We start from the raw sequence: 104,864 nt of genomic DNA, 5'->3' as shown, positions 1-104,864 counted from the left end.
TTTTTAAATTTATTTATATTTATGCTTGTGCACACAGGCTTTCTCTAGTTGTGGAGAGTGGGCGCTACTTTCTAGTTGCAGTGTGGAAGCTTCTTATTGCAGAGGCTTCTCGTTGCAGAGCACCAGTTCTAGAGCCTGAGGTTCTGTAGTTGGGGTGCACGGGCTTAGTTGCTCCACGGCATGTGGAATCTTCCCAGACCAGGGATTGAACCCATGTCCTTTGCATTGGCAGGTGGATTTTTATCAACTGTACCACCAGAGAAGTCCGAAATAATGCTGTTTGCAACAACATGGATGGGCCTAGAGATTATCATACTAAGTGAAGTAAGTCAGACAAATATGATATCACTTATATATGTGATATAAAAAATGATACAGATTATCTTATTTACTAAACTGAAATAGACTCACAGACACAGAAAACAAATTTATGATTACCAAAGATAAAGAGGGGGCAAGGACAAATTAGGAATTTGGAATTAATATATATACACTATTATATATAAAATAGATCCATCTACAAGGACCTATTATATAGCACAGGGACCCATATTCAGTATCATATAATAACTTATAATGGAATTACTTTGCTGCACATCAGAAACACTGTAAATTAATTAAACTTCAATTAAAAAAAATATGAGGTCAATCTGGAGAAGGGTGGGCTTCTAATCCAAAAGCTCTAGTGTCCTTAAAAAAAGACAAAAACTGGACATAGACAAGCACACAGGGAGAATATCAGGTTAAAATGAAGTTAGAGATCAAGGTGGTGATCCTACAAGCCACGAACACTGAAGATGGCTAGCAAATCACCAGCTAGTTGAGAAGACTGCAACCCATCCTCTCACAGCCCTCAGAGGGAACCAACTCTGCTCCTCATAGGTTGATTTTGGACATCCAGCCTCCAGAACTCTGATACAATGAATTCCTGTTGGTTAAACCACCCATTTTGTAGTACTTTGTTACCACATTTGCTAGGCAGCCCTAGCAAACTAACATTAATATATGAAACAAACAAATCCAGAAATGCTGCCCCTCTGGCTTTCCCAGTGGTAATTCCTGCCCAAGCCCAGATAATTAGATCTCTATGTGCTTGCCCCAAACCACTTCTGTTAGAAAAACTCTTGCCAGGTAGGCTTCCAAGCAGCAGGCAGAATGATGTGGAAAGTCGTTGACCTATTATTCCCAAGGAGCACAGTAGTTTTAAGTCTGAACAACTGCAACCATGCAATTAACAACAACAAAATCCTGTGTAGGTCTGAGGAGCTTAAAAAAAGTTTGCAATTTAGCTATTTTATCCTAATGGTATTTTAATAAGTAATAACTGCTATACATTGATTGATTATTATTACAGGTTAGGGAGTTTGCTAAACATTTTATACCCATCATTTCTATAAACCTCTCAACAACCTTAGGAAATAAGAATTATTATTATTTACATTTTATCAAGGGAGAAGCTGAGACTCAGAGGATTAGCTTGTCTGTAAATGCATAGCTAGTCAGTAATGGAGCTGACCTCAGACCCAGAGTCCATGATTTTTGTTACCACACTCTTCTGTCTCCTGAGAGGGTACTGGGCCTCCATGCAGAGAAAGCTTATGGAACATTAGATCCCTCCCCTGTCTCCTTGTATATTGACATAAAAGCTACTGCTTTTTTTGCCTGCATTTTCAAGCTCAAAATGAAAGAAAATTGACTGGCACATAGTAAGTGCTCAGTAAGTGTTAGCTATTATTACTATTAATATTGCATTGTACATATTGTTCTCTGGCAAGGGAGGTCAATCCCTAGTCTATTGCTAACAATGAGTACTTAGAAGTGTTCGTGAATGAACAAGACAAGTGGAGTGGGGCCTGGAAAGTTAAGTTGATCTAGGAAGAAAATGAGAAGTGAGGGTAGGGAGCTTAGGCTGGGGGTTAGGGGGGTGGCGAGGGACAGAGAAAGTAGTTGGCAGAAGGCCAGACACCACTTTGCCTTTGGTGTGGCTACCCCTGGGGTTTCAGAGGTGGGGGTTGTAAAGGCTTTCTACTCATGATTGGTCAGTTCACCTTGCTTTATCCTGTATTTTCTCCCTTTTGGGGTGTTGAGGAGGCTGCAGCTTGTGGTTACATAAAGCTTCCTGGAAGAATTCCAGGAAGAGGAGACATGCATGGGGTGCTGACAAAGGTTCCGGGAGTGAAGGACTGTGTGAGCAAGAGTGATTGTGCACTGTCCGTCGGCACCATGGCAAGGCCGGAGGGCAGTGGAATCAGGCAGATTTATGTGGAAATTCCAGCTCTCCCATTTTAGCAACTGTGTGACTTACCTTCTTGAGTGTGATTTCCACTTCTATAATAAGGATGATAATGGTACCTGTTGCAAAAACACTTAAAAGCCTAGTAGAATGCCTCATAAATAATAGCAGCTATTATTGTTATTGTTATTGTTAGAGTTTAATATCCTCTCTGCCTCCCTCCTGTTCCCTTAGTCCTGAAAATTTGAGTCAAATACCTCCAAGTGCTCCTTGATACCTCTGCTTTCCCCTGGTCTTTCCAGTAGGGCCAGGCCTTCAGGGACACCTGGGCAGCCCCAGGACAATGGAAAGCATCCCTTCATGACTCCGGGATGGTCCTTTTTCCCTCACAGCCTAGGAAGGGTTGATAAAAGTCTTATCTGAGTCACATTCCATTACAGGATTAAATCAGACTTGCTCTGGGGCCTTCTGTCTGCTACCCTAGGCTGCATGCCTGCAGCTCCTTGTTACTGCCTTTAGCCCAATCTGAGGTCATCACACTTCTTTGGGCCCAAGGGACCCTTGGAGGCAGAGGCTGAGGAGAGGCTCTGGCCGCCATCTGGGATCCATTTCAAGTAGCAAGGACTGACTAAGCATGGAGTTCAACAGCCCCGCACATATTAGGCACTTTGGTTTGCAGACTAGGAGGAAGGATGTTCACCTAGTCAGCTCCAACCTGAGGAGAGAAATAACAGGCTCCACGAGGGCAGTGACAGGGATGAAGGAGATCAGCAAACAAGAGGTAATGGGACAAAGGAATAATTGTGTGACTGCAGGCAAGTTGCTAAATTTCTCTGAGATTTAGTTTCTTCAACTCTGAGCTCATAATATTAGCATTTACCACAAGAAGTTAATTTAGATGGACACATATGTTAAAACAACCAGGTTTTAGAGAGAAACCTGAGTTTGGATTCTGGCTTGGCCACCTTGTGCCATAACTGTTAACTTCTCAGAATGTCAGTTTTCTCATGGGTAAAAAGGAGGAGATAACGCTTCCCTCCCAGGGTTGTACCGGTTAGAGAAATTTATGCATAGCAGTTAGTGCTTACTGGGGCAAATGCATACCTTGTCCGTTGTCCTAGAACTGCTCAATGAATGGGTACTCATGATTCTTCCTAGACAATGTAGGTGGGAGTGGGTTTAGCCTTCTGGTCTACCTTCTCAAATTATAGAGGCAGCAGAGAAGATGCATTTCTCTTGCCTTGGTCTCGAGTGTGTGTGTATGGGGTTTGGGGGAGAAGGTTTAGGATGGGATGCATGTCCCTGTGTGTCCCCTGGCAGAAAGAGCCTGGACTGAGCCAGATGCCACCTTAGTGTGGGGTCAACACCATGATATGTATACTGGACTTGGGACCAATCTCAGCTTGGGGGGCACAGCAAGAAGAGAGAAAGTGGGATTTTGTTAGCCTCCAACACCCAGGTGGGTCTTAGAATGCATGTGTATTCAGTCATATCCTATTCTTTGCAACCCCATGGACTGTTGCCCTCAGGAACCTCTGTTCACGGAATTTTCCAGGCAAGAATAGTGGAGCAGGTTGCTATTTCCTCCTCCAGGGAATCTTCCTGACCCAGGGATTGAACTCGAGTCTGCTACATTAGCAGGTAGATTCTTTACTACTGCACCACCTTGGAAGCCCAGGGCCTTGGAGTGGACAGATGAGAGCTGGAATGTGTCTGTGAGACTATCCAACAACAGGGAAGGCCTGAATGCTCAGCACCTGGCTGCCTCAGCAAGGGCTCATTCCCAAGTCTGAGGTGCCACCTCAGGAGCTCCCAGCTGGTAGTTCAGTCTCTCTCTGCTCAGATCTTTTATCTTTCTGGCTCCCTTTTCTTTCTTACTTCTTATTTTTATTTGCCACCACTCCATAATTTTATTGTGATTCTTTTATTGTGACCTAGACCTGCTGGGTGATCTGGCAAATGTGAAGGGGCACCATATCCTATGCCTGTTGGAAACACAACAATCTTTGTGTAATGACTGTCTGCATGGCATGATCTCATCTCATTCTCAGAGTAACCCTATGAGTGAACGTCTCTTAATACCCTCCTATTACAGTTGAGGAAGCTCTCATTCTATGAGATAAAACAACTTTCTCATGGCTATTTGGTTTCAAAGTGGTTGAAGCAAGACTTGTTCAAAGATGGGGTGACTTTTCCATTCCAACTCCAGGTAAAGAGCATTCTCAGGTCTAAGCTGCACTTTCTACACTCATGGATCCTGGGGAAGTGTGAGAGCTGAGCTGTTCTCTCAGGGGATGCCGCAGCCTCTGTGGAGTGGGCACTGTGCCTCCAGAAACAGTGGGCTGATGGAGGGTCCTCTGATGTCTCCCTCAGGGGGTACTGAGCTCGCAGGAGTGAGCTGAAAGTGTATGCTGAAAGTGTAGATGGCTTTGTCCAAATTTTAAAAGGAGTCCAGAGGTTCCTGGGGAACAGAAGAAAAATAAAGCAAAAATGGTGGAGGCAGTCGGTTACTTTGAAGTGAAGCCAGTGGATGCCCCCTGCTGTGGTAGTTATTGGACCTTCCCTAGTAGCTCAATGGTGAGCATTCCATGAACAGAGGAGCCTGGAAGGCCACAGTCCATGGGGTCCCAAAGAGTCAGACACGACTGAGCGACTAACATACACATGGCAGTGGTTAGGCACATGAGCCTTGGAGTCTAACATTTGGATTCGAGTGTCACATTGGCACCTGCTTCTGTGGGTGACCTTTTACAAGGCATTTAAATTCTCAAAGTGTCAGTTTCTCAATCTGTAAAATGGAGATGATAGTGGTACTTTGTTGTGAAGATCAAATGATATCATGTTCCATAAAGCTCTTAGTTTAATGCCTGGACCTCAGTCAATTTATTTTAAAAGGTATTATTGTTAAAAAATAAAAATAAATAAAAGCTATTATTGTTAATAAAATTAGACTAAGAGTAAATACCTATCAGAAGTGTTCTTTATCTTGATCTGGGTGATGGCTATATGAGTGTGTGTCTATGTAAAAGAAAAAACCTTGAATTGTACACTTAAGATCAAATTACTTTTCATGTGTGAAAATTAGTACATTCTACATTTTATTGTATGTATCTTATACCTTACCCCCCCCCCAAGAAAAAAGAACAAGAAAAACAAAAGGAAGCTCTTGCAAGCTAGAGTTTAATAGAATGAAATGGTTCAAATTAAAAAAAATTACAGACTAAAATGTAGGAAAAAATGTATTGTGGAGGTGTGTCAGTCAGGAAGTTAATAAAAACATTTTCTTCCCCTCAGATTTTGTAATGGTTATGGGATTCATCAGGGTCTTTTTGTGTTTTTAACCACACTGCACAGGATGTGGGATCTTAGTCCGTCCCCTGCCCCCAGGGACTGGCCCTGTGTCTTCTGCAGTGGAATCAGGAAGTCCTAACCACTGGACTACTCTGGAAGTCCCTGTCAGGTTTTTTTTTTTTTTTTAATGTGTAATTTCGTGTGCTTTCTTTTATTATCCTAAGTAAACATTCACTTTTGTAGTGAAAAAAAAATGTGAATGAGCCCATCTTTGGTAGCACTGTGCACGGGGACCCTCTTGGGGAAGGACAGAAAACAGGTGTTGCCAGGTTGGATAAAGACAGAGTCACACCCAGCCTGCACTTATCCCTCAACTAGTTGCAGCCAATAAACTGCTTGGATGTGGGGTCCTGTGATTGTCCTGGAGGAAGCCTGCCTGATGGGAAGTCTGCTGTGATCAGGCTCAGCTTTTTGCTCCTACAGAAGGAGCTCCCACTGTATCATCTTCCCCACTGGGAACAGCATGAGCAACACAGTGATGTCAGTCCAATCAATTCTCCCTCCTAACAGTTCTCAGCAGTGACCTGGGAGGTGAGGCATCCTTAGGGGGACTTTATTGAGTAATAGGAATTAAGAACACTGAGAAGGGGGGTCATCCATGCTCTGGGCCCCTGATTAACAGGGCTGGTAGCAAGGCCTCCCATTATGTCCTAGAGCTATTACCTCGGGGAAATGGAACTGGACAAGCCTGCCTTCCCATTATGCAAAGAAAGGGCTTTTCAAGTAAATTTCCATTTAAGTATGAGCTTAGATCAGTGAAGATGGGGCCATAATAGCTGAGATGGTCATCACATCTATTAAAAATACATTTTTTTACCATGTGCTCAGGCTGCCTTGTCATCTTCATACCATTTATCCCCAGAAGACTGTGACTCAACCTTTCCCAAGTTTCTCAGAGGCAGGTTAACATCCGTCTGTATTTTCAACTTTTTAATTCTTTGACATACATCCTGAGTGAAATTTATATCCTTGACAGAGCCTACTGATGTATTCAGAATATGATAAAAAATTGGTCCTGGATCGAGATGGAGATGGGTGGTGGGCAGTAAGTAAGGCACTCCACTCACTGGTCATCGCCTGTGGTGCTGAGCTTACCTCTCCAGTTAGACCATCTTGTTCTGCTGTTCCCTACACAGGACCTCAGACATACATAGTTCATTTTTAGCTCAATGCCTTCAGATGGTTGTCTCTGCTGCCTGGATACTCTTCCCCCATGCTCTATCAGGCTGACTCCCACTTATTCTCCAGGTCTCAGCTTGAACCTGTGCCTTCAAAGATGCCCTCTGACTCACTCCCCACCCCCAGACAAGGTTAGGACTTTCAATTGGTTTTCTATCTTTGAGTAACAAACTACCCTTAGCCATTTGCTCATGATTCTGCAGTTTGATTGGCCCAATCTTGCCTGGATAACCCCTGTAACTGCAGTCAGTTGTTGAGTTAACTGACAGCTAGCTATTCCTGGGTAACTTTGCTCGTATGTAGGAAGCCTCAGTCAAAGTGGTGTAAGCAGCTGGGACAGCTGGAATGTCTGGGAAGCTAGGATGCTAACCTGGGGCTTCCTTACATGGTGGCTTCAGGGTAGCAGGAGAGTGCAAGTAGAAGCTGCCAGGTTCCTTAATGCTGAAGTTCAGAAGTCACATAATGTCACTTCTACTGCATTCTGTTACTTGAAGAAAGTCCTAGGGCCAGCACAAATTCAAGGGCAGAGAAATAGACTCATTTCTTGATGCAAAGTCACCTTGCAAAAGGGCAGGTATCCAGGGATGGAAGGGCTGACTTTGTCCATCATTTAGCACAGACTTAGTTCAATGCTCTTATAACTGGTGTTGACTAATGCCTGGTATGATTGTTTACTTGTCATTTTTATTTCCTACTAGACAATAAGGTCTATGAATGTAGGGATTGACTATCTTGTTCATCACTCTATTCCCAGAACTTGGAACATAGGGCTTAGTTGTTCAGTTGCATTTGACGTTTTGTGACCCCACGCACTGTAACCCGCCATGCTCCTCTGTCCATGGGGATTCTCCAGGCAAGTAAACTGGAGTGGGTCGCCATGCCCTCCTCCAGGGGAATCTTCCCAACCCAGGGACTGAACCCAGGTCTCCCACATCGCAGACAGATTCTTTACTGTCTGAGCCACCAGGTAAGCCCTAGGGGAAACTAAGTAGTTGTTAAATGAACAGATGGATGAATGAATAAATAAATAAGGGTCCAGGTGTCCCAGAGTTGCAGCTAAGGCTTTGGAGATAGTCTTGGGTTTAAATCCTTGTTTTATCACTTTCTAGGGGTTTGACCTTAGACAGGTTGCTTGATCTCTGAGCCTTAGTTTCTTTATCTTTAGAGATTAAAATAAACTGCACCTCAGAGTCCAGTCCTAACCATGAGAGTTTCAACTCCATGTTTGCTTTCTTTCTTCTTCTTTGTGACCCTCTTAGCTTTCGTACTCATTAGGTGAGGGCTGCTAGTTTCCTTTCCCCAACTCCCAAGTATTGGAAACTGGGCTTTCAGGGCAAGTGGCCCTCAGAGTACATCCTTTGAAGGTCCCCAGGAGTTATTATTATTATTTTTGTGTGTGTGTGGTGCCATGAAGCACGTGGGATCTTAGTTCTCCGACCAGGGATCAAACTAGCAACCCCTGGAATGGAAGCGCAGACAGGAGTCTATTCTGTATAGACTATTGCCCCAACACTATTAATGGTTATAAACCAGTGGTTCCCAACTAGGAGTGATTCTGCCCCTCAGGGGACATTTGGCAATGTCTGAGACGTTTTTGGTTGTCACAGACATTTTTGGTTGGGGAGAGGCATGCTGCTGGCATCTAGAGGCTAGGGATGTTAAACATCTTACAATGGACAGCCCTCTCCCAGCCCCAACAAAGAATTGTTGATCCAGGGGATATTCCCAACCCAGGTATTGAATCCAGATCTCTGGCACTGCAGACAGATTCTTTACTGTTTGAGCTACCTGGGAAACCCCAACAAATAATTAAACGGTTGAAGGCAGGAGGAGAAGGGGACAACAGAGGATAATACGGCTGGATGGCATCACCGACTCGATGAACATGAGTTTGAGCAAGCTCCTGGACTTGGTGATGGACAGGGAAGCCTGGCGTGCTGCAAGTCCAGGGGTTCGCAAAAAGTCGGACACAACTGAGTGACTAAACTGAACTGAAACTGAAATAATCCGTAGAGCTGAAACCATGATAGGACTGACTGTTCTTTCCATCCTCACCGGGTTTAGATGTACTGGGTTTTACCTGGTAGTAGTCAGCCTTCATCCTTCTTTAGCTCTGGTGTCTGGTGATGGCCGCAGTCTTCTCATTCCTGGACCTCACAGCTTTTGATTAACAGGTTTTCTGCTTGGCAAGTTTGTTGAGCGGGGAGGGAGGAAATGACTCCATCTGCTGGCCACAGCTGGGATCACAGCAGGAGAAGGCAATGGAGTTTTTTCTGGGAAAGGACTCGTGTGTCAACCTTCAGTTCAGTTCAGTCACTCAGTTGCTTCTGAGCAAGCGCCTTTTAATTTCATGACTGCACTCACCATCTCCAGCGACTTTGCAGCCCAAGAAAATAAAGTCTCTCACTGTTTCCATTGTTTCCCCATCTATTTGCCATGAAGTGATGGGACTGGATGCCATGATTTTAGTTTTCTGAATGTTGAGTTTTAAGCCAACTTTTTCACTCTCCTCTTTCACTTTCATCAAGAGGCTTTTTAGTTCCTCTTCTTAAGGGTGGTGTCACCTGCATATCTGAGGTTATTGATATTCAACCTTCACCGTGTTACAAACCCCTAGAGTTCCTGAAGAATGTTAGTTAGGACAGCACACAACTGGATAAAGTTGTTACTGAAGCTGTTGTATGTGATAAGCATGGGGTTAGAACCTAGAGTTGAATTCAGCAACTTCTTATTCTTTCTTCTTTTTAAGAAATTGTTTTAAAAATTATCCCAGAGGTCCAGACCTAGGAATGGACATGATCCTAGAACTTCATTTTCTCAAAGGGGGTTAGTGTCCTGGGCTTAGCAGCACTTCAGCCAGGAAGGTGCTCATAGCTGCCTAGTGGGTGCTTGGTACACACTTGCTGAACTGAATCCAGAGTTTAGGAGAAACTGCACCAGCATGCGGCTGCTTTTAATAGCCCTGTTGGAAAGAACATTTACTCAACCAGAGAAAGAAGAGAAGGATAGAAGGAGGGAAAGGTGTTAAGGGATGCCTGAGTACTTTATGTGTCATTTCCTCTGATCCTCGCAACAACTTGGTATGGTCAATTACTGACCATCATTATCATCACCCACATTTTATGTTATAGATGGAGAGGTTTAGTGACTTGCATTAAGCCATTGCTGGTATATAATGGAACCACAATTTGAATCCAGGTCTCTCTGGGCCAAAGAGACTAAAGTCCTATTTCCATTATACCACAAAGTTCTTCCATAACAGAAGCGTTTTGTTTGTTTGTTTTTTATGTTTATTTATTTATTTTTTGACCAAGCTATGTGGCAGGCATGAATCTTAGTTTCCCAACCAGGGATAGACCCATGCCCCCTGCAGTGGAAGTGGGGAATCTCAACCAGTGGACCACCAGGGAAGTCCCGAAATGATTTTAAAATAATAATAAAAATGTAAACAACTATTGTTTATTGACTTCCAACCATATGCCAAGGTCTGTGCTAACATTTTACACAGATTATCTCATTTAAACCCTCTTATTAAATCTCACCATGAGCCTGTAAAGTAGGTATTGTTCCTATTATTCCCATTTTATAGACCAGGATACTGCTGAAGTTCATAAGAATTCAGTGTCTTACTCTAGGTTTCATAGCTGTGAAATAGCAGCATGCAGGGGGAAAAAAGGGAGTTTTTTCAAAGGATCAGAATGGAAGAACGAATGTAAAGAAGAAGGAAAGGAAAAGAGAAAAACAAAGGGAAAGGAGGGGAGGTAGAAAGAGAGTGTCACTGGAGGGTCTTCTCCAGAACTGGTCACCTGTCTGGTCTTGGCCATAGAAGAGGTGAGGAAAGGGATATCAACACTGGGAAAGCATCACAGTAAGGTGCACACACTGCCGCCTCCCACCTTCAGAAGTTGACCTGCGGCAAACATAGCTACCTGGTCAAGTGGAAGAGAAAACATAACGGAATGCCAAGTCTAAAAGACGAAATATCACCTCAGCCAGTGAATGAGGCACCTAAAATTTGTATGATGCAGATTCAGGCATGAATTCCATGAAGGAACACTACCTAAACCTAAGAGGGCACCTTTGCAGCATCTTTGAAGCAACTTTCGTGTTTCAACAATTAGTCATGAATTGAGTGTTTTGATTTTAAATTTTTTAAAAAATAAATAAAAATGAAGAATTCATAATGTTCTATTTATTAACCTGAGTAGTGGTTCATGGGTACTCTTTTTATATTATTCTTTAACTGTTGTTATATACTATATGTTATGTATAAGCATATTTATAAACTATATCTGATATAATTGTATCATATCCAAAAATATAGGGATAATAATATCTGCTTTGCAGAGTTGTCATACAACGGATGGACTTCCCAGGTGGCTCAGTGGTAAAAAAAAATCTGCCTGCCAACACAGAAGCCACAGGAGATGCAAATCTGATCCCTGAGCTGGGAAGATCCCTTTGAGGAGGAAATGGCAACCCACTCCAGTATTCTTGCCTGAAAAAAATCCAAGGACAGAGGAGCCTGGTGGGCCACAGTCCATGGGGTTGCAAACAGTCAAACATGACTGAGCAACTGAGCAGACACACATGCAAACCAGTGATCTGATATGTAAAGATGCCAGCAGAGAGTAATTGTTCAAAATAGCTTACATGTATCCAGTGTTCATTGTGTTAACAATTGTTCTAAATATATTACATGGATTATCTCATCCAGTTCTTACCCCAAATGAATAGCATGAATTATTGTTATGATCCTCACTTTACAAATCAATGACCTAAAGGACATAGATTAAATGATATTCCAAGGTTTTGAGGACATCAGCAATGGTGGAATTAGAGTTTGAACCTAGTAATATGGCTCAGGACCTGAATTATATAGCTCTCCACTCAACTATCTTCCAGTAAAGAACTTACTATTACCACCATTTTACCTCCTGAGAGAGAAGAAGGTAAAAGGAAGCCTAATGTCATTTTGGAAATAAAATACCTTTGAACCGGACTGAGACTGGTGATATTGGAGGCACAAAGAGGTAGAGATCAGGAGTTCACAAAGGTGTTGGGAGGGGTCCACATTACTAAAGCTGATGATCATGATTTTCATTTTTTAAAAACATTTAATAAATAAGATAATTATTTAAATTTTTTCTCTTGATAAAAGGGAACAGTTTGACTCTTGAGTGAATGAAAGAATGAATGTTGGAGAAGGAAATGGCAACCCACTCCAGTGTTCTTGCCTGGAAAATCCCATGGACAAGGGAGTCTGCTGGGCTACAGTCCATGGGGGTCACAGAAAGACAGGACTGACTGCATGTGTGCATGCGTGCATATACACACACACACACACAGACACACACACACACACAACTTCTGGACATTAGCCAGTCTGACCTCCAGGAGACTAAGAGGCTGAGGTTGAAACTTGCAAGGCAACCCCCCAAGTGAACTCTGAACTTCACTAGCTAGCTCCTCTGTGGAGGCAGAGTGCTGTGAAATAGACATTGTAAGAGAGAACTGTGCTGTTATTCTTGTCTGAGGTCGTACTCCAAATCCTCTTTCATAAGAAAGACCTGATTTTGATGAACTTCTTAAACGTGATCGTGTTGAGTTCATTGATGTTAGCGCCCTCTTTGTTGTGATCAGTAGACTGATTTGAGAATTGTATCATCACTGTGTAATAAGACCGGACACGACTGTTTGCCATCTTTTCCTCTTGTCATCGTATATGTGGGGTTTGGGGGAGAGGGAATCCATTCCAGATTCATGAATAAATGATTTTTAAAATTCTGCCCTGAATAAACTGCAGCTGATAGTAAAAAAAAAAAAAAGAAAAAAAAAAGAATGAATGTGGGGTGGTTCCTGGTGATCAGAGGAACATGGAACAGTTTACAGTAGACCCTTGAATAACATGGGGGTTAGGGGTGTCAACCCACTAGTCAAAAATCTCAGTATAACTTTTGACTCCTCCCAAACTTAACTGTTAATAACCTACTCTTAACTGGAAGCTTTATCTGTAACATAAGCAGTAGATTAACATATTTTGTATGTTATAGGTATTATATAGCATATTCTTATAATAATGTAAATTAGAGAAAGAAAATGTTATTAATAAAGGAAGTGAAACACATTTTACAGTACATATATGTATTTATTGAAAAAATCTAAAAAAAAAAAAAGAAGATTTGCTTGTAAGTGGACCTGCACAGTTCTAACCTATGTTATTAAAATGTTGGCTGTATTACTCAACTGAACAGTGGAAGCCTCCATGGTGGTTTTTACTGTTGTACTGTTTAAGTCATATACGCATTAAAAATTTACCCTCGATGGATAATGGTTAAAGTCTCCAAGCATAAGGAACCCTGATACTGAAATACTAGTTAATGAGGAGTTTCCAAATGATACTGCTGCAAATTTGCCTTAAGATACTCTTCACATAAATCTGTGAATTGTATTCATTTAACAAAAAAAATCTTGTTTAACACAAGAAATCTCTGGGGCTTAACAAAGCAATGTTGCAATGAGAAAGTATATTCAGGGTCCACAGGGAGGGGAGAGTGGGAAGTGATGCCAATGGGTATGAGGATTCTTTTTGAAGTGATGAAAATGTTTTGGAATTGGATAGTCATCATAGGCTAAACCACTCACCTTTTTACTGTCTCCTTAGTTTTGCCTTTTCCAGAATGTCACATAGTTGGAATCATACAATATGTAGCCTTTTCAGATTGGATTCTTTCACTCAATAAAAGGCAGACAAGTGTCCTCTCCAAGTCTTTTCGTGGTTTGATAGCTCAAATCATTTTAATGCTGAATAATATTCTATCTTCTGGATATACTAGTTTATTTATTCATTCACCTTCCAGAAAGTGAAAGAAAGTGAAGTCGCTCATTCGTGTCCGACTCTTTGCAACCCCATGGACTGTAGCCCACCAGGCTCCTCTGTCCATGGGATTCTCCAGGCAAGAATACGGGAGTGGGTTGCCATTTCCTTCTCCAGGGGATCTTCCCAACCAAGGGATCGAACCCAGGTCTCCCGCATTGCAGGCAGATGCTTTATCCTCTGAGCCACCTTCCAGAGGACATCTTGTTTCTAACTTTTGGCAATTATGAATAAAGTTGTTACAAACATCTGTGCACAGTTTTTTGTGTCGATAAATGTGTTCAGTTCCCTTGGTTAAATACCAAGGAGCAAGACTGCTGTGTTACATGGTAAGCATATGCTTAGTTTTGTAAGAAGCTGCCAAACTATTTTCAAATGTGGTTGTACATTTTGCATTCTCACCAGAAATGAATTAAAGTTCTTGTTCCACATCCTTGCTAGCATTTGGTGTTAAGCAGCAATCTAGATTTTGGCCATTTCAACAGGTATGTAGTGGTATACTTATTTTTATCCATGAATACTGTATTTTTCAAGTTTTCTGCATTGACCATACATTATTTTTGTAATAGCAAAAATGTGTTATCAAATAGTAATCTGCAAAGTCTTTGTAATAGCAAGGAGTGGTGGTGTGGTGGAAAAATAAAAATTATATAGCATTACAGTGAGAAACATAATACAAAGTAATGATAGTATCAGAACAACTATGGCTTTAAAAATGGTTACAAACATGTGACAGTTATATCCAATTTATCTTTTCATTCACCAGGACAAAATATTCATTCACTGGCTACACCCAAAATGTGTTGTTTGTAGAGAACTGCTTGCTAGAGCATCTTGAAATCATTTTTATTTTCTTGTTACTTAAAAACAAAACATAAAAATTATAAAATTATAGATAATTATAAAATAAACAATAACATATTAAAGGGCAAAGTATAATAATTCTAAACAAGTCATAAAAGCATTATCTATCTTACTACCTATAATACCATGAAGAGTAACATTTTATATTTATTCAATTTATATTCAGTACGGTCCATGGAATTGTAAGAGTCGGACATGACTTAGTGACTAAACCACCACCACCACCATATATCTATGTCTATATCTACATACACACACAGGTAGATATGTGATATACTGTAATTTTTGTGTTTGCTAACAAATCATTGTTTTTCTTAAATTATAAATTTAAAACAAATATAAAGTGTGCAACACTTTTGAAACAAGAAAAATAGAATTTTGACCTCATATACTATATAGTATGATGGAAAAAAGTTGACTTTAGAATAGTCTTTAATAGTACAAGTTAATCTAAACGTGCTTTACATAATTTCATTTATATATAACACCCAAAGAATGGGTTCAAGACATTCCCAAGGGAGTTCAAAAAACCACATATTACTATGAAAGGGTTAAAGATAAAACAAGGTTGAAAATGTTCATGTAATACTTAGTAATGTTCATTTAATATTTAAGGGTTTTGGAGTCAGAGCAGGGTTATAATCTAAACACTCCTTGGAAGACTGAAATTCTGAACTTTCGTCTTGTTTTATCTGTAAAATTGGGATGATACAAATCATGCTGCTGCTGTTGTTTAGCCACTAAGTCGTGTCCGGCACTTTGCGACCCCATGGACTATAGCCTGTCAGGCTCCTCTGTCCATGGGATTCTCCAGGCAAGAATACTGGAGTGGGTTGCCATTTCCTTCTCCAGGGGATCTTCCCGACCCAGGGATCGAACCTGGGGCTTCTGCATTGGCAGTCAGGTTCTTTACTGCTAGTGCCAGCTAGGGAGCCCTCAACAAATGTTAGTTATCTTCTCCCCTCCCCGGGGTAAGAAAGAGGGTGGATAAAAATAAAAATTCAGACAAATTGAAGAAAGTAAGGAAAAACACTACACCAGTCAGGTATGGCCTAAATCAAATCCCTTATGATTATACAGTGCAAGTGGCAAATGGATTCAAGAGATTAGATCTGAAAGATAGAGTGTCTGAAGAACTGTGGACGGAGGTTTGTGACATTATACAGGAGACAGGGATCAAGACCATCCCCAAGAAAAAGAAATGCAAAAAGGCAAAATGATTGTCTGAGGAGGCCCTACAAATAGCTGAGAAAACAAGAGAAGTTAAAGGAAAAAAGGAAAAATATATCCATCTGAATGCAGAGCTCCAAGAACAGCAAGGAGAGATAAGAAAGCCTTCCTCAGTGATCAATGCAAAGAAAGAGGAAAACCACAGAACAGAAAAGAGTAGAGATCTCAAGAAAATTAGAGATACCAAGGGAACATCTTGTGCAAAGATGAGCACAATAAAGGACAGAAACCATATGGACCTAACAGAAGCAGAAGATATTAAGAAGAGGTGGCAAGAATACACAAAAGAACTATACAAAAAAGATCTTCATGACCCAGATAACCATGATGGTGTGATCACTCAGAGCCAGACATCCTGAAATGTGAGGTCAAGTGGGTCTTAGGAAGCATCACTACGAATAAAACTAGTGGAGGTGATGGAATTCCAGTTGAGCTATTTCACTTTCTAAAAGAAGATGTGAAAGTGCTGCACTAAGTATGCCAGCAAATTTGGAAAACTCAGCAGTGACCAACGTCCCTGGCGGCTCAGACGGTAAAAATGTCTGCCTACAGTGCGGGAGACCCAGGTTCAATCCCTGGGTTGGGAAGATCTCCTGGAGAAGGAAATGGCAACCCACTCCAGTATTCCCATCCATGGGAAGTCCCATGGAGGAGCATGGTAGGCTACAGTCCATGGGGTCGCAAAGAGTCAGACACAACTGAGTGACTTCACTCACCCACTCACACCAGTGGCCACAGGACTGAAAAGGTCAATTTTCATTCTAGTCTCAAAGAAAGGCAATGCCAAAGTTCAAACTACCACACAGTTGCGCTCATTTCACATGGGCAAAGTATTGCTGAAAATTCTCCAAGCTGGGCATCAACAGTACATAAACCAGATGTTCAAGCCAGATTTAGAAAAACCAGAGGAACCAGAGATCAAATGGCCAACATCTGTTGGATCATAGAAAAAGCAAGAGAGTTCTAGAAAAACATCACTTCTGGTTTTTCAGCTCAGTTCAGTTCAGTCGCTCAGTCATGTCCGACTCTTTGCGGCCCCATGGACTGCAGCATGCCAGGTCTCCCTGTCCATCACCAACTGGCGGAGTCTACTCAAACCCATGTCCAGTGAGTTGGTGATGCCATCCAACCATCTCATCTGCTGTTGTCCCCTTCTTCTCCTGCCCTCAATCTTTCCCAGCATCAGGATCTTTTCCAATGAGTCAGTTCTTCACATCAGGTAGCTAAAGTATTGGAGTTTCAGCTTCAACATCAGTCCTTCCAATGAATATTTGGGATTGATTTCCTTTAGGATGGACTGGTTGGATCTCCTTGCAGACCAAGGGACTCTCAAGAGTGCTCTCCAACAGCACAGTCAAAGGCATCAATTCTTCGGCACTCAGCTTTCTTTATGGTCCAACTCTCACATCCATACATGACTACTGGAAAAACCATAGCCTTGACTAGACAGAACTTTGTTGGCAAGATAATGTCTCTGCTTTTTATTTATTTATTTTTTTAAATTAAAAGCTTTTAGATGGTTAGAAAACCCCATTATACAGTTACAGATGTAAGGCAAAATAGTCATTAAACAAGTTAAAATCAAAATGAAAAGTCACATTATGTCCATAGTTAAGGTACAGAGTATTGCACCAGTCCATTCTAGGGTTGTTAGATGTCATTAGAGGAAGAAGAGGCATCACATGTGATTGTTGTCGAAGGTATTCGCAGACTTGGAGAAAGTCTTTTCCTTGAAGTGGAGATGTCCACCACGGGAAGCCTTCCACTGATGAAGAAGGGAGTGGTCCACAGACCCAGCAGTTAGACCGATTGTGGAATGCAGCATAGGAGTGAGCCCAGGACAGGAAGGCATTGTCTTGAGGCTCAAACGGCAGACTCAGGATTTCTGGAGTCAGCAGAAGTAGGCTCACATAGATTATCAGGCCCATCGGGAGAGGCGGGTATAGCTTGGGCGGTTCCATTGGAGCCAGATCCTGGAAGTGTTGGCTAGAGGCTTCTGTCACCAGGATCGGAGCCCGCCCAAACGGCGGCTCTATGAACTCTGGGAAAGCAGGTGGAGGAGCAGTGGCTTTTGCAGAAACTTTACCTGGCCCTAGATCGGGCATTAAGGCGGCCTCCGGTCCTGGTGAAGCACTGGGAGGCAGGCGTGTCATTATCCAGCATGGAGGAGGGGTCAGGTCATCCCTGTCCAAATCCTGCCAGACCCCAGAGGGAGAAGGGGGATCGGCGTGTCTTCACCTGCCAGTCAGCACAGCTGAACCAGAACATCACATGGTCCGAGACTGTTTCTCCCTTAAAATCCATTCTGCCTTGGTGGGCTGGATATGATCTTCAAGGTTCCCCTGTCCGGAGGGGGTCTTATCCTCCCATTGTCGTTTCCACAGGCACAAAGCAGAGAGTTCAGAGTTCACTGGAGAGGTGGCTGAGCACGATCAGCACAGACAGGCCTGAGATGGAGTCCAGGCCCTATGAATTCCTTCTTCAACAGTAGCCTGTGATTCTCAAAAATCCCCTCAATTGTCTTAAAGTCATAGGTAGGGGATGGTTTAATATAGGTTTAATTCTCTCGGGACCTACGGCCCTAGTCCCTTCTGATATGATTAGGCACAGATATCTAACAGATTGTTGACAAAGCTGAGCCTTTTCTCTTGATGCCTTGTAACCGCAGCCTTGTCCTGAAGGATCCTAGACGAGCCCCCAAGATGAAAGGTTGTTGTTGAACGATAAGACGCGGGATTCTTGGCCTCCGGAGGAGATGAATTCAATCCGGGGCCAGAGACGAGGCTGGATTACTCAGAGCTTTTGTGTAATAAAGTTTTATTAAAGTATAAAGGAGATAGAGAAAGCTTCTGACATAGGCATCAGAAGGGGGCAAAAGAGTACCCCTGTCTCTGCTTTTTAATATGCTGTCTAGGTTGCTCAAAACTTTCCTTCTAAGGAGCAAACATCTTTTAATTTCATGACTGTAGTCACCATCTGCAGTGATTTTGGAGCCCCCCAAAATAAAGTCAGCCACTGTTTCCACTGTTTCCCCATCTATTTGCCATGAAGTGTTGGGACCAGATGCCATCATCTTAGTTTTCTGAATATTGAACTTTAAGCCAACTTTTTCACTCTCCTCTTTCACTGTCATCAAAAGGCTCTTTAGTTCTTCTTCACTTTCTGCCATAAAGGTGGTGTCATCTGCAAATCTAAGGTTATTTATATTTCTCCCAGCAATCTTGATTCCAGCTTGTGCTTCTTCCAGTCCAGCGTTTCTCCTGATGTACTCTGCATATAAGTTAAATAAGCAGGGTGACAATATATAGCTTTGAAGTACTCCTTTTCCTATTTGGAACCAGTCTATTGTTCCATGTCCGGTTCTAACTGTTGCTTCCTGACCTGCATACAAATTTCTCAAGAGGCAGGTCAGGTGGTCTGGAATTCCCATCTCTTCCAGAATTTTCCACAGTTAGTTGTGATCCACATAGTCAAAGGCTTTGGCATAGTCGAAAACTCTCTTGCTTTTTCAATGATCCAGTGAATGTTGGCAATTTGATCTCTGGTTCCTTGGCCTTTTCTAAAACCAGCTTGAACATCTGGAAGTTCATGGTTCACGTATTGTTGAAGCCTGGCTTGGAGAATTTTAAGCATTACTTTAGTAGCGTGTGAGATTAGTGCAATGGTGTGGTAGTTTGAACATTCTTTGGCATTGCCTTTCTTTAGGATTGGAATGAAAACTGACCTTTTCCAGTCCTGTGTTCACTGCTGACTTTTCCAAATTTGCTGGCATATTGAGTGCAGCACTTTCACAGCATCATCTTTTAGGATCTGAAATAGCTCAACTGGAATTCCATCACCTCCACTAGCTTTGTTCGTAGTGATGCTTTCTAAGACCCATTTGACTTCACTTTCCAGGATGTCTGGCTCTAGCTGAGTGATCACTCCATTGTGATCATCTGAGTCGTGAAGATCTTTTTTTGTACAGTTCTTCTGTGTATTCTTGCCACCTCTTCTTAATATCTTCTGCTTCTGTTAGGTCCATACAATTTCTATCCTTTACTGAGCCCATCTTTGCATCAAATGTTCCCTTGGTATCTCTAATTTTCTTGAAGAGATCTCTAGTCTTTCCCATTCTATTGTTTTCCTCCACTTCTGTGCACTGATCATTGATGAAGTCTTTCTCATCTCTCCTTGCTATTCTTTGGAATTCTGGATTCAAATGGGTATATCTTTCCTTTTCTCCTTTGTTTTTCACTTCTCTTCTTTTCACAGCTATTTGTAAGGCCTCCTCAGACAGCCATTTTGCTTTTTTGCATTTCTTTTTCTTGGGGATGGTCTTGATCCCTGTCTCCTGTACAATGTCACAAACCTCTGTCCATAGTTCATCAGGCACTCTGTCTATCAGATCTAGTCCCTTAAATCTATTTCCCACTTGCACTGTATAATCGTAAGGGATCTGATTTAGGACATACCTGAATGGTCTAGTGGTTATCCCTACTTTCTTCAATTTAAGTCTGAATTTGGCAATAAGGAGTTCATAGACTACGCCAAAGCTTTTGACTGTGTGGATCACAACAAACTGGAAAATTCTTAAGCTGATGGGAATACCAGGCCACCTTACCTGCCTCCTGAGAAATCTATGCAAGTCAAGAAGCAACAGTTGCAACGAGACATGGAACAACAGACTGGTTCCAAACTGGGAAAGGAGTACATCAAGGCTGTACATTGTCACCCTGCTTATTTGACTTATATGCAGAGTACATTATGTGAAATGCTGGACTGCATGAAGCATAAGCTGGAACAAGACTGGGGGAGAAATATTAATAGCCTCAGATATGTAGATGATACCACCCTTAAGGTAGAAAGCAAAGAGGAACTAAAGAGTCTCTTGATGAAAGTGAAAGAGGAGAGGGAAAAAGTTATCTTAAAACTCAACATTCAAATAAACTAAGATCATGGCAATTGATCCTATCACTTCATGCAAATAAATGGGGAAATAATGGAAACAGTGAGACTTTATTTTCTTGGGCTCCAAAATCACTGCAGATGGTGACTGCAGTCATGAAATCAAAGACACTTGCTTCTTGGAAGAAAAGCTATGACCAACTCAGCTGCTGCTGCTGCTGCTAAGTCGCTTCAGTCGTGTCCGACTCTGTGCGATCCCATAGACAGCAGCCCACCAGGCTCCTCCGTCCCTGGGATTCTCCAGGCAAGAATATTGGAGTGGGTTGCCATTTCCTTTTCCAAAGCATACATGCATGCTAAGTTGCTTCAGTCGTGTCCAACTCTATGCGACCCTATGAACAGCAGCCCACCAGGCTCCTCTGCCCACAGGATTCTCTAGGAAAGAATACTGGAGTGGGTTGCTATTTCCTTCTCCATGACCAACCCAGACAGCATATTAAAAAGCAGTGACGTTACTTTGCCAACAAAGGTCCATCTAGTCAAAGCTATGGTTTTTCCAGTAGTCATGTATGGACGAGAGAGTTGGACTATGAAGAAAGCTGAGCGCCAAAGAATTGATGCTTTTGAACTGTGGTGTTGGAGAAGACTCTTGAGAGTTCCTTGGACTGCAAAGGGATCAAACCAGTCCATCCTGAAGGAAATCAGTCCTGAATATTCACTGGAAGGAGTGATGTTGAAACTGAAATGCTATTTTGGCCACCTGATGTGGAGAACTGAGTCACTGGAAAAGATTCTGATGCTGGGAAAGATTGAAGGCAGGGGTAGAAGGGGAGGACAGAGGATGAGACGATTGGATGGTATCACCCACTTGAAGGACATGAGTTTGAGCAAGCTCCAGGGAGTTGGTGGACAGGGAAGTCTGGCATGCTGCAGTCCATGGGGTCGCAAAGAGTTGGACACGATTGAGGGACTGAACTGAACTGAAAGAGGAAGAACTCATCTGTGGCCATATATCTTGCTTCTTGAAAAGAAAAAAAAAAAAAAAATCTAGTGTATATCAGACATCCTTGCTAGACACCATACCTCACTGTCATTCAGCGGCAGAGAATCTGCCCAGGAAGTACACTCTGTCTTTAGTCCAATCACATCATCCTTAAGGTGCAGGGCAGGGCTCTCTCCCTTCTGCACGCTCTTGCCCTCCCAACCCTAGTTTCCAGTCCACCTTTCCATTCACTCATTCCTCTCTGCCCCGCCCAGAAATCGTGGCTTTGCCCACTCCCCCCCCCCCCCCCCCCACTCTTTCTTGTTCTAACTTTCCCGGGGCCAGTAGTTCTTCGCCAATCGGAGACGTAATTGTCTCTTTTCTCCCGACCTCTTAGTGACTTTACGAGAAGGAAGGTTTCTGATTGGTTTTTCTGTAGCAAGAACCCGCCAATAACAGACAGACTCTTTTGGTTCAGAAGGTCAGGCAGTATCTTCGCTGATGATTGGTTGGGGTGGCCGAGACAGGAAAATGGCTGCGAGCTCCTCTATAGTGTCGGTGGCCGCGACGGCTTCCTCGGCGCCGGTCCTGCCAGCCAGCTGCAATTTCTCAAATTTGCGGGAAATTAAAAAGCAGCTGCTACTTATCGCGGGCCTCACCCGGGAGCGGGGCCTCCTGCACAGTAGCAAGTGGTACGTCGGGGTCCGAGGGCACCAGGGTTGGATCTTCGGCCTTGGGGGGCTTGGGCTGATTGTTTGTGTGGCTGTTCCAGGTCTGCGGAGTTGGCCTTCTCCCTCCCGGCATTGCCTCTGTCTGAGCTGCAGCCGCCGCCGCCTATTACAGAGGTAACGACGTATTCACAGCGAGTGCTCCCCAGCATCAGAAGAGATGCTGAGTGCCCTGTCACCAGAGGGGAGCACAGTGTTGATCAGGGATGTTTGTAGAGGGAGTTCAAGCCATTCACAGAGAGGGATATTTTAAGCAATTTTATCTGTATGTGTTTGCTAAGCTTGGAAAGACTTGGTGCTCCAACTTAAGCTTTTGGAGGAATTAGTAAATAATGCTTGCTTAAGATTTCAGCCTTTTAGATTTTACAGCTCAACCTCGACAGTATTCATAACGAGGAGAAGCATCAAAGGTTTTTACAACAGTGTGAAACCGATTTTGGATCCAGACGGTTCTGGGTTCAAATCTCAGCCATACTAGTGAGTTTTAACAATTCACTTAATTAACCTCCTGAGCCACAGTTTCCTCGTCAGTGAAATGCAGATAATAGTATTTACTTTATGGGGATACTGAGAGAGTTAAATGAGATTGAATACATTTTGTGTATGATCTATAGTACATATGTTTACATAGTCTGTAGTCTGAGAGATTTTTGTCATAATCCGTTTTGTTTTTCCTGAAGGTGCCATTTGATTCCACTCTTCCTCCAACCACACACACACACACACACACACACACACTCACTCACTCTCTCTCTCTCTCTCTCTCTCTCTCTCTCAAAAAAAACAGTAAATATTCATTAATCCAAAAGGTACAATGCATGACATATATACACTACCATGTGTAAAATATATAGCTAACAGGAAGATGCTGTATATAACACAGGGAGCTCCACTCAGTACTCTGATAAATAGAGGGATGGTATGGGAGAGTGGGAAGGAGACTCAGAGGGAGGGGATATATGTATACTTATGGCTGATTCACTGATGTTGTACAACAGAAACTAACACAAAATTATAAAGCAATTATATTCCAGTAAAAAAAAAAAAAACAATACAGGTCCCACAAAAAATGTATAATGCAAGTGAGAGAGGTGGAAAAAGAAATAAGCAAATGAATGTATGTGAAAAGGGCCGCCAGAATCCTAAGCTTGAATGGCCACATTTAGGACATGTTCATCCAATGAAGAAAACATGAATATAATTTTGGTTCCAGTTTTGTGCTGGCAGTATTTGGGCAGGAGGGATGAAGAGAATGAAATTATTAAAGTTTTAATCAGCTTACCCCTAGAATTTGAGGAGATTGTATGTTTTTACCTCAAGCATGTATCATTCAATTTTTTTACATAGAGAATATAGCTGTGTCTTTTGCTTTTACAGTACTAATGTGTCAAAACTTGAAGAACAAAAAATACAATTAATTCCACAATATATTGCATTCATGTGGACATTTAAAAGTCTGGAGAAGGAAAGGAATGTCAGATTTTAATACTAGACATTTTTCATGACTTTTTTACTTTTTCCTCATATCACATGTGTATTATTGGCCCCATTTTACAGATGAAGAAGTGAATACTCAGAGAAGCTAAGTAAGTTCCCTACTAACATCTTGAATCCAGGAAGTCAAGGAGTCAGAATTTTTTTTTTTTTTTTCAGAATTTAAATCTAGGTGCCTAACACTAAAGCATATGCTACTTCCCACTACATTTGTAGAAACAATACAAATTTCTGAGTGCTAAAGTTCTTTCCCCAACTTTTTATTTTGAAAGAATGTACTGTTACCTTACTTTATAAACTAATAAGTATTGGGTTTTGGGGAGGAGGAAATAATTATTGTTTCTTACATCTTGAATTTAATAAATATGCTTCTTGGATTTGAACTTTTGTTATCCTGTTCTTAATCACCAACATAAGCTTGTCTCTTTTTCAGGAAGATGCCCAGGATATGGATGCTTACACCCTGGCCAAGGCCTACTTTGATGTTAAAGAGTATGATCGGGCAGCACATTTCTTGCATGGCTGCAATAGCAAGAAAGCCTATTTTCTGTACATGTATTCTAGATATCTGGTGAGGGCCGTTTTAAGATGTCCTTCTGTTATCAGTGAAGCATTCATGTTTAGAAATCCCAGTAGAAAAAATTTCATCTTTAATAGATTAGCAATAGTCTACTTGGTGAATATACTTTATAAATACTTAATAAAGAAGACATCAAAAGAAAAGTAAAAAGAATAATGGTATGAAAGAAAATATAAAAATATTGACAGTATTCATTATTGATAAAGGCAGGGGGCAGTAGACTGTTTATTTCAGGAGTAAAAGTTTGTATAGTTTTGACATTGGTTGAAAATCACCTGTGACTTTGGTTGTGGCTATGGGTGAAATTTGTTGCCCAGAGCCACTGGGGGCCTCAGCTCACCTCCCACTCCTCTGTGTGGGGAGGTGAAACCCAGACCATGACATGTGTGGACTGCTGCTCTGGGCGTGTGTGCATGCTGTGTGTTCTCATGCTGTCGTGTCTGATTCTGTGACTCCATGAACTGTAGCCTGCTAGGCCCCTCTGTCCATGGGATTACCCAGGCAAGAATACTGTAGTGGGTTGCCATTTCCTCCTCCAGGGGATCTTTCTGACCCAGGGATTGAACTCATGTCTCCTGCTGCTCTGGGCGGGTTATGTCAATTTGAAATACTATGCCGAAATAATTCTTGAAGAAACTTCACTTGTCCAATAGAAATACTTCAGTATGTGTACAGGGATATATGTACAGAGCTGTTCATTGAAGTATTTTTGTAGTAGGCCAAAAAATTAAGAACCTAAATAACCATTAGTCAAGAAATTCATTGTTAATTTTTGCCTGAAGTTTTCTTTATAATAATGTTGAGAAATGATGATATTCTACTCCAGGACTCTCTTGAGAAGTAAATTCTACTCTACGCAAGGCCCTGGGATTTCCCTTCTGGTCGGGTGGCTAAGACTCCCTGTTCCCCATGCAGGCGGCCTGGGTTCGTTCCCTGGTCAAGGAACTAGATCCCTCATGCCACAACTAAGGGTTTGCATGCTGCAGCTAAAATCCCACATGCCACAGCTAAAAAAAAGATCCTGCATGCTGCAACTAGGACCTGCTGTAGCCAAATAAATACATAAATACTTATTATTTTTTGTAAAGAGCATATTTTTCCCTTCACTTATTTATGCATTTATCTAGTGTCAGTATGGACTCAAGGATACCATTTTTTTTAAATTGTTTATAATTCATTATTGTAGTTTATCATTTTGGTACTCAAATTACCAGATTTGGCAGTGTGAGCGCCTAAATAGTTGTTTAAAATTAGTGACCAACAGTAGATTTCATTTTGAACTTGGACCCTTTAGGTCAATTCAGGCTGCTAGTTTTAGAACAGGTTTCAGAATAAACTGAAAAAAAGACCTACTTAACTGATTTTCTCTTACAGTCTGGAGAAAAGAAGAAGGATGATGAAACAGTGGATAGCTTAGGTATGAATTTCTTTCTCTTATCTTTTGGACTAAAGCAGAAGTTGCAGACTAATCCCTGTAGGATCCAGGCAGGTAATATAAGTGTGGGAAGTGGACTGAGGAGAAGTCTGCAGGCTGGAGAGCACAGCTGCCGCTGAGGGCTCCCTTGTGGGGATGTGGGCTTGGTTTTGTCAGGGGCTTTCCTCCCTTGGCCTTACCCTGTTCCCTGCAACCTGAACGTGGAAATTTAGATTTTTAGGTGAGGCTTCTGATATTTAAATATTGATAATTAAAATTTTAAAAACCTATGTGGACCTAACAGAGTATGACTGCAGACCCATTATCAGTTGCAGTTTCTTTAATAAAGTAAATGGACTGTGTTAGATGTCATCGGCCATTGGTAAATGTTGGCTGGAAGTTCCAGTTGTAACTTCGGTTGACGCCAGAGGGAGTGTCTTAAGTCTGAAATAAAAAGCAGCAGTCTACCCTTCGGTCAGGAACTCTGTTTCTTTCCTAGGCCCTCTGGAGAAAGGTCAAGTGAAAAATGAGGCTCTTAGAGAATTGAGAGTGGAACTCAGCAAAAAACACCAGGCTCGGGAACTTGATGGCTTTGGCCTTTATCTGTAAGTGTTACAGTATAATTTGGAACTTCTGAGAGATATTCTTCTGAGTAGAGGGGAGATGTTATTAACTTCTGTGATCGTTCCCTTCTTTTCTAGGTATGGTGTGGTGCTTCGAAAGCTGGACTTAGTGAAAGAGGCCATTGATGTGTTTGTGGAAGCTACTCATGTTTTGCCTTTGCACTGGGGAGCCTGGCTAGAACTCTGTAACTTGATTACGGACAAAGAGATGGTAAATTTGAGATGAGCTATATGAAAAATTTTTTGCTTCAAGTCTTATGTAATTCTTTAATAATCCAGTAGGGGGGGAAAAATTTTGCTAAACCTTTCATTATAGCTACCTCTTTGCTCTCTCTCCTATGGTCTCTTTCACTGTTGGGATTTAGGTCTTTGTTTGAAAGACTAATGTCTAGCTTTTGTTTGGTAGATGCTGTTGGATTTGCATCCAGTTGTGTTAGACTGTCTTCATATTCATGCTTTCAGATTCAAGTTTTACTGTAACTTGTTTTATAGACTAAATGCTATTATAGTTTCCTAATTCCAAAGATGCTATAGGAGTGATTTCTCTTAAATCAAGAATTGTATTGAAAACATGTTTAATGTCTCTTCTGAACGGTCATAGGTCTCTGTTAAGATTTAGAAATGTGTTAATTAATGAAATAATATATATGAAATTGCTTTCTAAACTGTAATTGTTTTATTAGTCATTGTTAGAGAACAATGTCTACAGAGTTGTCTACAGAGTTTATTTTGCTGTTCTTCAGTAGTTAATAGAAGCAATAACATACTTTTGTTGACTAAGGGACCAAGGGCTGGTTGATTTCCCTCAATAATGACACATGCTACTAAATTTGAGTCTGAAATCTTAATCTTGGTTTACCTCTATTCACTTATCTCTAACTACCTACCAGACTTTCAATGAAAGTTTGTTTAGCTCTGAACTTAAAATATGTAAAACCACATTTCTCATCTTGCCTCCTCAGTTCTCTTTCTTCCTCTCAACCTGGTGGACTTTCAGTTATATCACTACTTCTCAGAATGTACTGTCTTGATGCCTGAAAGTCATATTTTGTCTCTTCCCTTTTTCTCATCTCCCTTTAGTCAGTCACCAGACATTGCCATGGTTTTCTTCTTGTCTGCATCTTTTTCTCTTGGTTCCCTTTGCCATCTTGGTTATCATCTCACAGCTAGATTACTTAAAAGTAATAAATACTTTCTATCTAGCTTTCCTATTTTTGTACTTCCATTTCCAAGCTATCCTACATATTGTTTCCAAACTTATTCTTAAAGCACTCTTGTCATCATGTCACTCTTTTAACAAAAATTGCAGTATTTTCACGTTGCATCCCATTTCTGGTTGTAGCATAGTTCAGTTCACTCTTAGTTCAGTCTTTTTTTCCCTACAGCTTCCCAACACATAGCCTCCCCTCAAACTGAACTAGTTGCCTCATACTGTTTACCTACACTCATGACTTTTTCCTCTGTTGTTACCCTTATCTAGAATGTTGTCTTTTTGTCTTCCTCACCCCTTTTCTATTTAGTTTCTACCCATCCTCCAAGACTCACTTCAAATCCTATCTTTTTGAAGCTAGACCATTCTTCCCTATTCCTCCTATTATGTTTGTGAGTCCTATTCACTTAATTGAACAGCTTAGGTGGTGCTAGTGCTAAGGAACCTGCCTATCAATGCAGGAGACATAAGAGATGTGGGTTTGATCCCTGGGTTGGGAAGATCCTCTGGAGGAGGAAATGGCAACCCACTCCAGTTTTCTTGTCTGGAGAATCCCATGGACAGAGGAGCTTGGTAGGCCGCAAACCATAGGGTTGCAGACTTCAACTCAACCGAAGCAACTGAATACACACACACATCTGTTCATTATTAGGTGCTCTAATAAAATTTTGGTGATAAATTCTTTTAGAAAATAAAGATAGTTCCTTGATGTTCATTTGGGAGAGGGTCAAAGTATATTAAGTATGTCCCTCTCTCTCCTGCTGCCAGCTGAAGTTCCTGTCTTTGCCAGACACCTGGATGAAAGAGTTTTTTCTGGCCCATATATACACAGAGTTGCAATTGATAGAGGAGGCCCTGCAAAAGTATCAGAATCTCATTGATGTGGGTTTCTCTAAGAGCTCATATATTGTTTCCCAAATTGCAGTTGCCTATCACAATATCAGAGGTGAGTGAATAAGGATAACGAAGTACCATCAAATCCTGAAGGTGGCACTGTATTGTTTTCTGAACTCTGTCTTATTTCTGCAGATATTGACAAAGCCCTCTCTATTTTTAATGAGCTAAGGAAACAAGACCCTTACAGGATTGAGAACATGGACACATTCTCTAACCTTCTTTATGTCAGGGTGAGCTGCTTCCATTGCTTAGACCTGATTAAGCTCTTTTGTGCTTTGATCTCCTGAGTTGGATTGTCACCTCGTAGCTTTAGATACAAGAAAAATAAGGGTTCCTTTTTCATGCTTAGATCATCTTTCTTTTCTTTCAGAGCATGAAATCTGAGTTGAGTTATCTGGCTCACAACCTCTGTGAGATTGATAAATATCGTGTAGAAACATGCTGTGTAATTGGTAAGAGTCACTATTTTTTTTTTTCAAGATTTATCTTTAGTGTAAGTAATCCAAATAACAACAATATAAAAGTGTCAAAAAATAGGAGGGGACAGTTCTCTGGCAGTCCAGTGATTAGGACCCTGAGATTCCACTGCAGGGGGCATGGATTCAACCCCTGGTCAAAGAATTGGGATCCTGCCAAAAAAAAAAGTGTCAAAGGTAAAAAAATTATATACAGTAGAATGTGAAGGATCACTGTAATCCCACTCACAAGACTGTTTGGTGGATACAACTCCAGAATATTTTTCTGTGTAAAGACTAAAAACGGTATATGTGTAAGTATGGTTATTTACAAAAATTGTGTCATCATATTAACTACTTTGTAATGAGCTTTTTTTTTAAACCTAAAATATATCTTTTTCCATCTTTTCATGCTATTACATCTAGAGTTGTATTATGTATGATGGCTGTGTAGTATTTTATTATATAGATGTGCCATTTAAAAAATTTAATTTTTTTCTATTGTATAAGTTGTGGACATGAGTTTGAGGAAACTCTGGGAGTTGGTGATGGACAGGGAGGCCTGGCGTGCTGCGATTCATGGGTTCGCAAAGAGTCGGACACGACTGAACGTCTGAACTGAACTGAACTGAACTTAAAACCAGTTAAAATCAAAGGAGACATACATATGAAGAGTAATGCTTTAGGAGTTTCTGGATTTTTACTTTATTTATTTGTTTGGCCGTGCCACACAGTTTATGGGATCTTAGTTCCCCTAGCAGGGTTTAAAGCCAGGCCTTTGGCAGTGAGAGCAAGGAGTCCTAACCACTGGACTACCAGGAAATTCCTGTCTGTTTTTTGAAATAATTGTTTGATTGGTAAACTTTTTTTTTTTTTTTTTTTTTGGTAAGCTTCTTAATGAACTGTTTTTGTTTCCTCTGCAGTATATCTGTGCATGCGTGCATTCTCAGTTGTGTTTGACTCTTTGCAAACCCTTGAACTGTGGCCCACGAGGCTCCTTCGTCCATTGTATTCTCTCAGCAAGAATACTGGAGTGGGTTGCCATTTCCTTCTCCAGGGAATCTTCCTGACTCAGGGATCAAACCGGCATCTCCTGCATTGCAGATAGATGCTTTACTGCTGAGCCATCCTGTCCTTTGCCCCCAGTATATCTGTAATGCCTGACAAAGTTCCTAACATATGGTCAATAAATGTTTGTTGAATTCAGCCACCTATTTTAAGAATAAGGAACATTAGATAAGATAAAAAGTATATTTCAGCTTCCATATTATAGCCAATTCAGAGGAAGTGAAAGGAGTAAAAAGGTTGGAGAGAGAAGAAACTTGAGGACCTGAAAGAGAATGAAACAATAGAGTGATAAATAGAGTGATGGCAAGAAACCTCTACTTATTTATTTCTTGCTTCTGATTTTATGTCTTTATGTGAGTTGAATGCTTCCTTTTGCATCTTTTCTGGAGTTCTAGTCTCTGACAGGCAGCTTTACACACACACACACACACACACACACACACACTACTGTGTAGCATGGTTAAGATTTGAACGAACCAAACTGCCCAAGTTTACCTCTTGGTTTTGCTACTCTCTCTCACACACACACACACACACACACACACACACACACACACACACTACTGTGTAGCATGGTTAAGATTTGAACGAACCAAACTGCCCAAGTTTACCTCTTGGTTTTGCTACTCACTAGCTGTGTGACAGTGGATTTAAATTCTCCTCATCCATGAAGGGATTTATCAGTAGAACCTTTTCCTATGTGTTTGTTTTAAGGATTAAGTAAATTAATACATATGAAGCACTTATAACAATGTTAAGTTGCCCAGCACATTGTAATTATACAATACATTGTAGCTATTCCAACTGGTCAGAAAAGCTCATCTACTTAATCTTTGCACAGAACTTGCCTATTCTGACTTACTTAGCATCTCTTTTGTCATCCCCACTGCTTTAGTAACTAAAGCTTATTATACTCCTGCTACCACTGCTTCACTTCTATTCTATTATAGAAGTTAACCCTTGGACAATCTGCTTAAAGTTTGGTTATTTTTCTGTATCTGAGTCTGAGTCAGTGGCAGAAGCAAAGGTATCTTTGTATATATTAAAGACCTCTCATCTTTTTTCCTAGGTGATATCAACTTGAATTATCTTATGTGATACAGACAGTTGTTATAAATGATTTCTCCTGCATCAAACTGACAGCTGAATCTAGACAAATTTTTTAAAAAAAGACAAACATATATAGAAATAGTATTACTTGTTTTTTACTAGAGTGGAATCATAAAGTTTCTCGCAATTTGCTTTTTCCATTTGACAGTTTATCATGGTCTCTGTAAATTAGTATATGTATATTTCTAAATCCATCCTTTTATTTAGTTTAGGCACATACAGTTTTTACATAAAGGAGATTTTTTTCCCCCCTCACTGCACCCTTCATCCATTAAAATACTTGTGTTAGCATGTTCTGGTACCACATGAAATATATTCATACACATATATGTGGGGTTTGGGCTTCCCTGGTGGCTCAGTGGTAAAGAATCCGCCCGCAAGTGCTGAAGAGGCAGGTTCAATCCCTGTGTGAGGAAGATCCCCTGGAGAAGGAAACAATCCACTCCAGTGTTCTTGCCTGGGAAGTCCCAAGGATAGGGGAGCCTGGTGGGCTACAGTCCAATGGGTTGTGAAAGAGTCGAATGCGACTTAGTGACTAAACAGTGACAATGCAGGGTTTAATGGGCTGTTTGCTTACAAAAATAGGATCATATTGTACCCATTTCTCCGCATTTTACTTTTCTCATTCAACAATATCTCGTGAAAAATCATTCAGAAGTCTTGGTATATCTCTCATTTTTTTCTTCTCTTTAAAATAATTGAGGTATAGTTGATTTACAATATTATATTGGTTTCAGATATACAACTTAGTGAGTCTGTATCTTTTCTGTACAGATGGTCATATAATTTTTATTTTTCATTTTGTTAATGTGGTATATATCACAATGATTAATTTGTAGGTATTGAACCATCCATGCATCCCTGGGGTGAATCCCACTTGATCATGATGTATGATCCTTTTAATGTATTATTGAGCTCAGTTTGCAAATACTTTTAGGACTTTTTCGTCTATGATCATTAGTGATATTGGTCTGTAATTTTCTTTTTTTTGAGATGTCTTTGGTTTTGGTATCAAAGGTGATGCTGGCTTTGTGGAATGAGTTTGGAAATGTTCCTTCCTCTGTAATTTTTGGGAATAATTTGAAAAAAATAATTGTTAGCTTTTTTCTAAATGTTTGATAAAATTTATCTGTGAAGCCATCTGGTCCCAGACTTTTGTTTGTTGGGAGTTTTTTTTTTTTTATTACTGATTCAGTTTTATTACTGGTAATTGGTCTGTTTATGTTTTCTATTCCTGTTTTAATTTTTGGAGATTATATATTTCTAGGAATATGTCCGTTTCTTCTAGGTTGTCCATTTTATTGGTATATATTAAAGATAACTTTATTGAGGGATAATTTGTATACCATAAAATATACCCATTTTAAGTTTACAGTTCATTGAGCTTTTGCTGACTTACTCAGTTGTGTAACCATAGTCACAATCCAGTTTAGAAAATTCTATCAAACCCCAGAGTTTCCCTGAGTCTCTTTGCAGTCAGTCCTGCTCCCATCCCCAGCAGATCTACCTTCTGAGTGTGCAGTTTTGCCTTTTCTAGAAATTTTAAATGGAATCTTGGATTATTTAGTTTTATTATGTGGCTTTTTTCACAGAGCTGTTTTTTGAGGTTTGTCCATGTTGTAGCATAGGTCAGTAGTTCTTTTTCTTTTTACTGCCAAGAAGTATTTCATTGTCTGGATATACACCACATATCATTTATGCGTTTACTAGTTGAGATAAGTCAGATGGCCTTTATTCCCTTTCTTCAATAAAATTTTTAATAGAATCCTAAGATCTTTCATATACTCTTTTTAAGGGCAGTGATAATAGAATTCCCTTGATTCTTGTGGAAGAGAGGAGTTCAGCGTTCTACATTTTTAACCTTTCAGGTACTTTCTCAGCAACCTAGTAAGATAGTTGGAAAACTAACAATCTGAAGCATACTCTAGGAATACCTTACCCTTTATTAAGAAAACATATGTATAAATGCTTATATCCAGAGGAAATAAACTGAAGAAAACCTTTGTGGTGTTATGAAACACTTTTTAAAAAAAAAACAGAATGTATGATAGATCAAATATATTTTCCAAGGAAATGATGATATTGCCTATACAATTTGGTTTTTCTGCAAGGACTTTGTGGGAATGAGTTCATGCCTACCCTGTGAAATGCTGCCTATTTTAGTGACTTACTTTAATCTTTCTAGTTGTTCACATACTTTTTTTCCAATCAGGCAATTATTATAGTTTGCGTTCTCAACATGAGAAAGCAGCCTTGTATTTCCAGAGAGCCTTGAAATTGAATCCTCGGTATCTTGGGGCCTGGACGCTGATGGGACATGAGTACATGGAAATGAAGAATACGTCTGCTGCTATTCAGGCTTATAGGTGAGGTTTTAGTTGGAGGGTGAGGTGGAGCAGATTGTTGTGATTTTAGGAACTTCTGGGAAGATCACCTGGAGAAGGGAATGACTTCCCACTTTAGTTTTCTTGCCCATGGATAGAGGAGCCTGACAGGCTACAGTCTGTGGGGTCCAAAGAGAGTCAGACACATCTGAGCAACTAACACTTTTACTTTATTGAGTCTGCAAGTCGCTAACTTCAATTCTGCCTTCTTACCAGTTTTCTCTTCCATTTCTTAGGCATGCTATTGAGGTAAATAAGCGGGACTACAGAGCCTGGTATGGCCTTGGGCAGACCTATGAAATCCTTAAGATGCCATTTTATTGCCTTTATTATTATAGACGGGCCCACCAGCTTCGGTAAGTCTGACTACCACCTGATGATGTTTGTTGTGGGAACGGCTGACACTTTTCTTTCTCTTTGGATAGCTACTGAAGAATCACAGTGAATAGTTTTAACTTTTGGTGACCTAAGTTTAAACATGCCATATATTGTTTGGTCATTTTTATGTAGTGTATTCTACTAATATGTTAATAGCATAACTGTGGGGACTTCCCTGGTGGTCTGGTGGTCAAGAATCCACCTTGTAATGCAGGGAATGTGGGTTCGATCTGTGGTTGGAGAACTAAGATCCCACATGCTGCGGAGCAGCTAAGCCCAAGTGCCACAACTACTGAGCCTGTACATTACTACTAGAGTCCTTGCACTGCCATGAGAGATCCTGCATGATGCAGTGAAGACCCACCCCCCCATGCCTCAACTAAGACCCAAGGCAGCCAAATTAATTAATTAATTTAAAAAATAGTATAATTGTGAACATAAAATAATATAATTATACGAAGTATTGGATTAAAGCCCATTCCTTTCATGGATTTGAAACAATTGTGGTAGTGGTTCCTCAAGGGAAGACTTCAGTTATCTTTTTTGTTTGTTTGTTTGTTTTTTGACTTCAGTTATCTTTAAAGTCTGCTCAGGTTTCCTATTTCTCGTTCCTTACAGGCCCAATGATTCTCGTATGTTGGTTGCTTTAGGAGAATGTTATGAGAAACTTAATCAACTAGTGGAAGCCAAAAAGGTACCTGAAATTGGGTTCTGGAGAATTTATGTGGAAACCTAATGTTTGGATGAGGGGCTGAGCTATTGATGCTTAATTTTCCTTCATTCGTATCTGTCTACATAGGGAAGTCTGAATATTTATAGGCTCATTTGCCTGGAGAATCCCAGGGACGGGGGAGCCTGGTGGGTTGCCGTCTATGGGGTTGCACAGAGTCGGACACGACTGAAGCGACTTAGCAGCAGCAGCAGCAGCAGTGTGTATAAAGCAAAGCAGGACTGACATAGTGGGAATGTTAGTATGTAGCCTAGACCTCAGATCTAGTAAAAATGCTTTGTATTCTATAAGTCTGAATTTCTGGGAGGATTGCAGGACCTGAGTGAGTCATGGCACATGGGGCAATGGTTGAAGTGACTGGTTTATTTATTTCTTTATTGACAGTGCTATTGGAGAGCTTATGCTGTGGGAGATGTGGAAAAGATGGCTCTGGTGAAACTGGCAAAGTGAGTGAAAGAGTGAAATGTTAGTTATATTTCTGTTGGCTTCTCTGGTAGGTGGATCCTGCATGTTCTCGAGCCTCTTATCCATCATCTACGTGAATGAGGGGATGTTCAGTTCAGTTGCTCAGTCGTGTCCGAATCTTTGTGACCCCATGAACTGCAGCATGCCAGGCCTCCCTGTCCATCACCAACTCCCGGAGTTTCCTCAAACTCATGTCCTTCGAGTTGGTGGTGCCATCAAACCATCTCATCCTCTGTTGTCACCTTCTCATCCTACTGTTAATCTTTCCCAGTATCAGGGTCTTTTCAAATGTGTCAGTTCTTCTCATCAGGTGGCCAAAGTATTGGAGTTTCAGCTTCAGCATCAGTTCTTCCAATGAATATTCAGGACTGATTTCCTTTAGGATTGACTGGTTGGATCTCCTTGCTGTCCAAGGGACTCTCTCAAGAGTCTTCTCCAACACCACAGTTCAAAAGCATCAATTCTTTGGCGCTCAACTTTCTTTATGGTCCAACTCTCACATTCATACATGACTACTGGAAAAACCATAGCTCTGACTAGACGTTGTTGGCAAAGTAATGTCTCTGCCTTTTAATATGCTGTCTAGGTTGGTCATAACTTCTTCCAAGGAGCAAGCGTCTTTTAATTTCATGGCTACAGTCACCATCTGCAGTGATTTTGGAGCCCCCCAAAATAAAGTCTGTCACTGTTTCCACTGTTTCCCTATCTATTTGCCATGAAGTGATGGGACCAGATGCCATGATCTTAGTTTTCTGAATGTTGAGTTTTAAGCCAAACTCAGAGATATAGTACAGTATCATACAGTAGATCAGTATGAATACTGATCTGGAAACTTAGTCATCTTGACTCAAGAGAATGCTGGTACTTTTTGAAGGGGAATTGTTTTCCCATTTGGAAAATTCAAGAACTAATTGAAAGAAATGGAAATTTTATATGAGAGCAGTTTAGAGAAACTAATTTAGGTATCAGTCTCCTCCTAAGCCCCAGGAAAAGACTGAATAACTCAGAAATGATAGGGAAAGAGGTTCTTAAATGCAATTTCATCCCTACTAGTTATTTTCTGGATTCTTACAAAAAATCTGAATTGCTTGGTATCTTTTTGACCTTACTCAGGGTATTACCAGGCAATTTTAGCAATGGTATGTTATCCAGGTTAAGTATTCACTAACTTTCCCTCCATCACCAGAAGCAGAATGATTTGAAGCTTTGATGAAGTAACTGTCACTTGTGGGCACTAATATTATTCTGGGTCCCACTGTGTCATTTATGTCAAAATTTGTACTTGTCTCTGTATTGTCATTTTGTGATGTTACTTGTGTGCTTTTACTTTTTTTATCGCTAGCTTGCTTTGCAATATGATTTGTACCTAATGACCAATTTCTTTTGTAGGCTTCATGAACAGTTGACCGAGTCAGAACAGGCAGCCCAGTGTTACATCAAGTATATCCAAGATATCTATTCATGTGGGGTATGTGTCGTTAGCATGAGAATTGGGTTGCTGATCTTATTCTTATCACCTCAGTCATCCCTGCTCTCCTTATCTAGGAAATAGTGGAACACTTGGAGGAGAGCACTGCTTTCCGCTATCTGGCCCAGTACTATTTTAAGTGTAAGCTGTGGGATGAAGCTTCAGCTTGTGCTCAGAAGTGTTGTGCATTCAATGATGTAAGTATCAGTACTTTAGTGAAAGACTAGGATTTTAAGTTTGAGGACATGACTGTGATCTGGGGGTGGAAGGTGGTTAAAAGGGTGAGTGGAGAGGCTACCTTGTTCTGAGAAACTTTATAAGTCAGTGTTTTAGAACTTGTTTTTGACAATAACTTTGGATATATTTTGATACATTTGCTTGACCTTGTTTCAGACCCGGGAAGAAGGTAAGGCCTTGCTCAGGCAAATCCTACAGCTTCGGAACCAAGGCGAGACTCCCTCCACTGAGATACCTGCACCCTTTTTCCTCCCTGCTTCACTGTCTGCTAACAACACTCCCACACGCAGAGTTTCTCCACTCAACCTGTCTTCAGTCACACCATAGTTGGCTTCTTTCAAACCAGAACATTGCCAGACCCATATTAAGCCTTATCTCCATGTAAAAAACAGCCACATCTATTTTTCCAAGGACCTTATTTTTGTTTGTACAACTCCTTGGGGACAGTTTATAGAATCACCTTCAGAGTAGACTGACAGAAGAATCCTGGCAGGAACAGACACTGTCTTTTGCCAGTTTGAAGCACTTCTATCTCCCTTCTGTTCAGAGTGGCTACAGATCTTGGCCTTTTTCCCAGGTCTTTTGGCACCCCACAAAACATGCCTTTCACAGCACTTTAGCACAGGCGAGTCTACAGGAACAAAGTTTAAATGCTGCTGGGAGTGAGAGATTTCTTTAGAAAGGCAAGGAAGAAAGCCTGCCACGTTACCCTCTGCTGACAGTAGGGCACTGGATACCCTAGGAAGGTCAGGGCACTGGATAGACATGACTCATCATTCTTTGATGTGCTAAGCATGACTACTCTGATATCAGAGATTAGTTTTAATGGAGTCAAGCTGTACTTTTGTTCTCACTAGGAAGACATTCTTCCAAAACATGACTTTGGGGTGTCTCCTAGAAACTTTCAAATTGGAAGTAACAAGTAGAGTTGAACAAAGGGGCAAAAGGACTCACTGAGTGTGGAACTGATGGCCCCTACTACGGGGAAAAGATGTCTAGAGTTAGCTATACCCTTACTAAAGCAGAGCAAGGAGACAGGATTACAGAGTTTCACAGATATTTGGGTGTGATAACTTTTGTGACTATACAGATAAGAATAAACTCTTTAAGTCAGTCTGTTTTAATAAATATTTTTGACATAATTGTTTGTGTTTCTTCCCCTCACCCCATCTCCAGCAGAATGATTTTTTCCTAACCTTCACCTGTTAGACAAGGTAAAAGTAATCATTTCTGCTGTATTCTTGGAGAGTTTCAGGCCTGTGCTTGTGTGTTCTGTAGGAGGTAATATGCTGTGATTATGTCTGCTGTGATTGATTTGGACAGTGGATACTATGGGTTATTCTGAGCTCAGGGCCCAGCCTTCCTTGATTCTTTTTCCAGAACAAGTTGGTTACCCATTCATCTCCTAATATATGACTGTTCATTTTTAAGGGAGGTTTAGCATACCTAATGTCCCTTGCATTCGTTTCTTAACGTAGATTTCTTGGGTTAACTGTACACCAGTTGCTGGTTTCCACTGCCCTTCTTGTGCAAGGTTCCCAGGGGCCTGGATGGTATTTGATTTTCAGTTTTTCTGCCCCTTTTATAATTTACTTCAATGATAATGCTAGATTTGGAATTCAGATTTAAAATGTGAATAATATCTTTATTTTAATATAACTTGTGTGCATAGAAACCATATAAGTAAAAAAGTGTAAGATTACATAGGTGATTATATTACAAAAGGGAGAAAAACTACTAGTGTCTGAATATTGCATTTTAGATAAGAGTTTCAGGTATATATATGGTAAAGCTTTAAAGAAACCTATTTCTTAAACTGAGCAGCAAACCCACCTGAGGGGAGTGCTCTCTCCTCACAACCTTAGTATTTTTTGCCGAAAGGCCCAGATTTGAGTAAAGGGGAACGCCGTGAGCGCAGGATTCGGGCATAAGGGCTGCAGTCTGTTGAACTTTGGCAGGTGGGTGTTCGGGGAAGTAAGTTACGAAGAAACGGTTTCTTCCCTGGGGGCTGTTGGTTTGGTTGCTGGTTTTCCTGGTTGGCACCGAGGCGCTTTTTGGTAGAAGCCTGGCCTTGAAGTTTCAGCACAGTATGATACTGCTCCGCGATGCATGCTGCCTTCTTCCGAAGGTCCAGTTTTACTAGCGTCATGTTATTTTGCAACTCAGCCAGGGTCTGATCCTAAGGAAGATGAACAAAGTTATAGAAAACATTTCTATCTGATCTATTAAAGAAACTCTAGAGGGCAAGGTAATACACACTATAGTTAATAAAACTTCTTTTTACAAAGATTAGCTCTGTATGGTCAGAGCTTTAATTGAATGGTGTGTGTGGGGGGCTGTGTGTTGGTATTTAAGACCCAAACAAATAGCACTGAATAGAAGGACCTTTTCTAACACATCAGGTGGTATGAGCCTGAATAATTTCACTTAACCTCCAAGAGCCTCAGTTCCTGGGTGGGTATCAAATTAGGATGTATTTTTTTACATTTCCATGTATCTGGATGGAATCAGGGTGCATTTATTGATGACAGTGTGATAGCTTAATTGTTAGTGTTTTGTTTTACTATGGTTTCTTACAGTTTACGCATCTTGGATGAAATATGATAGTATCTCCCTCCCAAGGATAGTTATAACAGAAAAAGCCTACAATTACTTAGCATAACGTCTCGTACTTAGTGAATGGTTACTTTGCAACAAAGAGAAACTCCCCTCACTAAAACATTAGCCTAAAAATCTTTTTTATCTTCCTCATATATATTCTGACATGGGCTGATGGGAGAAAGTGATATATAGGCTGCCCCAACCTGTTTGATTAAGATGTCATCACAAGTGGCCAAGGCTTGGCGAAGTTTTCCTGCTCCAGTGTTGTGGCAACAGGCTCTTTCCGCTGACTGGAGAGACTCACCAAGTTTCTGAAGCTCTGTCCGCAGTAGCCTTATATTCTGAAAAAGGAAGAGCAGGAACCAAATTGTGGCCAAGACATCACGCTAACTGATTTACAGGAGTCAGAGAACCATCTGAAGAGAAGTAAAATTAGAAAGGCTAGCCATAAGAATGCAGTAACCACTTTCCAGGATGGCACAGAAAGCATCTTGTCCTCATGTAAACCAGGGATGCAGTGTTGGGAACTGTCTTAGGTGAAAGCTTTGGTAACGGAGAAAGCTAATTACCTTCTGGCCCTCCTCTAACTTCTTGTCCACATCAACGATGAAAGGCTTGGCTGAGGGTGGGGGTTCTAACATTTTTTGATACTTCTGCAGCTCTGAGGGAAAGAAGCAATAAACTCACATGTATAGGCTTTCTAGCCTTGGACTTACCTCTTAAACTGAATTAACAGTAGTTTGCAAAAAACATAGTAAGTGAGGCCATGTGCATCCTAGAATGAAAGGTCAGGGGGATGTAGCTTGGTGGTCAAGGAAATTATGTTGGAGTTGGCCTCAGAAGGCCCAAGTTTGAAGAACTTCTGCTTCCTGCCCTCTCTCCCTCTTCACCTTCAGTGGTGGAGTTTAGCTCTACTTTGCATTGTTCCAATTTAGCCTTAATCTCCTGGAACTGCTGGGTGGAAACAGAAGCCAATCTTTGTGACCGCCGTAGGGACAGTTCAGACCCTGAGGGTTGATGGGCTACTTGCTGCTGTCTGGCTTCCTGCAGGAGAGCTTCTAGCTCTTCAATCTTCTCATCTCGCTCCTAAAGGGAAACAGAGAACACAATTCTGTTCAGAGTCAGACGAATCTTGCAGGTATAGGTGATTGAAGAATGAACAAAAACTGCCCCGTTAATTAGCATTTACACCATTTCTTGGCCAGTCAAACTCTAAATCAGTTCATCAAACACAGATTGACATAAAGCACTAAGGAGAGGAGAGAAAGGTGAATTACACATTCCGCCCCTACTTTATCTCAGGCAAGCTAGCGATGGGAACCTGAGCAGCTACTTGGGACTAGTTCAGGGCAACTCACCTGAAGTTCTTCTTGGTAAAAACTTGTCAGTGACTCCTTAAGGATTGTTAGTTTGTCTTCATACAGTTCCTCTAGTAGTTCCTTTTGTGTGTCCAAATGTTCACTGTCAGAGGAGAAAAGAGAAGTCAGTGCAGATTCTGAGGAGTGAGCTTGGAAAGCAGATCTTGAGGCATTACTCCATCCTCATCTCTACTTCCTACCCTACGGTCTCGGTGATAGAACAAGAGGGGTTACTCAGCTGGTACCTGCACCACTGTTCTCGTTGTTGCATCTGCTCCACCATCTCATTGCAAATTTCATCACGGAGCTGCATCTCCAGCCGCAATTTTTCCTGCCGTTCTTTCAAAAGCAGTGCTTTCATGGCTTCTACCACCTGTAGGAGCTCCTAGGAGGGACACACAGGTCAGAGGTAATCAGAAGTCCATGCCCTAAAAACGTACAGGCCCACTTGGAACACAGCATGGAAGATGTATAGCCGTCAAGCTTCTGCGTCAAAGTTTTCTTGCATTCTCACCTCCTTCCCGTATGTGGAGATGTCAACTTCATTTTCAATGTCATCACCAAGGCCTGGGTCAGCCTTAGCTCCAGTCTCTAGGCTGGGAGAAGCACGCAGACTGTGTTCCTTGAGGAATGAATGTATCGATGGAAATCCCAGTTGCACAGGTGGAGCATGCACAAGCTAGTGAGGGGAAAAAAATGTTATTAATCGAATCCATTACTAGTTTCTAGCAGCCTTCTGAAATACAGGTATCAGCCCAAAGTGATCACAATCATCACACCTAATGCTTCACACCTGGCTAGCAATGGCTGAGAACTTGGCCACATGAAGGGTCTCATCATAGGTAGATGCACAGGGATTCACATTGACAATCATGCAGGAGCGGCCTCGGCCTGTGAAAAACCCTTGGAACACTCGAGTGAGCTTGCTGTCACGGAAGGGAACCAGGTTCTGCTTTGACCTGGCAGGGAATTAAAGAGAATAGTGCTGTGAGCAGAGCTCTAGCCCCTGAGGAGATACTAGCACTAGCTGCAGTGATGATCAGGAAGTTTCTTAAACTGCAGAGTGCCAGGCCATCTTGGCTTGCAGTGAAAAGCTTACCGGTTCTGCTGGTTTTGGCGCAGGGCAGCAATACAGCGGCCCAGGGTGTGCAGAGAAGTGTTAATGTTTCCTGCTTCCTTCAGCCGCTCACCACTCTTTTGATCTTTGCAGCGCTCTGAGCCAGCAAGATCACAGAGTGATAACCTTGAGTGATGAACAGGATCTGATATTAGGACCCCACATGTTATATGCTTTTTAGCCCCTTCATATCATTCTAGGGAGGGGAGGAACTGTGAAGAAACTGTACCCAAGGAAAGAGAACTGAATCTAATGGAAGTAATTCCTCTGAGGACTTTCTTGCCCCCTCCCCCAACCACCATTTATGGCCCCAAAGTCCAAATTTCTAAATGGGAAAACTTACTCGCTAATCTTGGGGATTATATCTCCTTCCCCCTGAAGGTGCAGAATCCGAATTGAGAAGATGCTATGACTAGAAGTTAAAAAAAATAAAAGTCACTGCATATCTTCTATGACCAGGTGGAGGACTAATGTTTCCTGAAACACAGTGAAAGGCTGATTCATTAACCTACTAACCTACGGCTGGAGTTCTGGTTCAGGTGGGTGCTGGCAAAGCTCTGGTTTTTACGACCCACTTTCAGGAGTTTCCAGGCCTCCTCAGCATCCTGAACATGAATCCAATTGAGATCTGATGTGAAGGAAAGAAGGGCATACATAAGATGGGAGCACCTAACTTTTCCAAGTCTCTCCAAAGGTCCCCTCCAGGGTTTATGCCAGCCACCCTGCTTTCCCATACCTTTTACGTAGGGATTGCCATTCTGATCCTCACACAGCCGCAGAGTCTGCCTCTTGCGCTGCTGGCTAGGTGGTTCTAACAGGTCATAAAGCAGTTCATTGTAGATTTCAAAGAAGGAGATCCAGATAGAGAAGCGAAGATCTGCAGGGACACTTACAGGGGCAGTGTCTGGCTGTGCCCATCGGTGACTCATTTCTGGGGAAAAAGCCAATGTCCAGAGCATCAACTCAAGGGTAGTCCACCTCTCCTTTGGCCTGCAGGGGCCTCAGAAAGTGGGACTCAGGTTGCAACCTCTGATCTGTACCCCTGGAGTTTTGGGGAGCAGAAAATGGGTTCCTACTGTTAACTGGCACAGAGCCCAGTCATGGTACATACCATCCAGCTGGCTACTGCTGGGAAACTGGCTACTGGAGGAGAGCCCTGCAATGCCACTGTCAAAACTGGTGCTGGTACCCATCCGGCTGTCAATGTAGACACTTTTCTTCAAGGAGGTGGACAGTTCCTCCTGGAGGGGTCCAGGGATAAGATAAGTACAAAACTTTCTGGAGGTCTGTCCCCTATCCCTGCCTGTGTGAACACCAACACTTTACCTCTTGGAGGCCTCCATTTAGTAGAGCCAGTTTCTTTAATTCCTCCTGCCGGATCTGCTTGCTGTCTAGCCACATTACCTCATTGGAGAACAAGGGCTTCAGATTAGGTGTTGGATGAAGCTGGCCTTGGAGGCTATTGAAGATCAGAGCCAGGGACCTGGGCAGAATCCCACCATCCTTGATGGTACCTGGAGTATGCGAAAGAGGGACAGCTGCAGCAAGCACTGTTCAACTCAGAGCATCAGAAGCCAAGACAATCAGCAGTTCCGTGAGGCCCACTACTCACCTTGGATGGTGTAGGTTTTCCCCGAGTTGGTGACTCCGTATGTATAGATGAGCCAGTTCTGTCCTTTAAGTACATCCTTTACCATCTCCTTCACAGTCAGGTTGAAGAAAGATGCCTGCCCCACTTCTGGTCCAAAGATCTAGGGACAGACCCAATTTCTCAGAGGCTCATCCTTCAACTGGAGACGGCAATGGCAACCCACTCCAGTACTCTTGCCTGGAGAATCCCAGGGACGGGGGAGCCTGGTGGGCTGCCGTCTATGGGGTTGCACAGAGTTGGACACAACTGAGGCGACTTAGCAGCAGCATCCTTCATCTCCCACTTTTACCTGTGCCGAGCCAGAAAATACATCCCTTCCTGAGTGGTTGGCTCTGGAGACTACTCAAGCAGCTTCTTCCTGCAGTGCTTCCAGTTGCTGCCTAAATACTGTCTGCCAGTCCATCTTTCATCCAAATCAACAAATACTTACAGAATGCTATCCGCTAAGTCCAATGTTACACATAAAATGGAGCAACATAATGGTCACAAGCATGGGTTTGGTAGATAGATGAATCTAGATTCAAGTCCTAACTCTACCAATGACTAGCTACATGCCCTCAGGAACATTATATTCAATGAGTCATAATATCCTTACCAGGAAAATAGGGACAGTGGTTATAGTAACAAGAGTTGTTGGGAATTAATGTATATAAAGTACATGAAAGCTGACAACACATAGTGAAGTGAAGTCGCTCAGTCGTGTCCAACTCTGCAACCCCATGGACTATAGGCTACCAGGCTCCTCCCTCCATGGGATTCTCCAGGCAAGAATACTGGAGTGGGTTGCCATTTCCTTCTCCAGGGGATCTTCCTGACTCAGGGATCGAACCTGGGTCTCCTGTATTGCAGGCAGATGCTTTAACCTCTGAGGCACCAGGGAAGCCCTGCTGCTGCTGCTGCTGCTGCTAAGTCGCTTCAGTCATGTTCAACTCTGTGTGACCCCATAGACGGCAGCCCACCAGGCTCCCCCGTCCGTGGGATTCTCCAGGCAAGAACACTGAAGTGGGTTGCCATTTCCTTCTCCAATGCATGAAAGTGAAGTCGCTCAGTCATGTCCGACTCTTAGCGACCCCATGGACTGCAGCCTACCAGGCTCCTCCATCCATGAGATTTTCCAGGCAAGAGTACTGGAATGGGTTGCCATTGCCTTCTCCAGGGAAGCCCTAGGGTCCCCCAAATCGTAGACATGCATATATAATGAACTCAGTCAAGTAAAATGCTTTCCTTCTGAAGAGGGAATAAAGTTGCCCCTACATGTTGGTCCCTTGTTCACATATCAGTAACTCCATACCTGGGAAAAGGTGAATCTGTGGGTGGCCTGTCCAATTCCTCGCTCGTTGCTCTTCTGCGCAAAAGAGTCCTTGGGTGCCTGAAGGGCAAGGGTCTCCATATTCTCAATACAAACACAACCCTGAGATGGGGGAAAACATAGTTGTCACAGAAGGAAACATTCCTGGGAACCTCTGCTGTACTGTATCATTCCTTCTTTTAAATCCTCCCTCCTCAGAAACTTACCTGATCCTCCTGTCGTTCTAACTCTGAAGGTAACAACGGCCTGACCCTCAGGTATACTTTCACCTTCTCTGTACCATCTTCAGATGGAACCTGTAGTAGAATTCCCAGTCAGAATCACAGATTAATCTCAGTTACTTCTGAGCAGATAAGCAAACACACATAGTTCCTGGGAATCAATGCTAACACCATCCCAATTAACCTCAGATGACTCTGTGCTGTTATCTGGTTCCATAATCATTCCAACCCACATGGAGTTTTTCAGTACTTAATCGCCATTCCTTGTCTCTTCAGTATCCTGCAAACTTGGCTTACCAAGATTATCTGCATCAGAAGGGACTGACTGGTATGAAAATCAGTGTGTGATATTATAGCAAAACACAGTAGTTAAGCACTTTGCGTGTGTGCTAAGTCGCCTGTGTCCGACTCCGTGACACTATGAACCATAGCCCACCAGGTTCCTCTGTTCATGGAATTTTCAAGGCAAGAATACTGGAGTGGGTTGCCATGCTCTCCTCCAGGGGATCTTCCCGACCCAGGGATTGAACCCATGTCTCTTATGTCTCTTGCATTGGCAGATGGGTTCTTTACCACTAGTGCCACCTAGGAAGGCCCAGTTAAGCACTTTGGAGGCAGACATCACTGAATTTGAGTCCCAGTTTCATCATTTAGTAACTATGAGATCTTAAATAATCACACCCACCACGTTCATTTAACAAATATTTATAGACATCTACTCTGGCCTAGATTTCTAAGAGGCTCTGGTAGCCCACAGTGAAGAATATTACCAAGGCTTCTGCTCTCATGAAACTTCTACAGAAGAGAAGACTTCTGAGTGGAGCTGTTCTCAACTATGGCCATTTCCCTTTCAAGAGACATTTAATAATATTAGGACAGGTTTCCTGGTTGTCACAAATGGGAAAGAGCTACTGACATCTAGTGGGTAGAGGCCAGGAATGCTGCCTAACATCTTAAATTGCACAGGATAGCCCCCTGTAACAAAGAATTATCTGGCTCCAAACATCCATAATGCTGCACCTGAGAAACCTCAGCTCAGCAGAAAGTTTCCTTAAATGGAAGCTATGGTTGATATTAAAACCTGAATGTACATTTCACCTACTTAATGGTGATATGACCTTGTGCAAATAAGAGACAATGACTGCCTTTCCTCATAGAATAAACTGAGAGTAAGCGTTCAGTTTCATTAATGCAATGCAATTAATAGCTTTCTTATGGACACAAAACTGTACATTTTTTACTTATCATGCTCTTAATTTTGAGTTGACCTGTCAAAATCTAGAATTGCTGGCTTTTTTACCTCATGTTTCTCTGTATGGACAACTAGTAGGCTGATTATATCACTTTCAGTCCCCAGGCCACTCTTCAACTCCTTTACCTGCTTGTCTTCCAGGGAGGTGGAGATGACAGAGCAGTCTGACAGCAGGTCCTTGCGTATCACAGATCCCAAATCTGCAGCTGTGGACTCAAACATGGGGGAGACTACGACCTCCTCATCCGACAGCAGGCCAGCTGGTGGAGAAAGGATCCCTTGCGACATGTCAGCAGGGGCAGTTTAGGTCTAAAAGGAGACAAGAGTGGGTAGGGAGGAGAACCTTAAGGGATAAAAGGGACTGAAGAATTCTGAAGAATTCAGCCTCTTTTCTAGGTAAGAAACAATTCCCTGGCCCCAGGACAACCTAGTCTCGCTGCCTGAATTCCTACTCCCTTTCCCTTTCAACTATCAGCAAACGGGAAAGGAATGAGAGAAAGAGTTAATCATTTAATCCAATCTGAGGCAGCATTTCGGACCGCGAACAGGAATGAACAGATATTCAACTCCGAAAACATAAGGCCAAGTTCCAAGTAGGGAGCCTCCCTCAGCCGTGTCAGTAGCCCTAGGTTCATTCTCCAACCTCGCCCCTAGGCCCACGGTTGAGGACAGAATTAAGAAAAACAGAAATGGCGGCAGTTCCGCTTTCTGAACGCCTACTCTGCCAGAGCAAAGGTGCACCAACTTGGCTCAAGTACAGCCGCACACTCACCCAAAGACGCCACACTTCTACGGTACCGGCTCACTCACACCCCACAGCCGAAACTGGGCTTTCACAGCTTGAGAGCACAACTCCACCCACGAAGCACACCTTTGTTACTGATACAATGTTTTAAATTGCGCGCTGCGTTCGTTCGGCCAATCAGATAGCGAAGTTTGCAGCTACCAATCAGTGCAAGGGGGCAGGCGAAACCCGGAAACGGTTTTCTTCGGCTTGACCTCTCTGCTCAAATGTGGGACGGGTTACCAACTGTCGGATTTTGGAGCTGGATCAATTGGAACTTCGGTTTATCAGTTTTTCTTGAATCCTAGGCATTTATTTTCTAAGAAGCCTGAAGGAAATCGTAAGGCTTCAGCCACCATTCTCTGTTCTTTCGCACATTCCTTTCCAGGAACTCACAAGAATACCTGATTTGGGCGCTAGTTCATCCTAGGGTAGGGAGAGGGGACTACATTTCCCAGGACGCATCGCGAATAAACGCTGGAACTCTATTTCCCAGAGTTCCTTGGGCTTCAATTCGGCCAGAACTCTTCCTTTGGGGGTTGGAGACGTAGGGGCCAAGATGGCGACGGGAACGGGCAGTAAGTATTCGCCTTGCTCTTGCGTGGAAGGTGTTTGCAGAACCAAGGCCAGGCAAAAGATCTGTCACTCTCTCAGGGAGTAGAAGCAATGATTTACCTGAGAACTCACAGCCGTCAGAGACTTGGGCTCGAGCGGCGCTGTTAAGGCCAGTGGTTGGGGGTTGAGGCCCCAGAAGCGTGAAGTCTTATATTTTTAGTAAGGCCGCGGACTTTTTTTGTTTGTAAATTTTTACTTTATTTATTGGCTGCCCTGGGTCTTCGTCGCTTCCCGTGGACTATTCTCTAGTTGCCGCGAGGAGTGCTCCTGTCTAGTTGTGGTGTGCAAGGCGGCGGAGCTTTTAGAGAAGCAGCCCAAGAGAATTCTTGTATGTTTGTCAGCTCTGTGGGGTGAGAGGGGGAAAAAGGTGCCTTAGAGGATCCGGCGTGCGGACAGAGATACTGTGAGCCATATGGAATGGCCGGGGTCCCAAAGAGTCATTTTCTGACGAACATTTGTGAGGCCTGTACTCACAGAGAAGTGGCGCATGTTAATCGTGAGCTTTTTCTGCCACTAGGGAAAAAACGCATTTCGTGTAGCTCAGCCATTTTCCCCCGTTTCAGGGACTGAGAAGATCTCTAAGGCCTCACAGCTTGAGGGGAATGGGTGTAACTTAGAGAAGTAAACAAGTTTATGCTAAGAAGGAGGCGGGGCAGTGGGGGGGAGGTTGGCCGCTTGGAATCCTGGGAAATAAGGCCTGGGGTCCACATTGGAATAAAGCATTCTTTTTTTTTTGGGCCAGGGCGGGGCGGGGAGGTTGGTGGTAGGCAGGATCATGGAACCCACGTCCCTTCTAGTGAAAAGACAGACTTAACCACTGGACCACCTGGGAAGTTCCTGGAATAAAGCATTCTTAAAACTGGGTTTTTTGGAAGAACTGCCCTAAATTAACTTGACTATTTTTTTTTTAATGGTAGAGTAGCCAGGGCATTTAAAGAAAAATGTTTTCCTAGATAATCAAGTGCAGTTCTCATGCAATGAATAGGCACCATCCTAGTGGTGGTGTTTACTAGAGAGGTGAAAATCAAGATTTGGTGATAGTGGCTCACTTTGTCCTTACAGGTTAGGACATTATTGTATTAGACTTTTAATCCTCCCTTTGGGGTTTAGAGTTAGTGTCTCAGTGGTTGTCTCTAAATCTTCTTTGCTTTCAGAACATAAGCTGTTGAGTACTGGCCCTACAGAGCCATGGTCCATCCGAGAGAAGCTGTGTTTAGCGTCTTCTGTCATGAGGAGTGGAGATCAAAATTGGTAAGGTATCTAGGATGTCTGCGTCCTTGGGTATTAGAAACCGTTGGTTTTTTTTTTTTTTTCTTCATGTAAATACCGGTGGATTCCAGTAGTTAACCTTTAAGCAGTATTTGTTTAACAGCCTTCTTGAGATGCAGTTCACATATCTTAAAATTATATTCACAGAATCCCCAGTATATTCACATAATTTAATTTATTAAAATTATTAAAACTTATTAATATAATTTAATTTATTAAATTCACAGAATTTAATGTATATGTGTAATAGGACCAACACTAGAGTCTAATTTTACATTTTAAATACACTTGAAAGAAACATCTTACCCCTTAAGCAATCACTCTACAAATCTCTTTACCTATCTAACATTTCTGCCTCCCTCACCACTCATCTACTTTCTGTCTCTCTGTAGCTTATTCTGATCATGTCATATAGATGGAATCATATACTTTGTGGTACTCTGGGGCTGGCTTTCACTTAGCATAATGCTTTCAAGGTTCATGCTGGCGTATCTTTCGGTACTTTATTCTTTGTTTTGATGAAATTGTAGTTCCTTGTATGGGTTTACCACATTTTGTTCATTTGTTGATGAACATTTGGGTTGTTTTTACTTTTCTGAATATTATAATTAATGCCGCTGTGAACATTTGTGTACAAGATTTTGTGCAGACATGTTTTCATTTCTCTTGAAATAGTGGAATTGCTGGATCATAGTTCAGTTCAGTCGCTCAGTCATGTCCGACTTTGCGATCCCATGGACTGCAGCACGCCAGGCTTGCCTGCCCATTACCAATTCCCGGAGTTTACTCAAACTCATGTCCATTGACTTGGTGATGCCATCCAACCATCTCATCCTCTGTCGTCCCCTTCTCCTCCTGCCTTCAATCTTTCCCAGCATTAGGTCTTTTCCATCAGGTGGCCAAAATATTGGAGTTTCAGTTTCAACATCAGTCCTTCCAATGAATATTCAGGACTGATTTCCTTTAGGATGGACTGGTTGGATCTTCTTGCAGTCCAAGGGACTCTCAATGGATGATATTATAATTCTTATATTTACCTTTTTGAGTAACTGTTTTCAAGCTAAAAAGTAGCCTCACCGTTTTACATTCCTACCAGCAATAAATAGCGACCCAGTTTTTCTGCATTGTTGGCAAACATTTAGTCTTTTTGATTATAGCTATACTGGGGAGTGTGAAATGGTATCGTATTGTGGTTTTAATTTGTCTTTCTCTGATGACCATTGTTGGTGAGCATCTTTTCATGTTCTTTTTAGTCATTTGTGTGTCTTTTTTGGTAAAAATGTCTGCTCAGATCTCTTGGGTTATTTTTATATTGAGTTTTAAGAATTCTTTATATATTCTGGTCACAAATCCCTTGTTAGACAAATTGTTTGTAAACATTTCACCTGTTTTGTGTATTGTCTTTCTTTGGTTGATATCTCTCAATATTGTCTACAGCACAGACGTTTTTAGTTTTGATACGTTTATTTTTTTCTTCTGTTGCTTGTGCTTTTGGTGTCATAGCTAAGAAACTGTTTACATCTATATTTTATTCAAAGAGCTTTTAACTCTCCACATTTAGGTCTTTGATCCATTTTGAGCCGATTTTTGTGTAGATTGTAAGGCAGGATACCCTTTTGCGTGTAGGTATGCAGCTATCCCAGAATTCAGTATTTGTTGAAAAGATCATTCTTTCCCTGTAGAATTGTCTTGGCACTGAATATTTCTTTTAAGTACCAGGAAGTAGGACTGTGTGTGTTTTCCAATCTTTTTGTCTACCAGGACATACTCTCATTTTTAACATTTGTTCTACGCCCTCCTCCCCTTTTTTCCTCTCAGTATCTAAAGATACCTTTTAATTTTCTTAAGTGTTCAAATTGCTTAATAAACATTTGCATTTGTAGGGTTTATCTCTACTACTTTAACCATTCAAATGAGTTTACGAAAGCACCGTTATTGATCACATGTAACACTTCTACAATTCTGTGTATTTTTCAAATAACTTTTCAAAGAGGAATACTCTAGGTAGCAGCTATTCTTGAGCTGATAAACCCCGACAAAACAAAGCATGGTAATTTGACGAATCTCAAATTGAACTTAAATATAACTCAAATATAAACTGAACTCATTTTTATACAAAATATCAAGTAAACTGGATTGAAACAGAATCCAATATGTATATTTTATTCCATTTTTCTTTAAAAAGTTTAAGAACACTTAAGTAAAAGTTTGAAATTTTAAATTGTATTTTTGTTTTGAGGAGGTTCTTAAGACATAAAGTTCAAAATTCAAAATGGTACATGTCTGTATCTTATCTCCCAGGATTAGCAGTTCCTTGTGTGTTTCTCTGCCATTAAATTTTATACTTGAACAAATAAATATTTTCTTTTTCCCTCTCCTTTTTAAAAAAATACTCTGTTTATTTTTGGCTGCGCTGAGTCTTAGTTGCTGTGCCCGGGTTTTCTCTAGTTGCTGCGAGCTGAGCCTACTCTTCCTTGCAGTATGCGTTGTGGTGACTTCTCTTGTTGCAGTCTGGGCTCTGAAAGCAGGGCCTTCTTTGCCCCATGACATGTGGAATCTTTGCAGAGTGGGAATTGAACCTGTGTCCTTTGAATTTGTAGACAGATTCTTAACTGTTGGACCACCTTTTCTCCCCTCTTTAAACACAAGTGACCCTGGAGTAGGAAATGGCTACCCTCTCCAGTATTCTTGCCTGGAAAATTACATGGATGGAGGAGCCTAATGAGCTACAGTCCATGGGGTCTCAAGGAGTTGGACACAACTGAGCACTCATGCACCCATGCAATGTATAGTATGTAATTTTTACTGCTATGTAAAGCAAATAAAGATCTTTCTCAAAATAAACACAATTTGTTATACACTATGCAGATTTTACTTTACTTTGGCACTGCTGCCTTTTTTTCCCTTCTACTCTTTTTTAAACAGCTGCATGATACTGTTTTATGGATATACCATAATTTAACGAGAACTCTGTTGATGGACATATGCTAATAGAAATATAGCATTGTATTGTTATGTGTGGATTTGTATCTTAGACAAACTGAAAGTAGAACTATTGATTCAAAGAACATGTAAGTTAAAAAAAATTTGTTAAGCATTTCAGTTGCACTACTCAGAGATTTGTTTCAATTTATACTCCCATTGGTGATATGTCATACCTGTTTTTCTATGCCTTGGCTCATAGAATGTGTTGTTATGTATTTTTGATCATTGACAGTATAAGATCAAAACTTTGAAATAGTTCTCGTATCTTTCACTTGCAGCTGTCCTATGATGAGTGAAGTTAAATATCTTCTGTTAAAAAGGCACCTGTATTTCCTTTTCTGTAGACTGTCTTCCAGTTTTTCTATTTGACTGTTAGTCTTTCTCTTTAATTTACTGGTGGGATGGGGAGGGTGGAGGTGGCTCCTTATATATTAGGGAGATTAGTCATTTATTTACAGCTTGGGGTACATTTTTTAAAAACTGGTGTGCTATTTGGCTTTATTTGATGTAGTATTTTTACATTAAGGGTCTTAAAATATAGTTTATTTATTAAAAATTTTCTCTTATAGCTCCTGGATTTTGTGACTGAATTAGAAAGTTCTTCCCTAGTCCAAAGTTATAAAATACTTTTCCTTTTTTTTCCCCTAGTACTTTGTGTACATTTAAAAAAAATATTTAAATCTTGATTTGGAGGCTTTTCTTGATTTAAAGAAAGTTTGTTATGAATCAAACTTCAATTTTTGCTGATAGCTGTCTACATGACAATGTTAAAGTGAATTTTTTTATAAAAGAACTCTGTGAAACCATCATCCCAACACAGAATTTAAAAGTTTTCTTTTTAAAGTTGTGAGATACCTCAACCTCATAGAGAAGTAGGCAGAATAATATAGAGTGCCCATGTATCTGGTACTTGGATTTAACAAATCTTAATGTTTTGTCATGTTTCTTTCAGATCTTTTTAAAGAAATAGACACTGTTGAAGCCCCTTCACATTCTTGCTTCAAGCCATTTCAGTCTGTTTTCATTTTAGCCTTTTCCTTTTTCTTTATATCTCTTAGCTTTTTAAAAGATCGTATAAGTGCATCATAGCAGAAAATTGTGTCTTTTTTTTCAGTAAATATTGTTATAAATATGTTCTGTATCACCACATATATTTCATAGTTATTTTTATGGGTTTAATATTTTCTTGAGGGGAAGTTCTATAAGTTAAATGTGCTGTTACAGGACTTAGGAAAAACCTAACTTCATCAATCTGATCAGCACGCTTGTGGTTATTGGGGGGAGGATGTCCATGCCTTCTTCCTGGTGCTGCTTTTGTGAAATTATTTTCTTATATTACGTTCTTAAGAACTGTATTAGTAGATCAAAAGATAACATTTTGGGAGTCTGGAATATTGCTTCTCAAAAGACAGATATTTTCTAAAAGAACCAAAGAAGAAATTTCCCAAATGAACAGAAATGATAAATTAGTGTAGGTCCTAATACCTTCACTTCACTCAGGAAATACATCATGTAGGGAAACTGTTTATCAGTGATGCTTTCCCTCCAAAATGACTTTTCAGTAGCTGTGTCCTTTGCCATAGTCATGTATTCCAGAATGTTTCCCAGTAGCAGTATTTTCCCCCAGATTTTGTACTCTCTAAACCTCGAACTGTGGATGTATACCTTCTCTCTCTCTTTTTTTTTTTTTCAATTTAGTGTGTGATGCTTTTCTCATTTTGTAGGGTATCAGTTAGCAGAGCAATCAAGCCCTTTGCAGAACCTGGCCGCCCTCCAGACTGGTTCTCTCAAAAAGTAAGTTCCCAAGTACATGTTCTTTTAGAGCACTTTTTGAGAAGTAAAGTGGGTTCCCTTCCATGTCCTGCCCTCTCTCCCCCAACCCTTCCACCACCCCCATTTTCTTGTCTTTAAGTATCTTGCTCATTTGGGCTTCCCTGGTTGCTCTGCGGTAAAGAATCCTCCTGCCAATGTAGGAGATATGGGTTGGACCCCCGGTCGGGAAGACCCCTGGAGAAGGAAATGGCAACCCTCTCCAGTATTCTTGCCTGGGAAATCCCATGGACAGAGGAGCCTGGACGGGCTACAGTTCATCAGGTCGCAAAAGAGTTTGACACAACCTGGTAACTAAATGACAGCAACATCTTGCTATTTATTTGTTCTTATGTTTGTTTCTTTTTTTAATTTTATTGAAGTATAGCTTGATTTACAATGTGTTAATTTCTCCCCTCCACACCCTCCCCCTGATAACCACAAGTCTGTTCTCTGTATCTGGAAATCTATTTCTGTTTCATACATATGTTCATTTGTATTGTAGTTTAGAGTCTACATATAAATGATATCATATTTGTCTTTCTCTTTCTGACTTATTTTGCTTAGTATGATCTCTGATTCTGTCCTTGTTGCTGCAGATGGCATTATTTCATTCTTTTTTATGACTGAGTAATATTCCATTATGTGCATATACACACACACACACACACACACACATGTCATTTTCTTTATTCATGCATCTGTCGATGGACATTTAGGTTGTCTTCACGTCTTGACTGTTGTAAATAGTGCTACTATGAACATTAGAGGTGCATATATATTTTCAAATTATAGTTTCGTCCAGATATATGCCCCCGAGTGGAATTACTGGATCACATGATAGTTCTATTTTTTATATTTTGTGTAACTTCTGTACTGTTTTCTATATTTACATTTCCAACAATAGTGTTAAAGGGTTCTCTTTTCTCCATACCCTCTCCAGCATTTATTATTTCTAAACTTTTTGTGATGATCTTTTTGACCACCATGACCAGGTCCTGCCCTTTTAAATCACAAGGCTTTTGAACCATGAAGAGTAGTTGAGAGTACTTTTCCTTTTACTCAGTATTTGCCAATCCATCCATGTATGCTCACACTATTACAAACTGTCCTTTTCAGTGTAGTATAAGAGTGAAAAAAATGAAAAGCCCAGTCTTGTACATTAGATAGATCTGGGTTTAATATGATTTTACTTAAAACTTTGAACCATGATCCTTAGTTTTCTGATTTGTGGAATAGAGATAAAAGTTGATTCAAGCTTGTTTAAAAGATTTTGTTGAGATAATACCTAGAAAACATTTAGCACAGTGCCATGTATATGGTAACTACTCAGTAGATATTAGATATAAATATTGGCTGTTAGCTTATCTCTCCCCCAAATACACAAATTCCATGCCAGAATTTATATTATGTATTATACAAATACATATTTGTAGTATGGTATTGATTATTTTGAACTGATTTGATTGCAAAGTAATTTGTCCTCTTGGAAGCTACTCATACCTTAAACATAGCTCTCCTGTCTAAACCTTAGTGTAATATGTTGAAATTTTTAAAAGTCGTCCATTTTTAGGCTTGGTCATCATGTTTTCACTTTTTTTCACAGCATTGTGCTTCCCAGTACTCAGAGCTTCTAGAGACCACTGAGACTCCAAAGTGAGTACAGAGCCAGGCATTTGAACCAAATCTCTTTAGTGAAGAATATTTACTGTAGAAGTCTGCTTTTTTTTTTTTTTTAAAAAAAAAAGAAGTTATTTATATTATGGTATGGTAAAATTGTAAAAATATAATAGTAGTAATCTTTGGTCAGGTGGTGGAGCAGCCTCAAAGAAAGCAGGTGAGACTAGAAATAATGTTCTTCTTATTCAAGTCTGTGTGTGTTTGTTTTTTTTAATTTTCCATAGACGGAAACGGGGTGAAAAGGGAGAAGTGGTAGAAACTGTTGAAGATGTCATTGTTCGGAAACTGACTGCTGAACGAGTTGAGGAGCTAAAGAAAGTGATAAAAGAAACCCAGGAAAAATATAGGTACTTATCAGAGATAATGCAAAATGGTTGGGAGAGACAAATGGGGCTAACTTACTCTAGTCAGAAATTTTTAAATAGATTAAAAAACCTAGTCTACCCCCCTCTCATCCTACAGACGACTGAAAAGAGATGCAGAGCTAATTCAAGCTGGGCACATGGATAGCAGGCTGGATGAACTTTGCAATGACATTGCGATGTGGGTTATATTATTTTTCCATCTATACTCCTTCTTCTCTTTTTGCCCTTTTTACTCCTTAAGTAATCTGGCTTATTTCCTACATCTGCCACCCCTTTAGACTTGAGAGATTTTTGGAAAGGGACAGCTGCAGAGTGGCCTGGAACCTGGGAGGGGGTGGTGAGTCTTAGAAGGTAATGTGATAGAACATTTCACTGTGAGAACATAACTTAGTTCTAACTTAAAAGTGGCTCTAGTTTTCCGGGGTAAAGAACTGGTAGTTAGGTAGTATTTTGCTGATAAAGTTTGTAGGTTTTTTTGGGTTTTTTTGTTTTTTTTTTTAAGCTTTTCCTCTAAAAAGAGCTAGCCTGGTAAAAAAAATTTCCTTGTGAGGACACTATGAACTGTGGAGGAGCTAGAGTCAGCTAGGACCTAACCCTTAATTTTCTCTTTAGGAAAAAGAAATTGGAGGAAGAGGAGGCTGAAGTAAAGAGGAAGGCTACAGATGCAGCATATCAGGGTAAGGTGAACCTAATGATTAGCAGTTGACTGTACATTACTTCATGTTGATGGCAGTCAAAAAATATTTGTTAACACAGAATCCACTAATTCCAATTTACTTGCACACTTTCCTCTGTCATCTTCTCTTTCATCAGAATAAAAGTGTCCCTTTCTGTCCAGGAAGAAGCTCTTAGAAAGTGAGCTCTATTCAGATCTCACTAGACCTTGTGTTCTTTTAAGTACAAAATCCTGATAATAACCTACTGAACATAAACAAGGTTTTAGAAGTCAGATTCTGTAAGAAGATTGAGAATAGCTCAGTCACTGGATAAAGGGAGGAACTTAAGCATTTATAACTCTAGAAATACATGCTCTGAACCAATAAGGTCTTTCCTTGTTTAAAGCAGAATCTCAAGTTGTTGTAGAGGATACTGAGGGATGTTTAAACTACTTTCCTGCTGTAGGAACCTTTGGGGTATACGAATTTGCTCATAGGAAAAATTAGGCTAAAAACTTTCTAAGAAAGCTTTCTAATCCATATTCTTAACACTGCTTTAGTAATATATCTCTGTCTTTTGTTGTATAATAGCAGAGTAGAGTCTAGTTTTATTTTTTTAATCTTGAGACAGAAATCATTCTTTTTTATGTTCTAGCCCGTCAAGCAGTAAAAACACCCCCTCGGAGGTTACCTACTGTGATGGTCCGCTCTCCTATAGATTCTGCCTCCCCTGGAGGTGATTATCCGCTTGCGGACTTGACTGCAACCACTATGGAAGAGGCCACCTCTGGGGTGAGTATATTTCCATCCACAGGAATTGATCAGCAAGGGGCAATAAGCCAGCTGAGAGCTGAGTAATGAGGAAAACCACTTTTGGCTTAGAGACAAGTTCCCCTCTTGGTCTGAATGCTGAAGACTCATCATGTTCTGTGCTTTAGGATAAGAATGGACCTAAAAACATTGAGCCTTTTGAAACATTTTTAGAAATAGGTAAAAGACTAAGTTAAGGAATTACTTGTAAGTGTACTGGTGTTATGAAATTCTTGCTGAAATATAGGGTGACTTATTTGTAAATATAATATTGGTAGTGGGTAAGGAGTTTATAAAAAGGAAAGTTGGGTGGAAACATTGAGTCACTTTGGGTTTGAGTGGGTGGAAGAGAAAAATTTGGGGTGGAGAAAGGTGTGATTAAGAGCAAGAGGGGTTGAGGGTTTCTAGGCAGTTCCACTCAGGACTAATAAAGTAATAGTTAGATACACTAACCCATCCAGATTAGTAGGGAACCTTCCTGAGTTTGAGAAGTCAGATAAAGGTTCTCTGTTGTCTCTTAGGTAACCCCTGGGACTTTGCCGAGTACCCCAGTCACCTCGTTTCCTGGAATTCCTGACACCCTTCCTCCAGGCTCTGCACCCTTAGAAGCCCCCATGACCCCAGTAACAGATGATTCACCCCAGAAAAAGATGCTTGGACAGAAAGCAACTCCACCCCCTTCCCCTCTGCTGTCAGAGCTCTTGAAGAAGGGCAGCCTCCTGCCTACTAGCCCCAGACTGGTATGGAGACTTCTGTGGGTGTTTGAGAGCTGTGGTGATTTAGTAACTTGGAAGGGAGTGCCCGGGACCTAAAATATAACCTAAAATATACATGGAAAAAAAGTTCAAAAGAGGAAGAGATCTCCTAGTTAAATGTTAATTTAAAAACAAAACAAGTAGTTGATAGTATCCTTGGGTCCTGAGGTATCTGAAACCATAATTATTTTGGTTCTCTTCTCCAGAGAACTCTTATCCATAAGATTTGAAAATCAGAGTTTTCCCTGGGTCTGCAATTATTTTCTTTGGATATTAACTTTTAGTTTCATGAAGTTTGGCCAACTGCTGGAGCTTTTTTTGGGAAGTGGTAGTAAAGGAAAACTTGAGTGTAGCCTTCACCTCTGTTCTTCCCTGGTAGGTCAATGAGAGTGAAATGGCTGTGGCTTCTGGCCACCTGAACAGTACAGGTGTCCTCCTGGAGGTAGGCGGGGTCCTTCCCATGATACATGGTGGGGAGATGCAGCAAACACCCAGCACTGTTGCAGCCTCCCCTGCTGCCTCAGGTAAGTCACTACTTTTCCGTTATCTACTTTGTTTTAGCAATGTTGAACATGGCATTGATTGCCCTTGGTTTCTAGCCTTTGTTATTAAGCAACTGTGAATCCTAGATTTAAAGCCCAACCTTGGAGCTGCATTACCTCTTAAGCCACTTGGAGCTCAAAATTTTAAATCCATTTCGTCTTCAAAATACGGAATATCTTAGATGAACATGGTATAGGTTGTATTAAGAGTAGTGAACTTAATGGTCAAGGTGCAAAATCACAGAAGGGTGATACCTGAGACTATAGTATAGGGAAACAAGATTTGGAACTAAAATGCTAAACTTAACGAGCTTCAGGCCTGCTATGCCCTGAGTTTGTGACTTTGGATAGATAACTTTTAACTCTTGAGTCTCAATTTTCTCTTTTATAAGTTGCAATATACATACTTCTCAAGGATGTAGTAATAATTAAATGAGGCAGAAAATGTAAAGCAAAAAAAGAGTTTTATAAAATGCCAAACATTAGATTTTGATGTTTGAGTGATGTTACATTTGAGTGGTTTATAGCATGCTTAATTTCAGTGGAAGTGACATATTTACTCATACTGTTTTTGTTTGTTTTTAAATTGCTTCTCATTTTTCATACGAGTTGTGTATTCTAGTGCTTTGAGTAATTCCAAACTTGGCAGAAGATCTTAAGTAAGATTTGGAAAAGTAAGGATATAGATAATGAGCTTATTTAACAGAGGAGTTGCTTTCATCCTTTGAGACTAAAAATTTTCTTGGTTGAGTCTTAAAGTGGCTATTATTTGCTTTTTGTTCATGTGCTTTCTTCTTACCTCGTTTGTGTGCCTCTTTGTCTGTTAGGTACTCCCACTCTTTCCCGGCTTTTAGAAGCTGGTCCTACACAGTTCACCACACCTCTTGCTTCCTTCACTACTGTTGCCAGTGAACCTCCAGTTAAACTTGTGGCACCCCCTGTAGAATCTGTATCCCAGGCTACCATTGTCATGATGCCTGCGCTGCCAGCACCATCCTCTGCTCCGGCTGTCTCCACTCCTGAGAGTGTAGCTCCAGGTGCGTCCTTGACCCACGCCCTGAGCAGCAACTAGATCCAAAATTTCATTCTGAGCTTCATTTAGAGAAAGGTGACCAAGAGCATTAGCTTCTGTTCTCTGTAGATATGTACTATCTTTATCCTTACAAAAACAAGGATATGAGAAGAAGCGGGTGGGCATTTATTCATTGGTGAAAAGGACTAAGTGTACACATACAAGTGGGCTTGAGAATGTGTTCTCACCTTTCTAGATAAAACTGAGGAGAAGAAAACATAGGCAGATGTAAGATAACTTCTACTGAGCTTAAGTGTATAGGTAGTTGACATCTGTCTAAACTTTGCTGTGATCTCCAGTTGCACAGTTGGTAACAAGCTTCTGAGATGGTTTTCCTTTCCTGTTATTCAGTGAGTCAGCCTGACACCTGTGTTCCCATGGAGGCTGTGGGGGATCCACATACTGTGACTGTTTCCATGGATAGCAGTGAAATCTCCATGATCATCAATTCTATCAAAGAAGAGTGTTTCCGATCAGGGGTAGCAGAGGCCCCTGGAGGATCAAAGGCTCCCAGCATTGACGGGAAGGAAGATTTAGATCTGGCTGAGAAGATGGATATTGCTGTGTCTTACACAGGTGAAGAGCTGGATTTTGAGACTGTTGGGGACATCATTGCCATCATTGAGGACAAGGTAACTATTCAGCAAAACCCCAAGGAATGTCTCATGGGTCCTACATAGACTTCTCTCTCAGCTTCTCCTTGCAGTAAGAATTACATAAACAGCTCTCCTGCTTCCCATCTCCATCTCTGTAGTCCCAAAGCCCTTTGATGCTGACATACTAGTCATCTGCCCAACCTACTGGTTTGCACCAGACAGGTACCTGTACATTGGTTGCTTCTTCTACCTGGAGGAGATGGAGAGAGAAGCTCAGATTCAGGCCATCTCATTGGGTGCTAATGAATTGAGGGACTTGGGCTTCTTTTTGTGACTTCAACAGTGTATGTATTATGGGACAGGTAGATGATCATCCCGAAGTGCTGGATGTGGCAGCCGTGGAAGCAGCACTGTCATTCTGTGAAGAGAATGATGATCCCCAGTCACTGCCTGGCCCCTGGGAGCACTCTATCCAGCAGGAACGGGATAAACCAGTACCTCTCCCTGCACCAGAGATGACAGTCAAGCAAGAGAGGCTGGACTTTGAAGACACAGAAAGCAAAGGAATCCATGAACTGGTGGACATCAGGGAGCCCAGTGTTGAGATCAAAATGGAACCTGCAGAACCAGAACAAGGCATTTCAGGGGCTGAAATCGTATCTGGAGTTGTTCCAACCACAAATATGGAGCCACCAGAACTCAGGAGTCAGGACTTAGACGAGGAACCCAGAAGTATAGCAACGGGAGAAATTATTGAAGCAGATGTTTCCAGTAGGAAAGGTGATGAGATTCCACTTACAGCAGTGAAGACAGAGGTATTTAAGACCAGGGGCTTGGCAGGGGGTTGGGAGAGGGTAGAGGGTTATACCTTATGTAAGAAGTGACAGTTTGGGCGTTTGGTTTTCCTGTGGTATTCCTGAGTTTTGACATGTTGGTGTCCAAAGCCCATAGGTATGATCAGTGCTATATATATTTACTTAACACTGTTCCTTTTAAGGTGACCATTAGAATCATATTTCATGGATAAGACTTAGAATTTCTTGTATAGTTTCACTATCATTGAAGAAGAAAGTAGAAGCTGTAGCGATTTACCAGGACTTAAGGTACTTGTTCTTTTTTGGTCTTCAGGCATCCCCTGAAAGCATGTTGTCTCCATCACATGTTGTCTCAAATCCCATTGAAGATCCTTTAGAGGCAGAGACTCAGCACAAGTTTGAAATGTCAGGTAAATAAATAATAAAGCCAGGAAATATGTACTCTGTAACTAACTTTAAATCATTTGCTTTGGCTTCTGAGGGATTGTGGGTTGTGGGCAAGTAGAGGAGATAGAGTAGGTCAGCATGGAAAGGAGAGCTGCAGGGGATTATTGTCCATAGGAAGGGGAGGGCTAAGGTGGAAAAATCTTCAGGTAGTCTTTCTCTCCTCTGCAGACTCATTGAAAGAAGAATCAGGGACTATTTTTGGAAGCCAGATAAAGGTATTTCAGACTTTTCTTTATTCCTCTTGCTGTGTGACTAGATTTCCCTATAGCACTACCTTTTTAATGAATTTCAGTAAATTCACATCTTTATTCTCTGAGATGAGACTGGTAAAGGAGTTGCATGGGGAAAAGCTGCAGTGGACAGTTAGGCATAGTAGGAATACTGTGACAATATGTGCTTCCTATCTGAAAGAGCTTATGGCTATCACACAGACCCTTCTTTGCATATAATGCACAGAGAAGCTTTGATACATTCAGAAGATTTGGAGTGAGAAGTGATACCAGAGCCAGGGAGAGCATATAGGAAATCAGATTATTAATTATTACTATGCAGAGTATTAATTATTACTATGCAGAGAAAGTCATCCAAAGTTTTCTTTTTAGAGTTACTAAAGCAGTAGTAACAAACAGACTTTAATGCGATGTGAGCTTGCTCCATCAGATGAGACACAAAATAAAAACTATTTTTGATAATTTGTACCCAGGGTCAGAGTTCCTCTCAAGAGCAAGGGGAAAGAAGGAACGCCTCTTAGCTTAGTCTTAAGTAAGTAGCTTTTTTTTTCTTCCTTTTAAAAAGATCCTGGGTCTTATTCTTTGTCCAGGTTCTAAATTACTTGATCAATCAGTATCTGTAAGTAGATGGTAGTATAAGTGATAGAGGGCTCAGTCAGGAAATAGTGTGAGGCCATTTTCTAGAACTGATCTAACCCAAAAGACAGATCATGTTTAATGTGCTTTGCTAGATAGTTTTGTTCTCCTTTCAATTTGTTGACTGGAACACACTATGTCTAAGGATGCCCCAGGTGAGGATGAGGAGGAAGATGGAGTCAGTGAAGCGGCAAGCCTAGAGGAACCTAAGGAAGAAGATCAAGGAGAAGGCTATTTGTCAGAAATGGATAACGAACCCCCTGTGAGTGAGAGTGACGATGGCTTTAGCATTCACAATGCTACACTGCAGTCCCACACACTGGCAGACTCCATCCCCAGCAGCCCTGCTTCTTCACAGTTGTGAGTATTAGTGATTTTTTCTTTGAGGTCAAGGCAGTGAAGGTGAGAAGTAGGAGAGGATCTTTTTAGTCTTACTTTTTCATTTTCACTTTCTTGGCCTGAACAAACATTTGATAAATAGTTAGAACTTTTTTTTGGACTTATACCAAGTGGGACTCTCCTATTTTATTTCAGCTCTGTCTGTAGTGAGGATCAGGAAGCTATTCAGGCACAGAAAATCTGGAAGAAAGCCATCATGCTTGTATGGAGAGCTGCAGCTAATCATAGGTGAGTGGGCTTTACTGGTTAATAGGAACATTTTCTCCTGCTTGTCCTCATTGTTGGTAACTAGAAAAGTCTAAATAGGCTTATATATGACTGGTAGCATTGGCTCTTAAAACCTTCAGCCCTTTAGATCAAGTTCCATTACTTGTGCTTCTTGGAGGAAAAGTCAGTAATTGGCACCAAATTCTTTTTGGACAGGTATGCCAATGTCTTCCTGCAGCCTGTTACAGATGACATAGCACCTGGCTACCACAGCATTGTACAGAGGTAAGCCATGACCCATTCAGCCTGCTAACTTGGCCTGAATTGTAAGCTTTCCAGTCTTAGGGGACTTTTCTATAGACAGAAAATTTAAAGCAAATTTTATTTGATGTAAGGATGACGTAATACTAAACTAATTATTTCATTGAGTAGATCATTGAGTCTAAAAAGAATTAACCCCCTTTATTACCTTTCTCAATACTTATTGGACTGACTTTTTGTTTTTATGTTAAGTACTTGTTTGGGGGTTAAGTACTTATTTTAGGGCTTTATATTTGAGTCTTGGCAGCTGGGACTGAAAGTATATATTAGGAAGTGTATGTGGTAATAATATATTCAAAGATCCTGTTGAGTCCTCTTTCCCTCTCTGCTCCCATTTTTCCCCTGCTCTGCTTTTTAGGCCTATGGATTTGTCAACTATTAAGAAAAACATTGAAAATGGACTGATCCGCAGCACAGCTGAATTTCAGCGTGATATTATGCTGATGTTCCAGAATGCTGTGATGTATAATAGCTCAGACCACGATGTCTATCATATGGCAGTAGAAATGCAGCGAGATGTTTTGGAGCAGATCCAGGTACTTTGAGTATCCTGAGTGTTTTAAATTATTCAAGAGAAGGATTTGTGTTGATATTAGGAAGGGGTGCTGGGATTTGTACTTGGAATAGCCATCAGGAACACAGTATAATTTTCTTCTCGCTGCATTTATGTTGGTTTTCTCATGTTGGTTTGCTAAACGAGTTGTGAGGAAATATTCTACCTTTCTTGGGCATATATCAATAAAATTTTTATAAAATGGTGAATGTATATTTTTAAGTGACATAAAGTTTGTACATGGTAGACAGCCCTTTTCATTGCAGGGAACCTACTTCTATCATGTAGTTGCATTACCAGGCACCCTTTGGGTATTGAACTTAGAGGGATGTTGTCTGTCTCTACAGAGAGATAGTGATTAGTGCCTAGTGATTACTTAAGTTGCTTCAGTTCATCTAGTTTTATTCTCTCTCATTTTCTTTCTTAGAGCATATAGATTTGTTTTTAAGGATTTTTTTTTAATTGAAGTATAGTTAATTTACAGTGTTGTGTTAGTCTCAAGTGGACAGCAGATTTATTCAGTTTATATATATATATATATATTAGTTTGGTGCAAAAGTAATTGCAGTTTTGCATTATTGAACTTTGCCATTTGATATTGGAATACATTCTTAAATTTGTTAAATAAATGTGATTATGTTATACATCATTTTAATGCACGTTTCTTTTTGTTTTTTGCTAATGACACTACTTGCCGTGTGTTTTATATTTATTTTAGACTATGGAAATGATGTTAGACAAAAAGCAAATTCAAGCAATTTTCTTACTCGAGTTCAAAATAGGTCATAAGGCGCAGAGACAATACACAACCTCAACAACACGTTTGCCCCAAGAATTGCTAACAAACATACAGTGCAGTGGTGGTTCAAGAAGTTTTGCAAAGGAGATGAGAGCCTTGAAGATGAGCTTAGTGGCTGGCCATTGAAAGTTGACAGTGATCAATTGAGAGCCATCATTGAAGCTGATTCTCTTACAACTATATGAGAAGTTGCCAAAGAACTCAACGTCGACCATTCTATGGTTGTTCAGAATTTGAAGCAAATTGGAAACATGAAAAAGCTTGATAAGTGGGCGCCTCCTGAGCTGACTGCAAGTCAAAAAAGTCATTTTGAAGTGTTGTCTTCTCTTACTCCACACAACAACAGGCCATTTCTTGATCGGATTGTGGCATGCAACGAAAAATGGATTTTATCCAACAGCAGGCGACAACCAGCTCAGTGGCTGGACTAAGAAGAAGCTCCAAAGCACCTCTCAAAGCTGAACTTGCACCAAAAACCGGTCATGGTCACTGTTTGGTGGTCTGCTACCAGTCTAATCCACTACAGCTTTCTGAATCCCTGTGAAACCATTATATCTGAGAAGTATGCTCAGCACATCGATGAGATGCACCAAAAATTGTAACTCCTGCAACCGGCATTGGTCAATAGAAAGGGCCCAGTTCTTATCCATGACAATGCCCAACTGCAAATCACACAACCACCACTTCAAAAGTTGAATGAATTGGGTTATGAAGTTTTGCCTCATCTGCCATGTTCTCCTGACCTCTCGCCAACTGACTACCACTTCTTCAAGCATCTCAACAACTTTTTGTAGGGAAGATGCTTCCACATCCAGTAGGAGGCAGAAAATGCTCTCCAAGAGTTTGTTGAATCCCAAAGCACGAGTTTTTACACTACAGAAATAAACTTTATTTCTCATTGGCAAAAATGTGTTGATTGTAATGGTTCCTATTTTGATCAATAAAGATATGTTTGAGCCTGGTTATAATGGTTTAAAATTCATGGTCTGAAACCACAATTACGTTTGCACCAACCTAATATATATGTTCTTTTTCAAATTCTTTTCCATTATAGGTTATTGTAAGATAACTGAGTATAGTTCTGTGTTTTATACAGTTACAGCATAGAGATTTTGATGCTGTATTCTAGCAACAACAAAAACTTAGAGCCATTTGGCATTTTCTGATTGTTTATCATACCCAAGAAGAATTAAAACCTAATGTGCTAAATTCTAATTAGTAGATGTATTTGCATGGTGTTTGCAGAAGGGTACCATAGTCCTATTTACAAAGAGCTCAGGTGTCTTCGTTCTTTCTTGATGGATCAGGTCTCTAGGGCCAACTCTGTTTCTTCTCCCTACAGCAATTCCTGGCCACACAGTTGATTATGCAAACCTCTGAGTCTGGGATCAGTGCTAAAAGTCTTCGAGGCAGAGATTCTACCCGCAAACAGGATGCTTCAGAGAAGGTGAGGAGACCAAGGAAGAGCATGTGTGCCAGTGTTCCAGTGATAGAAGTCTGAAGCATCCAAGGAACCTTATGTTACTACTTGGTACTGCCAGGCTTCTACATTCCAGTGGTATACAGACATCAAGATCTGAAAATGGTAGTTGTTTGCTCCCATCAGACATTGAAGAAACCTGCTGTGACTGAAAAACTCAGTCATATGGGAGAAATTGTGAGCTGAGTGAATGAATTATTATCTCCTCTGGAAGAGTGTTCACAAGTTGGGAGAAATGACTTAGCTTGTAGCATTTGGGGACCATCAGTTCCTAATCCAGAGGCATAATGACCAGATTGCTTTTGGATCTCTTTCCTCTTATTCTTGAGTTTTAAAATTTTGTCTTTGTGTGCGTGGTGCTTGTGTCTCTGTCCTAAGGTTTGGGGTGCTTGCAGCTGAGAGTTTCTGTGGAATCTGATCAGTGTTTGTTTGTCCTCTAACAGGACAGTGTCCCCATGGGCTCTCCTGCCTTCCTTCTCTCTCTCTTTGTAAGTATTGAATGGCTGCAAGGGGTGGTGTTGCCACAAAGATTCTCAGCTCTTGCTGGGGGTGGGTGGCAGAGGGAAATCCAACGTGCAGACTGTGGCATTGTCTCAAACTTCTGTTTATTCAAGTCATCAAATAAGAAACTACCTCTTCTGCATTCCTGTCTTTCTGCATGTGTGTGTGTGTGGGTTGGGTAGGAACTGTTTCAAGACTTCACTAAACTGAAATGAGGTATTCTTGGTAAGGATCTAGGATGCACCTGCTCCTCATTTCTTGACTTCACCTTTTGACAGTTCTTTTTTTTTACAAATAGAAGATTGCTCAGAGCAGCAGCTGCTAACTGGCATTTAAAAAGATACTCTGTGCATGGGTTTTTTGTTTTTTGTTTTCCTTTTCCTCTAATAATAAGTTGCAAGAGTGATGCCTGATACATAAACATCCAGAAAAATTTAAGGTAAAGATCTCAGTAACAATGACCTCTACCTTTAGTAGTGGCTGGTGGAATTAGAGATAAGCTTAATAAAGCTAACCTAAAGACTTCTTTCTTTTCCTCTCTGATTTGAACAACCTTTTGACTGTGTTCATTATGAGGCACTAATTCATGATATAATGAAGGGATATCAGCTTAGAAAACCATATGATTTTAAAACTCACTGGATTTTCTCCTTGAGCCTTGTTTTCCTTATCTGTGTGATGGAGATAATATAATGAGGTACCTGTCCAGCCTACCTCACAGGGATGTTGTGAGGATAAAATGAAATAATAGGTGTGAAACTGGCTTGGAAAAAAAATTAAAGTGTTATACAAATGCAAGGGTGTTATTTTTATACTTAATGTTGTCTCAGAGGCAACTTGTGTTCATGAGCTCTAAGAAGTCCTTGCATATTAGAAATGTAAAAGTGGCCTGGCCCAGCTAAAGTGTTCACTAGCTCATCTTATCTGCAGGTCTCAGCCTGTACAACAGACAGAACACTGTAGTCTCCATTCTTTCTTACTGGCCTGCAACAGTGACTGTGTATCCCGAAGCAATTGACTGGTTGTTGCAAGGCTGGTTAATAGAATCTTTTATCTATTGAAGACAGCAAAGTATTGCACAAGAGGAAGGAGCTGGGCTGCAGGGAGAGAGCAGCAGATGGAAAGAAGCTTTCTGATTGTCCTGATCTCATGGAAAACAACTCAGGAGGTGCTAGGGAACTAGTGCCAGGGTCAGTCTGCAGGAAAGGCCTTTCTTATAGGGATCAACAGCTGGACAGGTATGTTAGCCAAGAATCTCTCTATCCACTGCCCTTTCTGGCTCTGACACCCATCTTTTACTCTTCTTGTTCCTTTGCACATTGTTTGGGGCCTGGGTGGGATGACTCAGTCATTCTGTGGGACCCCAGGGCAGGAGCAGGTTACTCTGTCCTGTTATTTCTTCTCACACACTACTCGAAGGTGCTTTTTAGCCCACTCTGTGGGAGGACCATTAAATGCCCCTCATTCCCTGAATTTTTCTGTTGATTCTCCCCCCTCTTTCCCCCTAAAACCAAACCCCCAGCATTCTTGTTGCATCTTCTCCCTTACGTCATAGAGGTCATTCACGCTCCCTTTCTTTATCTGCCTGTCATCTAGGATGGGGGAACCAGGGGGCGCCGCTGTGCCATTGAAGCAGATATGAAGATGAAAAAGTGAAGCCTCAGAGTATCTGCACTGAGCTGAACCTGAAACAGAAGTAAAGATAACGCTTGGGCTTGTGGCCCAGTTTCAGAAGTTGAAGTTACAGAAGAGGAGGTGCCTGGGCCACATGATATAAGCTGGGAAAGTCTCTCTCAGAGAGTTGGAGTAGCACAATTGCCTGTTTTAGGGCAAAAATCATGGGCTGTGTTAATGTCCTGATGTTTTGCTAGCAGATTGATTGTAGCTAGTTTGTACTGTCTTGTGAAGTGTACAGACTTTAAAAACAACAACCTGTGAAATGTGTATGTACACAATAAACTGAAAGATAAGAAAACTCTAGCCTTTGGTGTGTTCTTAGAGTATGTGAGTGTGTGTGTGAAACTTGCAATTTGTTCTGCATGGTAACTTTAATAATTTGTGGAATGAGATTGTTAGAGCGGGAAAGTGGTCTTATAATATGAACTGTTCTACTACAGGTCAGAGAATGTAAGTAACCAAGATTGAGTTTATAATATTTAAGAGTATTGCATTATGCAGTCAGGACTGTCTTATACAGCTTTTCTTGAATGATTGGGAAAACTTAAGGTCTTCAGTGTTCTGTTCATGGCATTGTTTAAAGAGTAAAGCATGAATACAGATACCATTTTTATCCTCAGCGTTTGTTCTATTTATGACTATCTTTGCAGGTGGTATTTCTTTTATTTAGTTTCGGCTGCACTGGGTCATTGTTGCTTTGTGTGGGTTTTCTCTAATTGCAGAGAGTGGGGGCTTCTCATTTTGGTGGCTTCTCCTTGTTCTAGGCGTGCGGGCTTCAGTAGTTGTGGCTTGAGGGTTCCAGAGCGCAGGCTCAGTAGTTGTGGCGCACAAACTCAATTGCTCCATGGCATGTGGGATCTTACTGGACTCAGGGATCAAACCTATGTCCCCTGCACTGGCAGGTGCATTTTTATCCACTGTGCCTCCAGGGAAGTCCTGTAGGTGGTATTTCTTGAATAGTATATTGTTATTTCCTTTTTATATATTTCTATGTGTAGGGTTCTTGTATATTTTAGAATTCGTAACATTACTATTTGAAGATTTAACTCAGTTATCAAATTTATCACCTGAGTTTATTCCAACTTTTGTTGCTAAGTAAAAATTAGATTAGTGAAATGAAGTATTTGTAAACTTTTTATTAAAAAGAGTTGGAGATTAATAGGGTATTATCTAGTATTTTGAGCATTCTTGAGGAAGATGTGGAACTTTATGATTGGAAATCATAGATCTTTCTTTGGCTTAAATAAAAGCTGGTTAGAATGCTAAGGACATAGAAGATATACATCTTTGTGAGTGATAGAAAGTTCAGTCAATCCAGGAGTTAGAAAACTTTAATTACAGTATATTCCCAAAGCGATATACAAACATGTATATAATCTAAGTAGTGGAGTCCTAAAAGTTGGAGAAGTTTGTGGAGGAGGAGGTCCATTAAAGGACACAGATTTTGGGTTGGTAGAGAATGTGATTCATAAGCTTAAGCAAGCTAAATGAAGGTAGAGGCATCTGAGGTGGGAACAGTAAGAAGACTAATTAAGGATTGTATTAAGGAATAGTGAATTACAGGAAATAGGATAAAGGGACAAAATTAGGCTTGATTTATGGAGGACTTTGACAGACTGAGACATTTATCTTTGAGGTATCTATTGTAAAGCATTAAATAGGGAGACTGTAATTGTTCAGAGCAGGTTGGATTAAAAATAGAGAAGCTGATCAGGAGGCTATCACATTTATTCAGGAATAAAGGATGGGCAGTGAGAAAAATTACCGTGGAAGAGAATTTGGAAGTGGACTTGTTTAATGAATGTGAGAGAAGACTCAAAACAGGACTAAGAAAATAGTGATGTAGGCATAAAGAATTTCAGGAGAGCAAATGGTTTGGGGGGCTTCCTTGATAGCTCAGTTGGTAGAGAATCCACCTTCAATACAGGTCTCGAGACCCCGGTTCGATTCCTGGGTCAGGAAGCTCCCCTGGAGAAAGGGATAGGCTGCCCACTCCAGTATACTGACCTGGAGAATTCATGGACTGTATACTCCATGGGCTCACAGTCGGACATGATTGAATGACTTTCACTTTCAAATGGTTTGTGAGATGTTCAGAAAAATGATTTTAGTGTTTTAGAAGAGTTGAAGGAGATGGGTAGGGCACCTTAAGGGAATGGCCTTTGGGTACATGGAGAAAGGAGACAAGAATGCATATAAAAAGTAAAAGTGGAGAGATTTGGAAGCCACCTTAATAAAGATCAAAGTTGAAACCTCAAAATGGCTACATTTCTTTTTTTTTTTTAAAGACACAGTAAGGAAGCAGAGGCCCAAACAATGTAGAAAGTTGTAAAGGGACAGGACAAAGTGGTAAGAAAACCAGGAGTGCAGTGTAATGAAAGCAAGGAAAGATATTTTAAAAACTTGATGTTGCAGTTCTCTTTCTGAGAAGTGAAAGCTGAATATCACTAGAAGGATGCTGCAGATAATTGTAAAGCATGCTTTGAGGATTTAATGGTTGATAGGTTAAAAATGTCTATATGCTGAGGAAAATACCCCATGTGCATCTTATTTGTTGCCTTGCAATTGAATTTAAGGGTGATTTGGGATAGAGGAGTTCAGCTAGCTATGCTCCAGTTTTTTCTCTTCTTTCAGAGTATGAGGAAGTCTAAGAACAAATACTTACTGGGAAATATTTCTATTGTACTGTTTGACATAGGGCTTTTTGTTTATTCCTGATAACAGATCACTTTTTCTCCTGATGTCTCCCTTCAGCTAGATATTACTCTTCCTAATGATGAGTAGAAAAACTTTTCTGACCCGTTACCTTTCTACCAAAGTTGGGAGATGGAAATGCCATAGAAATACTGATTTGAGTGTATTTAATGCATTTTTTTTTCTGTGTATTTATTTACAGATGGGGCATGACTGGGGTTGGTTGGATTCTGAACAAGACTATCCCAATGACTCTGAGTTGAGCAATGACTGCAGGTCCCTCTTCAGCTCATGGGACTCCAGTTTTGATCTTGATGTGGGCAGCTGGAGGGAACCTGAGGAGCCAGGGGCTGAGGAACTAGAGGAAAGCAGCCCAGGGAGAGAAGCTAGTGAGCTGCTTGTGAGGGACGGAGGCAGTGAGGAATCTCAGGAAGAGGCAGAGCAAGTCAGCCGCCAGAACCTCCTCTTTCTCTCTGAGGTAATGGGAAGCCATTATTTCCAAAGGTGGAAGAGGCTCAACTTCCTAAGAGAATGCTTACCCATACATATTTCTACCACTCTATGTTGTTTACTAAAAATAAGGTCTGCGTTGGCAGGAATTGAGTTGATTGCTGTGTCTCCAGCACTTGGTGCTGATACAAAACATGTCCCAAATATGTATTTTTTGACTGAATGTTCTAAGAGCCCAGTCTTTACGAGCCTGAATCATAGGAATTTCTGTATGTAGGACTGTCTTAGGAGGATCCTTGCAATTCATTCTTTCATACTCATGTGAGGTGACACTTGCCCAGACTCCCCTGAAAGTTTATAATGTTAAGACTTCTGGGCAGTGTTTTTATTTCCCTGGTTAAGGGCTGAGTACCAGAAATAAACAGAACTGGACAGAGAGTTTATGTGGCAGCTATAGACATTCAGGAGAACCTAGGTCAAGATCAGTAAAAATCCAGTTTGTGGCAGAGTTTTCAGCAGTTTTTTAGGTAGTCGTTACCAGTTGATTAGAGTTGACACTTGAGATGGAAAATTAGAACTTAAGCTTCTTGAGGCAAGAATCATGCCTATCTTGTTTACTGTTAAGTCCCTACCAACTAGCCCAGTGCCTATGTATATAAGATATTTGATAAATTTAAAAAGACTGAATGAATCAATTAACCCTACCATCTCAGATTTAGTCACAGTGGCAGTGTAATGATGTGGCATTATTAATATGTAGATGATCATTTCCACTGATGTTCTTATACATCTAACAATAAACTATGGTTGCAGGTAGCTTATTTAATGGAGCCGTTGTGCATTAGCAGCAAAGAATCAAGTGAAGGTTGTTGCCCTTCATCTGATACCAGACAAGAGGCAAGGGAAATTGAAGCTACTGAAGGAGAGGAGGAGCCCTACAGAGAACCTGAAGAACTTTCAGCCAAGGAAGACCCCTTAGTCGCTGAGAAGTCATCACTGGGAGAAAATGGAAGGCCAGAGGTGACTCGACCTCACTCAGATATTTCGGCATTTCAGGAACAATCCATAGAGAGCGAAGAGGTATAAGTGATTAACTTAAACCAGCTGTCTGATCAGTCCTGTGCATAGACAGGCAGAGCAGAATGGTTAGAGCACATAGGCTGACTCCAGAGTTCAATTACTTGGGTCTTAAATCCTGGTTTTAGCATCAGCTGTGTAGGCTTAGGCATGTTAGTGAATATTTTAGAACCTCAGTTTTCTCTGCTGAAATGAAGTAACAGTGTTCTGTCTGAGGTGTGCTGTGAGGATTAGATGAATAATTCGTGTGCAGCACTTAGCACAGTACCTGGCTCATAGTAAGCCATCAGTAAAATTCAGAATGCCATTATCATTAATATAATATGACCAGCTAGAGTGGTTAGCTCCAGGGCAACGAGTAGTGACAGTTTTAAAAGAAAACAGCATCTATCTAGACTTGAGTATATTTCTTTTTCATTTCTTGGGGGGCTATAGAGTCAGAGTTCTCCAAGAGTTCTCCATTGCCTTAGGTCTATTAAACCACCATTTTCTAACTTATTCTATAACTTATTTAACTGACCTCTTCTTACCTTAAGATCAGCCTTCTTTTACCCCATGTAAGAAAAATTACCTTGAAGATTGCAAATACCTTTCTAAACTTTCCTTTGTTTCTTGGCATTCCCAGCGGGGAGTTCAGCAAGAATCCAAAGAGGAGAACCAGGGTGAAGGGTATGTATCAGAAATGGAGGACCAGCGTTCTTCAGGTGAGTGTGATGATGGCTGCAGCATCCAGGAGACTCCTCTGGTGGATATCCTTTTCAGTCGTGCTGCCTCCTCAAAGCTGTAAGTATAGATTTTTATTCAAGATTGTTAGGATTCATACTTTTACTTGTGTTTATGCCTATTTGAATTTGTTGCCATGAGCATTCATTACTTCTGTAAATTGAAAAATAGAATTAGAGTTGGAAAACACTAGAAATAGAATTAAATACAATTCTACTATATAAATAGTAGCCTCTATGCTTTCACCTTATAAAACAGGACTGTTTCATCAACATTAAGAATCTCTTTCATAAGTAACGCTTGTTTCTATGTTTATTCAGGAAATATTGATGAGTCAACTTGTTATTCAGGTCTAATATATAAACTGTACTTTTAAAAATACTAAAACATCTCCTATTAACTTGAAGTTAAAATTATTTCTAAGATATTATGTCCCTTGTTGCTTTTTTCACAGGTCTTGGGAAATTGTTCATAGTTTTTTTTTTTTTAGCGTAAATAACTCTAAGGCCACAGGGCACGTTTTAGAATGTTAGTTTATTTTCAGTAAAGTGAATTTCTTTTTAAATCAGAAAAGCAAGGTATTTCTAGTTTTTGTAACAAATAGTTCCTCTTTTGGACCTAGTCTGGTGTCTATGTATTGAGAGAAGACAGCACGAACTGTTTTTTTCTTCTTCACTACATCCTAGATCCATCCACATTATCTGTGGTAAGGCAAACCAATTATTATTGTAGCCTAAGGTCTACCACTGAACCATGCATATATATTTTTGTAAATAGTAGATTTAAAATTTTTGTTACACAAATAGAATACAGCTAAAAACCTAGCTTGTTGAAGAATTACCTCCTTTGCTTTTCTTTAATTCCCTTTGTAAGTATGAGCGGATGGCATATGATGACTAAACCCCAAACAGGAAATCGCTAATCTGGGACATTTTTTCTCATGACATTTCAGCATCTTGAAATGCAAACTCCACACTCTTATCTTAGAATTTAGGTTAAACATGAAATCTTTGTTAGAAAGCCGTAGATATTAGTAATTAAGTCTGCTTGACTAGATAACTTAAGTGGAAATAGGTGTTTGAGTTTGGTGTTATCATTACGGAAGCTTAAAACTTCTTTGAAAGATAGACATTCCCTTGGTCCCTCTCTTCTGGCTTCATCTTTAGTCTGTACTGACTCTCGGGGTAAAGCAGAAGTTTTGGAATACCACTGTTAAGTCTGCAGGTCCTTTTTACTCCCACAGTTTTACTTGTAGTTGCTTGGTGTGCATTCCCAAATAGATGGAAATAAAGGTAAGCAAGGGCTTGTTTCTTAAAATATTGCAAAGGTGATTGATTATGAAGTTACCAAACATGGCAGTACATTTTACATAATGATAACTTAATGTCTCTTTTGTGGATATATGAACAAAATTGTATCAGAACTAGGGACTTGTTGTTTATTCTGGCTGACTGACCAGAAACAAAGGAAGAGGTTTGCTTTGGGCTTTAAATGTCATGTTCTTACAAGGATAAATTGATTTTTATGGTATATAATTTAGATACAAGTGAGATATTACATCATGAAAATGAATTGTTATATGGAGTTGTTCAAACTGGAGAAAAATGAAATATGAGTTGTGTTCAAATGGATGCACACAATATGGTACATAAAGCAAAACGAGGGTGTGAAACCTTAGGTGTAAAGAGAGTCTGTTTAGAGAGAATAAGGCAGTGTATAAAGTATGAAGTGTAACATGATATTTAACTTTGGAGTAAATAGAAAACTTGCCAATTGGGAAAATTATAAAATGAAATAAAATGTTGAGCAGTTGTACCTCTAAAGAAAAAACTAAATAAACTAGGCAGTGTAGCCCAGAGAAGGAAGGACCATGAGGAGAAATGAATTTGTCTTGCTGTTTTAAAGGTTACTATACAGAAGAGAATGAAAAAGAAAAATATTTAAATTGTATAGCATTCAGGTGAAATGTGAGAGAATTCCTTGGGATATGAAACCAAGTTTTTTCCCCCCCTCTGGAAATATGGGAGAAGTACTTATTAATGTGGCATATTTCTGTATAAAAAGGACCAGATTCATTTATCAGATACTCATTTGAGCACTTAATATGTGCCAGGAACTTGGGAGACATCCGTAAACAAAGACTACCCTCATAGACCGGTTGTTTAGAGTCATAGGTGCTGAAATGCAAGATTGCAAAAGGCAGAGGCAGTTGCTTGTAAGAATGTAACAACTTCATTTGATAATAGTGATCAGTAGAGAATACTTATAGTCTGGGGTCCTTTATGGAAGCCTTAAATATGTTTTCATTCCTGTGATGTTATTTCCTTCAGATGTTAGCTAGGGGCACTGTGTGTTGGGGAAAACTCATTGCTCATCTGGGGGAACAGAATACCATATGTGAAATTACTGTTTCTTTGCTGTCCTATTTTATGCCATAGGTCTGATAGATGCCATGGTGATCCTGTTCAGGATCACTTGCTACTTAAGAAGACTCTCCTGCCAGTCTGGAAGATGATAGCCAGTCACAGGTAGGACTCCAAACCACTCTGGATATTCACAGCCACTCTTCTCATTTACGGTGACTTCCTGGAGTTTCTTCATTCTCTCTGGATTTGTCCTTTATCAGGTTCAGCAGTCCGTTTCTGAAGCCTGTGTCAGAAAGGCAGGCCCCAGGATACAAGGATGTGGTGAAAAGGTCAGTGGAAAAGGGGTCAAGAAAGGTTGGTTGCTTTTATATCTGTCTTTTCATACTTTATTTTGCATCTGTTAGATTATTTCCATATTTCATTTACATTACTTAAGCTCAAGATATATTTTATAGCTGAATAAGTTATCATAAAGTTTTGATAAGCTCAGTCCTTATTTGAGAATGTAAGGAATAACAAGATAAAGAGGCTTTTTTTCATTATTGACTTTTCAGTAATATGATCCATTTGTTATGGATCATATTAATCTTACATTAGCCTTTGGTAGTTTTTGACACTTATTTTGGAGGAAAACTTTGAAAGGAAAGCTGTATTCCTTCAGGCAGTTATAAGTATGCAAGGCAAAGGTGGTAATTCAAATGGATTTTACAAACACTGGTTGATTGCAGTATTTTGGATTTTTATATCATAGTTCATCTAAAATGCTATCATAAACTAGTGTGTTAATGTATAAAAGATCATAAAAGAACCTTTGGAGACAGACTCCTTAATTCTATAGATGGGAAAACTAAGACTCAGAGGTGATCATGACTTGTCTGTGATCAAAAGTGAAATAGCAGAACTAAAACTAAACTGGAGTCTTACCTACCTCCTAGTTCAGTCCTCCTTCTACTCTGCTGTGCCTTCTCTTATACACCCACTCTCTATTATGTCCCACTATATAATATGTATCTTAATATTCATTTTATCTTCATGAAAAGAAAAAACTGAGATTTTGATTATATAGTAAAAACTGTTGATTAAATACCTAGTGTATGACGACTACACATTGTAAACCGTCAATAAATCCCATGTGACAAATTGGAGCTCTTTACAACTTTGATACCACCAACTGTAAAATGTAATGGCTGGTCCTATGGGCTCTGGAGTCAGGCTGCTTCTGAATTAGAATCTAAGCTGTGTGACTTTGGGAAAGTACCTAATTTCTTTGATCTCAATTTTCTCATTGCCAGTTGTGATCATGGTACTTACCATATAGGTTTATTGAGAGGATCAAGTGAGTTAATATAGAAAATACCTAGCATAGCACTTGACTTATTGTAAGCAGTCATTATGTTAGCTGCTTTTGCTATTTTATTATCTAATGGGGATTGTTACCTTTACTACTGTTTTCATTAAGAGCTGGTTAGTTTTTCAAGAAAGCATGTTAGGTCACCGCATGTTCCTTGATTTCCTCTGGTTTCTCTTGGCCACCTGTAGACCCATGGACTTAACTAGCCTGAAAAGGAATCTGTCCAAGGGACGGATTCGCACCATGGCTCAGTTCCAGCGGGATCTGATGCTGATGTTCCAAAATGCTGTGATGTACAATGACTCTGATCATCATGTATACCATATGGCTGTGGAGATGCAGCGAGAAGTCTTGGAGCAGATTCAGGTACTGTAGGTAGATAGCTGCAAGAAAAAGGAGTGTAGTTTCTGGAATCTGATTTTAGAAAGTCTTGTGAGAATAAGGGTGATGTTGAAGTGACCTTGTACTCCCAGAGTTTATGTTTAGAGGTGATTCAAGGACCTGAAAGATTGACATTGTAACTGCTCCTCTGTGGAACCAGCTTTAATAGATGGTGAAGTAAAATACTCTAGGAAGGCAGGCAGCAGTACCTGGAGATAGATAAGTAAGTAATGGGTGCATCTACTTCCAGAGCCTCAAGTCAGAGAGCTAAACATGAATACCTGAGGCTGGAGTCACTGTCCATTTTTTGACGCTATGTTGGTATTAATATATGTCCACTTTGTCCCATCTATAGGAGATAAGATATGGTAGCCAGAAGAAGACATTTGAGGGTTTCTTTTTTGGACAGTGTCTTATTGATACTTTAAAAAAAAAAAACAAAAACATGGTTGAATCTCTGAAGAGAAAGAAATAAAATTGCATTCAAACCTCCATAAAGATTCATAGCTGCTATCTGCCTTGACCCTGTAGGTGCTGAGTATTTGGTTAGACAAAAGAAGAGACTTAAATAGTCTGGAATGAAAACTAACCAACCCTATGGATGATGGAAAACCTGTTTTGCTAACTTGAAGCTGCTTCCCTGAACTTTTCTGGATTTTGGACCTTTCACTGAGACTCTGACTTACTGAAGATCCCAATACTTGTTTACCATTTCTCTGTTGTCTTTTCTAATAAGAATTACACCTTAACTTACAACCAAAGAGTTTAAGGTGCTTGTGGACATGATGTAAAGAAAACACAGAAAACAGATTTGGGGTTATGCCATATATGTTGCCCACATCTTTGTTCCCTAAGGTTAATTTATAGGTAAATAGATTAAACTTCTTTTATTGCTCTTTAAATAAATGTTATTTCACAAGTCGAAAATTACCTTTTAATGATTATAGAAGCTGGAAGTAGAGGGGATAACATTGTCTGGTGAAATATGGAAGGTATCTGACATGGATTTTCTTACATACACTGGAAGGTGCTGGGGGTAGGATGAGGGAGAGCACATATGATTTATCTCATCATTTGTAAAGTGGAGATAATACAAGTGTCCTTCGAATGACTAGGAGGATGAAATAAATTATGAGGAAAACGTTAGAAAACATCTGTTGCTTTTAAGATTTGCAAGGGGATAAAAATCCCTGTGGCGGGTTCCCTTTCTTGGCTAAAAGGAGCTACCCAAAGACTGTGAAGTGCTCTACTGGAATTGGCCCTCTGCAGCCACCGTCTCTAAGCTAGGTTTCTGGTCTCCTAGCAACAGTCTGTGATACTAAAGAAGCCCAGGCTAAGGTGAGTGCCCAGATGAGGGCTGGACTCTGAAGGAATCTGGGAGTGCAGCCCACAGAGATTCAGGGGACCCAGGAATTCTGCTTTCCAGCTGGGCCTTACCCTAAGCGTCCTGGTGGCAGGAGGGGATGGGGAGAGGGGGTGTGTGTGTGTGCACTGTGGAGGATGGTGCTGAGTGGCGTGGAGAGTTGCAGACCTAGTCTCCTCCTGGGCACCCGGGGTCCTCGGCTTTGCCTTGCTCCTTGGGCTCTCCTAACTTAATGAAAGCACCTAGGAAAACCCATGGCAGGAGATAAGGTAAAAATCGTATTACTGAGACACTGCTTGTGGAAAAAACTATGACAGTTTCCAGCTTTATAAATTAATAAAAATCAAGCACCTGATAATGCTGTTTAGTCACAATTACATTAAGTTGGGGGTGGGGGTGCATGTCATTGCAGTTGATAAACGTGAAGAATCTTAAATTGTAACTGAAAAGCCAGAATGGAGCTATCAATGCCCCCACCTCAGATCTACGTAGAAAAGACTCTGGCTATTATCAAACCAGATATTGTTGACAAAGAAGAGGAGATACAAGATATTATTCTCAGATCTGGATTCACCATTGTTCAGGTAACTTCTGGGCAGTATGATCATGTTTTTTTCCTCTCTACTGAATTAGATTTTTCTGCCTTAGCTTTTAGCTGAAATAGAATTAAAAACTCACTTTATCTTAAGTAAAAGATATGTTTGAAAGCTCTTCTTACTCATAGAGTTATATCCCTAAACTTGTTTTAGAATACCTTTGATTTTACCTTTTAAAAATGTTTATGTATATGTGTTAGCCCAGTTTGATCCTTAGTATTTAGCATGAAATTTAGGTTTACTCTTCTGAGTATAAAGGTTATATGTGATAATTTTCCAAAAAGTATTTCACACTTTAAAATTATATAAAATGAGAAGTAAAACTTCTTTTTCCCATCTCTCCTCTCCCAACTCAAGTCTCACTCTGCAGAGACAACCACTTAACACTTTCTTTTCTTCTAGAATTTTTGTATGCATTTACAAATATGTTTTCCCAAATATGTCCTACTGTAAATTAGGACAGTCGCCCTCCCTGGACCCTCTTTACCCTCCCTCAGATAGCATGCCAGATCATTACATCTGAATCTAACTTCTGTGTAAATACTCTTCTGTCCTAATAAACCACAGTCTATTTACTTGATCTTCTCTTGATGAATTTATAGACTGTTGAGTTGTTTTTTTTTAATTTAATGTTTTAAGCCTTTTCCTTGTTCTGCAGTTAGTAGTTTGAAAATGAATATATAAAGACTATCAAATAGAATGGAGTATTTTTAATCTTCCTTTTTTGTATTATTCTTATTTGAAATTTCACTTTTTTATTATATTTATTCAGTGTCATATTGCTTGTTGAGTCTTTTAAAAAATAAAAAAGATAACTTCAGTCTTCAGAAAGATGGGTTTTTGAATGAACTTAGAAGGATACATGGAGGCTGAGGATGAGATACTACAAGAAAGTTTAAGGGAGTAGTAATGCAGGAAAGTATAAAGAAATATTTAATATAATTAAAAGATTCAGGTAAAGATGAGCTTTTAAATAAATGTTAGGAAACTGGGTAACCACTTAAAAAAAAAAAAACTTGGATTCAAATATTACACTATATATACCAGGATAAATTCCAAATGGGTTTGACATTTAAATATTAAAAAATTAAACCGTATAAACTTTAGAAGAAAAATGACTGAATTTCTTTTTATTTTTGGAAGGGGCAGCCTGTTTACTGGGTACTATAAAATAAAAGATTGATAAAAATATAAACATAAAAAACTTGAGCGTGGCCAAATAAGCATAATAAGCAAAGTCAAAACACAGGTGACAAATTTGGAAAAAATATTTGTAACTCATAAAGACTAATCTCCCAAATGTATAAAAAGCTCCTAAAACAGGATAAAAATTCAGTTGAAAATGGGCGGTACATGTGGATGGTCACAGAAAAAGAAATAAAAATGCTTCTAAAACATGGTAAAAGATGCTCAATTTCTAAGCAGGAAAAAAGCAAATTAAAACAACACTGAACTACCATCTGGCAAGACTACAAAAGTAAATGACATAAGGGAGGGAATCTGGCAATTATGGAAGGGAATCTGGCAATTATCTATCAGTATTTACAGATGCATCTTCCCTTTGACCCAGCGGTACTACTTCTGGGAATCTCTCCTGTAACTTGTGTATTAATATGCAGTGACATATATCTAGGTAATTTTTTGTAGCATTGTTTATTTACAAGCAAAAAATTGAAAACAGTGCCACATTAGGAAATTGGTTAAATTCACCCTGACGAATCCGCCAAAAAGAATACTATGAAACTAATTATAAAAAGAGCAATGAAGAACCTCTCAGTGTCCTGTTAGGGAAAAAAGCAAGATGCAGAACTATGTGTAGCTTTTTTTCTATGATAGAAAGAGAAAAAGTAATATATATTCATGTTTGCCAGTATTTACAAAATGAATTTAGAAGATAAATAAGCATTAAAAAATGGTTGCATATAGAGGGTAAGGAAGAACAGGCTGAATTAGGACAGGAATGGGAATGAAATTTTTCAGTATGAACCTTTTTATATTGCTTTGAATTTTTTAATCCCCAAAGTATGTTACTCATTAATTTTAGAAGAAAGACAAAACTTATAAATAAGATAAAGTTTCCAATTTGGTTTTTTAAAGTTTGAAAAGAATTAGTGAAAAGGTAATTAAACAGCAAGTGATAGTTAGAAATTAAAACTTCTTACTAAAAAAACAAAACTTAGTGTAAATGTTAATATTTAACACTTTCTCTAGTCAGCAGTAAATTTTAAACCAAAGAACATCTTGGTATGTAGTATGCTTCTTTTTGGTTTAATTGTGATAAAATATATACAACATAAAATTTACCTTAACTGTTTCAGTTCAAGGGCATTAGAGTACCTTCACATTGTTGTGCAACAGTCACCACTGACCATCTCTAGAACTTTTTCATCATCTCAAACTGACACTCTGTACCCATTAAACATTAGCTCTCTGCTTAGCCCTCTCCCCAGTCCTTGGTAACACTATTCTACTTTCTGTCTCTATGACTTTGCTGTTCCAGGTATCTCTTGTCAGTGGAATCATTTTTGTCCTATGTATTATATGCTTTAAAATAGGCTTTATTCTATTTGAGAGTTCATTGAACTTGAGACTTTCTTTTCCCATCTAGGAAAAAACCTTCTAGAAAATGGTGTGTTCGTTTAGTAGGTGGCAGTCTTTCCTGTGTTACAACAAACTATTGGTTCCTTTTTTTTTTTTTTTTTTTAATATTTATTTATTTGGCTCTGCTGGGTCTTAGTTGTAGCACTCAGGATCTTTAGTTGCTGCATGCAGGACCTTTTTTTTTGTTTTTTGGATTTTTTTGGTGGGGGCCACAGCGACCTCTTTTGTGGCATGTGGGATCTAGTTCCTTGACCAGGGATTGAACCAGGGCCCCCTGAATTGGGAGCACAGAGTCTTACCTACTGGACCAACCTCCTTTTCTGATATTAAGTTCACTTCTCTTTGTAAAAATACTTTGTTTTGTTTTTTGTTTATTTACTTATCTTTTGGCCATGGCTTGCAGGATCTTAGTTCCCTGACCAGGGATTGAATCCATGCCCTCTACAATGAAAGCACAGCATCCTAACCACTGGACTACCGGAGAATTATCTTGTTGTGAAAATACTAATCTAAATTACAAAAAAGTTTATCTGACCTAATTTTGAAGCATTTGATGGAATCATTGATTCAGTATCAACTTTACTTTTTTTTTTTTTTCAACTTTACTTTAGAATGAGCCCTCAGTCTTTAAAATTATGCTGCATTAGCTGGCATACCTGCAAAAGATAACTTCCCTTGCTTGTTAAGGGATATGTGGAAGTTAAGTGCTTACAGTGCAACAGATGAGATTTTTAACCCAGCAACAACAAAATTACTCAAACCAATAGGCATAGGAATCACAAATACAGGCGTGTCTTAATTTTAAAATAATAGAATCAACGATTATACTAAATCAAGTGCTGTTATCACTTCTCAGACTTCTTCTATTTCTTGACTATATAAATTTTAATATGAAAACATGTCAGCACCTTTTTTTTTTTAATAGTACTAGAGCTTCCCAGGTGGTGCCAGTGGTAAAGAACCTGACTGCAGGAGACGTAAGAGACTTGGGTTCGATCCCTGGGTCAGGACGGTCCCTGGAGAAGGAAGTTGCAATCCACTCTAGTGTTCTTTCCTGGAGAATCCCATGGACAGTGGAGCCTGGAGGACTACAGCCCATAGGGTTGCAAAGAGTTGACATGACTAAAGTGACTTACCAGGCTTCCATAACTGATCCTTGACTGTGAGAATGTTAGTTTTTGTCCAGTAGAACCTGTTCATAGCAGTGCTGAACTACCTAGTAAGCATCTTTCCAGGCTTCTTGAACTGGGGCAGTTTAGATCCCTCTCTACAAACTAAGCAATTTTATCAAGTTTCTGAAACCTAAAGACACAGGATAGTTTTGTGGGTTTTTTTTTTTTTTTTTTTTTTAAGTACAAATTCTTTTATTCCAGGTGTTTAAAGTGAATTTTTAGATAGCTTTAAATGTGAATTTAAAAGTGAATTTAAATGTGAATCTTAGATAGCTGAATGATGGTAGATTTGTCATTTCTGCCTGTGATTAGATTTGGTTTCTCTAAACAGCAATTTAGAACAGCAATTGAGTAAGCAGGAAGTGACTTGTGAATGGAGTTAAAATAGAAAAATTGGAAGAATGACTGACTTGGCTTCTATGATTTTTTAAAATTTAATAATTCATATAACTTCTCATTTGTGAAAAAAATTACTATTTATTTGTCTCAAACATTTCATTTTCTTTCAAATTAACAAGCTTAATGCTAACTACTTATCTTAAGCTCTTACTGAATCAACGTATTTATGGCAGAACCAGAATAAGGAAACAAGTGAAAAACTTGTTTACTGCATCATGTTGCATACTACTTCAAAGTACCATAATGAGACCAGTTCTCTTAAATAATGTAGGAAAATTTCACAAATAGATAGGGAAAGATAAATTTGGAATATTCTAAAGTATTTTTTACTTTATACGAAGTATGTATTAACAAGATATTGAAGATTGGCATGTTTTTACTTTAAGGAGATAAGATTATTTTGTCATTAATGTTGTTGTTTTTTAGTCACTAAGTCGTGTCTGACTCTTTTTTGTGACCCCCAAGGCCTGTAGTCCACCAGGGTCCTCCGTCCATGCGGTTTCCCATACAAGAATACAGGAGTGGATTGCCATTTCCTTCTCCCGGGGATCTTCCTGACCCAGGGATCGAACCTGTTTCTTCTGCATTGGCAAGGGGATTCTTTACTGCTGAGCCACCATTAATATACCATAGGTTGAAGGAGGCTGCCAAACAAAAGTACTTTTCTTAAGTAATAATTCTTATTTACAGCCTACATTTAAAAAAAAATTATTTAATTGGAGGCTAATTACTTTACAATATTGTAGTGGTTTTTGCCATACACTGACATGAATCAGTCATGGATGTACATGTGTTCCCCATCCTGAACCCTCCTCCCACCTCCCTTCCCATCCCATCCCTCAGGGTCATCCCAGTGCACCAGCCCTGAGTGCCGTGTCTCATGCATCAAACCTGGACTGGCAATGTTTCACATATGGTAATATACATGTTTCAATGCTATTCTCTCAGATCATCCCACCCTTGCCTTCTCCCACATAGTCCAAATGTGTTCTTTACATCTGTGTCTCTTTTGCTGTCTCATATATAGGGACATCGTTACCATCTTTCTAAATTCCATATATATGTGTTAATATACTGTATTGGTGGTTTTCTTTCTGACTTACTTCACTGTGTATAAAAGGCTCCAGTTTCATCCGCCTCATTAGAACTGATTCAAATGCATTCTTTTTAATAGCTGAATAATATTCCATTGTGTATATGTACCACAGCTTTCTTATCCATTTGTCTACTGAAGGACATCTAGGTTACTTGCATGTCCTGGCTATTGTAAACCGTGCTGCGATGAACATTGGGGTACACATGTGTCTTTAAATTCTGATTTCCTCGGTGTGTATGCCCAGCAGTGGGATTACTGGATTGTATCCAGTACCCTTGCCTGGAGAATCCCATGGATGGAGGAGGCTGGTGGGCTGCAGTCCATGGGGTCGCGAAGAGTCGGACACGACTGAAGCGACTTAGCAGCAGCAGCAACAGCAGCATGGTAGTTCTATTTTCAGTTTTTTAAGGAATCTCCACACTGTTCTCCATAGTGGCTGTACTAGTTTGCATTCCCACCAACAGTGTAAGAGTGTTCCCTTTTCTCTGCACCCTCTCCAGCATTTATTGTCTGTAGACTTTTTGATAGCTATTCTGACTGTACAGCCTACATTTAACATTTTTATCTTGCCTACTGTTCATAATACAAAAATAAATCTCAAATTTGTGGTCAGATTGGTACTATTTCAAGTTATTAGTGACTTGTGAAAGTCTCTCAGTTGTGTCCAACTCTTTGCTATCACATGGACTATACATCCAAGTCCATGGAATTCTCTAGGCCAGAATACTGGAGTGGGTAGCCTTTCCCTTCTCCAGGGGATCTTCCCAACCCAGGGATTGAACCCAGGTCTCCTGCATTGCAGATGGATTCTTTACCAGCTGAGCCATAAGGGAAGCCCATTAAGGACTTAATGAGGTATTATTGAACTGTCAATAATGCTTTTGTTGACTTTGTTTCTCTTTTAGAGAAGAAAACTGCATCTCAGCCCTGAGCACTGTAGTAACTTTTATGTGGAACAATATGGGAAAATGTTTTTCCCCAATTTAACAGCTTACATGAGTTCTGGACCACTTGTTGCCATGATATTAGCTAGATATAACGCCATCTCTTACTGGAAAGAACTCTTGGGACCAAGTAATAGCTTAGTAGCTAAGGAGACACACCCAGACAGGTAACTTTCCTAGGGGAGAAATGGAATCCAACTATGAAAATGAAAAAAATCTGATTTCATTGTAATAGGAATTTCCTTTAATTTGAAAGTTTTCCTGAATAACCTGATTTTTTTTTTTTTTTTTTTTGGTGGTGGTGATGCAGGGTTGGGTGGGGAAGGTCCATTCTGTGTTTTAACTACTTAAATGTGTACTTTAATATCAAATACCACAAAAGGTCTCAGAGAGCGTTTGATTTATGGTTGACTAGCTTATTTTTCTCTCATTCTTGAATTAAACTGCCACTGGTTTAGGAATTTTCATGGGAAAATTGGGATGGTATTTTGTAGAATGGTGGTAATAGAGATTAGAAACTCAGATTTTCAGCATTATCTTTAATGTTTAGAAACCAGAGGACATTGAGTTCTTGACACTTTTGAAAATACCATTGTTTTTTCAATTGTCACAAGATAGTACCTCTTTTTCACCCAGATAACTATTTTTCCAGTATATCTCTCCTGCGGATTTAATTATATTTGGCCCTCATGTAGATAGATTTATGCTTAAAATCAAAATAGATTAAAACCTCTATATGTGAGAAGTGGAGATGCTTCTATAAAATTTCTAAGTAGAATACATATGTAAAAAGTAAGGAAAGAATGTCAGATTGGGTGGTCATCATTTCTAACTTGCTTTCAGTCTGAGGGCAATTTATGGCACAGATGAGGTAAGAAATGCACTTCATGGAAGTAATGATTTTGCTGCAGCAGAAAGAGAAATTCGATTCATGTTTCCTGCAGGTGAGTTACAAATGAGTAATTAGTTAATTGCATTTACTTGTTTGCTTTGTCTCTTAATTTTGGAGATGTAGCTGGGAAGGAAGATAACAGGGTTTATCTCCAGTATATTCTGTCATATTTTCAAGTTGTAGTTACTTAACAATTTGAAGTCAAGAATAGAAAACTTAATGTTTTTCTCAGAATGAAATTGTGACCTCTAGGGAATCTTTTGAGAAGAGTTTACCTTTCTTTCCTTTATTTTTGACTGGGCATATCAAGGGTTTTTCTTCTTCTGTGTTATTTACTCCTTTTAGTTATCCCTAAATGCATTAGTTGAATTTGTTACAAATGAAAAGAGACTCTTCTTTGGCACTTTTGATGGATTTGCCATATTCTCTAATAACAGTTTAATGTTTAACAAATACTCATGCTTTTATGAAGTTCGTAGTTCTCCATCCCCTTTTTTTGTTTCTATCCTGTGAAGTTATAAACCTTTTAGAAGTGGGTATAATGAGGAACAACACTGATGTTCTTATTTTCAATAATATTTTTAGAGCAGAAAAGAAATTTGGTGATTTTCATTATATAGAAAAAAGTCAAAGCATTGGGCAGTTTTGAAAATTTCTTTGGCCTTTCTTTTCCTCTCAGTAATTTAGACCTTATTCCTCAGTATTTTTCTGCTAAAGATTTATTCAAAGAAAACTGAAAATTTTCTTGGAGATTTAGAAGTTTGGATTTTTGAACAAACAAAAACCTTTTAATTAAAGATATCTATACACAAAAGGATTTGCTTACTACATGCTTAATTCTTACTGTGACAGAAATTTCTGTCATATCTATCCCCTTAAGGTATCTTTTTCTTTGGAGCTGTTTTTATTTTGGAATATTTACACAAAAGGAGATAGCATAGCAGCCATGAAATTAAAAGATGCTTGCTCTTTGGAAGAAAAGCTATGACCAACCTAGACAGCATATTAAAAAGCAGGGACATTACTTTACCAACAAAGGTCCGTCTAGTCAAAGCTGTGGATTTTCCAGTAGTCGTGTATGAATGTGAGAGTTGGACCATAAAGAAGGTTGAGTGCTGATGAATTGATGCTTTTGAACTGTGGTGTTGGAGAAGACTCTTGAGAGTTCCTTGGACTGCAAGAAGATCAAACCAGTCCATCCTGAAGGAAATCAGTCCTGAATATTCATTGAAAGGACTGAAGCTGAAGCTGAAGCTCCAATACTTTGGACATCTGTTGGGAAGAGCTGACTCATTAGAAAAGACCCTGATGCTGGGAAAACAGGAGGAGAAGGGGATGGCAGAGGACGAGATGGTTGGATGGCATCACTAACTCAGTGGACGTGAGTTTGAGCAAACTTGGGGAGATGGTGAAGGACAGGGAAGCCTGGCGTGCTGCAGTCCATGGGGTCGCAATGAGGCAGACATGACTGAGTGAACAACAACAACGAAGATCACATAGTATAATAAACCACTAATGAACCCATCATTCAGTTTCAATGATTTTGGTCTGTCTGCTTTTTGTAAAAAATTGAAGTATAGTTGATTTAGACCAGTCTTGTTTCATCTGTCACTCCTGCTTGTATTTCTCCTGCTTCTGTATTATTTTGGGGCACATCTTTAACATGAGATGTCTTTTTGATATGGTAGATGTTTAGATTTTGTCCTACTAGTGAATTAGACTTTTTCTCCTTAGCTTTTAACTAAAATAGAGTTAAAACATCGTTTATCTTAAGTGGAACAAATTTTTTAGAAGCCTGTCTTACTCATAGGGTTATATCCGTAGACTGTTAGTTTGTATTGCCTTTGATATTACTAATTAATTAATCCTCTGCATACAGTTAGACATTTGAGAAGCAACAGTTGTAGGACAGATATAAATGATCACCTACTATACTGCAGATCTCTTGCTATGAGAATGTGAAGTCTTTGAGAGAAAGTTTTTGGAGTTTGTGATATGAGCTTCTTCTTGCTTAGCAATGAGGAGCTATGTATAGAACCCTATACAATAAGTCACAAAAGCAAATTACAAAGATATTCTTAAGACATATTCCTAAATTCTTGAAAAAGCTAATTTAAATGTTCTTCCTTTTTAATAGGGATTGATGATTCAAAGCTTTACTACATTCCATTCATTCATCAAGTTTATTGAGTTATTGAGTTGTGCCAGAAATAAAAAAATGAATAAGATATCCCTGTTCTCTCAGGATGATTTTTTTTTAAAAGGCCAGAAAAATAAATGTACAATGCAATGTATAACTTCTGCCATGAAAAAGCCTTTAAAAGTACAGTGAAAATTTGCTTATGTGAGAAACATGAAAACACATTTTAGTTTCTCATTAATTCATCCAACTCTGTTGTCAAAAATCAGTTGGCCATATATATAAGTATCTACTTTTAGAGTCTCAGTTCTGCTTCACTGATCTTTATTGTTTGTTCTTATGTCAGTACCATACAGTCTTAATATTGTGGTTTCATAATAGCATTTTTTTCTTTTTTATATATCTGTATTTGTTCCAACTCTTAAGTGTGTGGCTAGAACACTACATTTACACTCACAAAACTTGTTCTGAGTTATTTTTCAAATGACTTTGCAACATGCCTAGGCTTATAATTTTGCTATTCTAAATATTATTTTCCTTTATAAAACAATTCCTATATATGGATAGTGACTCCCATCAAGTTGGTTCAGTTTAACATACTAATTTCTAGGGTCCTGGCACATGCAGTACTATGACTGTAGGGGTTGGAAGGTTTAAAAAGTAGATCCCAGAAAATGAAAGTTGCTTTAATGAGTACTTTTCTTTTAAACATCAAGGTATATACTTCAGAACACTTTAGTGATGAGATTTTGTCCCCTAAAGAATCTGCTTGATAGCTACACACTTCAGACTGAGAAGTTTACATAGGTTACATACACCTTATAACAAACACTACTTCTGTCTGTTAAAATAAGCCAACCTGAAACTAGGAAAAAAAGCTAGCTCTACTTCAGTGCCTAAAGTATCACACTTAATAGAAATCTTAACTTTCCCCTAAAGCAGTTGTCATGCCGTACATATTTTTAAATGCTAATAAAAAATAAATACTTGAAAACATGTTATCAGAAGAAATGGAGACAGAGTGTTGAACACGTAACCACGTAATCCTCAGGCAGAGCTTAGTCTACTTCTTCCATATGAGAATGGTCATCATCTCCTTCCAAGGGCAACATCTCCTCAATTATGGCAGCATTGCTGTTGTCAGTAGTGGGGTCATTCTCATGGATACCAAGGCCAAATTTGATCATCCTGTAGACCCTGTTAGCTTGGGTCTGGGGATCCTCCAGACCAAAGTCAAGCTAGGAGAGCCACTTCATACAGTATGATGACCTGGTTGTTCAAAGACTTATCATTATTATCAGCCTTTTGCTTCAGGGTCTTGATGATGAAATGGTCTGGGGTTTACCTCCAGTTGCTTCTTTGCTGCCATGTAACCCATTGTTGAGTTGTCTCTTAGGGCTTGATCCTTGATTCTTTCCATGTTTGCTATGCAGCTGTACGTGCTCGTGACAATGCAGCACAGGGATGTCACCAGTAGGTTTGATACAACCATCTTTTTTGCAGAGGGTTTGAAATGCTTTCTTTTCCTGTTTCTTATTTATTTCGGGCTGTGCTGAGTCTTTGTTATTGTGTAGGCTTTTCTTTACTTGATGCAAGCGGGGCTGCTCTCTAGTTGCAGTGCATGGGCTTCTTATTGTAGTGGCTTCTCTTGTTGCAGAGTATGGGCTCTGTGGTGCATGGGCTTCAGTAGTTTCCGCGTGTGAACTCAGTAGTTGGAGTTCCCCAGGTTCCAGAGCACAGGCTCAGTATGGCACACGGGCTTAGTTGCTCTACAGCATGTGGGATCCTCCTGGACCAGGGATCAAACCCTTGTCTCCTGCATTGGCAGATGAATTCTTTACCACTGAGCCACTAGGGAGGCCCTCTTCCTATTTCTTTTTCTCCTTGTCTTCTGGAAGTTCCAGGCCCTCTTCAATGACTGACACTAAGGTCTCGCCCTCAAACTTCTTTAGCTGTTGCACACAGGACTCATCAAGTAGCAGTTCCAGAATCTGGGCCACACTATTACTGCTTGGGTGCCTGACCCCTTCAATCATTAAGTAGTCAAGTAACCAAGGACAGGACTTCTTTTGTACCAGAGCTCCAGTTCATCAGTTCATCTCAGAGAAACATCAGTTCATCTCAGAGGTATCAAGTATATATAGAGTCAATGTTCCCAGGAGGAATTCTGATATTATCTGAAAATCCAAGTCTCCCAAGCCTCAGGGTACCAGCCAGGCTTGGCCTCCCTTCCCCAGCAGCCAAGTGTCAGTTGTTCCTCATTAAAGGTTTTGAAATCAGGTTAGTGGAAATTCTCCAAAATTCAAATAATAAATAGCCAGAGACAAATAATAAATGATTTTCAAAAATAGAGAAATAATCCAAAAACAATCCAAAAATGAAGATAAACAATTTTATTCACAATAGCATCAAAAACAATAAGATAATTAAGAATCAATTTAACAAAAGAAATGCAATTCTTGTTCACTGAAGAGTACAAAACAAAATGCTGCTATGAAAGAATATCTAAATAAATAGACATCCCCTTTTAGGGGCTTCCCTGCTGGCTCAGGTGGTAAAGAATCTGCCTGCGATGTGGGAGACCTGGGTTCCATCCCTGGGTCAGGAAGGTTTCTTGGAAAAGGAAGTGGCAATCCACTCCAGTTTTCTTGCCTGGAGAATTCCATGAACACAGGAGCCTGGCGGGCTACAATCCGTGTATTTGCAAAGAGTGGGACATGACCGAGCAACTAACACTTTCCTGGATCAGAAGAGTCAATATTGTCAAGATGACAGTTCATTCCAAATTGATGGATAAATTTAATGCAGTCCCTATCAAAGTCTATGCATTCTTTTATGTAGAAATTAACAAGTCAATTCCAAAATGTATATTGCAAAGGATCTAGAAGAGCTAAGGCAATTTTGAAAGCAAAGAACAAAGTTGGAAGACTTCCACTAACCTGATTTCAACCTATTATGAAACCAGAGTACTTAAGGCTTTATGGTCCTGATTTAAGGATAGACATAAAGATCAATGAGGCAGAATTGAGAATCTATAAGTAGATTCTTACTTTTATGGCCAACTGATTTTCCATGAAAGTGCCTAGACAATTTGATGGGGAGAGGGTGATCTCTTCAACAAATGGTGCAGAGACAACTGGGTATCCACATGCGAAAACAAAAACCAGCATAGACCCTTGCTTCACACCACACACAAATAGACCTAGACACAAGAGCTAAAAACTAGCTCTGGTTTTTAGGAAGAGCACAAGCTTTTTCAAGGATTAGGAATATGTCCTAGAACATCTTTGTAACTTGCTTTAGTGACTCATCATATAGGGTTTTGTATATCATTCCTGACTGACTGCTAAGCAAAAGGGAGCTCATATCACAAACTCTTCTAACTGGAAGAAAATATAGAAAATCTTTATTACCTTGAGTTGGACAAAGAGTTCTTATATATGACATCACAAATATGATCAGTAAAATAAAATATTGATACATTGGATTGCATCAAAATTCAAAGCTTTTCTTTAAAAGTTGTCATTAAACATATGAAAAGATAAATCATGGACTGGGAGAAAATATTTGCAATCATGTATCAGATAAAGCACTTGTATCTAGAATATATTAATATAAAGAATTTTTACAACTCAATACAAACAACTGAATTAAAAACTGTGCAAAAGATTTGAATAGGCATTTTGCAAAGGAGGATAACAGGCTAATAAGTACATGAAAAAGTTCTCAGCAAAATGCAAATTGAAAGCACCATGAGATACCTTTGCTTACCCACTAGAATAGCTATAATCAATGGCAAGGATATAGAGATACTGGGACCCTTTTTGTTTCTGGTTGAAATATGTTTTTGTTGTATTGCAAGTCTGGGTCACCTATAGTGTTCAAACAAAGCTGAAAAGACTAAAATTTCCTTAAATCTTAGATAATTTATTTTAACAACTGAAAAATAAGCAGCAATATTAATATATACTATCATAGAAGTAGATTTATGTGTATATCCAATAGTTTATAAGAGAGCAAGAAGCATGTATTATTCACTCTTATATCTGTGCCACTGTGCAAACTGCCCCCATTTTGTTGACAGAAGTTAATTTTTGTGATGAATTAACCTAGATTATATGTATTCTTTCAACTTTTCATAACATTGTCCATTATGTATTTACTGTTAGAAAATGGAAATGGAAATGCAAAAAAGGAGATTGTTGAAAACATAATCAGAATCTTATGTGTGAGCACTATCAATATATTGATATATTTTTTGCTATTTGTATCAGTCTTATTTTTGTGTATGTGTGATTGTGTGTTTTTGAACAAACTATTTGCTATGTATTTCTGTTTACTTTTAAAAAAGAAAAACTAAGTATTTCTCATGTCATTAAAATTTCTTTGAATGTGTCCTTTTTAATGACTGTATAATATTTCATCATTCATATTAGCTTTAATGGGAATACATTTGTATTTGCAGTGATTGTTGAGCCCATTCCAGTTGGACAAGCTGCTAAGGACTATTTAAATTTGTATGTAACGCCAACTCTGCTTAAAGGACTCACAGAACTTTGTAAGCAAAAACCAGCAGATCCTTTTGTAAGATATCTTTTTATTCATACTAAAGAATACTGTCTATATCTTTCATAATTAAAATATTCTTTGAAACATATAGAGAGTCATTTAAAAAAGCTATTTTATATACATTTTAGATAATTCCTTTTGTATGACATTTGATTACAGTTGACCCTTGAGTAAGAGTAGGACTTAGGGGCACTGACCCTTTGCACAGTCAAAAGTCTGGCAGACTAAGAGCTCCCATGTGCAATAACTAAGACCCAGTGCAGCCAAAATAAATAAATACTTTTAAAAAAATCTGGCATATAATTTATAGTAGGCCCTCGTATCCTCAGTTCCTCTATATCTATGATTTCTGCATCCTGGGTTCAGCCAGTTGTGGATTGTGTAGTACTGTCATATTTACTATTGGAAAAAATCTCCACGTAAGTGGATCCCCACAGTTCAAGTCTCTGTTGCTCCAGGGTCAACTGTGCTTATTTTCTTGCTGTGTTTTGACTCTTAAAAAACATTCTAAGTAAGTTTTCAATCATTGCCCCCTTTAATTTCTCAGCATTGTTTTTGTGTATAATTTATATAATCAAATGATAAAATTAGATATATACTTGAATTTTGTTCAACATTTTTATTTCTCATGATATCTAAATTTTCTGAATAGAAGATTTGTATTTATTCACATGCTCAATGCCTCAACATTGCTCATTCAGGTGGAAGAACTGTTGGGTATGAGGACATAGGATGATCATCCAGGGCCAACTGTCAGCCTGGATCCTTCCTTATAGATACTCCCACCCATCTGAAGAGTCTTAAAGATAATCAAGGAAGGTTATTTTAATATTAGCCCTACCAAAATAATATGTCTGGCCTTTGTTAGAATTCTCAAAAGGAATGCTTTTTGGAAGACAAAAGATTTAATCTTTCCCACATGTTAACATTACTACTTTTACCAAAAAGAAAAACATCGACACGTTATTTCTCTAATAATTCTTTTTCATTGTGAAAATAGTACTTTTTTATTTAGTAAGAAACCTGAAACTACTGAAAGACGTAAAGAAGAGAAGAAAAAGATACTCATGGTTCCATTTCCTAAACATGGTCTTGAAGTCATCTTGCCTGGACTCAGCTCTGATTCCAGACACCTAATCTCTCCCTGAGTCTCTTTATTTGCATTAGTAAGATATAGATGAAAGAGAAGAGTGAAAGAGCTGGCTTAAAACTCAACATTCAAAAAATGAAGATCATGGCATCTGGTCCCATCACTTCACGGCAAATAGATGGGAAAAAATGGAAACAGTGACAGATTTTATTTTCTTGGGCTCTAAAATCACTGTATATCATAACTGCAATCTTGCAATTGAAAGATGCTCTTTGGAAGAAGAGCTATGACAGACCTTTTTGTTGTTCAGTCACTCAGTTGTGAATGTTTGCAGTCCAATGAACTGCAGCACGCCAGTTTCCTGTCCTTCACCGTCTCCCAGAGCTTGCTCAAACTCATGTCAGTGATGCCATCCAACCATCTCATCCTCTCTCCCCTTCTCCTCCTGCCTTCAATCTTTCCCAGCTTCAGGGGCTTTTCAAATGAGTCAGTTCTTTGCATCAGGTGGCCAAAGTACTGGAGTTTCAGCTTCAGCATCAGCCTTTCCAATGAATATTTAGGACTGAATTTGTTACAATGTTGCTTCTTTAAGGGAAAGCTTTTTAAAAAATATTTTTATTTATTTATTTATTTTTGGCTGTACTGGTTTTTCATTGATGCACATGGGCTTTCTTTAGTTGTGGTGGCCAGGGTCTACTCTAGTTGCAGTGCATGGGCTTCTCATTGCAGTGGCTTCTCTTGTTGCAGAGCACAGGCTCTAGGGTGCGTGACTTGCAGTAGTTGTGGTTCCCAGACTCTAGAGCACAGGCTCAGTAGTTGTGACACAGTTCTTCCTGGACCAGGGATCAAACCCATGTTTCCTGCATTGGCAGCATATTCTTTACCACTGAGCCACCAAGGAAGCCCACTTCTGTTTTTTATGTTTTTTTTGGTCCATGTGTCATATGGGATCTTAGCTCCCTGACTGGGGATTGAACCCACATCCCTTGCACTGAAAGGCAAGATCTTAACCAGTGGACTGCCAGGAAAGTCCCTTTCTAATACATTGTAATATTTCCTCCCACCCCCCCCCCCCATGGATATGTCTTTGATCATCTGGAATTTTTGTTGTTGTTGTTATAGGAAGTGAGGTAGATGCCACATTTTATTTAATTTTCCATTTGGTTGCTCAGTTGACCAAAACCATTTATTGATGGTTTGTTTTTATTGTAGATTTTTTTCCTTGTAGATTTAAGATGGTTTGTTTTTTTATTGTTGTTTTTTTTTCCTTGTAGATTTAAGAATCTGCTATTAATATATACTAAGTTCTTGCATGCATTTTGCGGGTTTATTTCTATTTTGGGGAGTTGGTTTATTTCATTTATCTATGTTCATTTGTAAGTACCATACTGCTTTAAGTATTATAGGTTTATAATATATTTCAAAATCAGATAGCTATAAACCTTTCAATTACTCTTCTTTTTCAGAATTTTCTTGATTTTTTTTTGCATTATTACTTCTAATATGACTATTTTCAGTCAGAATACATACTGTCATATTGCTTCCTTAAAGGGAAATCCCAAGGTACACTGTGATCACCAATGTATATTTTTCATTTCACTTCATCCATACAAGTCTTAGATGTAAGTTAAAAACACTGGGGTGGGGATGGGACTGACTTGATAAGAAACAAAATAAATGAAAGATGATAATTCAACTGCTTTAACTTCGTGTGTGTGTGTGTATATATATATATATATATATATATATACTGGTAAAATTAAATATTTTCCCCTATGTTTAATTGTACTTCCTCCTTTGTGAATTATCTCTTTTTCTTTAGACCCACTTATCTGTTGGAGGTTTGTAAGAATTCCTTTTTCCATTACTAAATTATAACTAATCTACAATGCTGTGTTAGTTCCAGGTGCATGACATAGTAATTTGATACTTCTTAATATTGCAAAATGATCAATATGATAAATCTAGTTGCCACTTTTCACCATACAATTTATTGTGTTGTTATTATTATTTACTATATTCCCCATTCTTCTGTACATTTAATTCCTGTGACTCTTTTATTTTGTACCTGGAAGTTTGTACCTCTTAATATCCCTTACGTCTTTCACTCATTCCCAACCCACCTTCCCTCTGGCAACTGCCTATTTGTTTTCTGTATCTGTGACTCTGTTTCTGTTTTGTTTATTCATTTGTTTTAGTGTTTATATTCCACTTATAAGTGAAATCATATGGTATTTGTTTTTCTCTGACTTACTTCACACAGCACAATACCTTCTAGATTTATCCATGTTGTTGCAAATGGAGAATTTTCTTTTTTATTGAGTAATATTCCAATATGTATGTGTATGTCTATGTATATGTCACATCTTTTTAACCTGTTCATCTGTTGACTTAGGTTGCTTCCATATCTTGGCTATTGTAAATGATGCTCAGTGAACGTAAGGGTGCATATATCTTTTCAAATTAGTGTATTTGTTTTCTTCTGAAAAAGACCAAGAAGCAGAATTGCTGGATCATATGGTAGTTCTGATTTTAATTTTTTTTTTTTTTTTTTTTTTTAGTTCTACCAGGTTATTGCTACAACCCATCTCCCTCCACCCTCATGTACGCGTGCTCGGTCATGTAACCCCATGGGCTGCAGCCCGCCAGGCTCCTCTGTCCATGGACTTTTCCAGGCAAGAATACTGGAGTGGGTTACCATTTCCTTCTCCTGATTTTAGCTTTTGAGGAGCCTATTACTTTCTTTGCTGGCTATATCAACTTAAATTACAACCAGCAGTGCACAAGGGTTCCCTTTTTTCACATCCTTGCCAACATTTGTTATTTGTGTTTTTTTTAATTAATTTATTAATTGTTTTGGTCTTCACTGCTGTTCTTGGGCTTTCTCTAGTTGCAGTGAATGGGGGCTACTCTTCATTGCACTGTGCAGGCTTCTCGTGGCAGTGGTTTCTTTTGTTTTAGAGCATGGACTCTAGAGAGCTCAGTAGCTCAGGGCCTCAGTAGTTGCAGCAAGTGGGCCCTAGAGAATGGGTTCAGTAAGTTGTGACTCATGGGTTGAGTTGCTCCAGGACAGGTGGAATCTTCCTGGACCAGGGATTGAATGGGTGTCCCCTGCATTGGCAGGTGAATTCTTTTTTTCTCCATTTTTTTTGTTTGTTTTGTTTCTTTTTTTTCCCACTGTTATTTTTTGTTTTGTTTTTCTCATTTAAAAAAAAGTCTTTTTAGTTAATTTTTTTCAAACCCTTGTGTTGAGGGCTGATTTTCAATAGATAACAGCGAGGGAGCTGCGATGCTATGTATGAAACCCTGAGAGCAGGTGAATTCTTAACCACTGGACCACCTGGCACATCCTATTTGTGTTCTTTGTGATGATAGCCATTCTGATTGATGTGAGGTGATAACTCATTGTGGTTTTGATTTGCATTTCCCTGATGCGACTTAGCATGCATGCATTGGAGAATGAAATGGCAACCCACTCCAGTATTCTTGCCTGGAGAATCCCAGGGATGGACGAGCCTGGTTGGCTGCCGTCTGTGGGGTTGCACAGAGTCGGACACAACTGAAGCAACTTAGCAGCAGCAGCAGCAGGTGGTTAGTGATGTTGTGTCTGTTGGCCGTCTGTTTGTCTTCTTTGGAAAAATATCTATTCAGGTTCTCTGCCCATTTTTAAATTCAGTTTTTGTTTTTATGATGTTGAGGTGTATGAGTTCTTTGTATATATTGAATATTAATTTCTTATCAGATATATTATTTGCAAATATCTTCTCCCATTCAGTAGGCTGCCTTTTCATTTCATTGAAAGTTTCCTTCGCTGTGCAAAAGCTTTTTTTTTATGTGGTCCCATTTGGATTTTTTTGCTTTTGCTTCCCTTGCCTGAGAAAAAATACATCCAAAAATATATTGCTAATAATACAATATTGTGAATCAACTATATTTCAATGAATATGTTTAAAAATATATTACTAAGACTGATTTCAGAGTTGCATACTGCATATGTTTCTTCTAGGAATTTTATGGTTTCCTCTCTGCAGTTAAGTCTTTATCCATCTCTCACTTATTTTTGTATATGCTGTGAGAGAGTAGTTCAGTTTAATTCTTTTGCATGTAGCTATTCAATTTTCCCAAAACTGTTTATTGAAGAGATTGTCTTTTCCCTACTGTATTTCCTGTCTTCTTTAGCATAAGTTAATTGACCATATAAATGTGGTTTCATTTCTGGTTCTCTATTCTTTTCTGTTGATCTATGTGTCTGTTTTTATGCCAGTACCATACTGCTTTGGTTACTGTAGCTCTGTAGTATAGCTTTTTTTTTTTAAAATTTTTATTTTTTTTTCAGTTTGCTTTAGCTTTTATTGTTGTAGTTGCCTGACCTCACAAGGCTTTCATATAGTCTTCCACATTCCTTATTTTTTTTTATTTTCTTTTTTTTTCCATTTATTTTTATTAGTTGGAGGTTAATTACTTTACAGTATTGTAGTGGGTTTTGCCATACATTGACATGAATCAGCCATGGATTTACACATGTTCCCCCTCCCGATCCCCCCTCCCGCCTCCCTCTCCATTCCATCCTTCTGGGTCTTCCCAGTGCACCAGCCCTGAGCACTTGTCTCATGCATCCAACCTGGGCTGGCGATCTGTTTCACCATTGATAGTATACTTGTTTCAATGCTGTTCTCTCAGAACATCCCACCCTCGCCTTCTCCCACAGAGTCTAAAAGTCTGTTCTGTACATCTGTGTCTCTTTTCCTGTTTTGCATATAGGGTTATCATTACCATCTTTTTAAATTTCATATATATGCATTAGTATACTGTATTGGTCTTTATCTTTCTGGCTTACTTCACTCTGTATAATGGGCTCCAATTTTATCCATCTCATTAGCACTGATTCAAATGAATTCTTTTTAATGGCTGAGTAATATTCCATGGTGTATATGTACCACAGCTGCCTTATCCATTCGGCTGCTGATGGGCATCTAGGTTGCTTCCATGTCCTGGCCATTATAAACAGTGCTGCGATGAACATTGGGGTGCACGTGTCTCTTTCAGATCTGGTTTCCTCGGTGTGTATGCCCAGGAGTGGGATTGCTGGGTCACATGGCAGTTCTATTTCCAGTTTTTTAAGGAATCTCCACACTGTTCTCCATAGCGGCTGTACTAGTTTGCATTCTCACCAACAGTGTAAGAGGGTTCCCTTTTCTCCACACCCTCTCCAGCATTTATTGCTTGTAGACTTTTGGATAGCAGCCATTCTGACTGGCGTGTAATGGTACCTCACTGAGGTTTTGATTTGCATTTCTCTGATAATGAGTGATGTTGACCATCTTTTCATGTGTTTGTTAGCCATCTGCATGTCTTCTTTGGAGAAATGTCTGTTTAGATCTTTGGCCCATTTTTTGATTGGGTCATTTATTTTTCTGAAATTATATAGCTCTGTAGTATAATTTAAAATCAGGGCATGTGATACCTCTAGCTTTGTTCTTGTTTCTCAGGATCATTTTGGCTATCGAATGTCTTTTGTGTTTCCATACAAGTTTTGGAATTATTTGTTCTAGTTCTGTGGCAAATGCCATGGGTATTTTGATAGGGATTGCATTAAATCTTGTTGTGGTGAGTATGGTTATTTTAACAATAGTAATTCTTCTAATTCATGGATGTAACATATTTTCCCATTTGTTTGTGTTTCCAGTTTCATCAGTGTGATAACAGTGTTCTTAGGACAGGTCTTTTACCTCCTTAGATTTATTCTTAGGTATTTTTTAATGCAATTGTAAATGTGATTGATTTCTTAATTTCTCTTTTTGTTGGTAGTGTACAGAAACAACACATTTCTGTATTAAATTTGTACTGTGCGGCTTCACTGAGTTTATTAGTTCTAACAGTTTTTTGGTGGTGTCTTTAAGGTTTTCTCTGTATAATATCATGTCATCTTCAAATTGTGACAGTTTTACTTATTCCTTTCCTGTTCAGATTTCTTTTATTTTTTTAATTAATTTTTTCTGATTGCTGTGGCTAGGACTTTTAACACTATGCTTAATAAAAGTGGAAAAAGTGGGCATTCTTGTCTGATGTTACTGTGGGATAGTCATATATGATCTTTATTATGCTGAGGTATCATCCCTCTATACTCACTTTGCTGAGAATTTTTATTGTAAATGGATGTTGCATTTTGTCAAAAGCTTTTTCTTCATCTGTTAAGATGATTGTATGATTTTTACTCTTCAGAATGTGATGTATTACACTGATTTGCAGAAACTGAACCATCCTTGCAGCCCTGGAGTAAGTCCTACTTGATCATGGTGAATGATTCTTTTACTGTATAGAATTCAGTTTTCTTTGAGAATTTTTGCTGCTATGCTTATCAGTGATACTGACCTATAATTTTCTTTTCTGGTGGTGTTTTGTCTAGTTTTGGTGTCAGCGTAATCTTGGCCTCATAGAAAGAGCTTGGAAGCATTTTTTTCCTCTTCAGTTTTTTGGAGTAGTTTAAGAAAGATAGGTGTAAGAATTCTTTATGTATTGGTTACATCAAGCTTGTATTAGCTCCAAAAATATTTCCCTTTTTGTTTAACTTCTAATTTTGCCTTTTAAATAATATTCAAAAGTCAGACCTTAATTTTTTTTCTTATTGTGAGTTTTACTTTATCATCTAAGTTTAGAAAGTTCTATTCCATTGGGAATAGTGAATATTTGCTAAATATTCACTTTTGTTTTCTTCTATTAATAGTTTTTTTTCATTTTTAACTTTCCTATGTCTCTGAATTTACTTTTATATATATCACAAAATGAAGATCTAAACTGATTTTTTTCTGACCAATTGTTCTTGTACATTGATTTATGAGGCCACATTTATCACATATAAAATTCTATATGTGAGCATGTATTCCATTATGTTGAGCTGTATGTTCTGATAACACAGTAAACAATTGTTTTTAACATTATTTTCAGTACTTTTGTATATACTTAACAATTTTTTTTGTTTTCTGGTGGTAAATATAAGATCAACTTTGTCATTTTAACCATTTTCAAGTGTAGAGTTCAGTGACATTAATCACAATCACAGTATTGTATAGCCATCATGATACCTATTTCCAAGACTTTTTCATCACCCTAAACAGAAACTCTGTAACCATTAAGTGGTAACTCCCCATTATCTCCTTCTGCCACCCTTTGGTAACCGCTAGTCTGTTTTCTGTCTCCATGAATTTGTCTATTCTAGGTATTTTACATAAGCTACATATAAGAATTATATAATATTTGGTTTTTTGTGTGTCTGACTTACGTCACTTGTCATAATGCTTTCGAAGTTCATTCATGTAGTAGCATGTACTAGAATTTTATCCCTTTTATAGTTGAATAATATTTGATTGTGTGTGTGTGTGTGTGTATATATATATATATATATATATAGTTTATCCATTCATCTGTTGATAGATACTTAGATTGTTTCTCCCTTCTGGCTATTGTACATAATGTTGCAGTGAACACTGGTGTATAAGTATCTGTTTGAATACCTGTTTTCATTTCTTTGAAGTATGTACTTAAGAGTGAATTTTCTGGATCATATGATCATTCTGAGTTTAGCTTATTGAGTAACCACTAAGTTATTTCTCACAGTAGCTGCACCCATTTACATTCCCACTAGCAATGTATGAGTGTTCCAGTTTCTCCATGTCCTGACCAACACTTGTTCTTTTCCATTTTTGATTTTGTTTTTTTAAAATAATTGTAACCATCTTATTAGATGTGAAATGGCCTATCATTGTGGCTTTGGTTTGCATTTCCCTAATAACAAATGATGTTGACCCTCTTTTCACGTGTTTACTGGCCATTTGTATATTTTCTTCAGAGAAAGGTCTGTTCATATTCATGTTCTTTGCTCATTTTTAATTGTTTTTGTTGTTGAGTTGTATGAATTATTATGTGTTGTAGATTTTAAATCTTTATATGATTTGCAAATATATGTTCCCTTTCTATAGGTTATTCTTTCACTTTAAAAAATAACAATTTTATTTATTAACTTATTTTTTGATCTTCTTGGCTGTGTGGGCCTTTTTCTAGTTGCAGCAAGAGGGGACTACTCTCTAGTTGCAGTACAAGGGCTTGTCATTACGGTGGCTTACCTTGTTGGGAGCACCATGCCCTAGGGTGCTCGGGCTTCAGTAGTTGTGGCACATGGACTTAGTAGTTGCAGTTCCCAGGCTCTGGAGCAGAGGCTCAGTAGTTGTGGCACACAGGCTTAGTTATTTCACAGCATGTGGCATCCTCCCAGGTCAGGGATCGAACCCATGCCTCCTGCATTGGTAGACAGGTTCTTCACCTTTGAGCCACTAGGGGAAGCCCCATGTCCTTTTACTTTGTTGATGATGTCCTATGATACATGAAAGTTTTGAATATTTGATAAAGTCTAATTTACCTATTTTTTTTGTTGCTTATGCTTATGGTGTCATATCTAAGAATCTATTGCCAAATTCAAGGTCATAAAGATTTACTCCATTATTTTCTTCTAAGATTTTAATGAGTTTAACTCTTATATTTATGTTATTGATAAACTTTGGATTAATTTTTTATATTAAGTGAGATAGGGATCAACTTCATTTTTTGCATGTGGAAATCCAGTTTCTAAATACCATCTGTTCAGGATACTGTATCTTCTCCATTGAATGGGCTTGGAACCATTGTCAAAAATCTGTTGGTCATATATATAGGTTTATTTCTGACTCTCAATTCTATTCCATTGATCTATATGTATATCTATATACCTCATTGTCTTGATCCCTGTACATTTATGGGAGATTTTGAAATTGGGAAGAACAAAATTGGAAAATTCTCCAACTTGCTTTTCTTTCATGACTTTTTTAGCTATTTGGAGCTCCTTGAAATTCTGTATGAATTTAAGGATTGACTTTTCCATTTCTGCAAAAACAGCAGTTGGAAATTTGATGGGAATTGTGTTGAATCTGTAGATCACTGTCTAGCATCTTAACATTATTAAATCTTTCTATCCATGAACATGAGATGTCTTTTCACTTATTTAGATCTTTCAGTTTCTTTCAGCAATGTTTTATGATTTTCAGGACACAGGTCGGTTAATTTATCCTAGTTATTTTTTCAAGGCTATTATAAATGAAAGTGATTCCTTAATTTCCTTTTTGAATCATTCATTGTTGATATGTAGAAACACAACTGATTTTCTGTATTGATCTTGTAACCTGCAACTTTGCCATATTCATTTATTGTCTCTAGTAGCTTTCTTAGATTCTTTGGAATTTTTATACAGGCATACGATGGAGATGTTGCAAGTTAGGTTCCAGACCACGACAGTTAAGCAAGTATTGCAGTAAAGCAAGCCATACAAGTGTTTTTGTTTCCCCATGCATATATAAAAGGGTTACACTATTCTCTAGTCTGTTAAGTCTGCAATAATATTATATCTTAAAAATCACTTAATATATGTATATTAAGTGTATAACTTAATCTAAAAAAATGTTGACCATCATCTTAGCCTTCAGTGAATCATGATTTTTTTTTGCAGTAAGATCACTGATAATAGACCACTATGTTTGTGTCAAGTCGCTTCTGTTGTGTCTGATTCTTTGTGACTCTATGGACTGTAGACCTCCAGGGTCCTTTGTCCTCTTGCTCATGGGATTCTCCAGGCAAGAATACTGGAGTGGGTTGCTGTTTCCTCCTCCAGGGGATCTTCCCGACCCAAGAATGGAACCCACATCTCTTATGTCTCCTTCATTGGCAAGTGTGTTCTTTACCACCACTCTACTTGGGAAGCCCTAGACCACTATAACAAATCTAATAATAATGAAAATATTTGAAATATTATGAGAATTAGCAGACACAGAGACTTGGAGACACAAAGTGAGCAATTGCTCTTGGAAAAATGGTGCTGATAATCTTGCTCAATGCAGAGGGCTCAAAAACCTTCAATTTGTAAAGAAAAAAAAAAGCTGTATCTGCAAAGTACAGTAAACTGATGGCGGAATATTATACCTGTATATACAAGGGTCATGTTATCTGTGAACATTGTTTTACCTTCCTTTCCAATTTGGATCTATGCTTGACAATATTGTCTAATGTAATACTTATTGCTTCAATTTTTAGTGGTCATTTTCTTATTATTCTTAAAGTGAATCTGAAACTTTTAAATTGATAGAGTATATATTGAAGAAAGTATGTGAACATTAATTAACATAAAGGTTTTTTTCCTTTTCCATAGATTTGGCTAGCTGATTGGCTGCTGAAAAATAATCCCAACAAACCTAAACTGTGTCATCATCCAGTTGCGGAAGAATCTTATTAAAATAAAACCCTCAAAGAACAAATCATGAGCTGTCTTACTATAAAAGGCATGCTTCTACTTAAGAAAAAAGTAACTCCTAAGGGTTTATGTAACTACATGTGAACTTATTTCTTTTTTTTTTTTCATTTATTTTTATTAGTTGGAGGCTAATTATTTTACAGTATTGTAGTGGGTTTTGTCATACATTGACATGAATCAGCCATGAAGTTACACGTATTCCCCATCCCGATCCCCCCTCCCACCTCCCTCTCCACCCGGCCCCTCTGGGTCTTCCCAGTGCACCAGGCCCGAG

At 39.4% G+C, this 104,864-nt stretch overlaps 6 protein-coding genes and 1 non-coding gene across 12 annotated transcripts; 6 read left to right on the top strand and 1 right to left on the bottom strand.

Annotated features, from left to right (window-relative positions):
* The first annotated feature begins 22,097 nt into the window (after window positions 1-22,097).
* On the top strand, window positions 22,098-37,986 carry CDC23 (cell division cycle 23). 2 transcript variants are annotated; one of them, XM_065918616.1, is made up of 16 exons: window positions 22,098-22,295; window positions 22,376-22,448; window positions 24,259-24,396; window positions 25,780-25,822; window positions 26,319-26,424; window positions 26,521-26,653; window positions 28,421-28,598; window positions 28,682-28,779; window positions 28,920-29,001; window positions 33,395-33,548; window positions 33,803-33,922; window positions 34,563-34,638; window positions 35,059-35,120; window positions 36,529-36,607; window positions 36,685-36,804; window positions 37,001-37,986. In XM_065918616.1, exons 1-16 carry the CDS (start codon window positions 22,105-22,107, stop codon window positions 37,169-37,171), a joined length of 1,824 nt encoding a protein of 607 aa, XP_065774688.1. In that variant the 5' UTR covers window positions 22,098-22,104; the 3' UTR covers window positions 37,172-37,986. The 2 variants fall into 2 exon arrangements, with proteins under 2 accessions (XP_065774688.1, XP_065774689.1); XM_065918617.1 differs by lacking the exons at window positions 28,421-28,598; window positions 28,682-28,779.
* Window positions 24,665-24,791, top strand: LOC136156496 (small nucleolar RNA ACA64). Its single transcript, XR_010661038.1, has one exon. It is a non-coding gene; the product is annotated as a small nucleolar RNA ACA64 (small nucleolar RNA).
* Window positions 37,987-38,468: 482 nt separating the features above from the next.
* KIF20A (kinesin family member 20A) lies at window positions 38,469-47,258 on the bottom strand. The gene is made up of 19 exons (XM_065918615.1): window positions 47,126-47,258; window positions 46,480-46,662; window positions 45,087-45,176; window positions 44,863-44,982; window positions 43,533-43,671; window positions 43,247-43,434; window positions 43,032-43,161; window positions 42,657-42,851; window positions 42,437-42,548; window positions 42,264-42,332; window positions 41,903-42,046; window positions 41,597-41,762; window positions 41,318-41,482; window positions 41,049-41,188; window positions 40,804-40,906; window positions 40,336-40,531; window positions 40,015-40,106; window positions 39,649-39,786; window positions 38,469-39,023 (listed from the first exon to the last, which is right to left on the bottom strand). Exons 2-19 carry the CDS (start codon window positions 46,639-46,641, stop codon window positions 38,706-38,708), a joined length of 2,667 nt encoding a protein of 888 aa, XP_065774687.1. The 5' UTR covers window positions 46,642-46,662; window positions 47,126-47,258; the 3' UTR covers window positions 38,469-38,705.
* A 103-nt stretch (window positions 47,259-47,361) lies between these two features.
* On the top strand, window positions 47,362-68,654 carry BRD8 (bromodomain containing 8). Of its 5 annotated transcripts, XM_065918610.1 has the most exons (22): window positions 47,362-47,715; window positions 48,907-49,003; window positions 53,731-53,800; window positions 55,422-55,471; window positions 55,720-55,842; window positions 55,958-56,038; window positions 56,473-56,537; window positions 57,172-57,308; window positions 57,848-58,066; window positions 58,461-58,605; window positions 59,451-59,660; window positions 60,047-60,327; window positions 60,654-61,106; window positions 61,420-61,516; window positions 61,722-61,768; window positions 62,565-62,779; window positions 62,954-63,046; window positions 63,242-63,310; window positions 63,705-63,882; window positions 66,041-66,145; window positions 66,622-66,666; window positions 68,276-68,654. In XM_065918610.1, the coding sequence occupies exons 1-22, from the start codon at window positions 47,697-47,699 to the stop codon at window positions 68,333-68,335; spliced, it is 2,859 nt and encodes a 952-aa protein (XP_065774682.1). In that variant the 5' UTR covers window positions 47,362-47,696; the 3' UTR covers window positions 68,336-68,654. The 5 variants fall into 5 exon arrangements, with proteins under 5 accessions (XP_065774682.1, XP_065774685.1, XP_065774684.1 ...); XM_065918613.1 differs by lacking the exon at window positions 57,848-58,066; XM_065918612.1 differs by lacking the exon at window positions 59,451-59,660.
* A 2,598-nt stretch (window positions 68,655-71,252) lies between these two features.
* LOC136158192 (bromodomain-containing protein 8-like) lies at window positions 71,253-74,008 on the top strand. Its single transcript, XM_065919969.1, has 4 exons — window positions 71,253-71,528; window positions 72,314-72,580; window positions 73,203-73,360; window positions 73,923-74,008. The coding sequence occupies exons 1-4, from the start codon at window positions 71,253-71,255 to the stop codon at window positions 73,939-73,941; spliced, it is 720 nt and encodes a 239-aa protein (XP_065776041.1). The 3' UTR covers window positions 73,942-74,008.
* On the top strand, window positions 73,397-78,227 carry LOC136156147 (bromodomain-containing protein 8-like). The gene is made up of 5 exons (XM_065918618.1): window positions 73,397-74,006; window positions 75,739-75,828; window positions 75,927-75,995; window positions 77,206-77,383; window positions 77,930-78,227. The coding sequence occupies exons 2-5, from the start codon at window positions 75,812-75,814 to the stop codon at window positions 77,978-77,980; spliced, it is 315 nt and encodes a 104-aa protein (XP_065774690.1). The 5' UTR covers window positions 73,397-74,006; window positions 75,739-75,811; the 3' UTR covers window positions 77,981-78,227.
* Window positions 78,228-79,216: 989 nt separating this feature from the next.
* Window positions 79,217-104,624, top strand: NME5 (NME/NM23 family member 5). Its single transcript, XM_065935519.1, has 5 exons — window positions 79,217-79,345; window positions 85,531-85,736; window positions 86,413-86,513; window positions 93,067-93,185; window positions 104,489-104,624. The coding sequence occupies exons 1-5, from the start codon at window positions 79,217-79,219 to the stop codon at window positions 104,570-104,572; spliced, it is 639 nt and encodes a 212-aa protein (XP_065791591.1). The 3' UTR covers window positions 104,573-104,624.
* The last annotated feature ends 240 nt before the right edge of the window (window positions 104,625-104,864 follow it).

The sequence above is a fragment of the Muntiacus reevesi genome, chromosome 1, assembly GCF_963930625.1.
Source record: "Muntiacus reevesi chromosome 1, mMunRee1.1, whole genome shotgun sequence".
NCBI classification, from domain to species: domain Eukaryota; kingdom Metazoa; phylum Chordata; class Mammalia; order Artiodactyla; family Cervidae; genus Muntiacus; species Muntiacus reevesi.
The sequence above is the reverse complement of the archived record's forward strand: the minus strand, read 5'-3'. Positions and strand labels throughout refer to the sequence as shown.

Excerpts from the sequence above, each read along its gene's own strand:
- CDC23 (XM_065918616.1), top strand. The coding sequence starts at position 22,105 with ATGATTGGTTGGGGTGGCCGAGACAGGAAAATGGCTGCGAGCTCCTCT. Across the intron at positions 22,296-22,375 it reads CTCCTGCACAGTAGCAAGTG|GTCTGCGGAGTTGGCCTTCT; the intron begins GTACGTCGGGGT and ends TGGCTGTTCCAG. Across the intron at positions 36,608-36,684 it reads AAGATATCTATTCATGTGGG|GAAATAGTGGAACACTTGGA; the intron begins GTATGTGTCGTT and ends CTCCTTATCTAG.
- KIF20A (XM_065918615.1), bottom strand. The coding sequence starts at position 46,641 with ATGTCGCAAGGGATCCTTTCTCCACCAGCTGGCCTGCTGTCGGATGAG. Across the intron at positions 42,549-42,656 it reads TGGCAATCCCTACGTAAAAG|ATCTCAATTGGATTCATGTT; the intron begins GTATGGGAAAGC and ends CCTTCACATCAG. Across the intron at positions 39,787-40,014 it reads AGTTAGAGGAGGGCCAGAAG|AATATAAGGCTACTGCGGAC; the intron begins GTAATTAGCTTT and ends TTCCTTTTTCAG.
- BRD8 (XM_065918610.1), top strand. Across the intron at positions 58,606-59,450 it reads AGCCTCCCCTGCTGCCTCAG|GTACTCCCACTCTTTCCCGG; the intron begins GTAAGTCACTAC and ends TTTGTCTGTTAG. Across the intron at positions 61,769-62,564 it reads TTTTTGGAAGCCAGATAAAG|GATGCCCCAGGTGAGGATGA; the intron begins GTATTTCAGACT and ends ACTATGTCTAAG.
- LOC136158192 (XM_065919969.1), top strand. The coding sequence starts at position 71,253 with ATGGGGCATGACTGGGGTTGGTTGGATTCTGAACAAGACTATCCCAAT. Across the intron at positions 71,529-72,313 it reads ACCTCCTCTTTCTCTCTGAG|GTAGCTTATTTAATGGAGCC; the intron begins GTAATGGGAAGC and ends CTATGGTTGCAG. Across the intron at positions 72,581-73,202 it reads AATCCATAGAGAGCGAAGAG|CGGGGAGTTCAGCAAGAATC; the intron begins GTATAAGTGATT and ends TGGCATTCCCAG.
- LOC136156147 (XM_065918618.1), top strand. Across the intron at positions 75,996-77,205 it reads TACAAGGATGTGGTGAAAAG|ACCCATGGACTTAACTAGCC; the intron begins GTCAGTGGAAAA and ends GGCCACCTGTAG. Across the intron at positions 77,384-77,929 it reads AAGTCTTGGAGCAGATTCAG|GTGCTGAGTATTTGGTTAGA; the intron begins GTACTGTAGGTA and ends TTGACCCTGTAG.
- NME5 (XM_065935519.1), top strand. The coding sequence starts at position 79,217 with ATGGAGCTATCAATGCCCCCACCTCAGATCTACGTAGAAAAGACTCTG. Across the intron at positions 79,346-85,530 it reads CTGGATTCACCATTGTTCAG|AGAAGAAAACTGCATCTCAG; the intron begins GTAACTTCTGGG and ends TTTCTCTTTTAG. Across the intron at positions 85,737-86,412 it reads AAGGAGACACACCCAGACAG|TCTGAGGGCAATTTATGGCA; the intron begins GTAACTTTCCTA and ends ACTTGCTTTCAG.